The sequence below is a fragment of the Melanotaenia boesemani genome, chromosome 12, assembly GCF_017639745.1.
Source record: "Melanotaenia boesemani isolate fMelBoe1 chromosome 12, fMelBoe1.pri, whole genome shotgun sequence".
Classification (NCBI taxonomy): domain Eukaryota; kingdom Metazoa; phylum Chordata; class Actinopteri; order Atheriniformes; family Melanotaeniidae; genus Melanotaenia; species Melanotaenia boesemani.
Window position 1 is genome coordinate 25,600,482 of NC_055693.1, and position 144,179 is coordinate 25,744,660.

Genomic DNA, 144,179 nt, shown 5'->3' on the forward strand with positions numbered 1-144,179 from the left:
AAATTGAGGGATAACAAAGGAGCAAATCAGTGGTCTGTAAGTCTGACAGAGATATCTGGGACACGGAGCATCACACTTCCTTATCTCCCCAGTACGAGGTGGACTCCAACACTGGAATGAATTGGAAGATTTATTTTGGTGCAAGACTGGTTGCTTTGTCTCCATGGTGGGTTTACAGGTCACACAGCACAGTGCATCTCTGGCAGAAGCCATGGCAGATATCTTACTCTTACTGCATAAATCACAAGTGCCGTAGCAGCCTGATGTAGTATACTACTGCTGGAGATGAAAGGAACACAAAGAAATTAATGTGTCCTTGTCTCCGCATACCATGCCTGCATGATTGTCTGATTTACTTCAGATATCAGACTGCACACAATAATCTATCTAAACCAAATAAATAATAAAACACTTTTTTCCCAACAGTTCATGTTGTTGTCATATCAGTTATGAAATACAGTTCTGTATATCTAGCAATCTGTGCGGCAGTGATAAAATGGCTAATCAGGTGTTTGATGAAGAGTGGTTACTGTAAACGATTACAGCTCCAAAAATCTTCATGTGTCAAAGGTAGTTTTTTATATATAAACTAGGGCTGTCAAATGATTAAAACTTTTAATCAGATTAATCACAGCTTACAAGTTAATTAATTTTGATTAATCACCATGCACATCGATGCCTGTTCTAGACCTCTACCATGTTCTAGACCTTAATTCAGAATTCATATATCATCATCTCACCAACCGTCTCAATGGTAATAATTTCTGTCATAAAACTACCAGATATGACGACTGAATTTAAACACATAACATTGATGAAGAAACTCTGATAAAACTTATGATCTGGATAAAAACATGTTTTTACTTTTATCATTGAAGTGTATGTGTTTGTGCAGAAGTGATAAAAGTCCTACAGCAGCATCACCCAATAAATACCTGTTGATCAAATATTTCACTGGCTGCTTGTTTTACTAGTTTTTATTCACTTTTTTACATTAGATGATCACTTTAATTGTAATAATAAGTTCAGAATTTCGTAAAATCTAGACTTAAAAAGAGGTCTCATTTGTGCCCCCCTTTACCTGGTCAGTGCTCCTGCCTGGGCCCCCACTGAAACTTTTTTAGACCCGCCCCTGCATATCTGAAGTATAAACCCTGTCTACCACCAGCCAACTACTGTGTTAGAAAAGGGTCCTGCCAAAAACAACACTTTGAGGTAAATATGTGAACCATGAACCGCTAGTTTCCTCCTCCCTTCCATCTCGCCTCTCCACATCCCACCGTCGTAACGGGGAAATGACAGATGTATGGGGCTTGTTATGCCGCACAAGCGTTAAAAATATTAACACTATTAATTACATATATTAGTTACCACCGTTAACGCGTTATTTTTGACAGCCCTACTTTTACAACAATTCAACCTGTGGTGTTATTTGAGAAGCTTGAGAAAATACAGGTAGCTGCCTCACAACTCTGTGGATTATTCAGACATGGACCACACTTTAGGAGACAGAAGTATTGTGGGTCTGAGAAGGTGGTCAGCAGCACATAAGCACCGCAGGGGACTGTACTCTCAGACTTCCAATCCAAAAATAACTCAAGTGACTGGTCAAACACTGTAGCATAGCGTGGAAACTATCGCCTCATCTTTAATGTAAATAAGACAAAAGTGATAAATGCAAACTATTTCTATAAAAAACTGCTGCAAAACCCACAGTTACCATACATTTCTTTACTTTGGCTTCAGGTCGTTTGTGTTGAATAGGTGTGGAGTGTAGCTTCTCTCTCCTCATATATCATTTGTTTTCAATATGAGCTCAGAAAAAGCCAATTTATTAAGACTTTACAGGGTTCCTCATCTCAGGCACTGCAGCCAAGAAACATAATTAATGAACAACCACTGTGGGACTATGCTTATATAGCCAAAAACAGGAAGTTAAAAATTATATTGAGGAAAAAAAACAAAAAACTTTTCAACCAGCTCAGCAGGAGGCTCTGATTCCTTCGAGCTGTTGTGCTCCTGGGGGACACACAGCAACTTAACAGTATGGAAGAAAGACAGGAACATTCTAGAAATGCTGGTAGCCAGTCATTATAAGAATGGCTACAGAAGAACAAAAAACATTAATTATTTTGGTTCCCTCTGCAGCGCCTAACATCTTGAAGTGACACATTACTTGCAGAATATATAGCCTACAGCATGCTTTAGGCACACAGTATGTGAGGGTATCTATCAGGCTGAGTCTGACAGGTGGTTGAGATTATGGATTTTTTTATAAAGGTATATTTGATGGGAGGTAAAGAAACTCCCACTGTTATACTCATTTACATTTTTAGGCTCCTTAATTTTTTCCCCCTTTTGCCTGTTCATGTATTGCATTAAAATAAAATCAATAAAGAGAATATAAGTTCAACTTTTATTGGACAGTTTGAACAAATGACATTTGTGAAAGAACATGTCTCCCTAATTGTGTCCACTGTGTCATCGGTGTCAAATGCAATCCTTTGCAGAGATACAGTGGGTACGGAAAGTATTCAGACCCCTTATAAATTTTTTACTCTGTTAATTTGCAGCCATTTGCTAAAATCGTTTAAGTTGAATTTTCTTCCCCTCATTATGGTAACACAACACCCCATTTTGACAGAAAAACACAGAACTGTAGATATTTTTTCAAATTTATTAAATAAGAAAAATTGAAATATTACATGGCCATAAGCATGTGCTTTACTGTGTTTGTTTATATTTAACTCAGGAGTCCAACTGTGTGTAATTAAATTGATTGGACTTGATGAGGAAATGCACACACCTGTCTATATAAGACCTTACAGCTCATTACAGAACAAATGAGAATCATGAGGGTGAAGGAACTGCCTGAAGAGACAATTGTGACAAGGCACAGATCAGCCAAGATTACAAAAGAATCTCTGCTGACTGAACAGGAAAGGACCTGCATAGAGGAATGGCAGAGGATTCCCAAATCCCGGTGTGGAAAACTCTTTGCATCATTCCTAAGAAGACTAATGACTGTATTGGCACAAAAGGATGCTTCTACTCAATACTGAACAAGGGGTTTTGAATACTTATGGCCATGTAACATTTCTGTTTTTGTTCTATAATAAATTGGCAAAAATGTCTACAATTATGTGTTTTTCTGTCCAAATTAGGTGCTGTATGTACATTAATAAGGAAAAACATCTATTTAAACGATTTTAGAAATTAACAAAGAGTGAAACATTTCAGGGGCTTCTTAATAGTTTCTATACCCACTGTATATATCATATACAAGTAATGAGGTAACATTTAAATAGCCATCATATTTAGTAATATTATCAATTTCACTCATATTAAAAAAAAAAGAAAAATCTTTGATCACTAGAATGTACGACTGTATTTTCATGAAGATTTACACCATTATTATTGATGTTGACTGCTGCACAGCCAGTATGACATTCTCAGTTTGTGTTTGGAGATTTTCACCTCAGGGTGCTTCAGTCCATCTAAATCAGGACTATAAATAAGTGCAGGATCATGACTTTGCTGTCATGCTCCATAAGGTTGATATGTGTTCTATTTTCCCATCAAATTCCAGAAGGAAATTTGCAGGTGAAAACCTCATTCAGAATGCCTGTAAGCTGTGTATGCATACACACTGGACACAGTATATCAACTTCTTTCTGTAGTTCCCCTTCCTAAATCTTCAAATCATTTCAACTTAACAGTGTTTTACAGTTATACCAGAGAGTATGCTCTCCTTTGATGGAATTCATGTTCAATTCTTTTCACAGAGTTCTTTTTCATAGTAAACTGCTGTTACTGTTGTTTTATTTTTATTATTATTTTTATAAGTATTTCCATCACATGTATTTTTTATTGCATCTGTGTTACAGGCAGATCATCCACACTGATGGCATCATCTGTCTTGCTCTTGTGGATGATGCTGCATGCATCTGAGGATGCCTCGTATCAGCTGCAACCTGTTTGCCACCCTCACCTTAGCTCACAGAACAGAAACCCACCCAAAATAAGCCCACCATTCATTGAGCAGACACTGACTGATAAATCTGGGTTTCCATAGATTTCACACCGCATTTTTTTGGGACTCCAACTATATATATTTTTTAAAACATACAAAGGCAAAGGGAGAATCAGTTTCTTAGAAAAATATAGAGAAGAAGCAGCAGAATATTGAACCCCAAAACAAACTGGAATGCTCTTGAAATGATTAAAAAAAACCTTACAACTAACAGGGTAAATCAAAATGTTCAACGATGTCATATTCAGTCAGTGACAAAACATTGTTGACAAGAGCTATGCATCAAGACACAGCACATGCGCATTTTGTTATGTTAACAGGAAGCTGTGGCACAATAAGTCTCACAAGCTTATCAATCAAAACAGAGGGATTACAATGGACTTAAGTTAAGCTTTGACTTTAATACACAAGACCTGAATGCAGTTGCTGTTCAAATCTCTTTTTCTTTACCATGAGACTTGAGCTCCTGAATGACATTAGCATGTAGGTATTGTAATGCTTTCAGTTAAGCTGTAAACTATTCCAACCCAGCACAAGTCAGTTGAAAAGACCTTGAAAAGACTTTGCCCAACATCTAATCAACATTGTGATTTGTTTGAAAAGTGAAAGATGTTAAAATGTCTTTTTCTTGACATAGAAAAGTCATTCGTATAAAATAAAAAAAAGTATCTCTACTGTTCATAACCACATGTTCCAATGCAGAGTTGTAGAGCCTATCCTGAAACCATTCCATCATGGAGAAACAAGGGAATTTCACAACCCCCAATTAACCCAGAGAAAACCCACACATTACTAGAGCATGTGGATACACACAGCCAAGCCAAGGTTCGAACCAATGTCTCTCTAACAATGAGATAACAGTACTTACCACTACATCACCATGTGGCGGGAAAGGTGAGGACATATTTTTCACAACAAGTAAAAGATGCCCTCTTACGGATCTTTCAGCAAACCATGCTGCAAATCATTTTCCCTTGAGGCCCATTTGTGCCCGATGCAGAAGACGGATACGCAGACAGACGGTTTCTTCTGCTTTCTGTGTTGGTTATGAGCATAATTTGGTCCATTTTCAGGGAGCTTAGCTATCTGTCGCTTGACGCAGAAGACAGAGCAATACCACCAGAAATCGCAGGGGCAGTGCTGAGCAGAAAAGCTGACATGTGACTAGGGAAAGAAACAAACCAGAGAAGAAGGAGAGGATCAGGAAGGGAAGAAAAAATCAGAAGAAGAATGAAGACGAGGACAACAACTGTAGAAACTGTAGAAGAGTTTTTGAAAAAAAAGGATATGCAAGTGTTTAGGGTGTGTTGGGTGGCTGGAAACTGTGAGGTGCAGCTACACCATCATACTGAAAATTTATATGTTAAACACTTATTGTTCTGATATTTACCTTTACCAAGGCTGAGGTTATGTTTTTTTGTCTAACCCTAAACGGTTCATTACTATGGGGCAATATGGATAATTTTGCCATTAGCGTCTAACTCAAAAATAATGCTCACAATCATTGGCAAAAAAAAAAAAAAAAAAAAAAGAATTTACAATGGCTTGGCAGAGGTCTGAACTCTCTGAGTGCTTCTACTTCTTAAATTCAAATAGCAGCTGGAGCTATTTGAACCACAGAAATGACATGCAACTAAAGGTAAAGCTTCCCATCTCAGAAATAGTTTTACACTCATTCACCTCTTTTATTGTTAACTTTCTTGCATTACTTGTTTTATCATTAGTAGAAAAATGTGCCTCCTCTCTTCTGTAGATGAGCATAAAAATGTCTGCATCACATGGAGTGCCAGGTATATACATTTTAAAACTTTTGGTCGAGCCTGATGTGTACATTCATTCTGGTCTCTTTGGAAAGAAAATGTTTTATTCACAGAGATGGGAATTCTACCTCTATATTCATGGAAGCTGGCTGGTGAGGGCAAGCACTGCTTTTATCTTTTCATCTGATTATTCATCTAATGCATGATTTTTCTCTTCCATTCACAGCATCTCACTGCCAGTGCCTTGGTGAAAAGACTGCCTCTCCTCAGAGCTATTGATGACATCATTAGCCAGTCCTTGTGTGTTGTATGTCTCTATAACAGACATACAATTTCCTTGCCATGCTTTCCTTGGATGCAAGCTTACACTTAAATGCAGTGTTTTTTTTTCTCTTACCTTCGACAGGTATCGATGTTTGAAAAGGTTATTCTATCTCAAAAGGCAATGTTAAAGAAGATCTTGGATGCGTGGCCTCTAGGCAGCTTCCTGCTTTGCTGCCGTGCGGACGCTTCCTGCTCTGCTCTCCTTTCTGCTTGCATTTTTCTTCTTTTTTTCTTCTTTTTTCTTATCTTTACCGGCAAGAAATTTAGGAACAAGGACTCCTGGTCACTTATAAATCACTGGAACGAATATATTTTTTGATAAATTTAGTTGATTTCCATCGGAGAACTAGTGGAACGATGTCTCCTAACCCTGCAGTATCAGTGAGCTGCACTGAGTGTGAGCAACTTTCTTTGAGGATAACACAGCTGGAGAAGAGGATTGAAACACTGCAAGACATTCGTGTGAATGAAGAATTTATTGACTCTGTAGTAGCTTCTGTACAAGCTACTGAGTTGTCAAATGGATTGAGTCACATCTTCATACGCGAAGGCATGTCGAATGTGGAGCCTCCCGCTACAGACCTGGCTGATACACTTCCCTGGATGTGTTCAAATGACATTGGAATAGCTGAGGAAAATCCCAAACCGGACCATCAGACTGATCTCTCCTTCTGGAACACTGTTGGTGCCAGACCAAAGTCATCAACCCCGGCCAGAACCTGGTCTGATGTTGTTCGTCGCAGAGGTAAATCCAGCAGGAAATTTAAAGCTCCAGCACTCACTTCACCATCTGAAGTCTCACTGCATAATAAATATGATGTGTTGAGTCATATTAAAATGAATGATGATGAATGTAATGCAAGGATTTATCAAAATTCAAGAAATAGCTCTAAAACTCAGCCCAGGGCTAACCAGACCAGGAGGAGAGGCCAAAATCCCACAAACAGGAGGACTAGAGAAGCTATCGGCACCTCCACACAAAAACAAATAGACACAATTCTGATTGGGGACTCTATAACACAGCATGTGAGGATGGCAAAGAGGGAAAATCTAACACTTTTTGATACATCAGTCAGGGAACTGACAGAGATGTTGCCGACCATTCTGTCTTCACATCCAGATGGTATGAAGATTATTGTCCACACAGGGTCTTTTGATATTCTGAGGAGGAAAATTGGCTCTGAGATCCTGAAAAAAGACTTTTCTCTGCTGTTGGAGAGACTGTGTCAGTTTGGAGCACACCATGTTTACATTTCAGGACCCATTCCTACAGCGGGTAAAGGAATTGAACTTTTCAGTAGGCTTCTTGGCCTGAACACATGGTTATCAAACGCATGTATCACCCATGGGATGAAGTTCATTGATAACTTCAATATCTTTTGGAACTGTAAGGAGCGATTCAGACCTGATGGTGTGCATCCAAATCTAACTGGATGCAGATTACTTGGGGCACACTTGCGTCATGCTGTTGGGACGGCAAACCCAAACATGAGTGTACAGATAAGAGCGAAGGACACAGCAGAGAAGCGATCAACTGCCAGCTCTCCCCCCTCACCAGACCCTCTTCTCCACATCACCCAAGGTCTTAAAAGGATGTCTCTATCCAGGTCTGAACCCCAGCGACCACCATCTACCAAGAAATACAGGGCTCCCCCCCCTCCCCCTCCTCATCCTCCTATTAGATCATCTGTCCTGACCGAGCAGGGCATGGGAGGAGGTTCCCAGAGCAGCAGAATTCACAACAAAGATAACATGCCATGATGCGTTCAGGGTCCTTGCTGTAGTTTTGCTACTACTGACAGCTGTTCTGAGATCAAGCCTGGACCCAGTAGGATTCCTGTGTTAGTTAGTAAAATAAGGAATCGAACACGGTCAGCTTGTGGGGTGAATCGATCTAATCTGTTAACTGTACCTTGTATAACTCAGAATACAACAGAGACCAGTGCAAACTTCATAAAGCTAGCTGTACTAAATGTTAGATCTCTGTCCAACAAGTCACTGTTAGTTAATGACTTCATCATTTCTCACAGTTTAGATTTTCTTTTTCTGACAGAAACATGGTTAACAGAAGACACAAGTGCTACAGTTCTTAATGAAACAGCACCCCCTCATTTTAGTTTCATGAATAAATGTCGAAACGGGAGGAAAGGGGGAGGAGAAGCTGCCTTATTTAAAGATTCATTCCAGTGTAAAGAAATGTCATTTGGTGATTTTACTTCTTTTGAATATCTTAGTTTTATTTTAAGGGGCATTCCTAAAATCCTATTTCTAATCATCTACAGACGTCCAGGACACTGTGTAAATTTTATTGATGAATTTTCTGAATTATTGTCGGTTATCTCTACTGATTTTAACCATTTCATCTTAACTGGGGATTTTAACATTCACATAGATAACATGACGGATGGTAATGTCAAGGAATTTTGTTCCATATTGGACATGTTTGGTTTATGGCAACATGTAAAAGAACCGACCCACATTCGAGGTCACATTCTGGACCTGGTTATTTCAAAGGGTGTTGATATTTCTTCTGTTGCGGTCACTGACTTGGCCTTGTCTGACCATTTTTGTATTTTGTTTGATTTACTGATCACTCAGAATGTTCAACCAACCTGCTTCTCCGTTAGGAAGAGGTACATTAATGAAAGAACAAGTGCTAAGTTTGTGGAGGCCATAGCTATGTTACCAACAACCAGTGCAGAGTCAGTTGATAGACTCCTGGATAATTTCAATCTGAAAATCTTGAATGTAATGGATGCTGTTGCACCGATAAGAATCAAGAGCAACTTGAGCAAACAGAAAACACCATGGAGAAACACCACTGTGGTTACCAGCCTAAAAAGAGAATGCAGAAAAACTGAGCGGAAATGGCGGAAAAATAAACTTCAAATTTACTATGAGCTGTACAAACAAAGCCTGCGTAACTATAACAATGAGTTGTGCAAGGCCAGAGAGCTGCATTTATCTGAAATGATTAACAGGAATGTCAACAATTCTCGCACTCTGTTTGCTATGATTGAAAAACTTACAAATCCTCCTAAACAGATAAGCCCAGAGCTCCTTTCCACTGAGAAATGCAACCAATTTGCAAACTTTTTTAGCCAAAAAATTAAAACAATTAGGCAAAATATTAATTCCACACAGTCAAACAAGAAAATTAGTCTGTGTCTAAAACCCGGAAATAATTCTGATGTCATGTCGCAATTTAAAATGGTGAATTTAAAAGTCCTACAAGAAACAGTTTGGCATTTGAAATCAACAACATGCACTCTGGACATGATACCATCCGACTTTTTAAAAACAGTTTTTACCTCAGTAGAAAGTGATCTCCTACTGATAGTTGACAGCTCGCTGGCATCAGGCATTTTTCCCAAGTCACTAAAGATAGCTGCTATTAAGCCACTCCTAAAGAAAAGGACTCTAGACGCCTCTATAATGAACAACTATAGACCTGTCTCTAACCTCTCTTTTATTTCCAAGATTATTGAAAAAGTTGTATTTCACCAGCTTCATGACTTTTTAAATGAAAGTGGAAATCTTGATAAATTTCAGTCCGGCTTCCGACCTCATCACAGCACTGAAACAGCTCTGGTCAAAGTGTTAAATGACATTAGGTTGAATACCGATTCTGGTCAAGTATCAGTCCTGGTTCTGTTGGATCTCAGTGCTGCGTTTGATACTGTAGATCACAGAATCCTGTTGCACAGGCTGGAAAACTGGGTTGGACTTTCTGGAGCGGTCCTTAACTGGTTCAGGTCCTATTTAGAAGGCCGGAGTTATTTTGTTACGATCGGCAGCTATGAATCCGAACGAGTGGCCATGACTTGTGGAGTCCCCCAGGGGTCAGTCCTTGGACCTCTTCTGTTCAACTTGTATATGCTCCCTTTGGGTAAAATATTACAAAACTATAGCATTAATTATCAAAGTTATGCAGATGATACACAACTTTATGTGTCTCTGTCACCAGATGACTGCAGTCCAATAGACTTAATGTGTCAGTGTCTGGAGCAAATAAACACCTGGATGAGGGAGAATTTCCTACAATTAAATGAAGACAAAACTGAGATTATTCTGTTTGGTAGCAAAGAGAAGAGGGTCAGCATTGGCAAACACCTGGAGACTCGGGCTCTTAAAATTACCAACCAAGTTCGTAACCTGGGAGTGTTGATAGACTCAGATCTGACTTTCAGCAGCCATATCAAAGCTGTCACTAAGACAGCTTTTTACCAGCTCAGAAACATCAACAGAATTAAAAGTTTAGTCTCCCAGAAAGACCAAGAGAAACTCATCCATGCATTCATCTCCAGTAGACTGGATTACTGTAATGGTCTTTTAACAGGACTTCCTAAAAAGAGCATTAAACATCTGCAGCTCATCCAGAACGCTGCTGCTAGAGTTTTAACCAGGACTAAGAGATCTGAACACATCACACCAGTTTTAAAATCTTTACACTGGCTTCCAGTCAGTCACAGAATAGATTTTAAAACCCTTCTGATCATTTACAAATCCCAGAATGGTTTAGGCCCAGAATACATCTGTGATATGTTCAGAGAATATAAACCTAGCAGAGCTCTTAGATCCAAAGACTCTGGTCAACTAGTCCAGGCCAGAGTCCAGACTAAACATGGAGAAGCAGCATTTAGCTGTTATGCTGCAAACAAATGGAACAAACTGCCAGTGGAGATTAAACTTTCCCCAAATGTAGACATTTTTAAATCCAGGTTAAAAACTTTTCTTTTCTCATGCGCCTATGCATGAAATCTGCACGGTAACTTTTTTTTAACTTATCTTGCTTTTAATCATTTTAATGTAATTTATTATTTTATTGTGATTATGTGTTGATTATGTGTTGATGCCTTTTACTATTCTAAATATCTGTAATGTCTTTGTTTTATGTAAAGCACTTTGAATTGTCCTGTACATGAAATGTGCTATACAAATAAACTGCCTTGCCTTGCCTTGCCTAGGCTGTAAAGCAAATGAAACCTCCTTAGACTGTGAAAGCATCTGAAGGAAATGCTCTTTTTTTAAGTGTGGTTTGAATGACAACAAATTAGAACGGGCTGTTTAGTTCCAGCTTAATTCATTCGAAAGAGCAAAAATCTGGTAAACGTCTGCTTTGACCTTTTAACATTTCAGGATAAACATCCACTGTTACTGACATGTTTGCACATCTGTATATGTGTGTACATTTTGAGATCACTGATATGAAGATTTTTGTGCAATTTTTGGGGGGCTGCCTTATTAGAGACCATCTATATATATTTGTCCACTGTCTCCTATCAGGCAGCAGAGATAAAACAGAACTTGTTGGGTGCTCACTGAAGTGCTAAGTCCCACCTATTCTGGTTCTCATCACACTCACCCAGCTCATAGTGTACAAAAATTTTTCTAATTTAAATCCACCATCCTGTGGATGGATGAGCAGACATTACAGACTTTTAGATTTTACTTTTTATTTGGCCTTGTGACATGAAAAAGTGGTGCCTTCTGTATTTGGTTACGGGCTTATATAATGCAGCTGTATTTACACTGTAATTTCATTTTAATAATTAAGTGGGAGTAAAACACACAGTGTTTCCTTCTGATACTTAGATAGAGATTGCGTAAACAGACATATGGCAAAAAAGGGAGTGAAATTGTGATGAAAACAAGAATAAATTATACCTATTTTTATAAATATCACCTGCCTCAAGGGTACACAATTTCCTAAGCCTTTTCTTGCTTTTCAAAATAACACACACTTATACCCAGCTCCTGATTGATACATTAAAGCATTGATATCAAACAAGTATTGATTGATATCAGTACCAACATTGATATAGATACTATCAAGTTTTGGATAGATCTGTCCTCAGCAAATCAGAATTGCGCATGAAGCTCTGCATTGTAATCATAGTCTAAGTTTGCAGTTACACCTTTACATGTAAATTTTACAGCAATTTACAGCCACTTGGGGGAAGAGTATGTGGTGTTTTGTTTGCACTATTGTTGTTCTTTTAGCATTGGCTACATTTACACCAATGGTGGCTTGTTGGTCGGGGCACTGCCCTCACTAAGAAGGCTACATTTCTTAACCAATGAAAGTGGCTTAACCAGGCCACTTTCATATGTGGCACTACGTAAATCAAAAATATATCCAATGTTTTTCAAAGCGACCTCTGTCTAAACCAGTGTTTCTCAATCCTGGTCCTCATTGCCCACTAACCTGCATGTTTTAGAGGCAACTCTATTTTAACACACCTGAATAAAATAAATGGCTCTTTAACAGGCTTGTGAAGAACTTGATTAGGAAGTTCATTAATCTGAATCAGGTGTGTTAGAGTAGGATCACATCTAAGACATGCAGGGCAGTCTTAAATGAGAAACACTGATATTAATTGTAATGTTGCATTTCATACAACTTTTTTGCCACTATTTGAGACAGATATCCCATTTCTACACCAGAGAAGGCAGAATGAGGCAAGATTGAATGTAAACAATGGATGAAACAATATTTTTTCTTTTTTTTCTGCTCTGATTGTGCAGCATCTTCAAAATTGATACATGCTCATATGTGTAGCATCCATTTTTTACCCCTATGAACACATGCAGGTCACTTCTGGGCTGTGGACAGCAGAGATGTTCACAAGTCCTTTTTTCTCCAAGTCCAAGTCAAGTGTCAAGTCTTTGACCTCAAGTCTGAGTCAAGTGTCAAGTCTTTGAGTGCCAAGTCCAAGTCATGTCTCAAGTCTTATGGCTCAAGTCCAAGACAGGTTGCAAGTTAGTTGTAATGAGTAATCTGCCATCTGGTCTACTTAGAAGATTTAGCATTTTAATATCCAAGGAATTTAAAATCAGTACTCTGTACCCTTCATCTACCAGCATTTATAGTAACAGCACAGATCTATAGCCTAAACTGACAAATGCTCTGACCCTCTCCTCTGGACAGTTTTTATGAATTATATAGCAGGGTGAGTAGTTTGGATACCGGTGTGGATGATTAGGAATCCGGGGATTTACTGCTGTGGTGCATGGCTGGCAGGGTGAGTAGACTGGAAACAAGTATGAATTAGTGATCCAGAGTGTGACTGCAGTGGTGCATGGCTGAACCTGGTGTAGGCGGAACAATGCTGCACTTTAGTGCAGGATCACCAACTGCCCTGCAGGTTTTAAACGTTTTCATGCTGCAACACACCTGATCCAAATGACAACTTGCTGTCAAGTCCTACACAAGCCTCTAATGGCCCATTAATAATTTCTCTCAGATGTATTGCAGCAGGTAAAAATGTAAAATACACAAGGGTCCGTAGTTGGTCATCACTGCACTAGTGCACCAGAAAAATCTTAATATTTTTTAACAGCTTGAAAAAATCTGTTAGATGAGTACAGAAAATATTCATTCTAAACATTTTAATATTTAATGAAAAAGCTCAATGTTTTCATTAATTTAGATCCAATACTTGCAGGTCCAATGAATATTCTTTACATATCTAAATCAGTAACAGCTGTGCTTTTCTAATAAACAGATCCAGTAAAACCACATTGTTTATAGTAGTTTAATCCTAGTTTAATGTCATCATGGTGTTTAGAGTGGATTTTGTCCCACTTTAATGTCATCATGGTGTTTAGAGTGGATTTTGTCCCAGATTAATGGTATCATGGCAAAGCCAGCAGTTTATGGAAAGTGTTCAGTAAATGTCTCATTCTTCTTCTCAATACATTCAGTGGAGCCAATTTGATGGCATTACCATTATTTTAATACACAAGTAGAAAGCCAACGGTTACACCGCTGTGATGCTTAGCTTGTTGCTAACATTGATGCTAACATTAGCTTTCATATTACAGTGACTTACCTCTCCAGGTGGGTTTCAAGGTGGACGAAGGGAGATGTGGTGGATCCAGTCCTGGATTTTTACACCACAGACATTCCACTTTGTTGCTTGTATATTGGCCTGTCTTTATTAAGTTTTTAAAACCCTAAAGATACAGGCGCTGTAGCAACAGCTGTGTTCACTGGAGCTGTCAATGTTTTGATTGATTGCACATGCACTGCGGCCGTGTCAGTGCTAGGTCAGTGTTACGTCTGGAGAAATGACAGCAGACAGGAGATCAGACAGAGAGATCATGAGTCAAGTCTCAAGTCTTTTGAGTACAAGTTGAGTCTCAAGTCACTGAAAATGTGACTTATGTGCAACTTGAAGCCGAGTCCCCATCTCTGGTAAACAGTTCATACTGGAAACTGATGCCAGTGGCATTAAATTATAATGCAGTCCAGCACAGCTCAGTATAAAAAAGGAACACAACACAGAGCTTTGGAGGAGATGGGCACCAGCCAATAACTGTATACAGGTGCGATGGTACAGGTGTAGTCACTCTGAAAAACATCAGATTTCATAAAAGAAAATCTGAATTGAGCATTAAGACCTGCAGTGTGACTGTAGTCTATGTTTGCATTTACACCTCAATCTGCCACAATGACCACAAATGCACATGTACACGATATAACAATTTGCAGCCACTTGGAAGCAGTTTCAGGAATATCTATAACGTGGGCTGATTTTTGTTGTGTTTGCACTGATGTTGGTCCTTAAGCTTTACTCTGCAGATGAAAAGATTTAAGTCAAAGTGGACAAGGATCTTCTCTCAGGCGGTTGTTCTACCTCTGCTGCTGTGTCCTCCTCCTCCTGCTCTGCTCCAGCCAGCGGCTGTTCTACCTCTGCTGCTGTGACCACCTCCTGCCCTGCTCCACCCAGTAGCGACTACACCTCTGCTGATTTGACCGTTGTCTCTGTGGAGGAAGTGCACATGGAACTGAGAAAGTTTTGTGGCCGGAAGTCTGCTGGCCCTGATGGTATATCACCATGGCTGTTGAAGGAATGTGCATCAGAGTTGGCCGTGCCTTTACAGACCCTCTTTAACCATAGCCTTCAGTCTGGATGTGTCCCTGCCCGGTGGAAAACCTCGTGCCTCGTCCCTATGCCCAAAGTGGCAAGGCCGGCAGGGCCAAAGGACTACAGACCAGTGGCCCTCACATCTGTTATAATGAAGACTTTGGAGAGACTACTACTCCGATGGCTTAAACTCCAAGTAGAGGGGGCACTAGACCCTCTTCAGTTTGCCTATCGGGAGAACGTGGGGGTGGAAGATGCAGTCCTCTATATGCTACACCGGCCTCCTTCCTTCTTGGACGGAGTAGGGGGATATGTGAGGCTGATGTTCTTCGACTTTACGAGCGCCTTTGATACCATCCAGCCCCAGTTACTCAGGGGAAAGCTTTTGAGGTTGGGGGTGGATTCTCTTTTTATCACTTGGATACATAGTTATCTCACACGGAGGTCACAGTTCGTTCGGCTGGGAAAGTTTGTCTCACAAACCTTGGAGAGTAATACCGGGGCACCACAGGGGACTGTTCTTTCGCCATTCTTATACACACTCTACACTGCTGACTTTACATATAGATCAGCAGCATGTCACGTACAGAAGTACTCTGATGACACCGCTATCGTGGCATGTGTGAAGAATGGGGACGAGAGGGAATACAGGGAACTCATTGCTGAATTCACCACCTGGAGCAAGGACAATGGTTTTATTCTTAATGTAACAAAAACTAAGGAAATGTTTATTGATTTCTCCAGGAAGCCCTCTCATCAACCAGTCACCATTAACGGGGAGGACATTGAGGTGGTCAGCACCTATAAGTATCTGGGTACACACCTCAATCACAAACTGGACTGGTCAGCACATGCACGTGTGGTGTATAAGAAGGGACAGAGCAGACTGTTTTTCCAGAGGAGGCTCAGGGCTTTTGACGTGTGCAGTGAAATGTTGCACATTTTTTATCAGTCTGTGGTGGCGAGTGCTGTCTTCTTTGGGATTGTATGCTGGGGCAGCAGTATGACCACAAGGGATGGCAATCGGCTGGACAAGCTGACTAGTAAGTGTGTTTGGGTGATGGGAAGGAAAGTGGACTCTGTGGGAGCTGGAGAGGAGGATGATGGCACTAATGCAGGGCATTCTGAGCAATACCAAGCATACCAAGCATCCACTGCATGTTGCAATAACAAACCAGCGGAGTAACCGTAGCAACAGGCTCCTCTCGCTGCGCTGCAGGACAGAACGGTTTAAAAAGTCGTTCATTCCTTCAGCTATTAGGCTGTTTAACAGATATGTCTGAACTGATTACTTTTTTATCTGTGCATTGTATTTGTACACTTTTTATACTTATTTATGTGTGTGTGTGGTTTTGGTGATTGTGTTTGCTGCCGGACACCTGAATTTCCCCTTTGGGGATTAATAAAGTTTTTATCTATCTATCTATCTATCTATCTATCTATCTATCTATCTATCTATCTATCTATCTATCTATCTATCTATCTATGTTTCAAAGTGATACTAATTGATAAAGCACAGCTGTTGTCTATGCTTTTCCCGTGTCTTTTTTTTTTTTTTTTTTTTAATAGTTTTTGTATTTGTTTTCCTCTTGGTTATGAAATCAGTTGCTGACGGTCTACTTGGCTAAAGCCAACCTTCAAGTAATCAGAATTCAGTTATTGTTTATCATAATTTTATCATACCTTTACTTATACTCCCTCCTTATTCTTGCTTCTATACCACAGAAATTTTTTTTTTTCACAGAAAATTTTAAACTTTCTCTCCACTGTGTCATAAGGCTGCACTACAGCTGATTTAACTCATATGTGCTCATTTTACAAAAGCATCACTTCACAGATTGGTGACCAGTAATATTTACGCCACAGTAATTTTACAACACTGTTAGTATAAAGTTAATTTCAGGTCTGAAGTGGCATGTGTACCTTCGATTTGCTGATATGGGTCAGTGGACAGGGCAGTAGAGAGATGAGTGTCAGCTTATGTTCAGACAATGTTGGCCTTTGAGTAATGGCAGAGCAGGAAGCAGAAAGGTGTGCTACTCAACACACTTTAAAATGCCAGGCTGCATCTGAGAGTTAGCCATGACACAGTCATCTTTCCATGTCTTACAGCCAGTGGAGCAGTAAATGATGTGGGAACACAGCATGTCACTCCTTCACTGTGATATTTTGACCACACTCCTGCATTCTGAAAATGGCAACCTCCTAATTGGTATAATATAACTTACATAACATACAACCATTGTATCAGTTAGTTTTGTGGTTGGATTACCTAGTTAGATGGTAGGGGTCTGAAAGTTTCTCAGCCATACCATATTAAGAGAAGGTATGTACATATCCGATACATGACCTTGTAAATAAAATCTCTATAAAATGAGGTTTAATATAGAACATATTTTCTAAAACATCTGTTGTAATCATAATAAAAGTTTAATTTCCGAATGCATATCTTCATTTGTGTCCTTTTGCCATGTGTGTCCATTTGAAAGCTGTTATTTCTATTTGGAGATGATTTATCTTAACCACTTTGAAAATTAAAAGTTGCTGACAACATATTAAACAATGATCCAGTAAAAGTCCTGATGGAGAAGCACTGTTTCAGAACCACACTGCAACATATTTTAGAGTTAAGACAAATATGGTGAACATGTAAGGGGTTTTAAATAAAATTATAAAAAGCTTAAGAGCTGCCCAATTATTGTGATCCATGTTCATATAAGATGTTAAATGGAAGCTTTCAAATGAATGTCATCTAATGTTTACAAGAAAAGGTAATGAAATCTTTGGAAAGGAACATTCAGTGCTTCTCACTAAACAGATAAAAGACTGTGTATTCAACATAGAGGCTAAATAATTGTTTTAAGAACTTTTTGAGTAGCTCAGAGCCACTAACAATGTAAACTATGCACAGTTTGTTAGCCTCATAAATGACTCCTGATGTCATCATAACTTGTGCCTCAGTGTAATCTGACTTTGAGGTTTTAACAAGCCAGTTTGAAGTGCTTTAAAACAGGGAAAGACAACACAAACCAGGTCATTAGATTTACTCAGCAAAATGACTGTTTATCTTTTTGAGAAGTTTTTGATTACATACCATAAAGGTTTGATAAGACTAAGACTTAAAACACAATTTTAAGCAACACATCTGAGCTCAGGATACAAGTTATAGTCTGTATTGAGCTGTCTGACTCTGTACAACATTCTACATCATGAGCAGCAGCGTGCACATCGTAGCTCCACTGCACCATCATGTAGCAATGGTTGGTACAGTTTGCGATGGAAGATCTTTGATTGTAGCAGGATAACAATACTTGACAGCTAAAGTAAGAGGCAAACCACTTCCTTAACTCAAAAAATTATGCTTATGGATGGTTTGTGTTGACTCTGACTACCTGAGAAGTTTTAAACCCTTATGCTTAGTCAGTCAGCTACATTAACTTCCACATTGTATGTTGTTGAAAATAGTCATCGAATCTCGTTTTTAGACAGTTTTGCTTTAGTACATGTAATGTGCAAAATGGACAATGAGGAGAGGAGAGGCGGACAAAAAGGAAGATAAGGGAGGGAGCAAGGTTCAGATGCATAAATTATGTCAGACAAAAACCACACATATGCCTTTTGCACATCATTAAACTTTACACCTCAGTTTATCAAAAACCTATGGGGGTATTTCCCTATCTTTAATCAAGAGCATAATTGTTTGCTTTGAGAGGTTTCTTGTTTTCACATGCAAATATTATATTTCTCTCTCTCAAAGCTCTGATCTCACACTCAAAAAGTTCCATCTTGCTCTCAAATATATCGTTCTTCCTTTCAAAACTTTGCTCCTCTTCTCATATTTAGTGTTGCAGGTTGAAATATACTGCGTTCAAGCTTTGTGTCTTTCCCTCTATGAGCAGCAGGGGAAAGCTGAGTGACAGTCATCAATATCAGAAAAAAAGGAACACGAGAAACTAGGGAAATACCAATGAATCTAGGAAGAGCAGAAGAAAGCCTGAAAAGTAAAAGCAACTGTAGCGCCTATGGTCAGTGGAGCACTTGGGGGCAGTAATCCCAACAATAAGGAAGTGGTTCCAACAGATAGCTCGAGAAACATTGGACATCTCACTGGAGAAGAGTCCTGGGAACAGTTAGGATACTATCCAGAACCCTGAGCAGCCATCCACTCCACCCATGGGAGGGTGGGTGAGAGATTAGTTAATAGATATGTATGTATGTGTACATAGTGTATTAGGAAAAAAACAAGTTCTTGTTGTATTCCCTGTGATTAATTTGATAGAAATCATGTTCAATCAGACATAGTAAATGTATGCATAAGGCCACCTTAATTGGAGCAATTCTGATCTGTTTACGCCATGAAGTGCAGTGGTGCAAGAATAATTCAGAGCCTGGATATTTTATGTGTATTGTAGGAAGTCAACTTTCCATGTGTATACTTTTTGTACTGATAACACATCACACAAGCCTGAAAGTTACAAACAGCAGCATATAGCACATTCACTCTGTTATGAAATCAAAGTTGGGAAACTAATGTGCTACACTAATACTAATGCTAATTTTGTAGCTCCCAATCTTGCTTGTCTCAGACAAATCTTTCTCTGCCTGTTTCTTTTTCATCTTTCCTATATTTGTCTCATGCTTTGAAGGCAGAGAGCAACAAGACAGAAATGCTCTCACCTCTCATCAGTGACAGAGACACAATGTTCTCATTGTTGAGAGTTTGTGTGATTTAGAAATAACACTACCCTCAAATATTACATAAAGAAAAGTGATAATGCATGGATTCAAACAGAACTGAAGAAGCACCTTTCCAAATAGCATGGTTGTGAGCTGTTTCATCAATCATTTTCTCAATACTGTTATCATGTAGTAGTCTGTTTTGAAGTTTGTATTGTCCTCACTGTGCTTTTTTTGTTATTCGAGGCAGTGCTATTGTTGAATTCAGTGAATGTATCATTACTGTTATTGTACATTTAGTCACAATAGGTTTGTTGCACACAGTAATCCAGGACAATCTTCACAGGACAAGGAGCATGTATACTATAGCTCAGCCTATATGTTTATTGAGGTAGAAAATACTGTTGGCATGGTGACTGAGAAATTCCACAATAATAATTTTGTTGTCTTCACAGGAGGAAGATTTCCCCCCAGTTTCAGTGCAATCTTTGCTGTTTCACACAACAGCTCTCTGTTTTATTTTGTCAGAAATGGAGGAGAGCAATTTATGTTCCCTCCATTTTGGAAAAGTGCAGCAATTTTTCTTAACCATCAATAAATTGTTGTGTCACACACCATCATTATGTTCGATGTGGTTATGTGGCTGCTGTCTATATGCTGTCGTCACAGTACTCGCTTAAACTGGCAACTTGCTCACAACTAGTAGAACATAAAGAAAAAAAACTTTTACTAGGGCTGGTTGCAAGTTGCTGTCAGTGGAATGGGCCAGTCAAACAGGTGTCTTTCCCTCTATTAAGAAGTAAATTTTCATTGCACAAGACATCAGATTAGGTTTTTACAAGTTAAGATAGGAAAATCTTCTTCCTCATGTCTACCTGTCATACTTTGCATTTGGGCTTTTCCTCTGCTTCGCTTTGTAGCCTCTGTTTTATCACACTGTCAAACATCTTCATTCTTAACTCTGCTGCCTCATTTCCTGTCCTCCATCATGTCACAATCTAGGATTGTGGGTTTGGGAGTCACTCTCATGACTCACACTATGACGTCAAATACTGGCCAATAGTGGCCTACTATCTCGATGAGTCAAGATTTTCAGCCCAGCTTGGCACCTTCAACTACTCGCCTCAGGAAAATCCTGATGGGAACACCTACAAATCGGGGAAAGGGTCATAATTCTTTGTACATTATTATGAGGATTACTTTGAGGATTATATTCTTTGATTTCTCAAGTGCTTTTAACACAATTCAGGCAATTGCCAGGTGAATACCTCCACAATCACCTGGATATATGACTACCTAACAATCAGACCACAGTTTATGTGACTGAAAGGTTGTGTGTCTGAGATGAAGGTCAGCAGCACTGGAGCACCACAAGGGACCGTACTCTCATCATTTCTCTTTACTCTGTACACCTCAGACTTCCAATACAACTCTGACTCCTGTCATCTGCAGAAATACTCTGATTACTCTGCAGTTCTGGGGTGTACAAGAAGCTGAGTACAGAGAACTGATCAGTCAGCTTGTTAGATGGTGTGGAAATTATCACTTCATCTTGAACACAAACAAAACAAAAGATATGACTGATGTCAGGAGGAACAGGAGTAACAAACCACTTTCTACTTTCTGGGAGAAGAGGAATAGAGCAGGACATGAAGAAAAAAAACATCAAGCGCTTCAGAAAACTCCATCAATCCAGTTTTTAAGGGACGTGGAAAAGCCACCAACCAGACCAGCATCAGAAAACGGTCTGCTACAAGAAGCCCAACCAAGGTAAATAAAGGATGACCTAAGAGAAAGGCTGCAATTCCCTCACATTGTCCAGACAACTCTGAGGCTGGATGTGGTGCTGTGGTCCAAAGAGGCAACAGTGATGAACCTCCTAGATCTTACAGTCTCATGGGAAGAGGGGTGTGAACAGGCTTTACAAAGGAAAAGTGCCAAATAACAAAACTTTCTGCTCGAGTGTAAAGGAAAAGGATGGAAGGCATTACTGTTCCCAGTTGAGGTCAGCTGTAGAGGATTCTCGGCACAGTCAGCAGGGAGAATGCTTCCTCTAAGCCTGAGATCTGCGGACTCCATGATCTCTTTTAAAAAGCAGCTAAAAACACATCTTTTTAAACTTGTTTTTACTTATTTTTTTTACTTAGTTTTATTTGTTTTTATTCTCTCTGTATTACTGTTATTTAGTGTTTTATCTTATTGTTAAGTACTTTGTGATGTTATCTTGAAAGGTGCTATATAAATAAACATTTACTTACTTACTTACAGCTGCAGAAGTAACAAGGAAGGTTAGGAAGACAACAGCTCAAAGAATGGGGGAGGGAGCAGAAAGAGCCTCTTGTTGCTTATGGAACCCATAAGAGGGGAAAAGGTGAAAATCAGGAAGAGAAAATGGTCAGTGGTCTGGCCATCACTGCTGACCCACCATGAGTAGGGTGTGCGGTCAGAGTCGAAACACCCAGTTAACGATGGATACCGCCTGACAACATCAACTCCTCCTGGTCAAGGCTGCATTCACTCAAGGTGAATGATAAGAAAGCATCTTTCAGATGCATTTGTAACTCTACTTCTTAAGGAAGCTGAGATCATTCATTGTCTGCACCATAATGCTGCATATCTTCTCTAAGTCTGATGTGGCTTTGCAACTATCTGTTGGGGCAGCAGCATCAGAGCCAGAGACTTAAGAGACTGAACAAACTGATCAAGAAAGCTGGTTCTATGCTGGGGACAACTCTGGAATCACTGAAGCTGATTGTCCAGAAGAAAATGCTGCACAAGCTGCTGAAAATATTTGTATTTTCTACACAACACAGTGAAGAAACAAGTGTGTTCACTTTGAGGCCTTACCCGGTGCAAGACATAAAGGCACAGGAGATCATTCCAGCCAGCAGCCATCACCCTCCGGAACAAGGCTATATCTTCTTCAAATGAAACAAACGTATAGGATATGAAACACAGATCAAACATTTACAACATGGACCGGGGCTGCCTGTTATTTTATCAACTTAGCCTACTTACCACTTTGAAGATACCGTTTGAGATTATGAGACAAACAAGATATAGGAGAAAAAAATTTTAAACTAAATAAACAAATAAAAAAAAAACTTTAGCACATCAGTACACTCATTTGTGGCCATCTTTTACAGAGGTTACATCTGCTAACATCTCAGGGTTTGTCTTTGAGTTTGGGAAATTTAGCTACTAGCACGTTTGTCCTTTCCTGAAGGCAGCACTGCACCAGTGCATTCCAGCTGGACAAGTTCTTCTTGTGTACAGCAATCCTTTAGTCATACCACAAAATCTCAATTAGATTAAGGTCTGGGTTTTTATTAAACCATTCAAAGAAATTGCAAACTTTCAATCCTTCAAGTGTTGCTTTGATAGTTAGGAGCATAGCCATGCTGGAAGATGTACTAAATTCCCTGGAAGTCTGAAACACAATTTTCCTCAGCAATTTGGCTACATGCAGCGTCTTCCCTCATTATTTCAGCCCTGACAACTCATGTTGATTAACAACATTACCACAGCATGATCCTGCCACCGCCATGCTTCACAATGAGGATGATCTCTGAATGATGAAGTGTTGGGCTTATCATACACAGCATCTTCTTTGATGTCCAAAAAGTTTTAATTTAGTCTCACCTGACACGAGAACCTTTGTCCACGTGTTAGGAAAATATCCCAAACGCCATAACATACACATTTTAACTTCAGGTTATAATGAGACGTAGAGCAATAGATTATTTTATCTGCAATCCATACATATCTGAAGGTAATGTCAAAGGAATTATGACTATTCAAGGTAACAATAAAACAAACAAATGACTGTGGAATTGTTATGACTAAGAAATCTTTGTTTATTTGAATGATTTTCAGTAAAAATATGCACCTTGAGGTTATAATCTCACATGCAACTATTGAGTTAATCATTTTTCACGAAAATCTTTTTGAAAGAATATAAAATATTAATCTCCAGCATGTTCACCCTTTTTTGAACAGGGTTGGAGGCTGTAATTGCTTTCAATGTGATCTGCCTCAGAAGCATGTGGAAAGGCTTCATCTCACAAAGCAGCAACCAGGGTTTTAATAGGAACTAAGGAAAGAGAGCACATTACACCTGTCCTTAAATCATCAAGGCTGAGTCGCTTCCAGCAAGCACCAGAATTAGCACTTGAATTCTCACTTAGCAAGGGAAGGCTATAAAAATATATCACAGTGCTTTCAGCTTGTAATTTCTCCTGTCCAAAATGGCTTTTAAGGGGAACAGTGGAAGTCATGTTAAGATCTGGAACACCAAAGGAAAATGTCCTGATGAAACTGCTCTTCTGATGGCTAACAAAGTGCAGAAAAAAAAGCACAGGCAATGAAATAAGGTGGTGCAGAGATGTGCTGTGAAGAGCTGGAGCACAAACCAGGTTATCCAGCTACTGACTCATAGTAAAATGACTGTTTATCTTTCTAAGTTTTTAATTACATGTCATAAAAACTTGATAAGACTAAACAGAACTTGAAAACCAAACAGAAACTCATGTTTATTCATTGTTCTTTATTTATTACAGCAGCTTTGCATGATTCAGACATTCTTTTCTTTTTCTTTGTGGCAGCTGTCGCCTGGATTCGTCAAGTTTGACATATTTCTACTTTTCATTTTTCTCATAGAGAAAAAAAAACAAATAAATAAAAATGCTCATTTAATATTAAGTAGATTCCTCCTCCCATCTCTGCCATTTCTTACAAAACAAACAGTTTTGTAAAGTCTTTTTCATGTCTTCCCGCAGTCTGTCTCGCTCCCGAGGGCCGATACTGCATAAACGGGCAAAGGCACGCTGAGAGCTGCATGCAGACCCAACACATGCACATCCTCTCTGCATTCCACAGTCACAGTCATTATGCTGCACCCCAGGGAGACTCGTTAAAAACATTCTGGAGATGCAAACTTTCATTCCATTTGCAAGTTATCAGCGTGGTTTGTCACACCAAAGTGTTGTGATGTAGCTTTGGCATTCCCAGAAGGACACAGTCAAAATGCTCAACCCTTCTCTTTTACATCTGACTCTGCTGAGTGCAGTTACTTTACCCCCTGCAGTGTCCTGATAGACCCTGATGACAATGATTGTATGTATGAATAATCAGTGGAATCTCTTGAATAAGCAGAGCCACAACAGCAGAGACAGTAATAAGTTCTGCTCAACAAGATCCCTTAAAAGCTTATTCTCTGTATATCGAGCTCCAGACAAGCACTTACCCAGTAAATAGCAACCCTTGAAGTCGATGATTCTCTGTCAAACTAGGCCATCCATCTCTTCGCTCCCAGTCTTTTGTACACAGCTATCAGACCTGGACCACTGAAGAGGGAAAAAGACAAGCCAAGAGAAAGTAATGATGTCTGTGATGATCCTCGCAGTTAACTCAAGTCTAAGTCCAAGATCCCTGGACTCTCACAGCCAGACCATTACACACTCTCTGTGCTTCCCCATACAATTGCAAAGGGCTTTGTTGGGAATGAAGATGCTCTCATTTTAGATTGTGGTGACCACCAGATCACCCACCACTGTGAGCACAACTCACAGGTTTCAGCCTCCCAGTTACAACTTCTTCCCTGAAATGCTGTAAAGCTCACCTTGATGATTATTTAACTGTATTGCTTAGCTTATTAACAATTAAACCACTTTCCTTTTATCATGCTAATCTCTGCACCACCCATGATTTTACTGCAATCACAATTACCTTATGTGCTTTATGTAGCTACTTTATGTTCCTTTGGGAGCTATGGAGTCAAAAGTTGCCCCTTGTGATGCATACTTTTCTGATTCTCCAGTTATTATGTTATTATTCAAATGGTTTAAGCCTAATTTTATAGAAAGGGTGCTTCAAATTGGGAGCTGGTTGAAGAAGAGGGGTTTGATAACTGCAGGCTCTGCTCTCTATTCTACTTTTCGAGACTTATATATATATATATATATATAAATAAAGGAAGCTTGCTAAATGGTTTACTTGTATCACTATCTTTCTTTTGGTACATGGTTAATGGAATTTGCTTAAACTGGGCACAAATGTTTACTTGGACCGAGAGATGAGCTCTTAATAAAAAGGTCATAAAACATCTTGGCCATAACTCAATAATTCAGTCTGATTCTATCAAAATTTAACACAAATCTGCCTCAGCAGAAAAAATGCACTTATAAAATTGTATAATCACACTTTGATTATAACCCATGGACTAAGTATTAGTCTGGCGGCTGAAGTCTAAAAGGTTCAAGTCTGGTTTTCTTTTTTAACAACGTTGCCTCTTTACACAGGAGCATTATATGTGATGAATAACAGTGCCAGGCTGTATTAAAAAGACAGCTATGTGCAGTCTGCCTCCAGAAGAAAAAAACTAGTGAAGATTGTAGCATTACCCCCAGAGACAAAGACCAACAGCATCTATGAAAGCAGCTGACGAACAAAAGAGTTTGTCAGCAAACAACCCGAAAAGTCTTCAGTCCTTTTAGTGTTAAGAGCTTAACAGCTGTTTGCTGTCAAAGAGGTGATCAGTTGCCCATGACTGCAACTGGGCTGAAAGGCTGCACTGCATTCGGAAGCTCAGCAAAGAATGATGTGGGGACAAATTGACAGTATTTAGCAAGTCAACACGTCAAGCCTAATTTCCATTTTTCACCTGGGTGAGAAGCGCGGCATCAGGGTGGTCTTTTATAAACACAAAAACAGCAGAAGAGGAGAAATAATTGTGCTTGACAAACAATGCTGCTTGAAATGCAAAGTAAACCGCAATCTCTTGAAACTTGCTCATAACAAAAACAGTGCATATTTTGTGCTCGGTGCATCATGATATGATTGGGTGAAAATAAGATAATCTTTCTTTTTATTTATTATTTTTTTTTATGAAAACTGAGTAATTATCTAAAGTCTCTTTTCATTCTAAAACACATCCCCCCTCCTCTCTCTCTGTGTGTTTTCTGACAGCATTATTCAGATGAGCTCTGCATTGCAGTCTGAGTCATGTTTACTGACCAAAGCCGCAGTGTGAAATCCTGAATAATTGCTCTCCACAACTCCCCTGGCATTGCCTGGCACGCTGTGCCGCTCGGCTCACTTCAAGCAGGAAGTCCAATTGACAGAAAATTCCAAAAATACATCAAGCCACTGCTCTGTTCTTCTAGGTTTCTTTGACAAATTTCCATGCCATCTGAAAAATAATGACCATTTTTTAAGGTTTTGTGAAAGAGCTTATCCATGAATGATTGAGTATAGTTAGACAACAGTACAAAGTCAATTAGGGAATGCATACACCTCTGGTCCTGATGTTGCTGTCAAATAGTTTTGGTTTGTTGTTTTTTTTGCACTTTCACATGCAGTAAGCTACATCTGTTGGGGGGAGAAAATGGGGAAAGAGAGAGAGAAAAAGGTAAAGCTCTGGAATACCTGCTGTATCTCCAGCAGTATGTGTAATTGCTGAAAATGACAGATAAGCACAACAAGCTTATGTGTCAGGACACTATGTGAACACCTCATTATACCACAGCACTCCTCCAACATGCAGGGAGGAGCCCTCTGTGAGTGGTGTGGAGACAATGTGCTGGTAATAGCACTATCAAATTGCTATTGCCCATACTTAGCACAGTGTGGGGTTGAGTTTAGGGGGGAGTATTGTTGCTACTCAGTGCTTGATGTGCACAACTGAGCTCATACAAATCTCAAAAGCAGTCATATTTCCACCAGTGTGTCATTCTCCCACGTTTCATATTCTTTAGAGCCACTAAATAAAACCAAAAGGCACACAAATCCTCCTGAGACAGAAAAAATACTTGTGTCTGATACTTTCTAATCAGGTTTCTCAAAATGGAATTGTCTATGTGAGCTTGGCTTTGAAACTCCTGCAGGATTCAATAGGAGGAAACATCTCTTAAGGGTTTACTGCCATCTGTTGGTAATGAGTGAAACGGATTATTCAGTGCAGAGTGCCCCTTTGTACTGCAGTTATTTGGATCAGTATCATTTACTTTCCGGTGCGTCAATAGCTTTATACAAAATGAAAATAGAAGAAGGAGGTGGTGGGGTAGGAAGCAGGACTAATATGAATGATTATATCAAGGGCTCAAAGCTCACAAAATGGCATAAACTAACACCTATTTTTAGGTAAAACGGCATCAAAATATTTTTTGATTTTATGAAATGTTCACGACATAATGTGCTTGCATCAACCTGCATTTTCATAACATCTCAAATAACCATCTCGCTCTCATTTTTGCATGCTTGACTGCTCCATAATTACCATTTAAAGTGGGAATAGGAGTGAAGTGACTGAAATGGTTGTTTGCAGCTCGGGTTACGCATGCCTGGCTGGCTTTCTTGATTGAATGATTGGGTGAAGCAAGAAGAAATCAACGAGTGGGGAAAGAGAGAAAAAATAAAAAGGAGGGAACACAAGCTGATCTGTAACACAACAGATGCACAACTATAATTTCTACACATGCACCTTTCCGTATGATTGCCTTTTTATGATTGCTTATAATTACTCATAACTCATGCCATTGGTTGCATTGACACTATGACAGTTATTTGACACAAACAGATGCAATGAAAATCATTTATTTCCATTTATTTTAAAATTTATGATAAAGAATTAAAAACCTTACAAAGCTACTAGAGTTTTGTTACATGGCATTTATGGAAAAAAAAGACCATTTTATGGAGCAATAGTAGTAGCCAGTGCTGTTTAGAATGGTACAGCTTCATCACTAATAATGGAGAGTAAATAGGCAGTAAATATGATGCTGTCACATAATTGGCAGAGATGTAAAATGAGGTCACAAAATGGTTTGTCTTTCAAACTGCCAGCCTCTCATGGCTATGCAGATGAACCTCTTGCAAAGACTAAATACAGTGGCTCTGAAATGTGACATCAAACTGGCTAAATTTAAAGGGAATTTTGTCTCCAAAAGGTTTCTCTTTGTTGCATGAAGGCATTTTATCCATTTATTCAAGATGTGGCACTAAGAATGGCTGCTGAAGGAGTAGAAAGAGAAGAATGGGCATTGATTTAAACAGAGAGCAAATCCAAAGTAATTCAAAGCCCTTCCGTGATAGCTGAACAAGATATGCAGAGGTAGAGAATATACAAAGAAAAAACTGTTGACAGATTTCTGCAACACATCCTTGGACAGCATCTGGTGCTTCGTTCATCCGAAAATGTGCATCTAGATGGTTGTTGTAGCTAAAGATCCTCAGTCTGCGTCCTCTTCCTCAGACTTCGACTCTGGGAAGGAGGGGGGGGGGGGCAGACATCTGTCAATGCTCTTGTCAACCATCGGTTCACAGTAAACCCCTCCACCAATGATACTGCAACTTAAAGTGAGTGAGTGAGTGAGGTAACTACCTTCTTCTGCGTTCTTGAGCCATTCCACAAATGTTTTCATCTGTTCAAGGAAAATGCTTTTTCCTTTGGCTACATGGGCTTCGTTGTACCACTTCAGAATTGCGTCTTCACTCAAGACATCCGCTAATACAAACAAAAAACCAACAGAAATATAATAATGAAAACACCGTAAGTCAAAAAAATAGAAGGAATGTCTATTCAACATGATGCCAACAGCACAGATGCGTCCCCGGGTGCTTGAAAAACAAACGTTCCCAGGCAGGTTGATGACATCAATCAAGACAAACTTTTTGGCTTTAATCTCCGACCATCTGGCATCATCCATACGTAGCTACACAGCTTCCTACTATAAAATAAAGTTTGTTTTCCCACAAATGAGAAGACAGGAACAGAAGCCTTACGGGCATAATTAACTCACCTTTGTAGAGCAGAACAACAATTTTCTGGAAGGCCTTCATGAAGTGGATGTTGTCATAACAGTATTCCTGGATCTTCAGCAGCAGTGTGAGCTCTGAGAGGCCCTGGGAGGTAAAAGCCTTCAACAGTGGGCTGTATTGCTAAGAATGTGGAAAAAAAATGGAAATTAAAATTAAAGTTTTATTATTTTCTAAGCTTGTTTAACAGATGGGAGGGAGATTTAGGATCGCTCACTCAAATGTCTTATATTATCTTCTCTTTACAGGAGGCATCGCTGAGAGTTAGTGAATCTCTCCTAATTTTAACAGCAGCTGGAATTTTTAAATATCTTCCAATTTCATTAGATCTCTCTTCCCTATGCTGTCACAGATGCTGGAGGGAAAAGAGATCATAACAGAGGCATCACCTTTAAGTGTTTGATGGCTTGTTCTGTGACCAGTTCCTCTTTCTTGTTCCACTCCACGGTGCTCATTACGCTGGACCAAATTAATCCGATCATCATCTGTTCAGAGATGTTGTTCTTCTTGATTTCTTCTCGAATGTAGGCAATAATCTGTAAAGCACAATGTTGACAATGCAGAAAAACTACAGTCACTCGTGCATGCCGAAATGCTTATCAAATGCTTCAAATGTGAGGCATGACAACTCTGGCAGGAGAAAGAGGCATGCAGGAGCAGATAATATTGTTGAGGTTGAGTGGATTTCAGAAACTTTTCACTGGTTAAGCTGCATTCATTTCTCTGCCACTCCTCAAGACAAAAGCAGGCAAAGGTTAAGTAGAAAGCAATTTTCAGTGCTACTCTCAGTGTGTGCAACAGAAAAGGTACTTAAGTATAAAGAGTGTAAGTGTAAAAGAAACAAGAAAGCTAATGGACTTACATCCTTGAGGGCATCCCCACGTGACATCTGATCCTGAATCTCTTTCTGCAGCTCCTTGCGGGCACCCATAGACTGCTGGTTTTTGGCAAAGTCTGACAGCTCTTTGAGTCCAGCATCAGTGAAGTACTTGGAGAAGTGTTCACAACTGCGCTTGTTGGCAGGAAACAGTTCCTGAAAAAGCACAGAATCAAACACTGAGGGGGGCCAAATTACACCAGACGAGCCTTCAACAGGAATCAACAGGCTTTTTGCTCATTAACCGCCTGACTGCTGAATGCAACAATACTTTCCTACTTGAACTGATGAAGTTTAATAACTTTATTTCCTCAGTCACGATCTGAGTGCACAAACTGTTAAGAGTGACTGTACTGGGAAACAAAGCTTCATCTAAACATGTAAATAAAGATGTAATAAAGATGTCATTCTCACCATAAGTCTGCTATCCATGCCAACTTTTCGAAGACTGGCAGTGACGGAGTTTATGTCCTTCTCAGAAAGCCAGGATTTGAAGAGTTTTACAGCAAAACATGCTGAAACACCTGAACAAATGCATGATAATGCGAGTCAGCTGCTGCCAACAGACAGGCCAGGATAAAGTTAGGCTTCAGTAATACTACTGTAAACACAACTGTGCAGCTCTAAACTGGAACAATGCCAAGATAGGGTGTGAGTTTGGTATATTGGAGAAGCATCTATATCGAAATAAAAATGTGAAGGAAACATCGGCTCTTTCATATCTGTTTTAAAGCAAAATGACTAATTATGTTATAATTATATTATATTTGTGGCCAATAAATTTCCTCTGCAACCAGCAAATGACAAACAGCAGACGGAGCCAAGTCCAACACAAGCAAAACCTTCCGGCATCTTCTTATGATAAATTCAGAAACTAAGCATGTAATGAGACCACTTATTCAAGTAAGTTGATATGCTGGCTTATTTTGACTGCAGACTGGAGCTATTGCTGCATCATGACTACCTACATACAAATTCCATCATCAGTCACACTGAGTAAACTGAGGTTTAAGACCACATAATGAACCTGACGTGTACTTTGCCTGGGAACATCCTTAAGAAAAGGAAAAAAACAAAACAAAAACAAACAAAAAAAAAGAAAAAAAAACAGGAAAATTTAAAAGGACCAAAAATTGAAAAAAAGGAAAACCTCCAGATTGTCAAAACTATTTAATGAGTTTAGTTCCAGTATTAACTTAGGAGAAGTTCTTCAAGGGTAGACTGGCATGTCTGCCACATGCCAGTGTTCATCTTTGGGGTCAGGTTTTAAATTCTTTTTAAATTATTATTTTATTCACCCTTGTTATTGGAAACACAAGAAATAATACACTTTTCAAGCATCATTAGTCTCCACTTACACTTACAGTATGATCAGCCATCTACTTAAATAGAGGCTTCTAGTTATGACTGTTTAAACAACAGAAGTAGGATTTCATCCCCATTCAATGACTCGTAAAGACTGAGATTTAAACAGCATTTTATACCCTTAACGATTCTTTCTCAGCGACTTAAAACCAGCATGACTGCAGTCATCAATGTCTTCCCTACAATGTAAACTGAAAACAATCAATGTCAGCACATGATTGCATACTTGCACATCTCTCGGCTACTTATGGACTGCTGAGGGGAATAAAAACCTAATCAATGAAATGGTGGGTAAATAGAAAAGAAACACAATTGTAAACACAGACGAGGCATTAAACTTGGTACCTTCTTTGACCAGATTCTCATTGAAGAGGCTGCTGAGAATGGATGCAGACAGCGTGCCATTGGCCAGCAGAATTCCTGCTAGCATGGCCAGCTTGTTGCGCTCAGACTCTGTGAAGCCCTTGAGAAACAGCAGAAGCTGCCAAACAGTAAACACAGGAACAAAGATATGTAAGCTGAATTAAGTCACACTACATATTCTTTTTTCCCCCCATGTAAACCTCGTCTTGAAGAATGTCAATATTTTTTTTACATCTGTATTAAAAACGTGCACATATCTAAAATTAAACTATATACAATTCATAGACTTTTGCATTTGAGAAAATAGAGTCACATACATTGCTGTCTAACATACATCATTTAAGGGGTAATCCATATTTCATTCAAACCAGAGAGCAAACTTCACTTCAAATACCTGGGTGTATGTATGGGATAGTGCACTGTTCTGGACTCACCGAACAGAGGATGAACTTCTTATAGTTTCAGGTTATTTGGAGCAAGTAAAAAAAAATCTGTCTTTCTGCTCGACCACTCAAAGCGAACTGTCGTATGAAAGGCCAGTTTAGTTTAGGGGCCTGTCAGCTCAGCTGAAAGCCAGGACTTTACGCCTCCTTAGTGTCTGCTCTAAGTTACTGGGCCATTCTGTGTAACAGTTCGTATTTGACAGCTGCTCCAGGAATGCCATCTGACTGGCAAATAAGACAGCTTTGGATTCTAGTCAGAAGAGTATCAACTTTTGCCTCCTGGGAGGAGCTTTTGGATGCCCAAATGCAGGAAAAAACAAGTACAGTGTATTTTGTTTTTCTTCTTCCCCCTTACTCTGTTGCACTACTTGGTCAGCGGAAGGATTATATAGATTTCTGAGTATTAAATGAGTTATTTTAACATTTTTTATTGGGTTTATAATGTTTTATGTCTGTGATATGCATATAAAAAGTGTAAAAGTTTTAATAGATGTTAAAAAGGAAGAGTATAATGTAAAAGCTTGTGAGGCAGGACAAATATTTCTTAGCAGACAAATAGATGTATCTGTTTTTAGCTTTGTAATAAAACCGCTATGAATACAGTAACATGATCGACAGGTAAGGCACATATAAAAACACACCTTTTTGATCTCCTCCTCAAACCCCTTCTCCAAGTATTTGTACCGCCTGATGAGCTTGTTGAAAACCTACAAATAAAACCGTGTCCCATTTTTTGCAACAACAAATTAGCAAATTTAGTATTGATCTTTCCTGCAATAGTGGTGCAAATTGAGCAAGGATAAAAGTATTTTTACCAGCGCATATGCCTGCATGGTCTCCATGTCCTCTTGTGCCTTGAAGAGACAGACTTCTGTGCAGGTCACGTCTTCGGAGAGAGTTCCCCCTGGGGCTAAAAAGAAATTTATTTTCTTTATTTATCTTTCTAATAAATTTGCACAGTTTATTCCTTCAATTGTATAACTCGTAGGAGGTTTATAAGGGTTCCTTTTTCATTGTTTAAAAACATGTTTTTACTTGTAACTGCAGACACACATCTTTAATTATCCCGAGTAGTACAATTTTGACAAAGCAAATTAAAGACCAAACACTTAATTTGGTTTGGCAAAAATCAACAGATGATGCAGGCCTGTGAAAGAAAAAAATAAATGAATAAAAAATTGTATCACGTACAGCCCAATAAGACAAGCACTATCCACAGGAGTCAAACTGTGTTTTAATGTTAAGCTGCTAATTAGGTTGTAAAACAAATATTTGCTGTTATACAATAAACTCGATTTGTCCTTTTCAAAAGAGTTTTCACATACATTAGAACTGTGCATCTTCACTGATCTCACAATTTAGTTATGATTATCTTGTCAACGATTCGAACCACTATGTGTTGCATCCTCAGTTTTCTTTATGACTGCACATGTCTACTTTTTTCATTAATAAATACAATAAGTCAGATAATTATGAACTCCCTGTTTATAATTATTTCAGAAATCAGTGTGAATCTTCTGATATTGACAAACATCATAGGAATGTAAACAATGATGTTACTTTAAACTTCATTATTGAACTTTATTTTTCCACTGCTGGAAAATTAAGAAACATTACTATACTGTGACGTTATAAAAAAATGGTTAAGAAGCCCTCTTAAGAGCTTATGGTTAAGAGCAAGATTTCTTGCAGTAAAGCTGTGTTTTGTCCCTTCAGTCTTTCTGTAGTTAGTTCAGACAGAATATGGAAGATGTTTTTCATGTTCTCCTTTATGACCAGAAAACATCTGCCTGTAAGTATTCTAGTTAATTTGTAGTTGAACACAGAGAATATTGTTGATGTAAACATTTGTTGATGGACAAAGCTTGCCAAATTTTCCATAGACATTAGCCTTAAGCTAACTTAGCGGTTTTTATACATTCTCGTGTGTAATGTTACGTGATTTCACTGAGACAATGAATGTATTTAAAGTGAGATACTGATGGATTTTGTGTTTGTTTGCTTAGTTTTACAGTTTTCGTAAGGTTTTAAAACAGATTCAGCTTTGGGTCTGCCGAGCTGTTGCAGCATGCCACACGCAGGTGGCAGCACAATATCGATACAGATTCTTTCACGTCCGCATTGCGATGAATTGTAGAAACGATTAAATTCAACACCCCTAATGTTAGGGGCTAAGACCGTGGGCACTCGTATTAGCAGCTAATGGGCTCGACACACAGCGGGCGACTAACAACAGCAACAGGCGAAATTTCATCGCCAAACGGTAGTGAACATTTTTCTAAAGCCCACGTGTGCACGTTGACATGAACGATTGCAACATTTCACATGCATGAATGTCGCCTGTCACTTGGTTAGAGGACGGCAGCGATTTTCGACTCATCGAGCAAGTTCCATAAAAAATTATGGAGAAGGAGCGACGTCGCCTCCCGTGTGTCCAGCCCTTAACTGGCGAGGTGTTTGCAACTCGCGTTGAATAAAAACTAAAGCAGTCGGGCTGTGGGAGGAGTCTGCAGCAGAACGCTGCAATGCCAGTGGAGCTCGATTTGCAACTGAAAACAGCACAAGAGGAAACTGCGAAGGACAAAAATAATCGGATCCTTTCATTTTCATGATCGTTGAAAACCCAGATTGTAATTGTGATTAAAATTCGATTAATCGCCCAGCCCTACAAATCAGGCAGACCTCCAGAGAGTCCTTTAATCCACTCATGTAAGAAACACAGTGCAGAGTAGTAATTAGGCTGTGTATTACTCCGTGCAAAGATATAGGTCTGTCCTATAATCTATTACTAATATTGGTCTTTCCAATACAGATATTAGAGCTTGTGCCATTGTCATGTTTGTCAAAGAAATGTAGCCATGCTCTGAATCTCCTCTTCCAACAGACGCACATGTCTGTTTATTTGTAGTCAAAGAGCTGGCCAGCACCCGTGGGCACCGATAGAGACCATTGAAAAGCCCAGTGGTGCACAATTCTGGTGCTTTAGAAAATTTAGAACTGGTTCTCAGGGTGAAACTGGGTTTCGATTCTCATCACTAGGGTATATGTCCAATTACTGTCATGATGGAAAAACCAAAGGTGTGCAAGGCCCAGATTTTCAGCTGACGTCCTAATGTTTTCTTTTTTTTTTTCCTTTTTTTGCACTGTTCACTTTTTTTTTAAAATCTCCATTAGTTATTAAAGTACAGCTATTCTATTATTTCTTCTCAACACCAGTGTTTAAAAACGTATCTGATGTTATTTCCTTATTTAAATGATAGCAAGTCCTTTCGGACACTACAAGGTTACACTTTCACAATTCTCCTCCAACCCGATGTTCAAAGACACATGCGTGTGCTCATGCAGGTGAGAAAAATCCCACCAGCTGACATGAAGAGAGCGCATGTGGGGAAAATATGATCTGGACTTTTCTTCAATATCGGTACTGATACCTAGGGCTGGGCGATATGAACCAAATCTTATATCTCAATATTTTTTACCTGAATCACGGCATACGATATTTATCAATATATTTTTTTTTTGTCAAGTAACCAAAAAGACAGTCCTAATTTACAGCCTTCAGTGGCAAATATACTTTTATTAAGGATCAGCAGCACATGTGCATTAAAACAGCTGATTGAAATTAAAGTACCTTTATATTAAATTAAATGCTCCTAAAACAAAATAAATTAAAAATACTTTTAAATGACCATAACAAAAATACAGCTGTGTAAAACGCAAAAGAAAAGATGCTTTTAACTCAAAACAAGCTATCTCGATATAAACGATATTGCTTCCTTCTGATCAAGTCTCGATATATTTGAAAATCTCAATATATTGCCCAGCCCTACTGATACCACTACCACTATCGGATCGGTGTATCTCTAATTGCAACAGCATTGCGTCAAAGTTAATAATCCATGTTTTTAAATTGACCTGTCTGCAGTCCAGATCCCTCACCCATTAAACACAAAAGAAAAAAACTTGACAACGGAGGCTGCAAATCTGGAAGGACATTTGACTTTCAGAACACCAACAGCTGATTTACTCAGTTCTGTTAAAAGAGGGATGTGATACAGTGGGTGAGGATGCCCTATTAATATCCTTTGAAATGTAGTGCTGATATCATATACAAAGTGAGCATGCCCAAAAAACATAATAAATAAAAAAAGTCACTTTAAATGTCTGATGTTTTTTTCATAGTAGTATTTCTAACCAAATACAGCATTAAAATAATTATTAAGATGACACAGTGGCTCTGGACCCCAATTGATGTGATCAGTTTGCTTATGAAGAAACATTGCTGTGCAATTAAACAGACTGACAATTAAACAAACTTCTGTAAAATAAATAACAATACTTTTAAAGTTTTTTTCCCCCTTTTTTTAAGGCTACTTACCCAGCATCCCACCAGCCACCAGGATATCAAACAGGGTCTCAGCATATCGCCGGTAGTCAAGCTTTGCACCAGAGGCATCAAGGAACTTCGCAACAGCTTCCAAATCAGTACCGGTTTGGTTCAGACCTTGTACAATACTCTCCTGAAACTGGGAAGGGTCAAACCTCTCCTTTTCATCTAAGGAAGGGAAAAATATTTAAACAAGTTTAACCCTGACAATAACAGTTTTTAATATGTGAGCTACCTGTCACTTAGTAGTAAATCATTATTTCATAGTCTCATTCTGTACAAACACGTGGTACAGGGACATTGCTGGGACATTGTTTGGTTCATGTTCCTTTCTGTAATCAGTTCTTATCAGCAGTAGGAGAGGCTAGATATTTTAAAGTTTCTCACCTCTTTTACGAGTCTTGAAACGCTGGCCTGTTAGCGTGGGCTTCTGCTGCCTTTGATTACTCATAAAAATAGTCTGAAAAACAAAGGAGATTAATCAGGCCAAATAAAAGGACAGTATCAATCAAGCAGCGTGGCTCATATCTAAAACTTAATCGATGACAGGCTTTATCCACCATTATTTTGGCTTGCCTACCATTTCAAGAATGGTTTATGTAAGCGTTATCCGCTGGCCGTAATTGCCTGATAACGTCTCCTATTGACATATTCTTGAGGTTTTCCGTTATAATTACACGTAACCGCCGAAGTTATTGTCGTATATAGTCAGAAGCTGAGTTGGTCTTATCTACACAACGTACAGTTTAAGCAGCAAATGTACGAAAATAATGGCCCGGCAAAACGTGACAAAATAACATTATTATGATACCAATTAGTTGACTTGTCAAACCCGACAGCACCTGGGGATAGCTGACCTCATACCACACGGCTAAGTGCTAGCTAACTAGAACCTTTTAACTATCTTTATTTTTCTGACACGGTGTCAAATTAAGCTTCTTTACGTGACTAAAAAGCGGTTACATGCACCAAAAGCCACCAGAAACTCACCGAAATCCTCTTTTGGATCAAAAACAGTCCGTAGAAAAAGTACAACCGCACTTCAGTACAATATAATACAAGGAAGAGGAAATGGCAGACATAACCGCGCATGCGCTCTAACGCGAAACATTTATGTCCTTACAGAGTGGAAAGAAAGCGGTTTAAAAACTAAAGAGTGACCTTCGGAGTGAAACAGAATCGGTGTTTTATGCGACATAAACACGTTTCGTTTGAGCCGTTGTTGTAACATGGAGAAAAATAACAGCAATCCTTGTAGATGAACCTTGAATTACTTTAGTAGATAGAAGAAATGTAAGTATTGGGGAAAAAATATTAAAATCCAGAATTATCATACTAAAGTGACCCGGTGTGACTAAACTGTCACCAGAAAGTCGTTGCTATCAAAAATTAAGACACAGGAGGGGGGTGTTGTGCAGCATGTTCGATGCTGCATCTGTCCATAGAGTATGAGCGGAAAACGTTCATGTTGCGTTAAGATTTACCTCGTAAATTTGACAGCCAAACGAAATTCTGTTTGCTAAAGTTCAACTAGCTTTTTCTCTAGTTTGAAAGACAAAAATAACAACTTAATATACGTTATAGTTATTTTTAATAATGGTTAAGCAATTTAAAACATAACCTTACCATATATTCTAACTGAAATATTTGATTTTATCAACAATCAATTCACAATGTTTAAATAAATGAATAGAAAAACTGATAATAATAATAAAAAACGCAATACAAAATTATTTAACACAACTAAAAAGTGATTCACACAGGCTAAAAGACAGCTAAAAATAATTCTTAATGAAATGAATTGATGAAATTAGAAAAAACTTTATCCATCCCAGAGGGAAACTGAAAAAACACCAAGGGAAAATGCAAAAAAAAAAAAAAAAAAAAAAAAAAAAAACACCTTTAAACAGCTACAAAATGAATATGGCTGCCAGGAGACTTAAAACAATTATTAAAAGAAAAATATATTCACAACAGCTACAATGACAAAATTACTCCAAACAGGTACAAAGTTATTAAAACAACCACAAATACATTTAAAACAGGACAAAGATACAAAACATCAAAGACAGATACTCAATTAATATAAAAAACTTAAAATGTTAAAATAATAATAATAATAATAATAATAATAATGTAAAATGTGAGGAGGACATTCACACAATAACCAAAAATTAATAGACTGAAATCACATTCACAACGTCTGTTTCCAAAGTGTGCAATGTTTGTTTTGGCCTTTTTCCAAATCCGAGCCTAGGGCCACCACATTCCACATCTCGATCCCACATCCATAACTAGATGATTTTACAGTTTTACAGAAAGGCTACCCTTCAGTCTAAAACTTTTTTCTCGCATAGAAGTCATACCATTTAAATCTCTGATTCTGCTTGCTAAAGATTTGTTGTCCTTTTCGAGTTTGAAAACTTTAGATTCCCACAAGTTGGATTTTATGTATCATACAATTGGACATTTTATCTTACAAAAAAGAGTATTATACATTCCGATAATACGCGAAGGCATCACAACCCCCCCGCACTGGAGGTGATTGAGGGAGTATGGACTAACCCAGAGACGCTGCTCCAGCCACTCCCTACGCCCGGCAGACCCTGAGCTCTCAAATCCACCCGGAGCTCCATTCAAAGTGCTGAGATCTGGATGGGAGCCTCGTCCAGCCACATCCAGCACAACAGACACGAGTTAAACCGAGGACAGCCGGGAAGGGCTTCAGGAGACACTCCACAGTTGGAGGATCTCCTCGGGATCACGCTTTGATCCGCAGAGTGGATTTAGGACAAGAAGGAGCAACTCTTGCAGAGATAACGAGGCAAGTTGGATATTATATGTTGTTGCTCTGTTACGTGCTTTTAAAAAAACTTCGAGTTTTCTTCTTATAGCTTTTGGCTCATTTGTTAAACTTGTGCATTCTCGGCAACTCTTTTAAAAAGTTAACTTTTTTCCATTGTGTGCTCATTCTCAGCTTTCCCATCTCATTCATTTCTCCTTACTTCGTAGAGGAGGGGGTTGGGATTTTTTTCTTCTCTATCTTCCTTTTCTTTGTGAAGGAACTGTATCGGTTATTGGATGAAAATGGAACTGATTGTGCGCTGTTTATTCTCCGCTGATCCAAACGCTCACGCGGCATTGTTCATGAACATTGTGCTTTCTAATTGCCAACATCTGCGAACAAGAACCATCTTAATGATAGTCCGCTGCAAATCCTGACGTGCAGGACAGCAGCTTAGCTCTCACTCCCAGAGTTTAGTCCGCTAACACACTGCAAAGTTAACTTTTTAACGACGCAGAACAGTGGGATAGTAATGATGTAGTCAGTCTCTAAAGAGAGAAGACTTGGAGGAAAGTAACAAAAATTATTATTAAAGATTACATCATGTTTTTACATAATGTGCACTCTGATTTATGGATGGACTCTAGTTAAAGATATTGTGCACAGACAAAGCTTAATACCAGTTTAAATGATAGATAAACCAACTAAAGGTGGGTTTACCCTCCAATCCACCTCTAGTTTTAAGAAATCCTGAGGCTGCTGACCGGAGTAAATCACTGCTCAGCATGGACTGTATGAATAAAACTATTCACCTCTCCAAGAAGCATTCCAAATATCCCACTTGACAAGTTGACATGCTTACTTTTTGCTGGATTCTCCTGAGGGATCCGGTCTGAAACTCCTAAAAAAAAGAGATGTCTTATGGGAAGTTAAACTATAGCTCTAAGGAGAAAATGAATAAAAAAAGAAGGGGTGCAAACTGTAATGTTCATCATCATCTTTATACCACAGGAAGACATCTGCAAATGAACTTGTTTCTGTGCATGGGAGTTATTCAACTTTTAACTCCTCTGGTGAACTTGAAGTCAGGAGCAAATTAGATAAAACCTTTAGAAAATAAGTTTTTTGTCTCTTCCCTTTTTGAGGCTTTCCACAAATATGTCCCGCCTCTTTTGGCCAGCCTCTCAGCCAGGAAACCAGATGGGAACTTTATTACCCGCACTGATCAAACAAACGGTGATGCAAGATGACTGTGAAAGGTGGTGAGCTTTTCAGAGCTGTAGAAAGAGACTCCGGGGGGGTAACAACCTTTTTTAGCTCACTTGGAAGAAGGCAGTGTGCAGGACTGTTTGCCAGTAGCTCCACTCAGTAGGAGCTAGTCAGGCACATGCATTAAGTCACCACAGTATTTTCTAGTGTGCCAACCCTCTCCCCCCACCTTTTTCTGGAAACATTGTGGGGTGACATGCTGTGGTCTTACGCAGGGTGCATTGACGCCCAAAGTGTATCCACCAGTGCCATGGTGATGAATAGTGTTTGCACTTGGCCATCTGTGTAGTGAGGCGTGTGTCTTGTGTTAGGCCTGCGTCAACACAGATAGACATTGGGGGGGTCACACACGTGCAGCCCCACCGAGTTGAGTATTTGAAGCCTTCAGCAGCCTCTTCAAAGCTCAGTGATCCCAGTTCAGCAGTTCATCCATATTACGACCTCTCAGATCTCACTAAAACATGCCAAAGGTTTCCAAGTTGCTGCCTCAACAAAGAACTTTTTCACTGTGCAGTTTAACTCGGGGGAATTTTCCAGTTCAAATGAAATGCCTAAACTTGACTTCCTTTGGCTCCCAGCAGAGGTGCAGTAATGATACTGTACATTTTGACTTCTCTCCCTGCTTTAAGTTCGCTACAGCTGCTTTATCCATTTGCTCATATAGATCCCAGCCAGACCAAGTCTTTGAACACCTCTTGGGCAGAAACATCACACCCACTTCTCCTTTTTTTGTGCATGTATCTAATCAGATGATCATTTAAAAGAAAACTTTCTCTGTTAAACTTCTTAACAGCCATCATGACACAACTGGCCTGCTCAAGTTAAGATCTCTCTAATGAAGCTCGACCTACAGGTGTTCAGAACTTTTGCCTCTGGTCTGTTTTCAAAGCAGATGCTCCTCACTCAGCTGATAAATACATACATGTTCTGTCTTGTAGGAAATTGACTGGCTCTTGCTGTCACTGATTGAGCTTTCACCTGGTCAGTCCACTGTGTGTGAATTATTCTTGGTTGTCGTGTTGCTGAGTGTTAAACTCTTCTTGAGCAAATAAGTTTGCATAAGGAATTTCCTGGCAAACTTTAACATTTATGAAGGTAGGAAAACATTCACCTCCAGTCAAAGTTGTTCCTGATTTGTGATGCATAATAAAAAAAAAAAAAGCAAGAGTCAGACCAAAGCTGTTCCTCTAGATCTGGTCTGTGATTTAGATTTTTGATTTAATGGTTGTCTGTCACCGGTAGTGATCAGCCCCCTCAATATTTCAATGGAATGGTCACAATTAGATATTTTATATGCACCTGTTTCAAGGTGGAGCTTAAGTGGCATAATTTAGACATGTGCTGCATTTATATGCAACTAGGAATTAAGTTTTTTTTTCTTAATTAAAAATGAAAGAAGCCATCAAAAGGTGGATTTCTGCAGCCCTTTTTCTTAACCCTTTAAAGCTTGGCCCAAGAAAAAAATGGGGAGAAAATTCAATTATTTTTAATCTCAAGTTTTTATTTGGCCCTTTTTTAACTAAATGTGTATATATATATATATATATATATATATATATATATATATATATATATATATAACAATAATCATTTTTGTATGTTTATCATTTTATTGCTGCGATTTGTGGTGCAAAGGGTATCCATCAGGGGGCAGAAGACAAGTATCAGATTGTACAATGGGGTTTTGATCAAAGTTTTTACCACAAAGTGATGCAAAAGGTTTGTATGTATGTAACAGTGTGTAAACCACGATACATACAGCATTAAAGGGTTAATTCCAAACATATCCCAAACTCGTCTGTATACATATTTGAACTTTTTGTATTAATCGATGTGAAAGATTTGTCAAACTTTAAGCGAAGTAACAAAAAAAGGCAACAATTAGAAAAAAAAAAAAGTTTAGTGGACTGTTTTGATAATCAGTAATGGCTCTCTAGCACATCGGCCACTTGAAATCTGTAAGAAGTCTTTCTGAGATCTTTGTGATCGTCCAAACCCTGTTTCTCTCAGTGAGAAGCTGACTTCTTTGGGTTTCGTATTGTATTGATTGCCAGTTATGGACTCATGTTTACCAAATGTACTTGCCTCTCTGCACTTTGAGCTGCTTTGTAAATAAAAATAAAAAAAGTGTACTTTGGTTCATGTTTAATCAGTACGATGGCTTCGTGTTGTAAGAAATAAATACTATAAATTAACACTTTGTGTTTTTTTTTGTTTGTTTTGTTTTGTTTCCCCCCCTCTTTCTTTCAACAGCTGTTGAACACACACAGACAGCTAAAGCTCTTAGCTGAGTAGCGTAGTGGCTGTCGGTTGGTGTGCCAGCCTCATGTCTGTGCTCCTCTAACCCCCGGTCTTGTGTGTGCTGCCCTGCTCTGCTCTTTGGCACAGCCCCATGCTCTGCTGCTGCTCCGTTAGGCAGGGCTTTAATCTCCATCTCTGGCAGCAGCTGTGATGTTGTGACTCCTCTGCCTCGTGACAAGGCCACGCTGATCTGCAGGACATTGGCAGAGTAGTGCGCTGCATAATAGATTTTATTATCACTTGTTTGCACACCGACGCCACCATATTCTCAAACAAAGCAGCATAAGTGCAATTATCTTCCTTTTGTGTTTTCGGTGCACCTTGTGCAACTGCTTTTTGTCCCGGATTGCAGAGTTGATTTGTGGATCGCAGTGAAAGCATTGACCAATGCAAAACTGCTAACCACCCTGAGCTACTTCATGTTTTATTAAGTATGTTTGTCTTGACACAAACAGCTGATCCAATAGCTCTGCTTTTGTTTTTTTGTTTTTTTTTTGTTTTTTTAACTACTTATGTGTTTTGCATGCATGTGAGTGCTTGTTGACCTTGGTTTTGAATTTTCCCCTTGCTAAAGGACAGGAAAAAAAATAAGGACACATGACCACAGTCTGGGTCTTTTTAATAATATATGTACATTTAATGGTATTTTTATTCATGGCTTCCCCCTTTGCTTGATCTGGCTGGGAAATCTAGGTCAGTGTCAGGAAGCAAAGCATGTCTCTTAATATTACTGGGACATGCATTGAAATCCCAGGTTCCATCCAGCCACCGTTATTAAAATCTCACTTGTGCTTTAGTTGAGCAACTTGGCTAAATGCAACACTCTAATCTGTGGGAATTATGGATCAAAATCTGATTTTCTAAATTAAATACTGAGATGTCTGCTGCACATGTCAAGTATGAGATGACCCTCTTCAAGCATGTAGCATGACGCTGTGGAGGAGTAGTGAAGTACCAGCAAGAACTACTTGAATAAATAACAGACAATTGTACCTGGTCTTTTGCAAAAAAAAAAAAAAAGATATTGTGGAGTCTCTTTAACATTGTGACATGTTATGATTGCATGCACCTGCAGGAGTTGCAGAAAATATTCATAATTTTTAATCAGAGCTATGGAATATAAGAAGTGCCAAAAATAAACTGTGGAGAAGTAATGAAAATTAGGAAATGCACACATAAATAATTAAATCAAATGAAATAATTTGCATAAAAACCATTAATGGAGGAACTATGTAGATTAATGCTAAAATTTAAAAGATTTTTTAAATCTATTTTAAAATATCTAATTTTACGTGTTCTTTTTTTTTTAAATGTGACCTCCCCCCATATTATTAAACCTTTTAAAGTTTTGCTCTAAGCTAATATGGTTTCCAAATGCTCCTTCCCCCACAATGATCTTCTCTTCCAGTGTAACACTGGATTTTGTGACGTATCGGTTAATATGCTATTGAGTACATGAGGTCAGCCTTTAATTTAATGTGCCAAAAGTAAATGAGGAGTAAATTACACCCATCTGCTGCACACAGGCATGGTGCCAGTCAGGGAATGGAGATCTCATTCCAGTAAGGACAGCATGCATGCACCCAGACTATGGCCGTTTGACCTAAACTCTTGCTGCATCACTCTGTTGTGAGCTTTGTATTTGAGATTAATGGCAGCCTAAACATTTGATGCTTAGTCCCCAAACATGCTTGAAGGGAAAGGAATCAGGAGACTGAAGCTGTGGGACACTTTTAATCCAGTTCCTCTGAGTAATTTGTAAAGATCACTTGGATTCAGATTTAACTGTATTGTTTTACCTAAGATTTAAATAAGAGATTAGGGGTTTATTTATTTCTTTGTCTTTCAAATTCTATAATTTAGCAATATTGACACTGACCAGTAGAGATCATCTGTTATATTCCTCATCTCTCCCCAACTCAGCAGTGAGGATAATCCCCTGAGTTTAATCAAGGCTGTAAGGTTTTCTCTCATTCCATCTCCTTGGCTGCAGAACAACATTTAGCAGCAGGGAGCAACTTTTATTAATGGGATTGTGTCTATGGCTGCCTGGAAGCCACTTTCAAATCTGGAGAAATGGGTTATCAGCAGTGGGGATGAGGGTGTCCAGGATGCAGACAGATGTAGTATGTTTTTGGTTGCAATGGCGCTGGCACCCAGGAGACATTTCCACATTGTGTTCTCCCCCAGGTCAGTAAGAGGTTCCAGCATCTGTTTAGACTGAGGGGAGGGGGGAGCTGTGTCTATTAAACACTCATTTATGCCAAAGACTAGACTTAACCCAGCTGATTTCAATGAGACTGGGTGGCAGATTTGCAGCCAATGAGTGTTTAGCCGTTTTGTAGGAATTGATTAGCTTGTTATCGATTGCTGAAAGCTAGTACAAACATTATCTAACCCGCTGGATAATCTATAAGGGTTGTTAGTTTATTTACACATGTTGCTGCAAAGGAGCATTCTTACAAAGCTCAAAACAAGAACAACTAAATGCATAGAATAACATCACAGAGCAGCTGACCGTCTTATCATCTGCCCAGAGGACTATGTTAAAAAGGAAATGGTGCCGACGACCAAAGCAGCTACTAGACATGAGCATCACCGGAAGAGGAATTGGCTTCATGCCATCAATATGACGCTTTGTAGCTTGGCTGGTGGGAACAAAGTAACCAACCTCAGCAAGCTGAGAAGTGAGCACATATTTCCCCCATCCACCCCCTACTAGGATCCTCCTGAGTCAACACCAAGCTGTTGACATCATTAAGGGCATTTAAAAAAAAAAAAAAAGAAGTGTTGTTTCCAGAAAAGCATAAATTATTTACACCAGTCTTCCTCATTTTCTTTGCCAGTCTTTGCAAATGTTTATCTTCATGCTGAGTATGAGTGAGTGGGTTTGGAAATTGACTGCTGCCTGCTACTAAAACTGGGCAACTTCTTTATGGGCCAATAACAGTGTGCCCTCCAGGGGAACAGAAAGGGGGAAAAAGCGAAATAGAAATCTACACAAGGATATTTTTTTTCCTTTTTTTCCAGAAAGTCATGCTGTTCCTAAGCTGCTGCTGCTGAGTTTACAGAGACTTTGAGAGCAAAGTATGTTTAGTTTTTTTTTTTTTTTTTAAATGTTAGAGCTTTGTGTCCAGCTCTCTGTCGACCATTTATTTCCTGTTTTTTATTAGAAAAGGCGGGGAGGGGTACCCTTGGAACAAGTTGTTGAATCCCCAGACATGAATTCATCAAACTTTGGTCTTGACCATTAAATATTAGTGAGAGAATAAATTTGGGTCCACTTTTAGGTACTGCTTCCATCGCTACTTTTTCACTAATGTCTAAACCATTAGATTGCATTATGAAATATTCACATTTTCCTTATTTTAACTTGACTGGCAACCCATCCAGGGTGTACCCTGCCTTCTGCCCATTTGCAAAAGGAATTGATGGAAACTTTATATTTGTAGCCAACCAGAAACTGTTTCAGACTTAGAAAGAAATTTATACTCTGGTAGTAGTGGACAGGAGATGACTACATTGCCTCATCTGTTGGCCTTGTGTAAACAGCCTGTGACAACAGCAGACATGAGGTTTTTAATGCAGCAAAGCCCTTAACATACCCTAGGCCCCCTCTCTTATCCCCAGCCCTATAGCGAAGGGATTACTGTTCTAAAGGGAGATGGGAGGGTAACACCGGACCAGAATCTGCCAACTCCAGCACTGCCTTTGTCATGGTGTACTCTGGCCCAGATCCTTTCACAGCCCCAAATATGAAATTGCTGCAACAAGCAGGCGGAATGGATGGGGAGGGGCTGATGTTACAAGAGTTTTACTGTTTTGGGGGGGTCATTTCTTTGATTTATAAGATGCTCTTAGGGGCAAAGATCCTTTAGTTATGCAACTTCCTAGGACATTCTCGCACGCCACAGGGGAGCGAGGTTGAATAACCAGTTGAGAGGCCCTGCTTCTCCTCTTGAGACCAACCCCTGTTGTTTAAACCTTTTAAAATTTTGAGACAAATAAATGGCCAGAATGAATGTAAAAGTGATGCTAAAACATATTTTGAACCAGAATTTCTTACAAAAATGCACTGTGTAAATGTTTTTTATTAAGAGTATTTGTGCCCGTATTTTCCTCCTTCTTTATTTTTGTTTGCATGAAACGGGTTGTATGCATATGTTTCGTGTATATACAAAAGAAATGAGTGCCGACGAACATTGACCCATAATCACTTATGGTAATACATAACTTAACAGGATACTTTTTTTCATTGCTAAATGTGTAATGCATCCCTTTCCTTCTCCATGTTTCTGTGCAGGGGGGCACACCTGCAGCCAAGATGGAGGTGAAGACGTCACTTCTAGATAACATGATTGGGGTTGGTGATATGGTCCTCCTAGAACCCCTCTCTGAAGACTCATTTCTTGAGAACCTGAAGAACCGCTTTGACCACAATGAGATCTACGTAAGTATGCTTTTTTTGTGCTTAAACACAAAAAAAAAAACACTTCTTCCAGTTATAGCTGTAGAAGCAGTTCAGACACAGAGACCACAGCAACCACCCAATCAATAAATCTATTGAATGGTTCCTTCATGAGGCCGGAAATCCAGGGCTCTAGCAGAAGAAAAGCACCGGCAGTTTGGCTGGTTGCTTATCTCTAAAAGAAGGGAATTGTTGAACTGTCATCTCTGAAACGGGTAATTGGTTTTGGACCTTGTGTTGAGGCACTAGACGTCAGTCGAGATGATTACAGTTCTGCTCAGGCTGCCGTCCCCTCGCAGGCCTGATGTCACCACATTGCCTCAGGGACGCACTAGAAAGTTTGCTTAGAAATGACTTGCATCCTGCTGAGGAATGGGAATGGTGTTTTCACATTTCACATGCCCTCAGTGTTTGTTTGTTTGTTTTTTTCTGTCCTGTGTGGAGCTGATCTAAATGGTGGAACTTTAAGCTTTCTCAAGTGAACATATACACTCTTGCAAGAGATGTTTTCATTGCATTCATGCAAACTCTAACTTTGCTTTTCAACTCAGCCCAAACTGTAGATGAGGTGAAAGTGAAAAATGAAGTGTTTACAGAAAGATACATTGCATGGCTTTAAGTCTATAATGGAAGCTTTTTGGTAGCATGAGCTACAGCTTGAGAGCGATGACCAGGAAAAGCACTGGAGCCTGTATTTATCCAATAAATCTGTGGTGTACAGTTCTTGTGAATGTATTTCCCCTCATGTGGCATCATCCCTTACAAATGGCCCCATCCCCCGCACTTAACTATCATATGACAGCTCACAACCGAAGAAAACATGGCTTTGTCTTCCAGAGGGACAGCACATCATGTATCCAATAACTGCAGAAAATCAAAGAGACCGAGACTCATCCTGTTAAATGTTGGCTTGCTTCTTGTCTGGCTGCTTAGAGGAGTTTTTTTTTAAGAGTATCATTTTTTTCTCAAAGCTTATAATGTTGCTGTTTGCATTTTAAGTTAGGTGCAATATCCTCTTTTCCTTGCTTAGAATTTGCTAGCTCACAAAACCCCTTGTTGGTGGCCTGTGGCTCAGTTGGGTTACTCATAAAAGACTTTTCTTCCTCAACAGTGAAACTCTAGCTCGATGAGCGATACTAGGTTAGGTATTTTATGCAATGGTTGATTAATTTTCTGAGCTATTATGAACAGATATTTTGTTACATCAGATCAAGATATTTGCAACCAGCTGCTTACAATTATTAGTAACTTTCCACAATCTGCTCGATGAGCAGATTTGATGTTTTCTATGGAGATTGACCATAATATTTGGAGCACCTGCCTAATAGTAGATCGTCCTCATCATCCTTTCTGAAGAACTCTGACCAGTCAGGGTGGAGAAAACAAACCATATCTGAGGGTGTTCTGGAGTGTCTGGTTCTGGACGGCCAGATGAACGCCTCAGTTTTACAGCCCACTGCTGCCCTGCTATGGAAGGCTGCTGCTGTGGGGGAGTGCTGAAGCCCTGTGTGAGAGTGTAGGAGTTAAAGCGTGACAGAAGGTGTGTAAGTGCAGGAAAAAGTATCTATGGTGGGTGGCAATGTCCATTCTTTGTTTCTGATGTACTTGACACTATTTTCACTGGTAATTTTAGACTTAAAAAAGCCACCTGGGGCTCCTGATCAAAAGCTTGTTTTAGAAACCTGTGTGAAAAGGAAACTCAACATGAACACGGAAATATGTAAACATGGCCTTTTTGGCCATCCTTCAGACAAGGACAGCTCAAGATTTTAAAGGACTTTAGTAGAAAACTCAACTTTGTGCTTTTTGCATCTTTTATAACACGCTTAACACAAAACTCAGGGCAGTCAGGGCATGCAAGTAGTCCACGTGATTCACTACCTGTTGGGATAATCTTTTCTATCCACAAAAGCTGGAGAATTTAATTTAATTAATTTTCTCCTAGCCATTTTGCTTGTAAAGAGAGCCCTTCATTAACACATGATTCTTTGTTTACACTGCACACACTCTTTGTATGCATCCTCCGCTCTGCTAAATGGCTTCTCTCTGCCTCCAGTGTGCTGTTGAACAGGAGGCTGTGGGAGGTTGTGGTGTTGCCACAGGGAAGGCCATGCCCCACTCTAGTCAGAGTGGCTTATGTAACGGCTATTACCACGGGGAGCATGGAGAATGTTTCAGGTTCATGTTTAAAAGTGCTATCTGAACACCGTGTGTCGCATGTGGGAGGATGATGAAGATTGCTGGCTTCACATGTTTCTGACAAGTGTGATTTGTTGATCAGTACCTGTTTGGATGTTACATAAAAGTCTTCTGTTATGTAAAAATGTAAAAAAGAGAAAACAGTTCCTCACTTGGCTGAGGTTTTAGGTTTAATTAAAACCAAATAACCAACATAACTGGGTGATGCTAGAATACTATTGTAGGACATGAACAGAAAAGTAATTAAAAGCAACTTGTAAGTTAGCTAGCCAGTAGCCCTAGCTACCGATGTTGGCTTACAGTAGCTAATGTGTTGACAGCGCTGTAAAGTTTCATAAAGTACCATATAAAGTAAAGTACCATATAGTACATTAAAACTTGCATTATTTAGCTTAAAGTGACAATTTTCTTTTACATTAAAGAGGGAGAAAAAGAAAGTAAATAAAAACAATTGTTAAATCGGTGTAATTTCTTTTATCTTCAAGCTGAGACACATTGATGTGAAGTACCTGATGGATTTTAACTGATACTGATTTTGTATTATTTCCTACTACCTCAGTCCAAGTTTGCTGATGATGACAGTGACATGAATACACTGCCAACCATGAATTGGGAAAATATTCACAACTGATATTCAGTGTTTAATGTACAGTTACTGTTGTCCATAATCTAGTGTTGGCAAGCTAGCTTCCGTGTTAGCTTGTTTGGTTTTTTTTTTTATTAATGGTTTCATCAGTTGCAGTTATCAAAATTTTATTTATTTGTTTTAATATTTCAATGTTTTAATGTGTTTTAATATTGTTAGGTGTTGTATAATGTATTGTGTGGATATTTAACATAAAGCATAGATGAACCTTTATTGATCTGTTGATCCCCTGTTTTGCAGGGGTCAGTGAAGTTACAGCTTTTCACCTGTAAAAAATGCATCCAGACAGGTTTCATAATTTAATAACAAACTAAATGGCTAAGAAAAAAAGACCTACATACATCACAGCCACAAAGATTTGCTTGTACCTACTGATGACTAGAGCATTGAAACTTTTCCAAGTGTACAGTTGCACAAAATATTTTAATAATTTTGAGAAATGCAACCTGCAAGTTGCTTTTGTTATTAAAATACTGTGAGACTCGATGATATGGGAGGTTGTGGGCGTTTTTAACAGTTGTCGACATTCAAGGGAATCCGCCCTGCTTTGCCCTCATGAATAGTTGCACAACTGCACATAACACTTGCTAAAACTTTCCTTCAACACAATGACCTCTTTGCCATCTGAGAACTGCCCAGCCCACAGATTTCACTCTTTCTTCAATTTCACTTGAAGCATTGCATGCCTGAACAGTACACAAGGAATAACCAGCTGGGAAAAGCTGACAGTAGCAGAATTCCTGCCTTCTCAGCTTGTTGTCCCAACAGACAGAGTGGAAAAATACAACGTGCATTTAGTCTAACCCCATTAATTTGTTCTTTTTTTTCCCAGACATACATTGGCAGTGTGGTGATCTCCATGAACCCTTACAGGTCTCTGCCCATCTATACGCCAGACAAAGTGGAGGAGTATCGCAACAGGAACTTCTATGAACTTAGTCCCCACATGTGAGTGCATCCCCTCTCAGTTCCTTTCTAAAAATTGGCTAATGTACCCAAATTTTCATACCCTGTTCAGGACTTAAGTAATTAAGAGTTTGATGGTGTGGTGAATGTAATTAAAATGACTCAAGGATGCAAGTTACAAAGCTTTGAAAGGGGTATCACTTTGACTCAGCGGATAACTCAGAAAGGTATTAAGGGGGTCTGAGATCAGAGGGACACCTCTTGAATAGAGTCACTGAGGCGCTTCTGCTGGCCATTCAGTACCGTGGCATGCCATCTGTCCATTTGCACTATTAACTGAGCATTGCTACAAGTGTGCCAAGACAAAACAAAGCCCAGCACTTGTCAATTAGCCTGCTGTGGCTCTAGGCTGCAGAAAAACCCCTCAGAGGGACAGAGTGGAAGAGCCAGCTACCCTTGACTTGGACCAGACATGCTCCCTGCAGACAAAAGCAAGCTGCCTGCTTTTGCTTTTCAGCTGTTTACACTTTGACACATTTTCAGGCTGTTCTTGTATTTTTATTTATTTTTTTTATCTTTTTATTTGTTTTTGTTCTATCTCTTCACACTGAGTGGATTAACAAAAAAGTTAACTATTATAATTTTGTTGAAAATTACAGTTAAATCTTCTCTGCTTGTGTTCTTATCTGATTAGTGTGTGTTCTATCATTTTTAGGACATGTATGCTCTCCTGCTAACCTGGAAAGGAGCAGCAATTTGCTTTTTCATTTTTAAATACAAGCCCAGAAGAAAAACTTTTTTACTTTTTGGCAATTGACTGTAATTTTCACCAACGGGCTGCACTCCTATTTGCATGTCCAAATGGTAATTTAGTTGGTAACAAAAGGCTAAAGGTTAACTATCTAACCATTCATTAGTCGCAACATCATTTTCAAATCATGTTGACACAAACTGGAAAAACAGACTTTCTTGTACAGTATAAAAACTGTGTTTAAGCTAAAATAAATAAAAGAAATTAAAAAATGACTTTGGTCTTTTTCAGCTGTAAAATTTTGAGTCATGAACCATGACATGTTTTTATGCTGTGATGTTTTGGGTCAAGGTATTAACTTGCCCTTGGATCATAACCAAAATCTAACTGTGAGGGGTAAGGTGTTGACTTTTATTCCACTTCTAGCTTAAATGCTCCTTCACTTTCCAAAGTTGAACCTTGTTACACTCTCAACTTAAAGCACTTCAAAATGGGATAATAAAAAGCTCCATAGAAAAACCAGAAATATCCATCTGTTCTCAAGCTCACAAAATCCTCCCAAATTCTCATCTCAGAAGAATTGACAATGGACATCAGTCGACTTAAATGTTAATGCTCAAAACAGATTTAACATCACCTTACCATTAGTCTCAAAGTAAAGTAGGTTTAGCCCCATTTTGTAAGGAAAGGCTCTTGTAGCGGACCCTAAAAAACCACTCACAGGCAGATTGTTTTAACATGCTACATAAATTGATCTTAATCCTCCAGTCGGACCATCTGGACCAAGCTTAGCAGCTTTGCATTGACTGTTCTCAAGTAATGTTTAACTTTCAGTGTGCTTAAATGCATGTTTATCAACTCAGTTTCATTTAGTTTTGATTTTTGATGAAGTTGCCATTCATTTTAGTAGAAAACAAACTAATTTAGGAGATATGACTCAAATCTATACTTCCTTTAAATTACAAAACTTATTAACTTTAATGTTATTTATTTCTTTCTTTTAGTTGAACTTCTATTTTACTTTGAACAGATAACTCCTGTATGGAGCACAGAGAGGAAATTGATTTTTGTCCAATTTCCAGGAAGTAAGAAATGCATCAGTTTTTACATTGAATACTTTTAACCATCCACCAAATATTTTTGAATACAGAAATTTACTTTTTTTAGTATAAAAACAGCCTTTAAACTTATTTAGTTATTTTGCAGAAAGTTCTTAAAATTAAATACAAAACCTAGTTTTTGTTTTTACCATCTATCATCCATCCATCTTAGAGACAGCTGAATAGCAGTGGTTTGAAAACTAATTTGTATACCATTTAAAGAAATTTGACTCAACCGCATTCAAAGCAGAGCTGCTAGTGTTTCACAAACACAAAGCAAGTCTTATTGGTCACACCAGAGTTCTGGCAATGGGTGTAAAAACTTGTTATTTTTTAAAGAGCTGCTCATGATCGGTCTTAACATTGTGCACCTTCTGAAACTGGTCTTGGATTTGTTTTCCAGCTTAAACCAGAGCTCTGCAGGTACATAGCGCCACATAGCCAAGGCCTTTTTTTAAGTTGGGTAACTTGGGCAACAATAATGGACTATTCCTATTCATGGAGTTCAGTGTCCACTTGGTCATCTTATTTAGTCCTTTTTTTGTCTTTCTTTCTTTCTTGGCTGAACTTAAACTGATTCTTATAACCAGGCTGAGATGAAATGGATCAGATTTGGCTTATAATTGAGGTAACTACAGACGGTGTTGGGGATCTTCCTGTTCCTGTCTTTGATTAGCATTAGACTCTTGCTCTGGTATATAATCAGTAGCTCTAAACAGGATGCAGCATTTAAAGTCAGTACTTTGAAGTTAACCTCTAAAAAGTGCTTTGTGGGTATGAAGCCCATTGATTGACTTGATGGAAAAACTACATTCTGCATTCAAATAAAATTATAGCATCAGCATTCACAAACTTTGATTTCTACAAAGGAGGGTAAAATACATTTGAGCCAAATGTTTTGGAGTTAGAATAAAAATAAAGTCAAATAATGTCCCCAGTGTTGTTATTATTATTATTATTATTATTATTATTATTATTATAAGCCCTTGTCAAGCACTGGCTGAAGTTGTTGGAGAAAATCAACGTATTTGGCAGACTTATAATGCTTCTGTTTGCATATTTTAAAAATGCTTCAAGATACTGCAGGCCTCCTAAATTCCTCAAGTTTCTGTCACTGCAGACCCAGGAAAGAGAAGATAAATAACAAGTAACTGATAAAAGCTTAACCCTTTAACCCCATCCCTCTCTACACAGCAGTGTTTGTGAGCAGCACCAACACTGTTAATCATCAAAGTCTCTGATTTGTTTCTGTAACGTCCTGTCTACATCTGGCATGTGTAAATCAATGTGTATATATATATATATATATATATATATATATATATATATATATATATAAATAATTGACCATTTGAAATAATATTATGCAATGACTTGTCTATACCACAACATTACCCTCATGTATTGCAGAGCAATGTTTTGCTGTCAGACAGACTTGGTAATCAATGAAAATCTGATTTCGCTATCCTCACAACCTCACATTGGCAGCTGTCACCTTGGATGATCCAATAATACAGTATGTGTGAAGGCACCCAAAATGCACTGATTCCAGGTCCAAGAGGTTGGACCACATTCAGAGGTGGTCTGGGACACACATGGCAACATTTTTTTAGCAGTTCTTATCTTGTTTGTAAATGTGTACAGGGCCACCCTGAATAACTTCTTACCAACTCTTTGCATCTGAAACTGCAGAATTCATTCCAAGATAATTGTAGGTAACAGTTTGGCTGCCATAGTTTAGGCACTTTTTCTAATGGGCATCCAAAATCCCACATTTTTATCTAGCGTTTGGTTGAGATGAAATCTAACTGACAGGAAAAAGGAGGCTTTCATTTACCAGTTGCAGTTGCTGTGCAATCCTATGCACACCTGGCTCCTGTGAAGAGATGTTTAGGTGTCTTTGCTAATGAGTTCAAGTTACAGTTATTGAGAGCAGGTGCTTTATTATTTCACACCTGCTTTTGTTCTCTCCAGACAAACTATTTAGTGTGTGTGTGTGTGTGTGTGTGTGTGTGTGTGTGTGTGTGTGTGTGTGTGTGTGTGTGTGTGTGTGTGTGTGTGTGTGTGTGTGTGTGTGTGCGCACATCAGCTGGAATGAGAATTGTGGCCTGTTTCTTATCTGTGAAGTTGTTAGTGGGCTAATTGCCTGTTAAGTTCCATCTTAATTAAAGCTGTTGCAGAGTAGTATTGGCTTATAGCCTGGCAGTATTGATCAGTTCAGGAAAGAAGTCTGTCAGCAATTTCCAAGCTGGTGTCAAGTCACTTTTACATAAATGGCAGTATAAACTAACTCCTGGAGATTGTGGCAGATGTTTTGAACCTTTTTTTTTTTTTTTTTTTATCTTTTTTCTTTCACAGTTGACAAAAGTGCTTGAATGTAATATTATTAAAGAGTTCATTCGTTCTTAAAAAGAACTGCTGCCAGACATCTCCACTAATCAATCCATTATTCCCTCTGCTGGACAATTTAGTAAAATGCTCTCTGACCAGATGATGCACCTCCATAATTAACTGGCAGGTGTTTTACTCTTTTCTAAACACAAGTGCTGCATTAGAGATTAAATAATCAGTGGCCTTTCTCCATGTGCAGAAGCATCACAGATGGCCTGGAGTCATCTTTTGTATGTCGCTTGCCACCCAAGCTGGACACTGATTTCAGAGGTGTGTGCGTGTGTTTCTGTGTGTGGACAGTGTGCCGCATGTCTCCAGGGTAGGATTGTGTTTTCCCAATGTTTAATGAGGTATTGAGACCCCCGATGCTCCCAGTACTTAGTGCCGGTAGAGCATTTACTACAGAGAGGCATCGGGACTGGCTAATGGAGCGAAGAGGCCCTGTGCAAGGTGCACGTCAAGGCTTCCAGCTGTCGTGCACATGGTTCTGACCGACCATCTCTGACACTGGTGTTCAGGGAGGGGGGAAGAAAGATTATCTTTACTTAAAAAGATTTAGATGACTTAACCCCTGATGTTGGGCAAGTGTACAGTGGTGTGCAGCAGTGAATACGTTTGTCAAATCTCTACAGAAGCAGGAAAGACTTTTAAAATCCTTCATTAGCTTAGTCATAATAAACACAACATGAGGGCAGTGTAAACATTTACACATCCTTGGCGAAGAATGTGAAACCCTCATTAGATAAAATCATTCTGCAATCATCCACTGCAGTTTCCACATTGACACCTCTGCCCTGTCTGAAGCAGTGGAGATCAATTCACGTGTGGGAGTGAAGCAATATCGGTTGTTTGCTAGACGGGCATCACATTAAATACTCTCCTTTCAATGTGTTTTTTTTTTTTTTTTAATTTATTATTTTTAACCTCTACTGTGAAACCCATGAAAGTGAAGTGATGATGTTGAACACAAAACTTCCAACTGACTCATTTAATACCCTGACTTTGAGAAAATGGTAACTTAGTGCGGCTTTTTTTCATTTGTGGGAAGGATGGACTTTGGAGTCATTTAGTGCATCATGGGATTACATCTGTGTTTGCTTTTCCAGTGTGGTTGGTGGTAATGCTGATAGAAAAAGAATAAATAAGCATTGTAAATCTTCCCATGTGGGGACTTTGTGCCAGTTTTGCCAGTAGATTTTTATATATTGGATGGATGCTACCAACATAACCTCACTTCTGGATGGTAGATTTCTGTCCCCCCATAACCTATGGATGGTATGCAAGGATGTCACACTGTAGCCATGGTGCTTAAATGTCCTTAATACATGCTTAAAAATGAACCTACTTTTAAATGGGTCAGTGGTATAAAAATGTCTCCAGAGCTGGTGTGTTCAGGGAAGACACAAACTTTTTTTTTTTTTTAAGTCTCGAAAGAATCTGGGGATCATCTTATGTTTGGAGGTAAGCTGCCCACTCTGCCATGTTTTTGCCCTTAGAGTTCAGCACTAAAGTTTCAGTTGAAGGCAAACTGTTTTTAAAAAGTCATTACATTTCTAGCTTGCAAGGCCGATTGATTCTATATTACAGTCTTTGCATTGTGCAGTTCTCTGGTTTTTCCATCTAAGCTTATGCCACATTTACGGTGTTTTGGTGTTGCGACGCAGTTTTTGAAGAGGCCAAGAGAAACTGCTCAGAACCTTTTTTCCATAGCTAGATTTTTTAAGTGGGCACTTGTTGAAGTGGCATTTTGACTCAGGTGGGCAGATTCAGTCCTCTGCAGCATGTGTGTAGGTGTAATGGTGAGCTCTAAAGAGAGAGATGATGGCAAAGCGTTCTTTTTCCACCCACCCCTTCGCCTAAGAGTAAAATGCAAATGTATTGTAATTGAACAGTGGCACCATTTCTTATCAAACACTACATTTGTGCATGCAGACAGTGTTCTAATAAATACTTATTTTCAACTTTATTGGTTATTTAGTCTGTCCATTATTTTCTGTATTAAACATTGCAGGTGGGGATGCATTTATAAGTCACCACTTCTGAGCTACTAAATAAACAGGAGTTATGAATTCCTCAAATGTTTTCAAAGATAACGAGTTGGCAGCAAGATGTGCTAACATGACGCTGATTAAACCTTGTCTGCCTTATCATTCATTGCTGTTGTGAATATAACACTTTATTTTATTTAATTTCTTTTGTCTGTGAATGTCTAAACTCCATTGTAAACTCTGCCTTTTCAAAGTCAGAACAATTGGCACTGAGCTTTATCTGTTTACACAGCTTGCATAACATGTGTGAGGCATGCTGAAAAGACGGCATAGAGAGGAAAGAAGCTGTTTTAGACTGGTGTTGAACCATAAAAGTTTATATTGTCAGCGCTAATTATTTATTATTTATTTTATTATTATTTACATTCTAACCCCCTTTACATTCAGGGAAAATCAAAATATTTAAAAGGACATTGGGTATAATTTTCTGTTTTAATGGCCAAAGTTTATGTCTGCATGTTTATATGTGTTATCATTGGTGTATTATGACCTCCGCTAATGATCTGATACACCTTCGTGAGTAAAGAATTTTAGATTTGTTCATACATATGATGGGTAAGTCGGTATGGTAGGGATGCACCGTGATAGTCTGCCTTCTTGAAAGTACAGCCTCCAGCAAGGGACAATTGGTGCCGACTATGCATTTTTCCTGCGAGCCAGCACACAATGATTGAGCATTACGTCTATCTTCTGTGTCATTATGTGCAGAATTTATTCTGTTTTTTGGGGGTCATTGCAGATTCGTACCATATTGAAGCAAATGGAGTAGTACCACTGGAAACTGGGGGGGTAGTATTGATCAGTAAATCTGACATGCAGCTCACAAAAGAAACTAAGAAGAAGCAGCAGTAATGTTTCTTTTTAAACCACTATCTACTGTGCTGCCTATTTTTATGTCTTTTTCTGCGAACATACATTATCATGATCTCCACCATTGTTGGCATGTTTGCTATGGTCTGAAACAGACGTGAGAACTCTGAGGTGAACCTGGTCTCTGGTGGATGTATTGGCAACATCATGTGCGTAAAGGCACATTAATGGGCTTTTTTGTGCCCCTTACATACCAAAAAATACAGACTCATAGAAGGTGTTGATCAAAGGCTAACAATTGCTTTGTCCTAAAATCACAATGTCATTTTTTACACATGCATATACTAGATGCGTAAGAGAGAACTGGTGCCAATTATAAGATTTTGCAACATCAATCTTAAGGATTATATTGAAGAAACTATATGGGCTAAAAGTTAATCAGAACTGGATTGTCAGAACCCTTTTCAGTGCAGAAAGAGAAAAAACTGGTAGACAGTGATTAGTGAATTATCAGGTGAGTTTAGTTGACTTGCCACCATTTGTATTTTTAAAATATTTTGCATCAATGAAATCACAAGAATCTCCTTGTAATGGTGTGTCATGTATGCACCTACCAGTACACAACACTTGTACTGTATATGATACCAGATTGTTTAGAAAACAGTTAATGTTGTGTTGGACTGGTACGGTAGTTGAATTGGTCCATAGCAGAAAGTGTTATTGTAATGTCTTATTGCTGTCTTCACTTTGTGTGTCCAGTATTGGGTCGTATGGGACCAGCCAATGATTAGTCCCAAGAAAATCAATTGAGCTGGCAAACAATTTAAATGCCACTGGTGTGGATTGAGCATTGAGTTTGCTGTGTAGATTTCTGCAAAACCTCTTAAAAGGACTTGCTAATGACCTTAAAGGTCAAGCCAGCATTGCAATGAAGTGATCCAAACCCACTAAGCCTGTGTCCATTGACAAGCTTGCTGTTTGCTGGACATTTGACTAAGAAAATATCATTAATATGGTGCAAGTGGTTTGACAAGTTTGAGGCCAGAAAGGGAAAACAGAAACGAGGATGAGATGGACTATTGCCCATCCAAAAAGGGTTTATTAACACTGTCTTAGAAATGTTGTAGTAAAATAAGTTGGTATGACCCAACAGTATTTGACAGTGTGTTGTTGGCTGGGTCAACAATGATCCCCTCTGTTGGTTCAGATGGTCACATGGACACCCTTAGACTATGAGGTCATGCCAATTGATCTTGTTTGAAAGTGGGCAGGACAGCTAATTTCTTTGTATTCTTCGTGTGCACGTGGCGTGTGGCAATCCCCATATAGGACAGAAACATAGCACATCTATTTTTGGCCATGGCTATAGCTTGAGGGGTGATAGTGTTGGTCAATTGGATCAACAATGGTCCATGCTTCCACCACTCTGATGCCTACTGGAACACGTCAGCAACTACTGGATGGATAATCAAGAAATTCCTTATTCTCTTTAAAGGAATTATCCTACTGAAACTGAACTTGACTTAACCTTCTGGTTCCTTCATCAGACCAAAATTATCATCTTCCATTATGATCTTTTTTTTTTTTTTTTTTTTTTTTTTCCATTATGATCTAAAGACCATCAGCATTAAAGACATGTTTCATTTGTAGGGAATGGATTTTCAGTAAAACAAATACTTTTTATTATTTAATATTATTAAGTGCAAATAATAGAATAAGAGTGATCTATGATCAACTGTTAAAATGGGGAAAAGAGATCCTTTCATGCCAGGTACCAAGAATTCAAGTCATACAGGTCTATCTTTAGGTTTATTTGTTTACTAGCTTTATGCCACTTAGCATTAATGTAATTTTTGCACTTTGGTTCACGTCAGGTTTGCAGAGGCATCAGAGACGCTGCTGTAGTGAAATGCTGGAACAAAGGAAGAGCAGAAGAGGGGAAGTTCTCAGTCTGAACTTGACTGGTGTTTGCTGAGCTATAAAACGATATTATTTTTCCACTTCCCTGTCTGCAGCTTTGTAATTTCTCTATTTTTTTGCCCTACAGTGCTTTTTTAAATTTCTTTTGACTGAAGGTGATGATCAAGGTTCCACTTAAAGCTGGTGCTATTTATTATACTATGAAATAGTCTTTACATATATTTAGCTCTTTTCAAAGCAAGCTAACTGAGGTTAATTGGAATTTTCTGTTTTGATGTATGTGTATTTGATAACAAATGTACAACATACCAGTCGGCATAAACATGCTTTTACAGGCTCAGAAGAGCAGTGCTGCTTTGAGGATGTTTTGCTACCTTACACAGCATGCCTATTTCCTGCTGTTCTAAGGATCACATAAACCTTGTGGGCCGGTGTTTTCCCTCCTCCTTTGGAACACTAAATTGCTGCGTAGTGAAATGAATTAAAGCTCTGGACCCCCTTGTAGTTAGATGTATGACTGAAGGAGTATCAGTGAGCAATTTAGCTTAGGTCTCAGACAACCTTAAGCATCTGTTTGAATTAGAGATCTGTGGCAGCTGTACTTCAAACTAAACTAAACTTCTAATTTAGAGAGTTGGAGGTGCTTTTCTGCACTTTGCTCTCTGCACATAGGATATGCTCCTTTTTAAACTGTTATTATAATCTTGTAGCATATTTGTTAGCTTCTTGACCTATGTGCTGATCTTCTCCTTTACAGCTACTTTGCAGCAGATTTATCCAAATGAGTGCACAGATGGTCAACATCTGTCAGAACCGACATCTTTTGTGTGTGTGTGTGTGTGTGTGTGTCTGCTACTACACTAGCAGGTTGGTCTTTAAGCTGTCTGGTGCCACTATGTTTGTGTGTGTTCCTTCCAAAAGCCACCCCCTCTTCCACCTGGTCATCAGGAAAAGGTTGTTTCCTTGGCTGCTCCTTCAAAGCCAGGCGGATTTCCTGAAGACTCTGTAGGAACCAGGTCACACTGAGATCAGAGGCCATTGCCCCCCCTCTAAGCAACACTTAACAGAACCATTCTTGTATGAAGCATCAAAAACCTTTTTTTTTCTTTTTTTTCTTCCATTAATACACTAGGGGGGGTGAGCAAGCAAAAAGTCCTGCATGTCATTAGGAAGATGTGACTCTGAGGAAGATCATTGTTCTCCAAAGCTTGTTGTCTCCAAGTAGTTGGGCAGACTTCAATCCAACCCATATATTACAGCTTTATTAGCATCTACAAATCATTGCTTTTAAAGTGTGCTGAATCTGCCTTCAAGGTACTCCACCCTTTTAAAATTCAGGTCACAAACTGCAGGGCAATCATCTTCTGTGCCCCACTTACCAGGGGATGAGGAGCAGAAGAACTGACGAGACTATTTTCTAGCGCTTACCTCATGCCAATGTGGCTTTGTGCTCACCGCTGCCACGTGCAAGTCCAAATTACAGCCTGCAGGCAGATGTGAAGGGGAAGTGCCAAGCAGAACTCACAGTCCAAGGCCTTATCCCAGCCTAACCTCCCCACACACAGTTATGCACACTGATCTGGGAAGCTTCTGGGACTTTGGTACCTTATTCTCCTGCTTCCTCCATCTTTGATGGAGGCCTTGGTGTGCCATTGTTTCATGGTGTCCTTTTTATATCAGTTGCTGACTACTTTCAGGCCCCTAATGATGGTGTTTTTGCAGGGTTGCATTTTATTTGCAAGTCTTCAAATTGTTTTTCCTGCTTGTGTTTCTACAATTGAAAAAAAAAAATGCTGTTTTTATCTTTGAAAAGTCAGCAAATGTTTAGCTGTATTCTGTCTTATTTCAAGATTTAAAATTGGACATTGCTTTGTGTGTTTCTGGGTGTGGCTTGTTTCGGCTGACCTCTATTCATATTGTGATTAGTGGTAGCTATTCATATTCATAAGTCCTGCTTAGTGTGTGTGCTTAGAAAAGGACCTCCCACTTTTATTTGACACCCATGGCCCTCATGTGGTACCCCCATCACCACACACAGCCACACACACACCGCCTCCTCTGGGGGTGACATAATTGCGTGATGGTTTGCTTATTGTCGGGATCAGTTCAGGCAATAGGAGTGTTTTCACAAAGCAGACATCTGCTGTGCTTTGCTGCCCTTTTCAGCAGTGACGTAATGTCCTGTGGTGAGTCTCATCCATACAAAACTGCAGGATTGGTGTACAGGAGAGCTCAGGGGTTTGGCTCTGATCAGAGAAGGCGGGGGTGGGGGATTGAATAAGCTACAGCTAGTGGCACCAAAACATTTACAGTATATTGATGTCTATCTGGGAGAGAACAAGCTAACATTATCAGTTCCCAGTAAACATATAATTTTATATTCAGAATGTACACTGCTGTGACTGGAGATGCATGGAATGATTTTGGAATTAAAAAAAGAAATCTCTTTTTGGAATTTGGTAGCTGTTTTTGTTTGTGTGTTTTTTTTCTCTTTCTTTTTCTTTTTTTTCTTTTTTTTTTGCAATTCAGTACAACATGCTGCATTTTCCGTGGGTGGTGTTCACTTTTTAGGTTGTTATCAACAAGAATTCATTCAAAGGACACAGTCTAGTAATGTGTGAAACTTTAACTCCAAAGAAAGGTAATCATTATTCTAAAATGCCCAAAAAAAACAGCCATTTTATTTATCAATGAACAGGTAAACTATATTTTTATATTCATAAAATATTATTTCTATACATTGAAACTATTGTGAAAGGTGGATTATTGCTGATATGTCTAAATATTGTTTGCATAAAAACAAAAAAATTGCTTTAGAAGTAGAGATCATCAAGGGTGATATAGAATATATATATATATATATATATATATATATATATATATATATATATATATATATATATATATATATATATATATAATTTATTTTAAATATTCACGTTTTATTATTCCTAAATAAGAGAGAAAAACAAGAGGGTTAATTAAAACTAATCAAAAGAAATAAATTAAAAACACAAAAGTACTTTGAGTACTGGGTAATTCCAATTAAGCTCCCAAAGTACATATTTTCATATGATAAACTTCCCCTAATTTGTTTAATAGAAGTGAATGACATTGTGGAAAACCCACCCTCACCATTTTTATGTACACTGATTCAATTTAAGTCTATTCATTTATTCAACCTCTTGCACTCAAACATTGATATGACTTAAAATTAGCATTGATAACTAAATTAAATTAGTTTTATCCACTAAATATATTCTATTAAACCCAATGTTACATTTTGCAGTGCATTACATAATGGTAAAAATGGACTGTTAGGCTAAAAACCCTTTGGGGAAAAAAGAATGTCCCTGAACTTCACCAGCTACATAGGGAAGTGTGCTGCCTTGGTGACACCCCTTTACATCAGGGATTGGTTGCAGGCCCACCCCAGGGACTGATGGGGTAGTAGACTTGGTGGCGGCTGAAAAGACCATGATCCAAGATGATGTGTGATGGTGCAGAACCCTAAGCTCCATTAGCCAGAGCTTTAACTTTGTGGTCTGGAATGCATTCATCTGGCCTTCTATCCTGACCCCCTTTCTTCATGGCTCCCTAGTGGCAATCAGCTATATTACAAATCAGGGGGTCAGTGTTAGTTCAGTTTATGATTATACGCTCCACGTTCTGGCCTCAGCAGCACAGATTCTATGTAGGCTAAATTGTGGACGTGCCCTATTTTAGACTTTAAGATGAGTTTCTTTTTCCATGTCTTGATGATTTTTTATGAAAGTTGGAGTTGATTGTGATGGGATTACACAATGAATCCGCACAACCCTGCACCAAACATGCTAATGCAGACTGAGTAGTTCCCTTAGAAATCACTGTGAGCCTTAATTAAATAGTTTTATAGCTCACTGGTCAGTGTCATGCTGCATTTTCATGTTGAGATCCTGACAACAGCTTTGCTTTTCATCAATGAATATAACTTCCAACATGAGTCAAATGCTATATCCCAAATTATACCCAGCAATGACTGGTAATGCTGCATCATCTGTGAATGTCAAACATTCCTTCCTGCACTTATGCCTAGTACACTTTGTGCATATAAATAATTAATGATATTATGGAAACCTAGGAGATTTTAAATTCTCCCACCCTCTAGACAAGCTCTAAGACCAAATTAGACACTAGGGAGAGACCATTTTGAAGCATTCCACCCAAATTACCTCAAGCTATATTTACCCTGTGAAATCTAAGATGCTGCTCTTGGCTTGATATTTATTTAAAAAGTCTGTGTGATTTAAACTTTTTGAGGGTTTAGAAATTACCTGACGTGGTTTCAACGGTATAAATGCTTGTAGAGGGGCTGCTCTGGATTTGTGTTCTTTCCTCAGCAGGGTGGTTACATCCTTTCACCCTAAAATTTTCCCACATTTTCTGCCTGTTTAGTTTAATCCTTTAGCCTACTTTCCCATCCTTCCTAAGTTAATGGTCCACCAGTACCGATGAGCTTAAAAAGACTGTCCGTACTTTGGCAGAGCACACCAGTGGGAGGTCTAGGAGGATAGGATTTATTTGATTAAAGCCATCATAGCTGTAAAATATTGACCAAGTCTCACATTGTCAGTTTGGTATGAACAAATCGAGTCTGACATTCGGTCTTCATCCGCTTGGTTTATCTAGCCAGACTTGACCACGTTTGGACAGGAAGGTGGGGCTGGAGAGTGATACTTGAAAGCTAATGGGACACATGTACATAATTTATTATTAAAAATGTAATTAATGAGGGTTGTTTTCAAAAGACGCACTAGCACACTGGTGAGCAAGAGTGAATCTAGCTGGCAAGACCTCAATAGGTTGTCAAAAATATGTATTACATGAAAGAAGTTGACACTTAAGTCCTGATCAAGAGAAAACACTGTTCTTGTTTCTCTGTACATGATGGGTTGCCTGCTAAATGGAAGCTGTGAAAGCTTTATTTCTAATTGTGCACCATCTTTATAGATGTATGACGTATGAAAATTATAGGCCAACATGCCATACAAAATAAACACTTGTCATTGTGAGGTGGCCCAAACACCATCCACACCCTACCTTCAAATCATCATAAGGGATTGTGTGCATAAACAGAACAAATGAAATATTGTTCTGGTATTTGGTGGGAGTGAAACTGCAGTAATGAGTCCCACTTTGCCATTGTATAAGTGTCCTGGAATGTCTGACAATAAGCTTTGTTTTATGAGATGCTCTCCCCTTTTATCATCCAACTAAAGTGATTTTACATTGTCAGTGACAAATTGCACAATTCAAAACTGTGCCAGGGTACGATTTCAAAAAGGAGAAAAACAAAAACATATACACCACCGTTCAAAGGTTTGGGGTCACTTCCCTATTGAATCCCATGGCAAATTGACCCAAAACTTTTGAACGGTAGTGTATATTCAATTTGGTACTTATTTGTAGAGATGTGTGTATGGTGTGTGTATGGTGTATCTGAGCTATAAACAACAGCATTCAAGGCGAACTTAGCTAACTGGCATTGCTCATCCCTGAATTGGCCGTTTGAGTAGTTTAGTTATGTTTTAAAGACGCAGTAGGGAAATAGTCAACAATCAAAGCCAAATAAATATGAGCCAGCCAGTGTTGCTAAATTAAGCTGGAAGTTACTCGAGTCTTGTGGATGTTCAACCTAATTTTCAATGAAGCCGCATGCTTTTCATTAACAGAGACACCATGTGGCCTGCTGCAAAAGTGTACCATTCATCTGAATTTGTATTAATCCAACCCCCCCTTCTTAAAATATCCCGGAAAGTCAGCTGTGTAATCAAACATAAAGCCTTACTGTATGCTTTTTGTCATTTCATATTCTTCTTCAGCTACGCTTTGGCAGATGAGGCCTACCGCTCACTGAGGGACCAAGACAAGGACCAGTGCATCCTGATCACAGGGGAGAGTGGAGCTGGGAAAACTGGTGAGTTTTTGTAATGCAACCTACCACACACATTTTTTATTTATTTATTTTTTTAATTTTTATTTTTTGTTAAATGGCTTGCGTGGCAAACTGTTCACCCCGTTTATTTATATTGTTTATTAAAGTTTTTTTAGGTTACTTTTAGGTATGAACCCCCACCCCCAGCCCTTGCCATTTTTGTTAATGTGATTCAGCTCTCATTCTCAGGTTGTGAGATGCAATTCTTATCAAATTTCTGCAGTTTAATTTCAGCCTGGATGCACAAATTAGATTGTCAACTGTCCCCCTTTGTCACACAATGGTGACAGCAGTACTGAGAAGTCAATTTTCCTGTTAGAGACCATGGAGAACAAGGTGATAAAATTTTTGTAGCTAGCAACAAAATTTTCTGCTAAGGCAAAAGAGTTGTTCAGTCAGTTGTCAAACATTGTGTCTAGACACTCAAATCTTTTATTTAGATTTGAAAGATAAATCTGGTTTGCCTGCACCCTGAGCATAGCCTTACATTGTTAGGCATGCTCATACCTGGGATCTGCTAGGGATAAGTATCAGTGACACATCTGTTCTGAGCACCAATACAGAAACGCTTAATCTTAAACACGACATCTTTTACTCTTAAGTCTCATTGTTGATATCTGTGGATCCTTGGAGGGTAAAATTTGTACCCTTTTCCTGTACTTGTTTGTAGGTCTTTGTTCCAAGTACAGTCAAAACTAACTTCTGAACAACTCTGTATGATAAGGGTTGGTGCGTATGAAGCCATATTACAGATTTAGATCAGGTCGACCACAGAAGTCTGACGTCTGTTATTTGAGATGGTTGTGTTTGCACATGAAACATAACTCTGACCTGTAACGGGTGTTCTTGTGAGATGATAGAGGTAGACATATCAAAGTAGAGCAGCAGCATACTGCACAGACGGTGTCATGCTTTATTTGCACTTCCTACATTAAGATCAAGTCCCACAACAGTTGGGAAAACTTAAAGTTCATATGCTGGCAATGGACCAGAAATGGGAGTCTGCTGGCGGAAGCTGTTTTCATATCTGGGCTTCTATGTTTCTCTTGGTTTTTGTAAGTGTGGCTATGTTTTTGAAACGCTTTCATATATCTCTGAGATGCCTAAAATGAATGGTATTTCCTGATCTCTGTGTAGTGCTGCTTCACAGGTAAGAGCAATATGGAGCTGGCAGCGTGCAGTAAGTGGGAATGCAGTTGCAATCCACTCATAAGATCTTTTCCTGAGAAAACACAAATTTGTCTTTAGAATAAAAAGAATTTTCCCTCATGGTTTTCACATTGAGCTCTCCTGCTTGATAGCCTCTGGGTTTGGGTTTTCTTTACGTAAATTTGGTTTGTTTCAACCAATTTCTGACAGTCAGAAACTGTTTTTCAGGCAGTTTACTTTGACTTTTCTGTCCTGACACTTTGACCTGTTGCTTAGTTTGACCTGTAGGTTTCCCTTTTTAAAAAATTCCAATGTTTATTGTACTTGCTCTAAATTTTAGACTCAGACAACTGGGAGCTTTGTGGGATTCTTCTTCTTTAAGAATTCTTTTTATTGTTTCACTGAGGCCATGTTCACACAGAGCCCATTTATGCTTTTTTATTTATACCAAAGACTTATATGAAGCCTTTCGTCCATCTTGTGCATCCTTTACGTGGGACATTTGTTCCATTTTCAGAAAGTTTACAAATGTGTACCCAGTAGGGTTGTCACGATACTAAAATCTCAAACTCGATACCGATACTAAGGATGGTGCTCGATACTCAATACTATTTTAGATACTAAAGGGGAATTATTATTTTAATTTTTAATTAAAGTCAGAACACCACCAAAAATGACACAATCAAAACAATACAACAAAAATATATAAATAAATATAAGAAAACACTAAAAATTAATTGAATTTTTTTTAAGCTCTATTAGTTTGTGCAGAGATGCAGTCATACAGTTTCGAACAGTCTGGGGTACAAAAAATACAAAACTAAAATAAAAATACTTCAACCAATAGTTGGTGTAGTATGAGACAAGATCAAGTAAACAATAGAAACAATATTACAAATAAACTAGTTAAGATTATCATTTTTTTAAGCTAGATTAATTAAACATTTTAAAAGATTAACTTTTTAAATGTTTCTTTCTACAGTCTACATTAAAAGGCATTAATATCTGACAGTAAGCCAGTAGCAGCTCCATGCATCAGGTTGGTTATGTAGCTAAGAGATTAAATGGATATTGTGTAAGAATTTCTGCCATCTAACATATAGTGCATTCTAGCGCCTCACTTTCTCAAACACATGTTGCAGCAACGGTCAGAAAGCCTCAACACCAATTAAAGGCTTTTAAGTATTGATAACCATGCTAATTATTATCTAACTAGATGCTAAATTTTAGAATTTTTTATCTGGTACACCCAGATACCACCCAGATACATCTGTCTGCCTCTTTTTATATCTCTTTCTGAGAACAAAATGATGATCTCCACCATTGTTGCCATGTTTACTGTTCACTGAAACGGACATCGGAAGTAGGGACTTAACTCTGAACTTTGCACTGCCCTCTGGTGAACATATTGCTTAGCAACCATATAAAAGTAAAGGACGCGTGAAATTATGAGAACAGTGATGTTTGAAATGAATGTACCTATTAACGTACATAAAAGGGAGCATAAGTGAACCTTTAGGTTGTATTAGCTGTATTTTTTTTTTAATAATTTCGTCCACTTGGAACCAGCGTATTAGGAGCCACAAAACACCAATTTTTAAAACTGTATCCCAAGACGAGTAGGTATGAAAATGACACAGTCTCATTTCCATGTTTCCAACACATTCGCGTCTTCTTCAACTGATGACAACATAGCACCTCTCCGTTAACCTGCATACTCGGACCCCACCAACAGCCACTACAGTGCTGGACTATGGTGTTGTGTTCATACTGCAGAAGCTACTAAGTATGATACCACTTTTTTTTTTTAACCACAGTCAGCAACTGTCTGTCCACGCAAACGTCTCTCTTTTAGCTCGGTTCTCTCCAAACGTCTCATTCATATGTTTGTTTACATCACACAAGTATTTGTGCTTGCTGCAAGTCTTATTCTCCAATTTTTGTTGTACATCTGTGACAGTGTTACAGCGCCGCTTACAGGCTTGGCTACTACAGTATTTACAGTGGTTTTGTGTGGACACACATACAGTATTTCTTAGGAGGATGCCGCCTTCATGGAAAACCTGTTTTTAAAAACAAAATCGGGTCCTTCTCCATGTGGATGTAGCCTGACTCCCTTGTTGAGGCTATATTTCCAGTCAGTCAGGACCAAAAGCTTTTTAAGATCTGCAAACACTTTATCTGCAGATTAATTGCATGTTTAGACTCGTGCACATATTTACTTTTACAAATGTAAATTAAAAGGCGATTTAATGATATATTTAACTAATCTGAAAAAGGCCTTTTTTTGCCAGGTGTTGTAGCAATTTGACTATATTGAGTGTTTACTCTTTCAAAAAGCACTGTTTTCTCTAGAAACACTTATTATAGGTCTGCCTTCGTATCACTGGGAGTTTCAACTTCAGAGTCAACTGAACCTAATCTGCCATGCCAGACTTGTCTATGTTTGAGTCAGTTATGGGAAGGATTTTAAGTTAGTCCAGTTTGTTCCAATTAAAATTCACCATGCAGTTTAAACAAAAACAATAAGTTGGTTTTTGTTCTTTTTAATGACGAGATGATTAATTTTGGTGACGAATGTCCAGATTACTGAAATAAAATAAAAGCAGACGTTACTAACAAAATTACATCAATAGTAACAAGGAGGCATTTGTGTACTACTTACCAATGATGTCTTTGTGTTGTCAATCTGTTTGAACTTATGTGAAGCTCAGATTTCTCAACATAACTTCCCTTGAAGCACTTTGTCAGCAAATGGCAAGAGCCACAAAGCCACACATTTGTTTGAACAAAAGCCGCTGCTCACACTGTAAGATTCTCCTCAGCTACCCCAAATAAATAGAATTTCTGAAGCCCAGTGATGCAACAACAGAAAACAGCCAAACAAAGCAACAGAGGCACAGTTGAGTTTGACAGACCATAGTCTGTGATGCACAAGCTTTCCTTTAGACTCTGAATCTCTGTTTATTAAAAACCCAACTCCAAGAAGTTGTTGCTGGGATCAAGTCAGAAAGATGAATTTGGATTTCAGTAATCTCATCCACCCTGGAGCTTTTTGAGCGGAATAAGGCCATCAAAACCCACCCCACAGATATGGGTCATTGACATTCATGTCTGGATTGGAGTTCTCTCATGTTCTGTTTCTATAAAAGCAAAGAACTGTGACCAAGAGTTTATTATTTTAGATGCCTTGTAGTGTTCAGAAGATACAACATGGCTTTACTGCCACAAGACATGAATGAAGAAGTTTATTATGCTACCCTGGGAGATTAAACATATATATATGTGGATTAAAATCTCCTCCTTGATACTCTGTTGCGTTTCTTTCTCTTTTTTCCCTACGGCCTTCCTGTGGCATAAAAAAAGATAAGTATGTTTGTAAGCCAAACTCATCAGCAGCCTGTACAAAAAACTACAGCAGAGCTCTCTTCTATCCTCCCCTGGCACATCACACTCATCAGTTCTGGGTCACTGTCATCTCACCGGTCACGAGAGATGATCCTGATGCCAGCAGTCCTCCCACGAGGCATGTCACTTGTTCCAAACAGGACGGCTTGGTCTTTGAGCCTCTGCTTCAGGAGCAAAGTTAATTTTGGGGAGAGTGCTTCACTTACAGAACACACACTGAGAGTTTTCAATCGATGTCGGCTCTGACATGAACAGCAGATGAGGAGCATTTGTTACATCCAGACATCTTTTCCAGGGCTTTTTTTCTTTTTGCTTCCCAGTGAAATCAGTAGATTGAATGATGATATTATGATGAAACGGTGGTCAACACCTCACTTAACATAAGTGGGCTTCTAAAACAAGGCCTCTTTTTCCCTGATGGGTGTTGAGCAGGATGATATAATGGGGAATTTGGGGGGGGGGGGGGGGGGGGGGTGCAACTTGTGGGTGTGTCCCTCTTGGTCTTCTGTCTTGCAAAGGCTTTGACCCAATACTACTTATATCTATGTGTGTATCTGTGTGTGTGTTTCAGAGGCCAGCAAGCTGGTGATGTCATACGTGGCAGCGGTGTGTGGGAAGGGCCAGGAGGTGAACAAGGTCAAGGAACAGCTGTTGCAGTCCAATCCCGTGCTGGAGGGTGAGTGAAAACAGTCCAGTTGGGTCCCAGTTCGGGAGCCAGATCGTCTGAAGTTCACATCTAGATGGAAAATGTGTTAGCAGGGGGATACGGCTGCTCCAATTTAGCTGCTGCTGGGAAAACCAGTTAAAGTTGGGAAAACATCAGCATGCTGTTTCAATGTTCAAGTCTTGGACCTACATGGATTTCTTTACATTTTGCTTGAAAGTGGCCAAACTTTCTTGCAAACGCTTTAAGTGTCTTTAGCAATAGTTCTCAAGTATTTCTAAAAGTCACTTTTTTTTTCTTTTTCTTTTTATTTACCCAATCAATCCAGTCCTTGTATCTAAATATCTTCAGAGGAATGTCTGTTCTTGTTTTAGCCACTTTAAGCCACTAAACCATGAATAATTCATATATTAAAAAGGTACTTTGGGACAAGGGAGGAACCACTGTTCTCTACACATAACAGACAACTTGGCAAAGAACCAGGTTTAAATTGTATAATGAGGTAGTTTACTAGCAGCATGTCACAGAGATGTCATTTGTTCACGTTTGTTTTTATTTTACTTTTTATTAGTTGCATCTGTGGATAATGCAGATGATAATTCAGTTTGACAGACACAAAGTAATATTTTTACACCATTGATTCTCAGTTATTTGACAGAAAATGTGACATATCTCAGCATCGTGGTGCAATGTGGCAGGCAAAAGGAAATATAGACATAAAAAAAGTATCTGAAAATTATGTCCTTAAGAAAAAGAAAAAAATAAAACCAAGAAAGACCTGACACGGGACCCAAGAGATGCGTCCTATCCTTTAGTTCATCCATTCATTGTTTGCTGAAGCCTCATCAGAACTGGCTTCCATGGAAGGGTAGCTTTTAGGAAGTCGGTCTTAAAGAAGGGAAACAGGGAAAAAAGGCTGAAGTGTGCCACAAAAACTAAAACTGGACTTAAAATCAGTGGCAGCAAGAATCCTCCCCACAACCTGGAGCTCACTATTGAAGCAGCGTGGGATCATCTTGACAGAGAATGAAAAATAAGGTTGAAAACATCCAAAGAAGAGCTTTGGAAAGTCCTTCAAGATCCCTGGAGAATCATTCCTGAAGACTACTTTAAAGAAATGTTAAAGCATAAAGGCAATTATACCAAATAGTCAATCTTGTCTGAATGGTGGTATTTATTATTATTATTATTGTTGTTGTTTTTATTTATTTATTTATTTATTTTTATTTATTTATTTAGTTTTATATAATGGCTACATTTTTCTTTGCATGCTATTTTTAAATGGCTGCAGTACTTACCAGTTTCTTTCAGTTTATATATCTTTTAAAAAAAATGAAAAAAAAAGCTGGCTCAAGACTTTTTGCATGGCCCTAAATGTTTGAATTTTAATTAACCCATCAGCCCATCTACTGTAGTTATTTTACATTTTTTTGACTTGGTCTCCAAGCACACAACACATTTCACTGTCACTGTGGGAAAAATACTGTACAACACACTCTTATTTAGCAGTGCACAGTCATTCCTGCAGCTCAGTGCTGGCACAGAAACAGCTGGCTCTTAATTGGGGGCAGTGGACAGGAAATGCCCATGAATGATGAAGCTATAAGGTTGACTTGCAGTGAAAAACCCTACACATCTGCAAGAGTTTAGCCCCCGCCGATCTAATTGCCCCAACATTTAACAAAAAGAAGATAATAGGACAGGCCGGGGGGGGGGGGCATTTATCCTGCTGAACAAAACGAATCTGTCATGCTTTGCTCTCTGACACTCCGCTTCACTTACTTTTATCGGTTTCCTTCTCTGTCACCCTCCATTTCTTCTCACTTCTTGCTCTAATTTCTCTTTTAGCTCTTTATCTCCAGTATCTCTGCTGCTCTTCTGCTCTGCCTCATCCACCCTCCGGCTGCCGCTCTTACCAGACGAGCAGCCCACACATTTACATTCTGTATACTTTTACACAAATCAATCAGCTTTTATCAGCAATTAAGTATTTATGCTAATGACACTGTGATGTGTGTCTTATTAATAGCATTATAATGTTGAAATGGGGGTTTCAAGCAATTGGAAAAAAAATGTTGCAGAAAATCTTCTTCTAAAAGGCTCGCTGGTGCACTCATTACAATGTTCTTGATGCATGTAATGTGGTCCTAAAAGGCTGTGCTGTGCTTCATGTTTTTGTTTTTGTTTATTCATAAGCAGGGGGCACATACTGAAGCACTTTAACTTGAGCATGCTTCAGTGTGGCGTGACATCAAAGTTCAGTCCTTCCTAAGCCTGAAAAGCCGTGGTGCTTTGCTTAATCCATACAGAATTATGGGGTTTCATCAGTACAAATGGCTTCGACGTTCAGGCATTTTTATGATTGACAGCTGGCTGGTGGGAGGCACAGTGTCAAAGATCATTACTGTAGTTTTAAATATTTAAAAAACAAGCCTTAATGTGTTAACTTAAAGTTTTTACTAGCTTGATTATTAAACATTTTTCCTGTCTCTTTTTTTCATTGATATCTCCTATTTTAGCTTTTGGAAATGCCAAAACAGTACGGAATGACAACTCTTCGAGATTTGTAAGTATTCAGGACTTGAGCTGTTGCTTCTTTTAAGGTTATTGTTCTCTATTAGGGGCCAAAATTCATTTATTTTAAATGTCACACTCCATTAACATTTGTATTTTCTTGTTGCGATAACTACTCATGCAACAGTCTGATCATGTATTAATCATACTTCTTGGGGGACTTTAGTTTGATTTTGTAGCTTCTGCAGCAGTTTGAGTGGGATCAGTGTTCCTGTCTGCAGAGATCTGTAGATGTTCATGCATGTGAGCAAATTTGATGTTCAGTGTGTTATGATGTCTGTCTTAATGGGGACTGGAAATGTAGAACACAAACCGGCATTTATAAGGGCCTTTTATCATCTGTTCTTGTGCTTTTCTACGACCATGTAATTGGAAGACAGTTTTGGAGACACATGCACATTATACGAGCCCTCACACTGCTTCAGTTGATGCACTACTTATGCGCTTGATATATTAAACTTGCACATTTGTTCATCAGCTGCACAATTATGGCCTGAAAATAAATATACAAATAAATCATTTCTCAAAACTATAGAATGCAGAACTTGCACATTTTCACTATGCATACACAGATTTAATGCATTTGCCATGGAGATGACATCTAAAGCACGTTTCAGTTCTGATATGGTTTTGTATAGACAGACATGAATCCAGAGATGTTATTTATGTTTTTTTTTTTTTGTTTGTTTTTTCCCCCAAAGCGAGGCGTGATTTCACACTCCTTGTCTCTTTATTTTCATGGAGGCCTGATACATCAGCAGCAGACTAGCTCACATCAGATCACACTCCTGTTTGTGTTCATGCAAATTTAAATGATTATGTAGCAGCAAAATTTATTTAAAAAAGACGCCTTCATTTAGCTTATTTCACATTCAGTCTGTTATGGTTCCATCATGTCTGACGCAACAAGGCTGAAGTTATTTTTGTTTGTTTTTTTTGTTTGTTTTTTTCCTTATGCATGAATTATGATAAAAACTGGTTATTCCAGCAAGCACCAGCTTGCAGCCTATCCTCCTCTGAACCTTACCTGGCCCAGTTTTACTTCATACATTATTTTCAATCATCTACCTACACTGATGGATATACACATGCCAGTGCCTGGACATGCAGTTGTAACAGAGCATTATAATGGATTATACCCTTGATCTGCTTATAGTTGACCTTGGCATCAGCGTCCATGCAGAAACCTCACGCCTCCACCACATACTACTTCATTAGAGCTCCATCATTTTATCCTAAAGCTATGAATGGAGCCATTGCTTCATTTTTCTGAGTGCAGAGGGCTTATTGAGTTTGGCTGGAGCTCACTCCCCAGCATTACTTGGCCTCATCTGAGGGACCAGTTTGTTAATGATGCATCTGAGGAGAGATGGGGTGGGGGGGGGTTCACTCAGTTTTTAGAGAAAAGGGTATGAAAACCTTTTTAGTCCTGCAGAAAGAAAGAAAAAGAAAACTTTAGTGCTGAAATCCTTACTGTGAACTAAAACTAAACCAAACTCATGAGCTGGATTTGTTTTAAGCCTTTTTTTCTTCTTTATTTTAAAAGCGAAAGCATGATTATAAAAGGATATGTGATATAAAAGGATATAAGTTCATATCTAACTGTTGTACTCTGGCCCTCAGGGAAAGTACATGGACATCGAGTTTGACTTCAAAGGAGATCCGCTGGGTGGAGTCATCAGTAACTGTGAGTAGTATTAAAATATAAACCCCCTTAAAATATATTTTCTAAATGTTAGAGGGAATACTGGGGTGTTTTTATATCCTTCTAGGGCTGTGTTATATTTGAAAAAAACATGCAATGCACGATATTGTTGAATATTGAATCATAGATATTAGTTTTCTTCCTTAGTTGACTCTGTTCAATAAGGAGGAGCAATGGCTTTACTCACAGCTTTGCTTGAGCTCATCATCCTTTTTTCTGAGGCTGAGCCCGTCTGAGCTGAGAAACTAATTTCAGCCACTTGTGTCCATGATCTCATTCTTTCAAACTCTATTTAAGTCCTGTGATGGTATTGGGGGGGGGGGCTGAAGAGAAGGTGGCGAGTTAATCGAAACTACAAACTAATGCAACACTTCATTACTGGTGACGAAGCTCCAGTCTGTCCATCCATCCATCTTTCACTCCAACTTACCATCACTCACGAGCAAGATCCGAAGTTACTTGGATTTCCCTATCTAAGCCAACGTCAGACGTATAAACAAATGTGGTACCAATTGTGTAATAAATATTGTGTAAGTTAATCACTCAGGAGGTCTTAGAAGGACCTGGAAAAACTAGTCTATGCTTTCATGTTTATTCTGCTTGAGATTTTTTTTTTTTGTTTGTTTGTTTGTTTGTTTGTTTTTTTTGTTACCGGTTTACAAAAAAAAAGCAAATTAATTAGACACCTGCAGCTTATTTAGAACTCTGCTGCTCGAGTCCTCACTAAGGACTTTAAATCACCCTGTCATTAAATTGTGAAACTTGCCTTGCCTCATGTGGGCTGCATCCCATTTTAGTTCAGAAATTCCACTTAGTGGAATGCAGCCCTCATTAATGCACCGGTTTGTCCTATTTCATATCAAAAAGTCTTTGTGAGATTGATATGTTCTTAATATTGCAATAACAGGGAATTTTCAGTACTGTGCAGTCCTAGGCTTCTACTTTGTTTATTTATAAATGATGTACATCTGTCTTCTATCGAGGAATCGGTCATTGCAAAAACTACTGAAACTGGTCAAAATTGTGCCCTTTTTCTTTGAATGTATTCATTTAATATATTCATAATGAAGGATGCCTCATGTAGACAGTGTTTGGTGTCCTGCTCGTGCCTCAGAAGGCTTCACGATCTGTCCAGAGCTGTAGGCTTTTACACATTTTATGAAAACCTTTTTGCATGATTTAAACCAGACTGCACAAAAAGCACAATCCCCATTACCCACTTTCTCCAGTCGGCTTTTTATTATTATATATTTTTTTCTTTTCCTTTGTTTTGGTTTGATCTGGCCTCTGTTTCTCTGACCTCTGGCAGGAAAGCCAGCTCAGACAAAACATTGTGAACAAAGACGGAAGCTGATGGCTGAGACACAAATGAACCTCTGTCTGCTTGCCCGAGTCAGTCCAACACAAGGGACTGCCTGTGAAGAGGAACTACTGACATGTGACTGATTTAGTCAAAGCTGGCTGGCTGGCTAGATAAATGGATGTGGAAGCTGTTGCAATGCAGACATGGATGGATTCTTCTGTCCTTTGCAGCTCATTATTCTCTATGTGCTTCTCTGAAGCCTTTCGTTCTTATAATTTCTGACCACAGAATACTCCGTAGCTTTGATAAATACAGTATACATTTTCAGCTTGACATTTTTGTCAAAATACAATTGGATATTGTTTTCAGACTTGTGTAGAAGGTTGCAGTAAATGTTCTTGTGGGAAATTGCAGCCTTTGAAAGCAAGATGCAATGCCCTTTTTTTTTATTGCGTTTCTTGCCAGAATGGTGTCAAAAGCTGTCTACGGTATGTTAAGATAAAGAAAAATGGAGTGAAATACAAGAAGTGGCTTTCAGTGGTATTTCATCTTTCTCTCTGCATCTTTGATCACAGCTCCACATTGCTGTTGCCAGCCTCTCAGTCATGGATCTTGTATTATTGATGTGCTTGCTCTGAAGTGCCACTTAGGTGATTCATGACCAGTGGGTGTCACAGAATCACATTTAGCCTGATCTGACCCTGACAACCTCCCAGTTTGCAGCGTTTCCACAGATGCAAACTGGTACTTGTGTCCTCTCTGCGCCCACCAACCAGTGAGTCAGAGTCCAGTCTAAATATTGAGAAAGCAAAGTAGCTGGAGGTTTGATCATAGTTATAATGGTGCACATTTCTCCAAAGCGCTCCATGTGGCGTATTATAAACTGTTAATGTTTCCTAAAATAAGATGATTTCTCTTATTCGGCTAGACTAGCAGTGAAGAAGCTCTCAAGCAGCCTGTGATGTCTTTGAGCTCTGCAGTTGGTCTTTAATTAAATCAAGCTCCTCCTAATGCGGTGAGCAGATGAGGTCTCTTTTTAATCAGGTACTGTTGCACTTGGTCGGTTGCCCAGGAGAAAGGGCTGACTCAGATCCACGAACGGTTCCTTCCCTGAACATTTCCTGTGGTGTTTGTACACACGGAAAATGAGCAACTTTGGCAATATAAATAGATCATTGGACATGGAAATCCTTTGAGCCCCGAATAAATACAGGCTTAATACACAAGGTGTGGTCAGCCACATGTTTAATAGTCAGAAAACCACCTGAGAATCTCCTCTTAAATACTCGCTGTGAAAATTTTCATGTGCTTTTATCTTATTTCATTTTTTTTTTTTTTTTTTAGATCTGCTGGAGAAGTCACGTGTGGTTAAGCAGCCAAGAGGAGAGAGGAACTTCCACATCTTTTATCAGCTCCTGTCTGGAGCCTCAGATGACACACTCAGTAAGTCGTGGAAATATCAGGAAGGAGAGTTAAATGGAAGCATCCATGTATTTTTGTAACTCTGTGGACACAAGCAAGTTGAAAGATTTAAGGGCACTGATAGAAATGGCAGTTTTAAATCCTGAAAAGTAAAGAAAATAAAAAACAGCTGAAATTGACCTTAATCAGCCTAAACCGCAAACAGTGATTGTGATATATATTTAGCACTACTTGTTTGGAATAATTTCAAGCATCAGATTATACAAAACTCTGCTTGCAGGAAGTGATGGATCATTGTTGTTTCCTCTGCCTCGTAATGTTTTGACACGTATGAGGCTGTTGAACACGATCTTACATTTAGTTTCGTCTGGAGTCTTCATCTCTTGTTTAATTCCATCTTTTTAAAATCTTGTGTAAAAGCGTCTTCCAGCTGAAGTGCAGCTGTAAGAACACATGGCTTATACATTAATGACTCAATCTTCCTGCCTGACAAACACTACAGAGAACAAATCCTGGCAATGAAACCTGTTCCCTCTGTTTACTTTGCTGTGGACAGAAGGCATTGTTTTATGTCCTGAACACAGACCAACAATATAATGGTCATCGACCCCTAGAGTGCACACATCAGAGGGGTTGGGTTCAGCTGTAGTTAATGCAGCCGCTAATGAAATCTGACACATGCACTCGCAAGCGGAATAGATTTCTTTTGTTACTTCATTGGGAGGGGGTTGAGGGTTGCAATTTGAGAATCAAGAACAATGTTTACAGCAGTAATTCCCATTTGTTCATACATTGTGCAGAAATTGTTTGGGAATTCTGTGCTCAACTGTTTTTTTTTGTTTTTTTTCTTAAAGCTGAATCTATAAGTGTATTTAACCAAAGGGTGATCAAATATTGCAGCACTTCACCAGCTATGAGTGTGCTGGGTGTGTAACAAAAGCACGCTGAACAGGAGCTACTTTTGTGTTGCAGAGAAGCTCAAGTTGGACCGAGACTTCAGCAAGTACAACTACCTGAGCCTGGACTCGGCCGTGGTCAGCGGGCTGGATGATGCAACCAACTTCAGGACAGTCAGAGTAAGTAGTCCTGATCCGCAAAAAAGTTCATTTTGGCTTTCGTTTTGTAGTGTCATGCTGAGTTAATATGAATCATGTTCAAAGGGTAGATGTAAACTTATCTTTTTTGTTATTTTCCCCCTTATCTCTCTATTCCTGATTGTGAAACAGCTTCACACCAGTCTCCCACCCACCTGTTTGCAAAAACCAGTTGAACTTTGAACTGAACTTCCACTTAAATATGAACTACACGTTAACAGCAAGGCTTGTATTGATTAAACACGTGCTTGTACATTTAACATTTCAGCTTGGGCTCAGCAGCATCAGCAGTGGCCGCTTGGGGAAACCCACAAAGAAAAAGGGGGCAGCTGCTTCCTCGTATTTACTCATGTTTGTTCGCACACATGCAATATCCTGTGTTTTTAGCTGCTTCTTATCCTCACTGAAGGGGACATGAAGGATGTTGTCGGTCAGCTCCTGAGCATTGTAGGAGCTCCTGCTCCAACATACTTCTCTCAGCTACAGACTGAGCCTTCTGTCAGTTTTACTGTACACATTTCCCTGTTTTTCACATCCTGCTTCTCATTCGCTCTCATAGCATTCTCTGCACAGCTGCATCTTTACCGGAAATGCTAAGGGACAGTCCCTCTAAACAATTCATTCAACCTCTTCAAGTTCAAACAGACCACATGTTCGCCATGTCTGTCTTTCCCTTTAGTAGTTAATTTAATGTTTAACAAAATGTTCTGAATTGATCAGTTTACTGCTTCTTTTGAGAGCAATAATGTGGAGAATAAGGGAGTTATTTAATCTGGGATTGATGTATTTTGTTGGATAGTTATGCTTCAAGTGTGATCAAATGCAGGTTTGACTTTGTGAATGTATATCTGTAATTAATGACCCAGCACTGACAGGGTGTTGCAATGTTGATTCAGTCATTATGCAGTGGTGTGTTTGCAGTCACACACTGTCTAATGACTTTGCATTTATTGCTTAGTGCTCTTCTGCACCAGTTTTTCCATGTTTCCCTGCAAAGATTCAACATTTGACTTATGATTTCACCTGCTTTGTTTCCATACTCCAAACACTTGCACTTACAGAATGCCATGCAGATTGTGGGCTTCATGGAGGACGAGTTGCAGTCAGTGCTGGAGCTGGTGGCGGCCGTACTGAAGCTCGGCAACATCGAGTTCAAGCCAGAATCGCGCTGTAATGGTACGGATGAAAGCCGCATCAAAGACAAAAATGGTGGGTTGGATGATTATTTAGGAGTTATTCTCCATCATGATGAAGCTGTGATCAACTGAGCTGCCTTTAAATAATGATTAAATGGATCACATTAGCAGATTTTTCTTATGTAATTTGTAAGTATATGAAACACTTTAAACAAAAGCTTGCCTTGTCAAAGTGACTGCCCCCTGTTGGGTGATTTACTCTCCTTTTGGGAGTCTGCTCACCAAATATGTGTTTTTTATGATATATCACTCCCACAGCTGTTGTGTTTAGGCAAATGTTTGGTTTGCATATTTCCCTCCATGACAACAGCACATCATGTCACCAGATGTCCACGACTCACCTTTTTCTGACCGGTTATTGCTTCAGCTGTGATGTTTGCAGATGTCATTTTTTTCTGATTTAAACATTTCTATTTCTTTTCATTGCAGATTTGAAGGAGATGTGTGAGCTGCTGGGGATCGAACAGTCGGTGCTGGAGAGGGCCTTCAGCTATCGAACAGTTGAAGCTAAGATGGAGAAAGTCTCCACCACCCTGAATGTGGCCCAGGTCAGAGAAAAAGCTGCTACTCAAACTGTTTTTTTTATTTATTTTTTTTGTCTCCCCTTTGACTGACTACAGTTCCTGCTGATTCTGGTCTGTGTTATTGCTGCATGAAAATCTCTACATTATAAATGAGCAGTATTCCTCCCTGAAGTTCAAATGTAGGTCATATCCAAGGCTTAGAAAGTTCAGGTTGACTGGACATATAAAGTGGATGCTGCAGAGCTTTCCAGAAGCAGAAGACCAAAATAAACCTGAAACTCTAATAATATTAATTATATTTAGGATGCATTATTTATTTACTATCCTTTGCTCTGTTTTTTACATCACAAATGATGTTTACTGTGCAGGCCTACTATGCCCGAGATGCCCTCGCCAAAAATCTTTACAGTCGCCTGTTCAGCTGGTTGGTTACCAGGATCAATGAAAGCATAAAAGTAAGTGATTTCCACAAGATATTTTACTCAAGTAGATTCACCTAATTCACTATTCAGTTTGGATATTTTAAGCTGATTGTCATCGACTGCATCGTCATACTGTTATCGTCATGCTAACCGTATTGTCTTTCTGCAGGCCCAAGCTAAAACTCGCCACAAGGTCATGGGCGTATTGGACATTTATGGTTTTGAGATATTTGAGGTAAGAGAAACGGCATATCAAACTGACTCTTTCCAGACACAGACAGACTGAATTAGACCACCCAAACACAGAGGGAGAGTTTTGCCCCAGGCTGTTTGCTTGCATGCCTCCAGTACCTGTGCAGAGCTTATCCGTAAAAACTTGTGGCTGATAAAAACACACACAGAGATCCGATTAGTTTAGCTTCATTGCTCTCGGGGGGTGAAATGGTTTTTGTGGCAAATTTCACAGTAGAAAAATGACCGTAAAATAAACACACAGCTCAACATGCAGGGAACAAATCCTGAACACACCCTATATGTTGTAGATGCTGGGAGATGCATTACACAGTGAGAACTTGCATGACAATTAAGTGCCTGTAGACACGTGAGGCTAAGTGTGCATGCACTGTATAATGGTAATAACATGTTCTTTGCCTTGATGTGGCTTGATACCTCCAGTCCCCACTCCCCCACATATTCATGTCTTTTTCATATCCCTGCTTGTTCATCCCACTCACTCTCAAGTCCTTCCTCTCCTCTCACTGTTGTTGTGTTGTCTGGGTCACCAGGAAGGAGTAAGTAACACCTACACCCGCCTGTTTGCTGTGCCAGTGAGAATGTTGTGATCCTTCATGCTTAATTCAGCTCCTCATTAAAGATCTCCTAGTGTGCAGCGTAGCCGCTCGGCTGAAAAGATGCTAAAGAAGCCTTTGCATCATTTAACTCATGTTGTACACTCAGCTGCTAGTTTATTGAACAAGCTTACCTGAAATTAATGCATCTGTGCTGTGAGCTTGCATGAACAAGGCAGTTTACTGTTCAACTTTTAGACATGTTTGTTCAAATGTAATCACTTTGTTGGACGTAGTCTGTGGGGCTGTTAAACTATACTGCATTAAGAGGTGACTCTAATTTCTAACCTATTCATGAGAATAGGTCTGTTTTGATACTGGTTTAAAAGGATTGCCATATCTTTTTAACCAGGTGTGCTAATTAAACTAGTTAGCAAGAGTTTTGCATCTGTAGCTTATCTCAATGTGGTATGTGGTTGTAAAAGTTAATTTTTTAAAGAAATAGTTCAATATTTTGGGGACATGGAGTCATTCGACTTCTTTTTGAGCGTTAGATCAGAAGATCGATATCACCAAAATTAGCTTAAACATCTGCTGCAAACAGCTACTTAGCTTTGATTTAGCAGGTCAAGTGGGAACCTAAGAGTAACCTAACTTCAGTATAATTTTAATGTGTTACTTGACATGAGTTTTTTGTATGAATTAGTCAAACATTACTGAGCTATTTAGCTTTTAGAGAGCTTCAGAGGTTTACGTTTTGACAGTCAAGTAAACTGTTTCTTCTTGCTGTTTCACTAAACAGACCTAAGTAAATCGCAGTCATGATTCAGTTTGGAAACTGTCCCAGAACATCTTGTTCTGATATTAATTCATATTAAGTGTTAAAACATTTTGCACAAAGATATAAAAAGTTCTTTGTTCACACTAATAAAATATTAGCAGAAGTATGCTAATTTACATGCCGCATGCTGTGTGTAAACAAACCAACTAACATTAATCCAAAAAGATGATGCAGTGTAATGTAAGATCTTCATTATTATGCTGTCATGGCAGACCAGTTTAAGAGACTTACCCATTTTTTTGTGGGTGGATTTGTGGGTTTTGATGCAAAGGGACATTTCAAATAAGAACTGCTGCATTATATTTATTTTCCTGATATAATAATGCAGGTCAGTCTTATTAAAAGTTCACAGAATTTCTTTAATGATTGACCAAAGCAGGAATTACAAAGCGTGGATTCTTAAGAAAACTGTTCTTTCTGAAACATGGCTTAGCCACTGTAGTTCTTCCTGTTTGATTTAAATTTTTACCCCAGTGTTCATCACGAGGACTTTCCCATACCTTAAGGCGAAAGTGAACCATCACCTCTGTGAAATGAGGCTATTAAGTTCAAACGCACTTTTTAAGATGGTTACCTCCTCAAGCTACTATTAACTGCTTGTCATAAAACATCAAAGCTGTAGCTACAATATTTTTAGGGAGTTTTTCTGACATATTTCAGCCTGGTATCTGCTGCCACTTGTGAACAGAAATATTTTAATTCTCGTGTGTGTGTGCGTGCGAGTGTTTGTGTGTTTAGGGGTGAAGATGACCTTTTGGTTTCTCAGTAGAAGGAAATAGTCTTGAAATTAAAACTTAATCTCCCTGTTGCCTTGTGTCTCATTTCCTAGTCACTAAGAAGCTTTGTGTCCTTCACCCTGAACTCCTAATAAACCTACTTCAAAGCTTTCCACCCCTTTGTCTTTAGCAGATAAATATTGAACTAACCCAGCGTACAAAAAGGCATTCTGCTACCAATCATGACTCACCGCTCACTGATGTCAGTGGTTATAACTGACAAAAGTAATCTTTTGTTATTTCTGTATGGGGATAAAAGAGGTTAAGGTTGTAAATATTTAAATATCTCATCAATGGTTAAGGAAGTCTATGAAAGTTTATGGGAACTTGATCTGATAAGATTTTACAATCATCGAGTTCCGATATGACTTCTCACATAGATGTTTACTCTGTGATGGTTGCTGCTGCAGCATCTAACTTGTTCAAACATATTGATAACGTATTGGATGTAGAGCCTTTTTAAAATGTAGAGGATACAACATCGAACAACTTGTGTGCTTCCAAATTTATTTAGAAGAAGTGATGTTGGCTAAACCAGTCACTTTTCTTTATTTTCTACATGTGAAAAGTAGAAATGGCACAAAGCATGGATACCTATTGGAAAATTCTAAACAAATATTACCTCAGACCTTTTCAAATATTGCTACAGAATCCTCATCCAGAGCAAACTATGTTCCACCACCTATCATTCTCCTGTTTTAAAAATAGCAGAGACAATTTTTTTTGTTTCTGGGCCCACAGGACAACAGCTTTGAGCAATTCATCATCAACTACTGCAACGAAAAGCTGCAGCAGATCTTCATCGAGCTGACCCTGCGTGAGGAGCAGGAGGAGTATGTTAGAGAGGTATGTTTGTCTTTACCTGTTCAATAAAGCAAAGTCATTTTAACATTTTTAAGAATTGTTAAGAATAACTTGAATTCTCGGTATTTTCTTTCCAATTCTTACTGGGAGTTAACTCTTGGACCACATCAGCTCAAATGTGTTGTGAGGTTTTGGGTACTTAACAAGCCTTCAGCTGGTACTAATCCAACATTTAGCCCCAGTATTGCGTTTTCACCTATAACTGAATATCTGCCTCATTCAACAAGTCGAAGGCTGGGTTGTTGTGTTGATACTCGATCATGGCAGGCCCCCACAGCATCTTCAACCCAGTCCTGTTATTACTCTGTTGAAACTTCTTCTGCTGTTTCCCAGAGTCCTACGTACTTGTCCACAAGGCGACTACATTTCAGTCGCATTTATATTTTCTATCCCATCTTTCACCCCCCTCTCTACGGACTTTGTGAGACGGAAATGATCCCTCACTCCGAGAGTAAACACTCCCTGTTGTGGGCCTTTAAGCTATGTTTGTTTTCAAAGCTATGTGTATAAGTGCAGCGGTGGTGACCCCCACACCCCCTTTCCTAATAACACTACTACCAATGATATTCCACCCCTGGCTTCTTTCCAGTATACTGCATGGGAAAATACCACAGTCCTGGAGAAAGAAGGGGGGAGAGGGGACTAAGAATCAGGAATGTGGCCAGTCACCCATCAGTTTTTCAGCCACACCTACTTTGCATCTTCCACCTAAAAATATGTCACATTGCTCACAAGATGCATCTTCCCCAACACATCTGTAGCTGTGAAGTGGTGGAAAAATGTTTTTCAGTTTCCATTGGCCTTTTTCTAAAGGGCAAGATGGAAAGTGTTCTTCTCTTCGTCATGGGCTTTGACCTTTTAATGGTTAGCGAGTCTGTAGAACATGACACATAAGCAGAGAAGACAGTTACACCTTTTCAAGTTTCACCAGTATTTAATAAACGCACTGTAGTATACCTATCATTTATTTGTTCCCCTTAGGCTTTACAGTCGCAGCATACAGAAAATGTTCAGATAAGAGAGTGGGATATATTAGAGATGCATAATTGCAACTATTCTCAGCTGTCCATATCAATTTGATTTTTTGTGTTTTGTTTTTTTAAAAGCAGTAACAGGCTGTGGGCCAAACAACGTTTCCCTTCATCTATTTACCACAGAACTTTGCTGAAAGCCAAGAAGCTGTGTGGTTTGTTTATTTGCGTCTTCACTATGATAAGCGCATACTTTTATAACCCAGCAACAACCAAGCATTGATCATTGATGCCACAAAACCTGACATGTTGCAGACTTTTAAATATTCGCAAAACTGAATAATTTTGGCTGTAAGGCATACAGTATCTCTCCATCCAGACTAAACCATCACAAATACAAGATATTTGGTGAAAAATACAGTATTTCTTCATCTACAGTATTATATCTATAAATGCAACTTTAAAGAACCTTAATCATCTCAGGTGAAACATCCAATTGATGCTAAATCTAAAGCAAATTTCTCAAAACTCCATTGAGAAAAAGAGAAAAAAAAATCTTAAATCGTGCACTGTTTTGTGTTACCTCAGTTGTGGCTAAGAAAAAATGGTGCAGATCTGTCTGTAGATGCCAGCTATTAAGCTTGCAGTACCTGTAGAGCCATTTCAGGATGTAACTGGAAGGTAACCATCTTTTAATATCGAGGCTTTTGAGTGTTGTTTCACTCGGACTCTGTCAGAAACTGTATGGCTAAAAAGATTGTCAGCTTAATGATGAAAAGAATGCAAGTCCTTGTTCGTCCCCCTGATAGACTTCAGCCTAAGATAACAGTCTCTTGGTCCTGTTATCTCATATGTTAATCCCTCAGTTAGGAACCTTGGGATGACTCAGCGTTGTCTCTGGCAGCTCATGTTAATTCACTGGTTTGCTCTTGTTTTTAATCATTTAAAAGATTTTGCCAAGCTGAGTCCCGTTGTGTATCGCCGTGAGATGGAAATGATCCTGCATGCTTTTATGTCATCATGTCTAGATTATTATAATTTGTTGTAACTTGTCTGAGTAAGCGTCACTGGATTGTCTTCAAGTTGTTGAGAACACTGCTGCAAGGCTACTCATCCACTACAGAGTTCAATTAAACATTTTGGTTTTATCATATAGAGCTGTACATGGTCAAGCACCAACCTTATATCAGAGAACGTCTGCAGCCATATGTCGCCAGCAGGTCCCTGAGGCCATGTGATCAGGGTCTGCTGGTCCTCCGGCAAACAGTTAAAGCGTAAAGCTGAAAGAGCCATTGCAATAGTCGCTCCTACTCTCTGGTACTCTCAGCCTGACATCCATAAACCTAGTGATCTCTTTTGAAAAGCAGTTGAATACCCGTCTTTACAATCTTGATTTTTATTTAGCTTTTGCTCTTTTTATAATTTTGTGTATTTCTTTGTGAAGCACTTTGATTTTTATCTTGATAGGTGCTATATAAATAAAATTTAACTAACTTGCTTTACTGTTTTAATTTGTTACTTCATTAAAAAGTCTATGAAAATTTTGACCCCATGTGCTTTGTTTCAGGGTATTGAGTGGACCAACATTGAGTACTTCAACAATGCCATCATCTGTGACCTCATTGAGAATGTAAGTCTGCTTTTCAACCCTCAGAGACCATAGAAATCCAGTCAGTGTGAAAGCTTATTAGTCTGGCACTCTATTAGATAATACACTACACTTCACCATCCAGTAATATATTAACTTGGCCTTTTTTTCTTTTCTTTTCTTTGTTGTACAAGAACCAAAATGGCATCATGGCCATGTTGGATGAGGAGTGCCTGAGGCCGGGGACGGTCACTGATGAGACCTTCTTAGACAAACTGAACACAGTGTGCGCTGAGCACCAACACTTTGAGAGTCGCCTGAGCAAGAACTCAAAGTTTCTCAACGACCACAGCCTGCCACACAACTGCTTCCGGATCCAGCACTATGCTGGCAAGGTATCCTGCACAGAAGAAGCTCAGATTTATGCTCAAAGTTTGTGTAATTGTGTGTCTTTGGGCCATTTTCATTCATCATACAAATAAATTTTTGCATCTTCTTTTTTTCCACTTTGCATCAAGGTGCTGTACCGCGTCGAAGGCTTCGTGGATAAGAACAATGACCTGTTGTATCGGGATCTATCACAAGCCATGTACAAGGCCAACCACAGCCTCATCAAACAGCTGTTCCCTGAAGGAAACCCTGCCAAAGTCAACCTAAAGAGACCACCAACAGCTGGATTCCAGTTCAAAGCATCTGTTGGCACACTGATGAGTAACTTGCAGACCAAGAACCCAAACTACATCAGGTAAAAATATTGTCTTTTAAATTTTAAATTGTATAAGTGGTTCATCAAACCAACTTCCCTACGGTTTCTGTTATTTAAACTTTTTTTTTGTTTTTTACCCATAGCTTTTTTTTTTGGCTGCATTGTGTAAATCTTCTGCTTCTGCTCTTCTTTCTTCTTAGGTGTATCAAGCCCAATGACAAGAAGGCATCCCACGTCTTCACCGAGTCTCTGGTCTGCCATCAGGTGCGCTACTTGGGCCTGATGGAGAACGTTCGCGTGAGGCGAGCGGGCTATGCTTTCCGCCAGGCTTACGAGCCATGCCTCGAGCGCTACAAAATGCTCTGCAAGAAGACTTGGCCACACTGGAGAGGGCCCGCCAGGTAATTATTCCTTACTCTGGAGCAGTGACGTTAGGGTGGAAGGGACATCTGTTTGGGCTTGGAAAAAACACAAAGGGTCTTGTAACTGGAAGGTTTCTAAAACAAATCCCTTTAAGATTTTGGTACGAGACTGAGTGTAAAGCTAGTAATGGTCCCAGCTAAGATACTGAACTCCAGATTACTGCCAGTGCTAATGGACTGTAGCTGCTCTAGTCAGCACCCAGGTGCCAGCTATTATTGGAAAAAGGTTCAGACGACTTTCACAAGGGAAAAAAAACTAGATGAGGAAAAGAATAACACAGTTTGACAACGGTATAACTGCTATTTATTTATGTCTAAAATTAATGATAGTTCAAGGTAAATGTAAATGAGAGGAAAAATGTTGGTGCTCACACATGCATTGGTAAGAAAAACCTAGCAACTGGATAGTTGTAAACTAGATGAAAATCCTCTCAGTATCTTCACAGAAACCTGAAGCAGACATGTCACATACTACTCATTTATTGTTCAGCAGAAATGAACCATTGCGTCTCCTTTCCACAACATGTTGAGACATTTCTAATCTGTCTCCTCTATTCCATATCAGCCATTCTTGCCTGTTTCTTCCTCTGTGCTGGTGAAATCACTGATTCCTATCTGCTCTGCCTCACACTGGTATCTTGTTTTTCCACCATCTCTGAGCGCTTTGTAAGGTTTAAGTCTTTGTCTCTCCTCTTGTTTCTCTAGCTGTATTGATTTTATCAGCCTGTCCATCTACCAAACTTCATCCTCAAAATCTGTTGACCAGGTCCTTTCACTGCTTCTGTACTATTATTTTCTACAGTCACCTGTAATGTCAAGTGTGATTTTTTTTTTTTTTTTTTTATTCTGCTTGCCTCCCTATAGAGAAGGAGTGGAGGTGCTGATGGCTGACCTCCAGGTTCCAACAGAAGAGTTTTCTTATGGCCGCTCAAAGATCTTCATCAGGAACCCAAGAACGGTACAGAACATTTCTAAATAGGCAAGGCCGGCCTTTATCCCTTAATCTTGTTTTTTCCCAACAAGTTTTGACATCTGCCGGGATTTCTATTGGATCAAGCTATGTTTCAAAGTCTAAAAGTTGAATCCAGTGTGCTTAGCTGCCTTGTTTTCTCACAGTAAGATGTTTGTAAAGCAGGGTGGGCTGCATTTGGAGCCCACCACCTCAGCAATTAGCATGCAACCACTGCACTAAAAACACATGGTTTCACTTAGCAATCCTGTATAACATGGGAAATGAGTTACTCTGTGCTTGCATCTGCTCTATCCTGCAGCATTTGAATGTGTACCAACCCCCCCGTCAGCAAAAGACCAAACAGAGCTTGGAATAACATGATCTCACACACAGAGAATTTTTTTTCCTTCTGTAATTGCTTTCTCCATCTGACCAACTTATCTCCCTCACATATCTGCAGCTGCAAAATGGCATACATGAAGTCAAGTAACAGACTCCAAGGCTGGTTTCCAGATATTTTCTGGGGTTATTCATTGTACACCTAACAATTGTTAGTGTTGGAGGAAATTTATTTCTGAAAACACAGAACAAGATATTGCCCCATTACATGGTGAAGAATAGTTTGAAGTATTAGACTAATAATGAGTGGGGATGTCATGATGTATTGGTGTTGGTAAAAAAAAAAATGTTGCCTTCCAAAGAAGAAAGGCATTTATAACAGCCAGTTTTTTGCAATAGACATTACTTGTGTACATAATTTTTGTTTTCCTCGTCTTTGCAGCTCTTTTTCCTGGAGGAGAGAAGGAAGCAGTGCCTCCAAGACCTCGCCACACTCATCCAGAAGATCTATCGAGGCTGGAAGTGCCGCATTCAGTTCCTGCTGCTGAAAAAGAGCCAGATCGTGGTGGCAGCATGGTACCGCCGATACGCGGTAAGATGATTTTTATTAATGCCACTCAAAACACAAACCATCAAACACGCAGAGGCTGATGCCGTTAGGATTTGTTCATAATATTTCTGATTCTTCATCTCACAGCAACAACAGAAGTACCAGAAGATCAAGAGGGCCACCACTGTGGTGCAGTCCTACACCAGAGGGTGGCAGGTCTGCATTTGCTTTGGAATAAAATGATACCACAAGGAAATCAATGACAGAGGCCAAATGAAAATGTTTGCTGCTTTCCCCAGGCCCGCAAACTTCTGAGGGAGTTGAAATATCAGAAAAGATGTGAGGAGGCAGTGACCACAATCACAGCATACTGGCACGGCACACAGGTATGGTAAAGACTCTGAAGTGCAAAAGGATGTAAGAGGGGGCATCTGCCTGGCCTTTCTATTAATGCTGAAAAAGACTGTTCTTTAGCACTTGAAAGTATGGCTGTAAACACTTTCTCTTTGCACTGTAACAGCAATTCTGCATAATAGCACCACAGATTTGCAGAGGACCTATTCTTAAAACTATCTTTGATGTTATTGCTGCTGCTGTTTTTTTTTTTTTTTTTCTGTAATCCTGCTTCTTTTGGATATCACACAACTCCTACCTATCTTTTTTTCTCCTTACTCCTTTTCAACTTTCCCTTCTCAATTTACCTTTTCCACACATCTCCAACCTGTCTCACCTAACGCCCACCGCATCCCTCCAGGCTCGGATGGAGCTGAGACGTCTAAAACAAGAAGTGCGGAATAAACATGCTGTGACAATTATTTGGGCATTCTGGCAGGGAACCAAGGTATTTCCACCCAGCCGTACTGTGTTGCTGTTCCAGCTGTCTTGTCATTGTTAACCACGTCCCATCCCGTTGTCATCATGAAACTGCACCGTACCGCTGCTGAATGAACCTTGTTAAGGCCACTGGCCTAATGGATGAGTTTCCCTTCCCATCTTTTTATGTTGTGGCTGTAAATGTAGGATTGTCATGACGTTCCCCAACTAATATGTAGTAGTATTGCAGGTTGTTTTTATTGCACTTTGTAAGATCTGTGGCTGAAACCTTTTTTAAACTCTGAGTTTTCATCTGATGTGGTGCTCGAAATGTGCTCTTCTATAACATAATGAATAGTTCAACCATATGTTGCCAGCCACACAGCTACTTCTCTGTTCTATAGCTCATACTGAAACAGATGAATGCAGTTAACTGCTTGTTTTCATGGATTACTAGCAACATGCTTCCAAAAAGTTGGGACAGGGGCATGTATATCAGTTCCTCATCACTGCTACTTTTAAAGGCACTCTAAGCAGCTGGGAACTGTGGAGACCACCTGCTGCAGCTTTGAAAATGTTTTTTTTTTTAATCTTGTTTTGATAAATATCATCCCTGATAGTTACAGGTCTGCTTTTGATTTATTCATCATTTCACAATTTTCCAAATATTTTCACAATTCTGGACTGTAAGCAGCTGAATTTCTGTAACATATGTTTGTGATAGATATGCATTGCTTTGCTGAAATAGGCAAGACTTTCCCTGCAAAACATGTTGTTTTAAAACATGTAGCACTAATGATGCTTTTGCAAAAGTAAGTTGTCCACACTACATGCATTAACAGAAACATTTTTAGTTGTCAGACCAAAGGACAGTTTGCCACTTTACTTTGTTTACAATATACCACTTTTGCTGTTAAAATGAACTTGAACTAGAAAGTATTATCATTTAAAAAATGAATTTGCGGAGAATTACTACAAATATAGTGATTTGAAGTCTCAACCAACCAGACTCATTAGAAACGTTTGTTCAGTTACAATGTGAACTTTGCTCTTGGTAAACATGAAACCTTTTCCCTGAGCAGCAGCTTTATGACTAAATGACGTTTACTATGATTTTAGACTTTTCACCTGTCGTGTTTTTTTTTTTTTAATATAACCATGAAACCATTAGCAGTGTTATAAAAATTATGTGAGCACTACTCATTGTCAAGCTCTTTAACTCAACATCATTTCTTGACGTCAGTCTGTGGTTCCTTGTGCTGCCTAGTCACGCCGAGTCTCCTCGGACAATCAAGTTTTGACTGTCACTGAATCAACACTCATGCACAACCTCCACCACTTTTCATTAGGCGCGGAGAGAGCTGCGTCACCTGAAGGAGGAGGCGAGGAATAAACACGCCGTCTCGGTCATTTGGGCCGGCTGGCAGGGCACCAAGGTATTTGGGAAGCCTGTTGACTTGCAGTGACTCTGACTTACCGCCTCCATCACCCCCCACTCCTGCTTCCCCATTCCATAGAAGTACATTGACATGTCCAGTCTGCTCGAGTCGTTCCAAACATTTGTTTTGTGATGTAAGGCACTTATAACCATACATCTTATCACATACTGGCATACTGGCTGCTGAAGTGATAAGGGGTCTTACAAATGGGACCAAAATGTTCACGGAAGCCTGTCTTTTCAGCTGTAAGTGACTTCATATAAAATTCATTGGGGAGAAACATTTCATATTTAGTTTGTTTTCAGCATCTTCCTTCAAGGTCTTTCTCTGACCTCTGCATGCTGCCTCCACACTCTGCATGGTTTCCTCTGCTTGTGTAGCTACTGCATGTGTAATATTTGCTTTGCAACGCATTTGATCTCCTTTTTAGACTGAACTGTTTGGATCCTTATGAGTTTACTTTTGCTGCATCAGTTGGGAGTTTTTCTTCTTGTACTTGGTTTCACTGAAAAGCACAAACTGTCTGTTGTTACCCTGATGAAAATCTACATGATCAACAGTTTTCTGGAGCAGTAGAGCAGTGGTGTCGCAGTCATTGGTCACACAGGGCTTGTGTGCAGTGTGTGTGTTTTTGAGTGTGCATTTGATATAGCTAACTACAAGCAGAGCAGCGTTTTCTTCTTCTTTTTCTCACCTGCTCCTGCTTCATTTGTTTCCACTCCTTTTTCTTCCCGCCCACCCCCTGAACAGGCTCGCAGGGAGCTCAGGAGACTGAAGGAAGAGGCCAGGCGTAAGCATGCTGTCGCTGTGATTTGGGCCTACTGGCAGGGACTCAAGGTACCTACCAGCCCCACGGCGCAGCCATCATTACCAAGTGTGCTACCTACTCCATACCTCTGACCTCCATCTTTTTCAATCATTTTTGCTGTCTACTTCAGGAAGGCAGCCTCTGCCCAGGGTCAACCAGACTTTCATGTCAGAATTTGGTAGCTTACTTTGCAAGGATCAGAAATTATAGACGATTATCTCAGTTGCCATTATCAGTCTCACTCAACAGATTTTTTGCTTTTTTATTTTGAATCACAGTTTACCTTATGTATCAAGTATTAATGACCCCTCGCAGAGCGAGAAGGACCATGTTGGCGTGTTAATGGCTGTAGTTTTCAGGTTACAAAATCAGATCAACTACACAATTATGCACCAAAAGTCTTCACAATTATGGTATTATTGCTATATCTAAAGGAATATTTGAAAAAAAAAAAAAATACCACTCTCTTTTCTTTGGTTTGCTTCTCTTTGGCGTTTGAACATTGGCATAAAAAAATTTCCAATTTAAAGTTATCTGAGAATAAATCATATTGTGTATTATCAACACATTACAGATACGCTGTCCCAAAAGAAAAAAAAAGTTACCGTCTGGATTTACTAGAAGATGGGTAAGGGCCTCGCATCGATAATTACTGCATGGATGATTACGTTTCAGCTGGAAACAAGTTATTTAACCCTAGCTGATGCAGCGAGGAGCTTCTCAAGTCTTATAGAAACACATTGAAAGACACGTCCCATGGTCGTGGAAAAGATGCTCATCTTTTTCAAAAGCATCAAGCAAAGAAAACTTCTAAAGAGATTGCTGATACTTCTAAAATGAAATCCTGAAGGATAGTGTGGGATGTGTGTGTAGCACATTTTAAGAAATGCCTTAAATTTGATTTGAATTATGTTTAAAATAATTAAGGCAATAATAAGTGATCAGCCGTTTCAGTCATAAAAATTTCTGTGGGAGAAAAGGGTTCATTAGGAACTCATCCTCATGTTACTTCATAGTTTCTATTAGAACTTAGATGATCAGTTGAGCAACAATTGATTTTTCTCCACTTTAAAGCTTTGATAAAGATTTAAAGGAATATTGTGCGGCTGGTGCGGCAGAGGCTGTCTGTCTCTCTTATCCGTCCTTCTCATCTTCCTGTCTGCATCCTCTGCGTCTCTTTTAACTAACCCGTAAACCCGCACTGTTAGTGTATCCAACAGTACTGATTCTGCTTGTTATTTCCCTGTCTTCAGGTGTGTGTCCCAGTTTTTGGTGGCTCTTCCATTTGGTTTTAGGAGTAAAACTGCCTGTGCTGTTAATCTTTTTCATCATGATAATTGAATGTGTCTCAGGACGCACCTGTTTATAACTCAGTGTTGGACCACGAAGGGGATCACGTGGGCTGCTTGTCGCAACCATCATCACCTTTTCAGTAATTAATTTGAAGCTGTCATAATTCGGATTAATTCCAGCAGATTGGAGTTCACTTTTTTTGTTCCAGTTTTTCCTGTTTGTGACTAACCAAGTGTCTGTTATGAGTGTGTTCATGGTACCGTCCTTTTTTTTTTTTTTTTTTCTTTCCAAAGTGTGCTTCTTTTCTTTCCCACTACATATCAAGCTAAGAGCAATGTAGAATGATTGATGGCTTATTTATTTTTATGCTTGTGCTCTAACAGGTTCGCAGAGAGTATCGAAAATTCTTCAGGGCAAACGCTGGCAAGAAGATCTATGATTTTACCATACAGAGAATAGTAAGTGTGACTTACTTTTTTATCTTTAAATTCTGCGTGTAAGAGTTAAGGTTCCTTGTAATTTAGAGAAACCAAACAATTTTTTCTGTGTGTGTCCAGTTGCAGAAATACTTCCTTGGTCTGAAGAGCAACATACCTTCCATGTCCCCCATAGACAAGAACTGGCCTGCCAGGCCTTACTTCTTCCTGGAAGGAGTCCATGCTGAACTCCGGAGAATCTTCCATCTCTGGAGGGTTCGTCTGTCACATTCAGCCACTTTGAGTTATCTTTTTTCATTTTTTCTTTTAAACCGTCATTGTGAATATTGTCATCTGAAAACGGGAGCATAGCAGAATGCAGTCAGTATTTTGGCCTTGTTAACTGCTGCATCAAGGATCCTGTCAGTTACTAATACTTATGAATTCTATGATGGATCACAATAAAAACCTGAGAAAAGAAATGCCCTGGTCCTCATAGGAAATCTGCAAATGCCAACGATTCAATCTCATAGTGCCGCATAATATATTTTAGTCAGTTGGTGAACAAAAACTAACCAAAGTTCAGAAGCACTGTGTAAAACTAAGTACACCCCATGACTTAATAACTCTAGCAGCAGTAACTTTTTTAATCATTTACTATGTGATTTGATTAGTCTTTCGTGTTATTTTTGGAGCCCCTCTCTTCTTTTTGTCAAAGTCTCAGTTCATAGATATTTGGGGTATTTGTTTATGCACAGCTTTTTTAAGGTGCGACATAATTTTAATCAGGCAATTTGATTCTTGTTTCAGATGTGCTGCTGTGCTTGAGGTCATTGTTCTGTGGTATTATTGTTTTGTCAAGCTGTAGCTCTCAGACAGATGGTCTTGTATTTAACTCTACAATAATATGATGAACAGAAGTTTACCACTCAATGACTGCAAGGTGTCCAGGTCTTGTGCCTGCAGAATAAGCCCGCATCATCAGCCTTCCACCTCTGTGCTTCAGTGTAAGGTGTTTCTGTTGATACACTCTGCTGTGGATTGTAGCCAGATATTTTCATTTTGAGCTTATCTGTCAAAAGGACAATGTTCCAGAGGTCCTGTGGTTTGTTCAGATGTAACTTTGCAAACCTAAATAGTCCTGTTACATGAGAGGAAAGGTTTTCTCTTTTCATTCCAAACAAATCACGCTTGTTTAGTCTTCTTCAAATTATACTTTAATGGACATTGACAAATTTAACAAGCTAACTGAGACCTGGAGAGTCCGAAAAGAAGTTCTTGAGTTTTGACACAGTCCGAATTTGTGGTAAACTTGTTGAAACATCCACTCATGGGAAGATTGGCAGATGTTTTTAAATTTTTTCCACTGTGAATAAGAAATCCCCTGATCATCACGATGTGATGCGTAGTCAATCCGGATCACATTATACTCTGTAAAAGAGCTGGTGATAAGAACAGATTCCAGTTAAAAATGGGAATTCTGCATTTGACAGTGAGAGGGGTTCAAAGGCTGCTGCTGTTCTCAACCTTGTGTCCAAAGATGTTGGGTATTTAAAAGTTCATCAGAATTTGCCTTAAGATAATTTCTAAAGGCTCTCTTTAGTGGCATTGTTAACACACATGGATGCTCTATCAACAGACTGCTCAAAGTTCTGCATCTATAGAGGTGTTTGCAGAAGACCAGTCGTGTGCATTTGGTTAGTAACACCTAGCTGCTATTAAACCTCTTTATTATTTTGGATGAATTAAGAGTTTATTAAGTTATTCACACACGATTTCTGAATTTGACTTTGTTTTTATAAATGATGACACTTTGTTTTATGTCAAATGGTTTTAAGCTCGTGTAAAGTCCTGATCATGACTCGCTTTACATGACTGTGTGGTTATGTTAGAAGATAAACAATATTTTCAAAATGTAATCCTTCATTTTGACTCTTGTGACATGTTTAGTGCAAGAAGTACAGGAGCCAATTCACTGAGGAGAAGAAGGTGGTGTATGAAGAGAAGCTGGAGGCGAGCGAGCTCTTCAAGGACAAAAAGGCTCTCTACCCCAGCAGGTATCTTAAATTCACTGCTCCCCCTTTCACCCTGTAGGTACAGCATATAAAAGTGACATCTATGGATGTTTTGATGAGCTAATGAGTGAATCTATAATTCCACGTCAGATGTGAAGCTTCAGTTGTCTCGCGCTCCATGTGATGCAACCGTCTCTGGATGCCTTTGACTTTATCTTTTTTTTCTGTCTCAGCGTGAGCCAGCCTTTCAAAGGAGACTACCTGGAGATTAGCAAAAACCCCAAATATCAGAAGCTCAGCAGTGTCGTGGATGAGAAGATTCTGCTGTCTGACATGGTCAACAAGATTAACAGGGCTAATGGAAAGGTCAGGAAGCATGAAAACACCAGCCGTAGTTACAGTGAGATGCTATGATGTCATGTTTTTGTGTGGGTGTGTGTGTGCGTCTATCTTCAGACTTGTTGGAATAATGCTGCATATTTCAGCAACCTGATACAAACTGCTGTCGTTCCTGCAGATGACACATTAGTTGATTGATGTGATAGGTTTTAAGATGTTTTAATCATAAGCAAGACCAAACATGCATACTTTTAAAGATCAAAAATTACACATCCTTGTTATTTTTTACAACAGATTGACTGATAGTTTTACTCACACTTGTAGTGTTCAGCCCGAATCTTCCTGCTAACTAAGAAGAATGTCATCCTGGCTGACCAGAAAACGGGTCAGGTGAAGGCCAGCCTCCCCCTGCTAGACCTCGCCAGTGTGTCAGTCAGCACGCAAAGTGATGGCTTCTTTGCTCTTAAACTCAAAGAGGTAAGAAGCAGATTGTTTGTTAGAGAAACCCAGGTGTTATGGATCTCATTTATCTCTGCAGGAAAGTTAAAACAATTACTTTAAGAGCTGCTGCTGACTTGCTGAATAAACAATGGATACATGGATTCAGCATATATGTTTTTTTTCTTTAGGGGTCGAGTTCAGCTGTCAAAGGTGACTTCTTACTCAGCAGCGAGCACCTGATTGAAATAACCACCAAGCTGCATCGCATGGGCGCCACGACCGCAGACAGGGAGCAGCTTTACATCGACATCTCAGATGAGTAAGAGCACATGGAGTTAAATATTCAGGTCCAAGTGACTGATGCATCCATCTATCCTCCTGGATGCTGTTTTGTGATGTGGCCTTGTCTGCTCTGTGACAGGTTTCTGGTGCAGTTTAAACAAGACAAAGTATGCGTGAAATTCATTCAGGGGGGCCCCAAGAATGGCAACGGCGTGTCCTGCAAGCGCAAGAACAACCGCCTGCTGGAGGTTTCTGTACCAACAACACCCTAAATCCAGTCCCTCCTCTTCTGCTCCTGCTCTTGTTCACCACTGCTCAGTCTGGAGGGTGACCTGACAGCAAACTCCAAAACTCTGCATTAGAAAAATCACAACGGTGCAACCGCTGAGCCCCCCCCCTCCAAAAAATGTGCAGTTATTTGGCCTGTTGTGTTGATTTCCTCCAATCACTCTCTTTATCAGATGTACCACTATAGCTGAAACCACATGCTACCTTCTTTTTTCTTTTGGCAGAGAAAGCCCCAACATGGGTTGCATGCCACAGAAATTTAGTGTGAGCTTGTGTCAGTGCACGAGAGACTTTTTTTCTGTATACCAGTGGTGATGTTGCTAACACTTGTTCTGCTTTTATTGTTAGTTGAGAGAAAATGTGAGGATCCTTTTGACGAGCTCCAGCTTCAACTGGTCTAGACTCATCTGCTTTTTAAGCAGCTCTGGCTTCAACCAGAAGGCTTAAATTTTGAGATGAACCATGACACAAGATTTGAGCTTGAACCAGTCTATTATTTTTTTTACCTTTAGTGAACTTGAATGCTGCACTTGCTTTCACCTCTGTGTAAACAGGACCTGAAAAGAAAAGTGATTGTATGTTGTATTAATTTCTCTCTTTCTCAAATAAAAACACAGCTGGCAGTTGGGTAAACGCAAAAGTCAAACCTGATTTTTAAGGTAATTTTGAAACCTTTGCCCCCTCTCATGTGCCATTGAAGCCACACACAGGTGATTCCTCCCATTCAGAATCATAAACATCAATGCCAAATTATAAATCCTCTAATTGGGGGAGTGCATCAACCTAATGACAACTGGTTATGCTTTTGATTGCACATGTAATCAATGCCATTTTCTTGTTATATTATTCCAACTACAGAGTCATTGTAAATCGAATTCATAGCACAAATTGTCACATATGAATTAAAGAGAAGATTCTGATTAAGGCAACAGACCAAACAAAGAAAACAGAGGTGCCCACATAAATCCAAAGTTCTCTTTGCCTCAAAGCAAAAACCCTTGAAAGTGATATTTTGTGTGCAATATTGTCTCAATTTATTTCAAGCAAAGCGGTAGTGAGAACTCAGAGCAGTTGCCCCTCTTGTGCCATAAGCTGTACATAGGCTCTGTAAGCTGTAGCCATGACGTGGACAAAGGCTTGTTAAGCATCCTGACTTCAATAGCCGTGTTTGTGAAATGACTTTACATATATATATTTGCCACTGCAGCTTGAATTATTGTAGTGCTTGACCCACTCTGATCTAATGTGTACTTTTCAAGAGGAAAAACCAAATATTAAGCGCACATGACAATAGATTCTTAATGTTTCTGAAAAAATTGACCAATTTCGACTTTACCAATTTGACTTGTAAAAAATAAAAGCAATCGAATTTCTATGTTTACCCAAAGTCAAATTTGAAAATCAAAGAGGCCAGAGGGCCACATTTTCATGCACGTTCATTAGAATATGTATAATGGTTGAGGTTTTTGTACTTCTGGTGACGGAGGGGAAAATTACCACCAAACTTGGTCAAGTCACAGTTCAATCTTGGGGTATCATGGTGATGATTTTTGTTTAATGTAACACAACACGGGAAAACGGTTGTTCCACGCATGGGAAATGAGCAAACTCAGTGGCAGTTTTGATGTTTCTTCTTTGGCTGCTCTGTTTCGGTGCACTTTTGTTTGGGTAAAATCTCCCTCTCCCATTTTTTCTGACCTGTTTTTTGTATTTGAACAGTGGCTAGAGCTGCAAAACGATGTGTGCATTCTCGTGTGCCTAATGTTAACCTGTGCTAAGAGATGGAACATGGAAACGTTTAAGTAGAACTCAATGTAACATTTACAGGTATTCTTTTTTTTAAATTAAATAAAAATCAATAATAAATGTTATCCTGGAACATGTTGTGGAATTTTCTTTTATGTGCTAATGTTTATTTGCAGAATGCTTAAATTTCTTTATGCCATCCACACCTACATGAATCACCTTTCTACCTCACTTGTTTCATTGGCGCTTCATTCATTCATTCATTTAATGGTCATGATTGCTGTTTATCAGCAATAGCAGTGGGTTTGCAACGTTTGAGAGGGAGGGGGGGCCCAGCCTTGAAGTCAAGCAGCTGGCCAGATGTTTTCCATCACATCTGGGGAGAGCTGTCCTAGGGTTAAATTCCGCGGCTTTGGGAGAGCTGCCGGCAACAGGTCTCTGGGGAGTAGCTCTCTGATTGAGCACAGAGTGGTAAAAAATAGCATACCATTTCGGGCTGCCCGGTACCCGGTTCCCACCATTCTGCAGGCTGGGAAAGGAAGGCGGAGTCCCAGCCTCCCTGTGGATGTTGTCCAATTCTCGGTGGGACTGCAAAGGAATTGGACAATGCACAGCCCCATCTTGTAGAGAGCCTATAGTTTGCAACGTATAATTATACGTTACATGTTGCATGTATTAATCTACTTTAAATCAATCTAACAGAAAGCCTGATGAGAGATATTACCTTCTGTGAACACCCGCAGTGAGATATGACGTATTAAAAACTTTTACAGTGTCTTTTACTAAATTTCAACACACAGCAAGTCTTTGAATACTGAATTTGCAAGAGAATCCAATGACAACATCCATCTGAAAGGTAAAAATGCACCATCTCTTCTGAGTTTGGGCAAATTATACGTACAGTACTAGTTGCCATTTCAGGCACTGGGAGGTCTCTGGCGACATCTTATGGAAATTAGGTGATATAACAGCAAAAGAGCAGCTGCAAACACTGCATGAGGTTGCAAAGACTAAATGTTTTTGTTGCACTGATCCATTAAACCGTAGTAAGTTGTCAAGATAAGAAGACACAGATTACAATCTTTATTAATGATAACACCACATGCTTCTGACATCAAGATTTTGTAAGCTAGAGAGACATAGGTTTTGTTTTAATATGCTGTTTCATGTAGCATGTCCTTCTTTGCAGGAACAATATGATGTGGCCTTGGAAAATGCGTACTTTGTTTAAAGTGAGCTGCATATTTACTCTAATAATGCTTACAATCATAACTGGCAGAAGTTTGAGGGAAATATATTTCTAGTGCTTGTTTTATATATACACTTTTTGTTTCCTTTTCTTTCTTTAAGGGTTTAAATAGTTTTTGGAACAAAAAGCTAAATTAAAATTTATGAATCTTAAAAGGACATGATTGTAAAAAATGGGGAAAAAAGAATGTAAATGATAAAAAAAAATTACAAAAAGCATTTTGCAAACAGAAGAAAAATGGAAACAGAAGTTGCAACAAAGGCAAAAAGGATTCAAATATATAAACAAACATAAATAGGTCTGCATGTTAATGTAGTGCACAAATCAATTAGTTAGGTAAATATAAGAAGTATAAAATAAAGATAATATTTATGTCACAACCTTATGATTAAGGTACCACATGGGGCATTTCACATCATCTGTACTCTGTCCATACACACTGGTACTGTCTGGAGCACCACATGATTCTGTCTTCAGTCCTACATAATATGGGCTTTTTTGGTGTGATTCCAAGTTTCAAAGTGTGTTTTTGTTAGTGTCTTGTCTTGTTTCTCACACTCTGCCTGCTCACCCTTTGCCTTTCATAGCCTGGGGATAAAAGCTGCCTGAGAAATGGTTTGTGTCTTGATGCTAAGATAGAGCTTACCTGATGGTGCTGGTCAAGATAAATGGAGGCCTAGGAGGGGACTGTTGATACTGCTGATAATGGCTCATGGTCTTTTCTGCACTTTTGTAGAATTTATGTCCTCCAAACATGACTGATGCACCAGAAGATGAGGGTGGAGAGTGTTGTATTACATCTGGTAATAATTTTTTAAACATTTAAAGCATGATGTAGTTAAGTCTCTGTTAAATCTCTGTATGCAAATGCTCCAGCTCGGTTCATCTGACAGGTTTGATATACAGTTGCTGGCCCTTTGGGCTCCCACAGGAATTTAGTTGTGTAGCAATACAGAACAAACACTAGAGGTCAGCCCAATCAAACTCTTAAAGAAGACATCTCTCACAAATCACCACCTTTTCCAGTTTTGAGCCTCAATTTTTTAACACGAGTCAGTTCTTACCACCAAAAATAAAAAAAAAAAAATCCTCATCTGGCAACAGACAGCAGCTCAAATTGTGACAATGGCAACGTACAGCAGCACTTCCTGCAGCTGCCATAACCTGCTGGAGTCTCCACAGCTTTCCAGAGTCTGCTGGAGCTGCTGACAGGCCAGCGCAACAGTGCTAACGGCTCAGACTGATATGGTTCAGGGCCACCTTGTTCATGTGTTAGGCAAGGCAAGGCAGTTTATTTGTATAGCACATTTCATGTACAAGACATTTCAAAGATGAATGCATGGATGAGTTTCTCTTGGTCTTTCTGGGAGACTAAACTTTTAATTCTGTGATGTTTCTGAGCTGGTAAAAAGCTGTCTTAGTGACAGCTTTGATGTGGCTGCTGAAAGTCAGGTCTTATTCTATCAACACTCCAAGGTTACAAACTTGGTCGGTGATTTTAAGAGCCCAAGTCTCCATGTGATTACCAAACCAAATAATATCAGTTTAGTCTTCATTTAACTGTAGAAAATTCTCCCTCATCCAGGTGTTTTATTTGCTCCAGACACTGACAGTAAGTCTGTCAGGCTGCAGTCGTCTGGTGACAGAGACACATAAAGTTGTGTATCATCTGCATAACTTTGATAATTAATGCTAAATTTCTGAAATATTTGACCCAAAGGGAGCACATACAAGTTGAACAGAAGAGGTCCAAGTCATGGCCACTTGCTCGGATTCATAGCTACCGATCCTAACAAAATAACTCTGGCCTTCTAAACAGGACCTGAACCAGTTAAGGACAGTTAAGTGTAGCTGAGGAGATTCAGGAGGGGAAAAGTTTTCCATCTCAAAGACCGCTCTGTGGCGTAGGTGCTTTGTGAATCCTGCTTTGCATCCTGTCAGTGAGTTGAGCTGATGTCTGTCAATCATTTCTGCCTGCACATCCCGATCCGCCCACTTTCCGCCCCCTGATCACCGCGCACCGCCCACCCCACCCGAAATTTGGCAGTGGTTGGAGTTACACAAAAAGTAGGGGGTGTAGTTACACTTTAACCCGTTAAGGCCCAACCCATGAAAAATTGGTAAGAAAAGTCCAATTTTTTAAATATGAGGTCTTTATTTAGCCCTTTAACAAAATGTAATAAAAAAATTAACATTTTTTGGGGGGGATATCTACCATTTATTACCATGTGATATATTAAAAATATTATAATATGGTTTTCTGCTTCTGGGTATCTATTGGAGAACAAAAGACAAATATCAGATTGTGTTCGACAGGATTTTGAGCAAAGTTTATACCATAAATGTAAGCAAAATGTTAGAAAATGTATGTGACAAATATGTCACGTCGGGCTCTTATGGGTTAAAAAGCTGGAAATCATATATATATATATATATATATATATATATATACATATACATATATATGCAGATCACTGTGATCTCCAGTACTGTGTCCACTTCTGCTGGGTTCAGGGTAGACTGGTGGCTCATGTCCCATTGAAACTATTAGTACAAAGTGGTGTTACTGTACATGGAATCACCGTAGTGTCTCTTAAAGGAGCAGTATGTAACTAAATGCAAGGTCAGTGACTAAAAAAGTAATAGGTCTATATCAATAAAAACTGTTTCTACTGATATCTAATGACTTTACTAAAATGAGCCATTTATATTTACTTACTGTGGGTCTACATGCATAGAAGCTGCCATATTTGTGCCACCATTTTTACTACAGTATCTCTGAATGGACAAACAACTCTGTGTATGAATTGAGAACCCCCTGAGCTTTAAAATGCAGTATTGGCTTTGTTTGATAGGTGCCACAGCACTGCTTGGGATAAGTAACATCTTACAAGGTACATAGAAGAAGACAACCACCTATTCACAACTGTGCTTGGCATTTGAAGCCTTTTCTATACCCATTTTTAGCACAGGATGTCAGTAATTCTTATCTATTGTACTTTTAATGTTGTATTAAACATCTGATTACATCAGATGAGTGTATAGTATAGCACATTTTTGTTTGTTTTGTTTTTTTATGATGTCATTAACATAACCGTTACCACTTCAGTTGATACCTGTATGGATGCATAAAGAGTCGGAGGTGGGTGGAAAGACATCCAGCAGTTTAAAAGTTGTATTTATTTATTTAGAGAAAAACTAAGCTGTCATTTCCATGTTATGATAGCACACACCATTACTGTTACATTGCCAGTTTGGAAATCCCACTCATGCAAAAAGGATGTTCATGTTTCCTCAACCAACTGATCGTGCTAAGTGTCGGTAGATGTTTTCCTTTGTTTGTAGGAAGGATCATCGTGGATACAGAACAACATCTTCTTGACTTGATCCTTGACTCCAGAATAATCCTATTTATGATGCATTCTAGAAACACAGCTTTTAAATCTTCTTCCTTTACTTTAAAAAACACAGAGTATGTCTGGCAAGTTTTAAGTGTTTTCTTTTCCATTTTTTTATTTTATTTTTATTGATTTATTTATATTACCCTGAAAACATCATCTCTGAGGTCCTAAGTCAAGCATATGAGTCCAAACTAGACTTCTATGCTGCCACAGAACCAGTCCATGCTCCACCTTAACCATCAATGACCTACATAGCAAGTCTGAGGTGGATTAAATTAATTTTTCTGAAGATTAGTGACAATCACAAGGAAATTAAGCTATAGATTAAGATTTTAGTTTTCTAAAACAGGTGTTTATGTTGACATGTTCACTTACTTGGACTGCTGGCTTGACAGTGTCACCCTCCTCCACATGTCACGTTGCTACAAATATTTATAGCAATTTAAAGAAGTTTCCATTTTGATACCACTGGACTTTTATCACAGGCTTTTCCAGGTCCTTAATTTACTGCTGCTGAGAGTCAATAAGATCAAAGTTCAGCACACATTAATGAGTTTTAAAATTCAACATGCAGCACCACTCCTCCGTTTCTCCTTCTGCCAACCTTCTTTTTTACTGCCATTAATTTACTGTTGCATATTATTAAAGATTAAACCTGTGTAAGTAACCCTCTGACTGCAGTATTGGACCATAAATATTGCCATATTGTACCTTTACTGCTGGAATTTAATTAGCATATTATGTGTTTGAAATACAAGTCTAAAGCAATGGAACATGAGATTTTTCCCTGACAGTGTTTTCAAGCGCTAAGGAGACACTGAAAACACGACACTGGCAATATGTTTCCTTTGATAAAAATTAGATCAGAATTTATTTATTTTTGTTGTTTGTTTTGTTTTTTTTGCTGCACTTACACACATTTTACGTTGTGTGTTCAGAGTTAGTTAACCCTAATGACTATATTGAGCTGTCACAACGTCATTGATTTCATTATTGAGGGCAGAAGTTTAGGATAAAATCACGGCCACCACTTGGCTGACTTACTTTGACATAAATCTTTGCAATGATTTAACTAAGAGAGAAACTGACTGCTGCTAATGAAAGACTAAGTCTGTTGTCTTATTTTGGAGGTCATTCTTGTGTTTTTATTAATGACTGTGCATCGTTATCTTGTTGTTGCAGTGCATCTCTGATGTAATTTTGCTGAATGACAACAAACTGAATCTATCTATCTATCTATCTATCTATCTATCTATCTATCTATCTATCTATCTATCTATCTATCTATCTATCTATCTATCTATCTATCTATCTATCTATCTATCTATCTATCTATCTATCCCTTTTGCATTATTTTTTTAGATTCTGTTAGCTTGTACCACATTATTTCTAAAAACCAAAGCTTAACATCTTGCCTTTAAAAATAGATTAGTAGGACTATATTTGCTTCAAATTATAAAGTCTATTGAAGCATGTCACTTCTGTTCTATGCAAAGCCTGCCTGATGTTGGCACGAAGAGAAGACACATGCCTGGTGAACAAGAACCAAGAAGAGGAAAATGAGGGACACCTTTAGGTCGAAAGAGACTCTCCCTTCTGCAGTGTGTCAGGCACTCTCGTGGGGGCGACAGGGGCTGGAAGAGATCTTATTAATGAGTGTCACTGGGTGGTAACAAGTTTGTGTCTTCGCTCACCCTTGTGTCACAAGCATGCTCAATGGCTTCATCAATTTGTAGCCATTATCACACCAATAGTAAAGAATGGAGGGAGGAGGGGAGATACGGATGGAGGCTTCTGCTGCACCATCTGCATAGTTGAACATGGCTGAGGATAATAGTCCTTCCATTCAACCTTAAATATGTGTGTTCAAATTAACAAAATTTTTACCTGCTATTTTATTTCATAACACAAAATAATAAAATATGAGAAGTATTGTATTATTTCTGGAATCAGTATCTTCATAGAAATGTGTATCTTTGTTTTTCCTTATAAACTAAAAACTTAAACGTCTATTTAAAACAAAATTGTAGGACAATTTGTAAATTTGATGTATAAGTTTAAAAAGGTTCCATCTGACATTTTTTGTTAAATAAATTCATATAATGCTATAATGATGATGATGATGATGAAAAACACTTTATTCAGACATCTTAAACATAGAAAATAGTAATAACAAATGAACAAAAAACACCACATAAATGTCTGAAAAGAAGTGGGGAGAAGCCTAAGCTTATTTAGCTCTCCCCTATTACATTAACTTAATAGAAGTATAGTTGCCAATGCTATAGATCATTAATATTTTAAATTAGTACTAAATAGATAAAATTAACAATAACCATAAATTATTGTAGTATTAATTCTTAAATTCTCATTGAATTAATAAAGTATTTTTAATCTAAATTTTTTCCTAGTGATCCTAGTGATTTGTGATTATCTCCCAACATCATCGCTGCAGCAGATGCCAAATACGCGGACTAAATTTTACATCTTATTTAAATTTGAGTGAAGGATTAGTCAGTAACTCTGCTTGTTAGAAAACACGAGTTAAGTATCAGTTAAATGTTTTAATTTAAAAGAAAACTCTACCAACAAAGATCTCAATCAATGGAAAGTTTTCTTTCTGCTGTAGGGCCACTGGCACTGCAAAGTTTGAGCAATGAAGTTATAAATTATCACTATCGCAAAGCTCACTGAGCTAAGAGTGTTAGTTGTATGCATGGAGGCGTCGTGTGAACACAAGCAGCTGTGGAGCTGATATGGATAAGCAAATAGCTGCACACACATCATTAGGTGCTCATTTACAGACATTAAGCAAGAGGACAGGTAGCATGGGAACTAACTGGCATGTGCCTGCACAGAACCATTTTTGGAAACCTCCTAAAACTGTTTTGTAAAACTATTGGGGCCACAATTCTGCTGGTTGTACCGTCAACCACAAGCTTCCGGTCAGTTCTTCAGCTATTGTCCAGTCATCGCCACCATTGGTTCATCAGATTTAGACACAAGCTGGACTTAAGTTTAGCACTAGTAAGACAGCGTAAAGCAGCCAAGTGCTGTCAAATATGCTTGACTAACTGAGCATCAGCAAGTGTGATCACTTAAACAGGAGACTAAGTTTTAGTAATCTTTTTGTCTAGAACATTCAGGGGTGTATTAATCAAATGTCAAAGGCAAATTATGTTAGCATCATCAATGATCTCAGAGAAGGAAGTGTTGCTGTCCATCCACCTGGTAAGGGTTATAAGGCTATTGGAGTCCAGTGTTCATTCACAAGTGGAAAATATCCAGGACAATTTCAAGCCTTAGCAGAGAATAACACAGCAAATTAACCCCCTGATCACATGATGCAATCCTTAGAAAAACTGCAAAACCCCAAGATCGATTTCTCAGACTCTACAGGCTTCGGTTAGCAGTGGTTCTCAAACTGGGGGGCTGGGTCATGGGATTGGGAATATGTAGCAGACAAACTAATGTTTTGACCACTTGGGTTCTTGTAAACATTCTTGTCCACACACACACACACACACACACACACACGCACACACACACACACACACACACACACACACATATAGATAGATAGATAGATAGATAGATAGATAGATAGATAGATAGATAGATAGATAGATAGATAGATAGATAGATAGATAGATAGATAGATAGATAGATATGGACTGAGATTGTTTATTCTTCCAAAGGGGGGCACGGTAGAAAAAGTTTGAGAAACACTGAGTTACCAAGTTAAATGTTAAAGTTCATGATGGTACAGTTACAGGAAGAATTACAAAGCATGGCTTGTTTGGAAGCCAGCATAACAGCTAAACATCTCAACTGCTAAACAACCTTTGTGTACTCTGGTGGAGGGGTGATGATGTGGCTTTTTATTTGTTGGCTTGTTTGTTGTTTTGCAGCCATGAGACCTAGTTACCTTGCAGCGAATGGCCCTTTTTATTGCGGGTTGAAACTGACGCTGGTTTTCTGTGTGTAAGCATACACTAGTCGACACCGAGCTTCCTCTGCAGAAGCATGTTTGAAACTTTGTCAGACAATATGAAGTCAAACCTGTGTCATCTACCAGGATCTTGATCCCAAACAAAGTAACACATCTACAACAACATGGCTGAAAATGAAAAGAAACCAAGTGGTCCAGTCAAAATCCAGGCTTCAACCTGATTGAATGTGTTGCAGGACCTTTAGACCTGCAACAGGACCTCCATAAATGAATGCCCCCAACCTCGATGTACTGAAGCAACACTGTTAAGAAAACAGAGCCAAATTTTCTCCATAATAATCTGAAAGACATGCAACATAATACAGAAAATGATGATTTCAAGTTGCAGCTATTCTACAAACAGTTGAATACCAGAGTGTAAGTAGTTTTTCATCTATGCCTTCTGCATTTTAGCTTTGATTTTGTGAAATATGCAATATTTCAAGCGCTGTTGTCTATCCGGGGTTGCATTTACTTAATAATAAGGCCTTATAAGGACCTCATGACTTTTTACTTTATGTCTCTATATGTAAAACCTTAGAAATGAAATAGGATGTACTTTGTTTTTCACACACACACACACACACACACACACACACACATATATATATATATATTATAAAAATAGACCTTGTAGGCTGTTCCAAATGCTTTTTAGAATAAAGTAGTTAATTATTGCTTCTTTATAAGCAAGTTCTAATGGCCCCTGATTATGCCAAATTAACACCTGATTTTATTGCATGTTTTTGTAACTAATCAGTTGGCTCAATGCCATTGGATGAGCCATATCTGCAGTGGGGTCAAAGACAGAAGCACAACAAAGGTTGAGCAGAAGGTTGGGTGAAGCAGTAACAAGAGGGGGAGTGATGCACGGGGCAAGGGATGAATTAGGGAAATGAAATCTCATCCTCAGTGTGGCATGACATACATCAAACAGTGACAGCCCCTCCTCTACGACTGTCAGTCCTGTCTTTGTTGAAATGACCATATAAAACAAGACTAATTTCCCTCTTAACCTCTGGATACCTTCTTTAACACATAGTCCTACTTTACCCAAGAACTCAGAGGCATGACAAACAAAATTACTGGTGCATGGTGTACGGAGGCACAAAGCACCCACATTTGTGGATAAGCAAGACAAAAGTATTCAATATATCTTAAGTAAAAAAATATAAGTCAGTAATTGTAACAGCTGACACTAGCATAAAAAGAAAAGATGGGAACTCTGCTTCTCCTCTTTTATCCAAATTGCTTTTACACCATATATCACCATGTAGATCATTTCAATCATAAACACAAGTTGCAATAACACCCCCTGCAGCCAGCTATGCAATAATTTAAGAAACATATAACTCATAACCATAGTTACAAGCCTCTCCCTCCAGCCGTTCTTATTTAATCTTCCTCACTGAAAAATAAAGGCATGTTTCATCTGAATGTATCAGCAACCAGAGAAAGGGTCAACAAAGCCCATGAGGTGATGCTGTCAGGAGATGTGATGATAAAAGAAAATTATGTATTTCTCTTCATCCCCATACCCTAAACCTCTCTCTCTCTCTCTCTCTCTCTCTCACACACACACACACACACACACACACACACACACACACACACACACACACAGACACAGAGAGAGAGAGAGAGAGAGAGAGAGAGAGATGTACAAAGACATGCACAAAAGTGATCTGATTAAACCAGACAAACATGGATTGGTGGGCGTGCCTGCAAAACACAAGAGTAATTGAGCTTGCCCCATGCAGAAAATATTGAGAATTAGTTAAAAAAAATGCATATGACAATAGAAGATTGCAACCAGAAGCAGATGATAAAGAGAAAAGATTTCTCACAGGTTTTTCACAGCTGCTTGTTTCACTTTCCCATTCATCTTTACTGTAGGAATCACGTTTGCCACATACTTTGCTATAGGACAAAAATGTGGTATCTTGTGTGACAGATGACTCCTGGGACTCAAAAAGAGGAGAAAAACACATTTTCTCTGAATAACTAACACAAAAGAAGTGGCATCCACAGATATACTGCTTTTGCTTGTCAGTGTAACATGTTTTTTTCCCCAATAATGACACTATGGCAGTAGCATACATATCACATTGATGGGATCTTTAACCTGGTTTTGTAGCAAACCCTTTTGATGCAATCACAGGAGGCAACTGTTTTCTTTGTGGTACCTGATTGTACATTTAGAGTGCTAGCTTGCCCTCTTTCTTTCAGCAAATTGCTTTAAATCTCTCAGGTTTTATGGCCACTTTTATTTTTTCCAGCTCTTTCTAAAACTCAGCTAAATTAAGATCAGGATTTTCTAAAAATGGAGCAGTGGTTTCCTGTCACTCCTGGTATTTGCACAGCAGCCTGTAGGTGACTAATTAAAATAAAAATAAATGTTAAATATCCTTGATAAGGTGTTTGGCCATCATGTCACCAGAGCTACTGTCACATGGTTTGTTTGACAGAACCATCAGTGAAGTTCTCTGCAGAAACTGTCAAGAAAAGTAATGATGCTCTCAGACAGTATTTAGCAGGGGGCTGAATTAAGCATCTGGATCAAGCATCTAAACTCCATGTCATCACAACTAAAACCTGCCCATAATTAGAATAAGATGCTGTTTTTCAGCTACAAACAATGAGCTTGGAGGCTGAAAAGATGCATTTTCTCAAAATTGGGATGATGCAAATGTCACAACCCAGATGTTATGCAAATATAGAAGAGCTTCAGTGTAACTTGATAATAATTCTACAATTTTCTGCCAGTAATCTGAAAGATATTTCACCACTCAACAGTTAATACTGCATGTAATATTCAGTTAACCATTCTTCCAACAGTGTGATTATCTCCAGGATTAAGGGTGTGTCTTTGTGTGCCAACTTCCAAGGCAATGTTGTGTGTCAAGCTACGTAAATGCTGTTACTGGATTTGTGTCAAATGTAATGGACATATGATTTATGTGCTGACATGTCAAAGATCTTTTGTAAATGTTTAAAGAAGTCAAAATAGCGCCAAATCCCATGTTGTATGCACAAATAAAGATATGTTGCATGGAAACTCTGGATCTGATGCTTATAATGAGCAACATAGCTCCTACATTTGGAAAAATAGTCAGCTTGACATCAAGAATCAAGTATGTTGATTTGTATGTGAATTCAAAAGCACTAATAACCCTTCTTAGGTTTTCTTTCAAGGAGCCCACCTTAATTTATAAAGCAGTTCTCACAAACATTGTGACCTTGATGTTGGAAATTAATTTAACAAACACTGTAGACCATATACTTTCTTAAATAGTTGTTTAAATATTTAGATTTTTATAGAAACATACTAACACTCTTGTGTACTTTCCTTGATTAGCTTATATATAGGTGTAGATTCTTAGAGAAACCAATTAGTTTTAATCATAAACTCCCCACCAACTGGTTAGAACTGAGTAGGCTTTTCAGAAAAAAGGGTGAAACTTTCAATGTGCTGTGAATCGTGAGGACTCAAGTGCAAGCTTTAAGAGGTGGGAGGCAGTCCGGTGCAAATAAACAGTTTAATAAGATAAAACTTAACTTACAAAAAAACAAAAGACTATGGAGGCAAAAAAATAAATTAATTAAATAAATAAAAACTATGACATGGCATGAAACACATCTCTGACAACAGAAGCAACAAACACAAGCACTCACAATGACAACAAACAATGGACTGGCAAGGAGGACCTGAAACCAATGGCACAGGCGAGTTGAATGAGCTAATCTGAACTAATGAGCAGAAACCAAACAGCAACACAGAACTAAACATTATCCTAAACACCAAAAACCAAGAACATGACAAAAACCCAGAACGTAAACCATGAACATAAAAACCGAGAGCATGGAACATCATAACAGTAAACCAAGGAAAATAAACCAGGAATCATGACAGAAATGTCTTCAAAAACCAATAAATAGAAATTCAGTTGCCTTAATTCAAGCTCTCACAATTAGCTTATATAGTTACCTAGTACAAATTACACACACACTCTTAAAATACGCTCTTAACAACTGAATCTGCTGTACAGAGCAGGGCTCTTTTGATTAGGTTTGAATGAGTTTATTGCTATTTTGTGACAATTTAATTGTCAATTTTTTGTGGATTTACTTTTTCTCAGCCTAAATGGTCTACTAGCGATTTGACCAAATGCAGAATGTGGTTAACTGTGGAAAGAAAAATATTTTACTGAAAATTAACTTCACTCATTCACTGATCACATGTAGGTCCTAAATAAATGGAAAAGTCTAGTTTTGTAAAAGACCTAAAATTTGGATTTTCATGTTAAAGGAGTGTTTTGGGAGCTGTTTGGGAGTCCCACAGAGCAACAGATGTTTAACTACTCTTTCCAGCCACTCCTCTGCTGCCCTGTCACTACCCACGTCTTTGTGTGTTAACCAGGCCTACGTGTGTCTGTCTCCTCCTCTCATTCACAGACTCCTGTTTAGGACTAATTAGTGTTCCTCCTCTCCCCCTCCACATCAGCCCCAAAGCCTCATCTTAACCATGCTGTCGTCTCAGCGTTTACTGTGCTAAGTAATAATCATCCAATCTTAGCTTTCCTCCCCCCACCTCTTCTCCTCCCTCTTGTCCTCCTCATTATCTCCCAGTCTCAGTAGTGATGACCGTCATCAATCAACTTATTCTGAACAAGGCTGAACCTTGCAACCCTCGAACAAGTACTGCTGCTTCAACTAGGAAGTGTTCTATTCCCCTGTGGTCCATTAGACCAATCAGGGCCAAAACTGGGGTATGACAATAGATACAATGGAAACCAAAAGCAGATATTAAAAAAAGAAGACATCACAATGGGGCACAGACACCAGGAGAACAACAGGCTTTATTATGCAGGATATGTTGGGAATTTTAGGAGATTTTCCACTTGACCTAATGTCTCCTAGGATACATAGTCACATTTTATTTTATTAGCACAGCAGCCTTCTAAGTCAGTGTCAGACACCTGTTTCTGCGAAGGAGGGTCATTGAACTCTTGTGGTAATTTGCTAAATGTTTCATAACATAATTTGATGCATTTGCATCTCCCTACGCATCAGTTGGATAACATAATTAAACTGTATCAAAAACACTGTTTCTAGACAAGGTTTTCTATTGTTTTTGAAGCAAAACTGGACCCTCAATTTTTTGCAAACCATTGCTATGTTACTGATGGCTTCTCGTCAAAAGTAAAACACAAGGACCACTTGCTGAGACCTATATGTTTAAAATATACTGCCAGTTCAAATAATCTAATTAATAACGCACACTACTGGCTTATACTCAATGATATCTAGTCTGGTTTGACCCTCTATAGTGTGGTTGTTTAGCCTCTTAACTGCAGAGCTTTGAGAGACTCGCCCACTGGGTTAACTCTGCTTGCATTTGTGTATGAAAAGAGGCAACATGAATGGCTCCTTTACAAATAGGAGTAGAGCAGAGCAAGGGGCCAAATGGCTGTTCAGCTCTTCGGCCTGCTCTTGTCCATTTTTGACTCTGCTTTGGTCTGCTTTGTTGCTCTGGCCAAGTCTCTCTGTACAGAACTGAATAAGTGAAATGCAAACACTACTTATTTTGGTTTTTTCTAACATTAAGATTAAATAGACAAGCAGGCACCTGCATTGGTTAAAAATAAATAAATAAAAATGTGTTGAGATAAAAAAAAATACAAAATACAACTGGTTTATTCTACAGTTCCTCTTTAATCTGAATAATTATCTCAAGATTAAATGGAATTGTGGGCTGTCAGTGATCAGCTGATACCTTCTTTCCCATGGCTATAATATATCACTGTGCAAAGTATCAAGTTATCACAGCTACAGTATCTTTTGGTGAACAAATAAACTTTACGTGCACAGGTTATCGGGACACAGATGCTTTTGTTAAGGGTTATTAACACCATAGTCTAATTGCCATAAATCCCAGTTTGTTTTTATCACCATAGATATCTCCCAGTGTTGTTACAGTTTAGATGTTGTGTCTTTAAATCTACAGAACCTCAAAGGATGTAATATTTGTGCTTTGATATCGAGATTTGCTGTGCAAACCTTATTAAACTGAAACACGTATCCTTCCTACCCGTCTTATCTAATGTGGAACTGATTACATGGTATTCATTATTTTACACCCCCAGTTCTGTATATCATGCATCACTGTACCAAAGATGATGGGAAAGAATTATACAACTCTAACACGTGAGCTATTTAGGTTTTGATAAATGCGTCAGAATTTGTAATTAAATCACTTCTGCTGATAGAAGACTACTTACATGTCAGTATAAGCTGTTTTTTGCTTTCAAACATGACTGAATACTAAACTAACACAGCAGAACTTTAAGCACATTACACACTTTTAGTAAGCAACTGCATAATGTATATTTCACATTCATGACAAACAAAACAGAAACATACCACATATCAAAAGTATAGATTATGGCAACTTACTGAAGCTAAGTTAGACTTGTTTGATTTTGTACTTACTTTATCTTAAATTATACTTAATTCTAGCTAGTCAAGATGACCAAGCCCTGATCAAACTTGATAAAAACCTGTGCAATGTCTTTGGCAGATGGTGTTTATATTTATTTTTGTGGATAAATATGTCCTCATATGAACATATGGGCCAATTTTATGACTTACAAGAGCGTGCAGGTTTTCAGAAAGATAAAGATTTGCTTTGCGAAGCCTGTGATTTTCACTAATGATCAGTGATGTAGCTTGACATGAATCGGTAAGTTGTCTGTTTATGTAGAACATCACAAAAGGCTGCTGACACTTTATCAATGTATGTGTGAGGTAATGAGATCTGTAATTACAATCATTACAGTGAAAACTAAAAGCAAATCTGAGTTAAAAGACTTAGACTTAATGTTTTTCATGCTCACCTCTTGTCAGAACATACACATGTACAGTACAATCACATGCCGGTACACAAAAGGCAGCTATAAGCTCATGGACTGTTTAATTTTAATGTGATATAGGACAGTTCAGCAGGTGTTGGTGTGTTTGTCTTTGACATAAGGAGGTTTTCTTTCCCAGGTATATGACCAGCTCTTATCAGTCCTGTAAAATCCTGCAGGAAATCACCACTGCTGTGGCAGAAGTCTACATCCACACCATGTGGTCCCTTTAGGTTAAATTTAATTAGCCATATCTGAAGCTTTGATTGAGGTATTATCTTTTTCCAGAACAGGTGTGCAAAGCTGCTGCCATACCTTTCTGCAGTGTTACAAATATCTGGCTTTTTAGTGAGAGAACACACCTTAACCACTCCAGGGTTCTGTCACCTATTCACATTGCAGGCTGCTAGGAGAGAAAATAAGTTTGCCTTCCTTGAATTTACAGCCCATTTGTGTGCTCCGTGGTGTGGTGATGACTGGTAATCACGGCAGCAAGCACTGATAAGAACGACAGTGTTTCTGTTAACCTTAGTAGGTAATAAAGTTTAATGAAGAATTAGTTGTAAAAAGATTAATTTAGCCCTAGAGATTGCAGCAATTACAGCAATATAATTTTCAAGAGTTCTTGTGTGCAATATAATATGTGAATGTGAGATAGTGTGAGAAAACCACACATTAACTTCACCTGAGGCAGAGATCAAATGAGGGGCGGTAGATGACAAACACACACTGATAACAGAAAAGAAAAACAGAAGAAAGTTACTGAAAGACAAAAAGACAGTAAGACAAGGGGATTCTTGTTTCTTTGATGGCGAAATGCTGGATGTTTTTCAGAAGCAGGCATTTCTAATCCCATTAAAGATAGTCTTTTTATTCTACGATTAATCACATTTGTGGTCACAGAAAAGCTCAGTTAGGAGTTTGTGAGTGTCCTGTCCCTGTGCTGCAGGGTTCTGACCAATCACAGTAAAGCAGATTTTATGGCCCTGTTGGGTGCCAGTAATTTCCACACTCACTGCTGTGGCGGCCGAAGTGGTTTTTACGCACAAGGTTAAAGTGGAGTGGGTCAGAAAGGGTATATTTCTTTTATAAGGAAAGATGACAAAAGAAGAGTTTGCGTCAAGTTAAAAAGCTTATGCAATAAATTAGTCCAACTTACACTTTATGTCTAAAAAAAGTTTTTCTTTTTTCAATTTTAAGTGAGTTTCGGAATTTTACTGGGTACGTTTTTGGATCAGAATGACTACCACAATGGAGAAATCCAAAAACTTTTGCATTGATGCGCTCCTGGCGCATGACGTGGAGCAGAGGACTGACAGCGATGAGGCGTCTCCGGGATTGTTTTACAGCAGGAGCCCCGATGAGAGTCCATTATCATCCCGCGGCTCGGAGTCGTCCTCCCCTCACCCTCCAAACTCTTCTCCTGCCCCGCAAGGAGTCCTGTGGAGGTCCCATCTCTTCAATCCCTCTCAATCAGGATTCAATGCTTTGCCACAAGTGGGTCTCATCGGAATGCAACCAGGACCAATGTATCCTCTGGCGGCCTTCGGGGGCCAATACCCCGCCTTCATGTATCCCAGCTTCTCTCAGCTGGTTCAGCCATATCCGGAGCAGATGAAAGGAGGGAGCATGGCCGCAGCGCTCCCCCTGGAGCCGTGGATCAGAGCAGGCGTAATGCCCAGGCTAGGAGAATTTAGTGGTAAGTGATTTTAAAAACGTAGACATTTTTACTGACATTAATTGAAAGTAATACGTACTTATTTGGTGTTTTATCAGTGTTTGAATTTCCTAAGCAAAGTTTAAGCACAAAATAAGTTTAATTGTGTTTTATTTTTTTAAGATTTATATAGGTTTCATTTATCAGTATTAATAATAATAATAATAATAATAATGTCATGATTTTAAAGTATAAAGTATAAAATTTTATTTTATCTTTTATTATTATTATTATTATTATTAATAATAATAATAATAATAATAATAATAATAATAATAATAATATAAAGCCTTCCAGTGTTGCCATTGGTTTTGATTTGGACAATCATATAAAGTCAAACAAATAAGACCAATTTTTACAATGAAGATAATACCTGAAAAAGATCCTCTACTCAGTCAAATATTAATATTTATAGTGTTTTCATTAAGTTAATGGACCTCTTTTATATGGTTTATTACCCTTCTCTAAAGCAATCCTGTCATGGCAATAAATGTTAAAGGACATAGAAAAATGATGTACAGGCCGGTTGGCATATGGCATCCTAACAATCATCTAGATTCTTTAGGATTTTATTCTCTCTGGCTTTCATTCTTTCATTTTTTAATTCTCTGTCCGTGTCTATAAGTGCAGGCCTTTTTTCCACACACAATGGCCACAATGATGGTAATATTTATTATTGTACAAATTGAAGATGTAAATAATTAAATTATGTCCCACCTGCGACCCCACCCCCTTTTCAGGACCAGGTCAGGCAGCTCTGTTGGGAAAGTGTCGTAGACCCAGGACAGCTTTCACCAGTCAGCAGCTGCTGGAGCTGGAAAACCAGTTCAAGCTCAACAAGTACCTGTCCAGACCTAAACGCTTTGAGGTGGCTACCTCACTCATGCTGACAGAGACTCAGGTTAGAATAAAATAAAAACAAAGGAAATACCTACACTGTATTTTACATTTTTATTATCCCTATATATGCCCTGTGGTAACTTGAATTATATATTAGTTTACCTGTACTGTTCAACTCAATCAGCCAGTATTTAGGACATTAATGCAAATAGTGAAAAATAGATTTTCTGATTTTCCTTCATTTATCTTTTCAGTAGCCTATCACAGGCTTGCTGTCTAAACTACCACACTGCTTTACTTCCTCTAATTTTTAGGTGAAGATCTGGTTCCAGAACAGGCGTATGAAGTGGAAGAGAAGTCGCAAAGCCAAGGAACAATCAACTCCAAGCTCCCTGACTAACACAGAAAGAACCAGGATGGATACACACAGTATCAAGCCTCATGGTGGTTCTCTCAGCTCAAGCCCAGAGGATGAAGAGGAGATAGAAGGGGAGGAAGAGTATGAAAAAGAGGATATGAGGTCTCTGAGGGAAGGCTCTTTGGGTCCAGTTGGCTTCACAATGCATCCAGGTGGAGGATTGGGGAATTACAGTTGTTACTCAGAGGAGGAGATAGATGAGAAAGCCTCAGGGAACAGAAAAGGTGTTTTCCCTTAATTGTAAACTTCAGCATGCCCTTATTGTATGTGACTCTGTTTATTATATTTAAAATGACAGTTCAGAGTGCAATATGATGCATAAATCAGACTTTCTTCAACCATATCTCCACCTGGACCTCCCAAATTTTTCATGTTGACTTCTACCCCTGGACTGCAAGAATAGCCTATTACATAAAACTGGGAAAATGCCATTTTTATCTCCCTGGACATTTAATGATACAAAAATCCATGCTTCTAATGAACACTGGCTTATATATTACTTATCTGTGTGATTTATACATGTGTCAAAAAACAGCCAATGCCCCTATTCCATATGTCACTTGTTGTAAATTAGAAATGTTGTACAGTGGTCTGTTTTGTTGCTTCACAACAAGAATAATCTGGGTTGAAGGTCTCTCATTGCGTGGACCCTTCCTGTGTAAAGTTTGCATGTTTTCCCAGTGCCTGTTTGTTTTTTTTTTTCCTATAGTCCAGAGACATGTGTGTTAGGTTGATTTGTGATTCTTTGGCTGTAGGTGTGTCTGGGATAGGGTTCTGTTGTTCTCTATCTTAACCCTGTGATTGACTGATAAACACAGTCAATTGGTCTGAATACTCTGAAACAGGTGTAGCAAATGGATATATGCACTTAAACTGAATTAATTTATAAGCATTTTCTCTTAAAGTATGGAGAGTCTGTCATTATCAGTGCTTTCTTGTCTGTTACAAAGCATATAAGGAAATTTAAATCGTTTCATTCCTTAGATTTATGCTCAAATTTATTCATTTTTCAAGACATTACACTGATATAATGGGAAAAGAAATAATAATAAAAAAAAAAACAAAAAACAAAAACAAAAACACTATCATTGCTAACATTGCCATTTTTTCCTTTTACAGTGTATTTTTTTTTATGTTTTATGATTTGCTTTATAATCTCGTTGAAAGTCTGTTTCAGCACACAAACACATGCCTGCACATGATGTAAGTTAATTTAAATTTACTGTTCACCTGGCATATTTTCCCTGGTATTTTAAAAAAGTGTTTTCAATATAATTTAACATTTATATATTCTAATATATTTCTCTTATAGTGACATTATGAGTTTCTGTAGACACGTAGTTTTGAAAATAAAGCTGCACTCATGTCTGTGTTTGGGCCAAATATTATGAGGACAGCAAGTGTGAATGACACAGCGTAAGTTATAATTAAAATGGGTTGTAATTTATCAATGAAAGTCTCATGCGATTTCAACCAAATGTCCCTCACCGGTTGTGGTGACTTCTATGGCGACGCAAACACTTGCTTGTTGCCAAGGAGATGCAATTCCTGACAAACTACGTTTCCTAGATTTTCAGCGGTGTTTCTTTTTTCTTCGTTTTTTTTAACACTATAATTGAATAAATTTCGGTAAATGAAGCGTTTATTGTTTTTTTCTTTGCCACCGAAGGTAAGCTTACTGTTTAACTGTTAAAACAGTTTTTTTTTAAACACAACAGTACCTTTAAAAAGTCGTTTAGGTTTCTGCACGACGGGTGAGTGACTACTGCTAAGATCTCCAGCAACACTTTCAGCTAAGCATTAGACAATACTGTGTACATATGACAGCTAGCTACCTAAGGGATACGCTAAGTATGTACATTTACACAGCTTTAAACCCTATACGTTACACTTTGTATGTTAAATATATTATCATTTCCCCCCAGCCATGTTAGCTGAAGCCCGGGATCCTGATCCTTTGGCCTCCGTCGCTCCATGGAAGCCCCCCATCGCAGAAAAAGATAGAAAAGTAAAGCCCAATTAACAGCTTATTAACCCCTTGTAATGACTTTCTTTTGTTTCGTACTTGTTTGATTTTTTTTTTCTTAACCAAAACTTGTTAAATAGCACTCTCAGTTAGTAGTAAAGCTTATAAACATATAGTCTTAAAAACATAGTGGCGTATAATCTAATATGAAGCTATTCTTGTTACTATCAATGGCATTTTATTTAAGATCAAATGCACTGTTCTGACATACCAAGAGTTAAGATGGCTGATTAACGCAAACAACTATTTCTGAACACTTTCACTCTAGTATTAACATCAAGTGCTGATTGGTTGTAAATCCCATTGTTTCTTGTAAAGTCATTTAAAAGAAAAGAAAGGTATTTTTTGCAACCACCTTACAGGATCCAGGCATTCACTCTAGACGACGAGGTTTGAGATACCAAAGACAAGCTTCTAACCAAAAAAGCTGCTTCTTTGGTGTTGAAACTACACCAAAGTTGGTATGGGAGGACTGGGACCTGGGAAGAGAGTTCACCAAGACATTGGTGTTAAAGAATGTTTATAGCAAGATGCAGAAACTGCACATAAGGTCTTACAAATCACACATTCACAGTCACAAGCTATACAGTTTGATCCACAGGATAACAGACTTTCTTTTTCCCTCACAGATCACCAGTGTCCAAGTTTTTCTCAATATCGATTCCTCAGACAGCTTATCTCAGTCCAGGCACTTCTCTCTCCATCCCGGTCATCTTTAGACCCCTTAAAAGGGTAAAACATCTTAATTTTGAATGGAATAGCACATGGTGCTTCTGGGATGAAAAAAAAATCAATTTGTCTGCTTTCATGTCATCTGCCTGTGTAACATTTTGTGTGTTTATCTTTCTGCATGGCACAGTGTGAGTATGATGACATTATTGAATTTCAAGGTGGTAAAGGCAACTTTCAAATACGCCTGCATGCCATCCCTCCCTGTCCTACCTTGGAGGTGCCTGAATCTGTGATGCTCCCTCTCTGTGCTGTTCAGCACTCCTCGCAAACTCATTTCCAGCTAAAAAATGTCAGGTATCTCTGAGTGTGGGTCCTGAATATTTGTCTGCTTATGCACATTGTACAAGCATGTTTTGATGCTGAGTTGAATTAATTTATCTTTTTTTTATTTAATTATCTATCTATATGGGCCTCTCCCTTTTTCTGTTTGCCTAATTCTTCTTCTCACAGTAAACTCAAGGCATTCTTTCAATGGGATTGTCCTGCACAATTCCAGCTGTACCCAGAGCAAGGCTTGTTGAAACCAGGCCAGGAGTGTCACATCACAGTGATCTTTCGGCCACAAGAGGCTCTGGTCTACCAGCAGCAGGCATACTGCAGATTTGGAGAAGAAGGCAACAACCCTGATAGTTTGTGCGCTGTGCTTCTACAGGGACTAGGTACAACTGAAACTGAACATCAGTAGCTGGTTGACAATAGTAGAATACTGACATCTTAGGCAGACATGCAGTGTTATTGCTGTTATAAAGTGTAGGGTGTGGGTGCTATTTGTGGTCCAAATGTAAATCATAATGTGTTCAAATTTTAAACCTCACTCCTTCACTTAGTTTGGTTTATCAGTCTTCCTTAAATCTACAATGTATCATTAAAAAGTCATTCATTAGTTCTTGAAATAAAACAGCATTGAAATTAAGAGGGATTGTGTAATGGACTGGTCCATATTGCACTAGAATACATGTTAAATCTAAAATAAAACTGTAAAAGGATATGAGGGACAATAAGATCTAAATATCTTTCACTTGCTGTGTTTTTAGCTAAATACCCATATCTTCAGTTAAGAAATTCCAGTGGTAAAGAGGAGGAAGACCATGGAGATCCTGTGCTGCACTTTGGGTCTGTGGGAGTTGGCCAGAGTTTATGTAAACACTTTGAAATCTTCAACCCTTCTCCTGTGAGTAGTACACTCAAATACACAAACACAAAAATACACTCTCAGATGGATTCTCTAACATCTCTCTTTTCAAATTTTTTCCCCTCAGGTAAATGTGTCTTTTTGTCTGTCATGTCTTCCTGCTGTAGCCCCTATGTATGAATCAGAGTTCAGCTGTGATGTCAGTAGGGGTGAGGTGGCACCTGGTGAATCATTACAGGTCTTAGTCACATATTTTCCTGCTGTGGTAGATGCTGTCTCTGTTGAATACTTGACCCTGAAATATAGCGGGTCAATCAGTGAAACCCGACTCAAACTCATTGGAAAATGTATTGGTAAGGCATGTGCACAAACCTAAAATTTGTATTGTTAGGAAAAGAACTAAATGTGTTTCTCCATTAAAATATTGTACATTTGAAAACATGCAAGTGTATATATGTTTGTTTTTGCATATAGGTCCTAAAGTGTCTTTGTCCTCCTCTGTGGTGGACTTTGGATGTGTTGAAGAAAGAAGATCAGCAGTAAAAACAGTGGAGCTGTTTAATTCTTCCCATGTTGAGGCTATTTACCAATGGGATATTGACTGTGCCAACAGTGTATTTAGTATTCTACCAGCAAATGGCACTGTACCTGCACAGAGTCACATCACACTGAGAGCTGTCTATACACCCACACACCCTATGGGTCACCATAGGAGAGTGGCATGTCTCACATTGCATAGGGTAAGAAATGCAAATTCATACACAAAGATGTAGACAAATATGAATAAAAATGCCTCCAAGTTTAATAAGTCTACCTTTCAGGAGCCAGTGTTTCTGGATTTGATTGGTACCTGTCACTCAGAGCTCCAGCAACCAGCCATTCTGAAACCTGAGCATCTGGTTCTGTATAAACTTCACTGGATTCACAGACAGCACTCATCAGACTCAGTCAGTGCCTTGCAGCAAGGGCATGATGCAAATGTGGACCAGGAGAGGGAGCACTTGTTTGTGGAAAAGGTATTAGGGGAAGAAAAAAAACTTCCCATTTAAATATATCTTAAGAAAACAATTGATCACATATGTACACCACTTGTTTTTAATGAAGGGTAAAATATAGAAATTTAGTCTCTTTCTTTGTATCTTTCTAGCAGTCAAATAAAAAAACATACAGTGGTGCTGCCATATCAACTACACCCATGGAAGAGTTCTACCAAGTCTGCTCAGGATGTGTGGATCCTCCCTCTTCAAGTTCTTTATCTTCATCTCCACATGTATCTATTGTGCCCAGCGAGCTGCTGTTTAATCACAAAATGACATCTTCTTCATTTACTTCATCTGCGTCTCAGTCTGTTTCCATCACAAACCACACCACAGGAAAACTCAGGTAGCTCTGCTTGTCTTGGTGCTTGATTTGTCACAGTGGTAGCAAATCTTTTTTTTCCCCATATGAAATTAGACCATGAAACTTACATTACACTGATTCTGTCCTAGCCTTATATGGACTGTTACCCAAAAGTCTTCATTCTCCATCTCTCCCTCATCATGTGTCTTGGCCCCTCTAAAATCCACCTCATTCCAAGTGACATATGTCCCCAAGCAGCTTAATACCCTGCATGGAGCACAGCTTGAGTGCTTTGCATACTACAAGGTACTGTTGTTTGATACCCTACAGTAAATAATCCATGACAGTTATTTGGAGTTAAAATTGCAGAGCTTTTTCTTTCTTCCATGTTTTAAGAACTGATGAGTGTGAAGTTTTGCTGCTGTTTTGGTGTCACTTTATCACTCAATTCTGCAGGACAGCCCAGATAAAAGACAACAGTTGTTGTGCCTGCCGTGGTGTGTGACTGTCAGAGTCATCGGGCACTCCTTTCAGCTAGGCAAAGAACACTTCACCCCAATATGCTCCCTGAAGCCCCATCAAGTGGTGAGACGCCCATCACAACCAAAGTTTGTAGACAGTTTTATTTCCAGGCCCAGCAGAAAAATCTGAGAGCTTGTGACATGATTAGTGGGAAGGATAAAAGAACAAAAGCAAAGTGTGATAACAGAGTGTGATTTTAGTTAGCACACTTTTTCATTAGTCTTTCTTTTTTTGGTGGGATCATTTTAACATTTGTAAAAAGTTAAACCATAGGAAGTCTGTGGAAAGAGTCACTATTTTATCAGCAGATTAACACCTACAACTTGTAAAAGGATGTACAATATGGTGTTTTCAGCAAGACAAAAGAAACCAAAATATTTGGTATATCACATCTCATCTCTAGCAAGTTTAATACATCATTACTAAGATCTTTATCTTAGTAATTACAATTAAAGAGTTCGAAACAAATGGAGTAGAATATGCAAGTACATGATCTGTAATAATCAGCTACAGATTGTCAAAGTTAATGTTGATCATTACAACCCTGCACATTTAAAACGGTTCTCAGTTTACAGCATAATCTTGTTTTTGACAGGTGTTTCCAGCACTGGGTGGCGTTTTCTATCGGACTGTGCTGCTGAAAAATAACGGAGACCTTCCCCTCACTTTCTGCCAGGACCATGGATCAAACTGTCCCTTAGCAGAATCCATGCCCATACTGCCAAGCTGTGGTGTGGTCCCGCCAGGGAATCACCAAATCCTCACTCTCAGAGCAATTCCCACTGAGGACAGTCCTAAACAAGGGCTCAGTGTAACCCTGCAGCTTAATGCAGCTAAATTTACAAAGGTATCACTTTAGACAAAAACATAGGACACACTAATATCTATTATTTTATTTATTTAACCTTTTTTATCTGCTAATATTTCTTTCCTTTAGGAGCTGACAGTTATCAGTGTGGTGGAAAAGCCTCATGTGTTTCTTGAAAGTGGCAGCAGTTTATATTTCCATCCAACAGCTGTGGGCTCACAAACCCAGTGCTCCCATCACATCAGGAACTTAAGCCGTCTGCCTTTACGGTTATTTGACTGATTTGTTATCTTACAATTACTGCTCTGGCCCTTATTTCTGCCATTTTTCAGTGTATTGTTTTTGGTCTGGACTTATCTCAGTGTCATAAATCTTATCTGCAGCCAACTTTCTCTGATTGTTCTCCATGACAGGTTTCAGTGGAGCATTCCAGAGTCAGACCAGGAGCTTATCTCTGTCAAACCAGATGCTGGTGAACTGCATCCCAATGAGAGCTCAGTGAGAGACTAAGAGATTACCACAACTTTGTAACTAATGCTGATCATGGCTTATTTAAAATAAAAAAGAAGTACTCATTAGTTGACTTTGCCTTTATTACAGGTCCAGATCTGGTCCTTCAGTCCTCTGTCAGAGAAAATGTATACAATCAAACCTACGCTCACCTTCTGGCCACTCCAGAGTGATGAATCTAACAAGTCTCACCTTACTATAGAAGTGGTTGGAATGGGTTCAAAGGGCTTCATAGAGGTGGGACCATCATTGTGCATTTGGGAACCTTATATAATTGCATATATCTGGTTATTACATGTCAGTTTAGACAAAAATTCCACACAGAATGAGTATCAATTTACCTTGGAATGAACTGAATAAAGCAGTTGGGGCTCATTTGTTTCTTTTCCAGGCAGAGAAAGCAGTCTTGGATTTTGGTGATACTTTAATTGGAAGCTGTCGGTCATTTGAGGTTCCTCTAGTGAACAACAGCCCCTGCCCTGTCTCTTTTCATCTCTCTGTACAGCAGATGCTTACAGATACTTGTCCTTCTTATGACTCCGAAACAGAGCAGAGTGGTAATTGCTTCTGTGCTTCCTCATAATTGTTTTACTTTATATGTATAATGTTCATCTATTTTCAAAATTTGCATGTGCTTCAGATAGTTGGGTCAGTAGTCGTTTGTTCTTACACTGGAAGATTAATCTTGTCATGCATGGCACTTTAAGCCCTGCAGCTGGACTTTGAAAGGGGAAACATTGCCTCACGTTCCACAATGCTACTCCGATCTACGTTCAGGCCTTGTAGACAAGCCCAGTACGTCTGGACATTCAGCTACCAGACTCTAAATACCAGTGGTAAGCTGAAGATGTACACTTATACTATACAGCTTGATATTTTCTTACATTCATTTCTCAATACCTTCTGATCCTGGCTTCTCTTTATGTGTGTCTCTCTCTGCAGGGTTTGTGTCATGCCCTCCTCAGGCACTGTGTGAAGTGCGAGCTAAGGCTGTGTTTCCCACTTTACAGGTGATTGATGGATATAGCTGTGGGAGTGTGGGCAGGGTTAGCAAGGTGCATTTGTGGAAACTCTTCTCATTGGAGAGCCTCAATGATCACCTGCTGTGTAGCCCTTCACCTACAGAATTGACATTTAGAACCCCCACTAAGCACAGGTTAGTTTGAGGCCGTTTTTAGGATCAGAATGACCTCTTTAAATTAATTATAAATTAAAATTGAATAACTGCCTTGGTTTACTTACTTTACTTACGTTCTTTCTCTTCCTGTCTCTAGCCTGCGCAGTTGTCCATCCACTTTCACCAAAGCAATAGTGGATTTCAACTTCAGTTCAGCTGCTTTAAATTCAGACCCGACACATTTTCTGTTGATGCTTCACAACCCTGGTTCTGTCCCAGTAGACTGGTATGTAAACAAAAGATTGCAAGACATACGTTAAAGTCAGATCATACAATGCAACATAGCTCATAAAGAAACACATGGCTTTCTGTTGTATTTATTTATTTATTTTATCTTACTATCAGTTTGTTAAAAACTGAATTAACATTCTGCTTTTCCAGTGATCTTCTTCTTTTATCTTTTTTTATTCATCTTCAATATCAGGGCATTCTTATTTCCAGAAGACCAACAGATAGAGCTGGAGTACTGGTCAGTGACTGGAGAGTTCAGCAGCAATGAATTATGCCAGATGAAGGTACATTTCCTATCATTAAAAAGAAATGAAAAACATACAGGCCTTTCATATGTCATAATAACTTTAATTAACATGCTACAAAATAAAATAAATTTTTTTGGGTTGTTTTCTCATTAACAGGTTCAAGACAATCAACTGTTCAGAGTTTCCCCTCGTTCTGGAACTTTGCTCCCTGGCCAGAAGAGGGCAGTAAATTTCAGCTACAGGTCAGGCATCATTACACTCTATACAGCAGAGACTCAAGCTTAAGTTTAAGCTTTTAATATAATAAATTATATTAAATATAAGTTACCTGTATTTTGTAAAAAACAAAAAAATGAGCTCCTATACGGATCAAAATAACTTATAAAATAAAAATACTGAAATCCTCTTTCCTCATAGTCATGACTTTGTTGGAACAGATCGACTTCCTGTCGTGTTGAAACTCTCTCATGGCAGAGAGATCTTGGTGAGTTTCATATTAAGCTTCTACTTATTAAAGTTTGCAGACACAGCAGTAAAAATAAGCCTGACAGTCGTAATAGAATTAAAAGAAATTTTCTTTGCTGTTATCATTCATGTCATATATATATATATATATATATATAATGATGCATTAATTGACTCGTGTTTTTTTTTGTGTGTGTGTGTGCAGCTAAACTTTCAAGGGATGACAGCGGAGAAAGAAAAAACACATCTTCACTTTGCTTCCACACAACACGTCTTCACCTCTGTAGCTATCGGGGACTGCAGTCCTCCGAGGCAGGTCTGTGTTTAATTTCTCTAACATTTAACTGAAAGTCATCATTTACTTTGCATCATGTGATTAAATTATGACCCTCTTAATATTCTACCCTTTGGACTTGGTTAGTGGGTTGCTATTTTGTTTTTTGTCTTTTTTACTTTTGTTTTGCTGTTAGTGATTGTTTGTCATTATTGGTTATTGTCCAAAAAAAAAAAAAAGCTATTCCAACTTGATGTCTTGAGACATTCCTGATTTTCTGATCTGTGTTTATTTATGAACTGTGCAGATTTATGAACTGCACAGTGGTGGGGGAGTACCAGTCCATTATGAAGTGGATACAGCTGCTTTGGAACAGCTTCAGGTGGACAACTTTAACCATCCAGTGTTGCGGTGTCTCAATCCAAAAGGAGAAATCCTTCCTGGGAAGACCGCTCTGCTGGAATGGATCTTCTCTCCACTGGAGGCTAAGATGTACCATGTATGCACTGAATTTATCGTCTTTTTAAAAAGATTTTTTTTTTTTTTTAATGGCACCATGTTTCTTCAAAGTGTTTTCCTTCTGGCATTCTTTCATTTATTTAGATTAAGGGTTAAGGTTATTCCTCATACATGTCTTTATCACAACCAATTTGCACAACCTGTCACTCAATGTCCATGGCTTTTTATTCCTTCTGTTTATATCATCAGATGGATGTTCCTATCAACATCCAGGATAGTGAACCAACACTGTTGAGGTTTGATGGATGTGGACTTGATTCTCCAACACTGGGCTCCTCAAAGATTTATGCAAGTAATAGTAAGACCACTGTACACTGTGTCCAGAAGGTGCCCTTCCCAGGACAGGTGAGGGTACCTATGAAAAACAATTAAATAAAGCAAGGTCTTTCTATTTAGCATATCATTTACAAATATTATTTTGATTGTGTTTTAATACAATTCCTTTTTTTAATCACAAAATATAGACAGCTTTGAAAGTCTACATTCTGTCTCATTATGTGTGTTTTTGTGTACAGCTGTTATTCCTGTCTGAGGACAGCATCTTTCTAGGCAATATTCCTGTTTGCTCACCATCTTCAAGAATACTCTTCCTCACCAATGTGTCCCACACAGACACTGTTCAGTATCTATGGGAGCTGCCACAGCATGGCTACCAGCAGGTTAGGTTTGCTAGGTAAATCTGTTCAGATTTGAAGCTAAAAGCATTATCATCTGCTTTGGACCTTTTTCGTGTGTGCATATCTTATGTCAGGTGGTGCAGATTTATCCAGAACAAGGCCGTCTTCATCCAGGGGAATGTGACCTCTGTGTCCTCACCTTCACTCCTTCTGATTATCCCACCATTTATCAGCTTGATCTGGTCTGCCAGGTACTGTAGATGGTGTAGATTTTTAGGATACATTAGTTGGCAGATGGTCTGATATTTTATTAAATAGGCTTACCAGACTATTTCTCTGCATAATGTCTTCTCCAGGTTACTGCAGAGGCTGCACTTGCTCGTTATCACAAAGCTTTGCATCACTGGGAAGAAGAGAAACAAAAACAGCAAGATGAATTCACAATCACAGACAAAAAGCTTCCAGAGAGACGTGTTTTTATTGATAAGGTTTAACCTCAGAGACAATTTGTTAAATTTTCAAATTCATGTAACAGTCTGTTTTCACTTTATCCTACCTGTTTCATTCCAAATACAGCAGCCTGTAGCAGCTCCTGCAAGGAAGGGGCCACCACTCAGAAAATACAAGGTTCTCCTGATTTGCTATGATTATTAAAAATATGATCCTAAAAAATTAGCCTTTAAGTACACAAGTTCTGAACCTTTGTACTTATGTACACCTTTTGACATTTCCCTTGTAGACTCTTCCTCCTATCTGTAGCAGCAGTAGTTCTGAAACAGTTGGGAGTTTATATACCAGACAAACGAGAACTGAGCAGCAATTGCAGCGAGAAAAAGCAAAAGAATGGAGGCGACCTGAAGCCCCCCAACCTGCCCTGCTACACCTGAACATTACAGCACACTCCTATGGGCTTCTGGAGTACCTCACCCACTTTCCTGATCAATACAATAAGCTTCTAAGGTAATATCTTTCACATAGTTCAAATAACCAAGCAGGTGCCCAATTTTGCAAGCAATATTTTGTTACTGCAATAAATCTTTTCATCTTTGAAGTTTAGGAAGTTGTCATTCTTTTTTCAGAAATGGAGGTTTGATTCTGATTGCTATATTCAGTTCAGCTTTGTTTATATGGCACCAATCTCATCATCTCAAAGCACTTTACAGACACAATCCAGTTCGGTGTAGTCTAATTAAAATTCAGCTGAAATCACAGTACTCTTATTTATAATTACTGTGTTTTAATATGCCAATTCATAAAATGATTCCCAAGAATTTTAAATTCTATCCTGGATTTAACAGCGAGAAATAAAGAGAAACTAAAATCTTAAATATGTATGAGCTCTAATTTTAGCTTAAATTTTAATCTAATTTTTTTCTCTTTTCCCCCAGGAACCTTCCACTAAACAGGACTCAGCAATGTCTAAGAAATTCAGCAAGCACATCCCTCTCTGCTGGGCCATCCGTATCAATACATAACTCTGAGAGAGACATTCTCCAGAACACAATAACTCCTCTGCTAAGGTATCACCTCAGTTATCTTCTGCAAGGACTTATATACAGAAAGTTTTTAGATATTATGGGTTGGTTAGGTGATGGTTGGAATTGCAGATAAGAGCTCCATAGTAAAGAGGGTTAATAATTTATATGTATGCATTTGTTTTTGTGTATGAAATCATGTGTCTTCCACTTTGTCATCACAGGGACATACTTGATGATTCAGCCTTCATCAAGTCTCTGACTTTATGTTACAAGCCTGCTATCTACAGGCCTACACAAATTTCCTCCACCAACAGCCGCAATATTCCAACCCCACCTTGTTCCCCCACACAACCCATTTCTTGTTCTACTTCTACACCTCAACCTAACGGGATAGTGGAGAGGAAGGAGGCTGCAGGATGTTCAGAAAACAAACCTAGAATGCAGACCACACTAAAGTCCAAACATGCACCTGCTGATGTTTGTCAGGTTATTTTGATGAACACCTTCCAAAACCTGATGATGGAAGCTGTCCGAGGAGAGCTTGTCCTCACAGCCCACCCACACACCGTTACCCCGCCCCCACTTGCAGTAAGGTGAATACAAGCACAATTTTTACACACACTGACAGCGACTCTAGTTGTGTTAACATCTATCTTCTGTTTGTTAGACAAGTAGTTAATATGTTTTGTGCTCCATTAGAAGCAGACAGATGTCCAGGGCTGTGACTGATGAGGACCAGCAGACACTCAAGTCTCATAATCCACCCAAATGACCCAGAGGTCTGGCATTTACAATACTTTGATTACAATCCAGTTGTATTTTCCAACATGACACATGTATCCCACCTAGACTTCCATCATTTTCACCTCCATCCCACCAGTTTTCTCATGTTGCTCTCTTTCTTTTCCATCTTCCATCTCATACATTTGTGAATAAAGACATTTCAGCCTATTAAAACAGTTTGACATGGGTGTATCATAATTTAAATGATTAAAAGGAAACTTTTTTGTGGTTTTGGCTTTCTAAGATTAGGAATAGTTTGTATCTAGGGACAAAAAGACATCTTTAAATATGAACTTTTAGGCAATGATGCAGAGTTAGTCAGCAATATCAGAAAAGAGTTAGACAAATATCACAATTTAGACAATATAAGGACTTAGCCAGTTATGCTATGAGGGTAATTATAAATTCAATATATTTTTCACAGTAGATCTTTATGAAACATCATCTTGAAAAAGAATTTTTCAGTGATTTTTGTTCTGAAAAATTCACCACAAAGCAGAGAGAATTTATGGTAGATTTATTAATCAAATAAAAAAATTTTTCACAACTTTTACTTCTCGTGTACACCTCATTTTACATCTTGATTCAGTTGCCAATTTATGATTTAATACATTTATATATACTACACACATTACATTTACTGCATTTTGTACTCATTGATCACATAAATAGCCATTATACTGTCACTAAAACAATTAACAAGCACAGAATACAAAAAACTGTTATTATGAATATTTACATTTATAAAAAGCCACTACATTCAATTAAAGTAGGTAAAGTCAGATGTACAAACATCAGTCAAACATTATATATATATATATATATATGAACAGAACTAAGCACAACACTGATAGAAGGCTCCTTCGGTTACTGGATACTCAAATGGCTGAATCTTAATCCAACATATTGGAAGATAGTTTACCAGATGAGCTTTAATTGAACTTTTTCTCATCTAATTTGGTTATATCTGAACTTAGAGATGATGGGGGAGATCTTGTTATGGAGATATTGGACCTGTTCCTTCTGAGTTCTCAGCTTCTCAAATTCAAAGTAAGGAATCTGAAACAAGAAGAGACGTTTCTTCTAAATCTTTAAATATCTGATGTTCATTTTTGATCAGCTTTTACTTAAAATTACTTCCAAAAAATGTCAAAATCGGACAATGATGAAAAGGCTGAGTTCACAACAATTCCAAAGTTAAAAGTGTGCACTAAGAGTGGAGCATTATATCTACAAACAGGCAATAATCTATAAGTACACCTTAATTCTTTAACTTACTGAGATGAAGTTGCAGATTTCACAACTGTGATGTTTTCTTGCAGAACTCTAAAAAAAGAAAGAAAAGTTAAGCTTACCTGCACCACATCATATCCCATCCTACAGAGATGTCTCCTCTTTGTTGCCTCCTTCCCCAACAGATGCTGTGTGTTCCTGCAGAAACGGTTCTGACCATCCAAACACAGTGCAATTCTACACAAGACATGATTATAAGCTAAAATTAGTTAAAAATTTGTGACAGTCATGCTGCTAACCAAATCTACGTATGGTATGCATACATTGCTACAGATCAAGGAATGAAGTATCTGGTATTTGTATGTCCATATGTTTTCTATCTCAACTATAGTCAGCATGTTGAAGGGAATCAGCTTCACCCAACAGAACAGTTCTCACCTTTTGTAAGTGTGTTCCCACTGAGGCATAGGCAAGATGAATCCATTCTCATCCAGGCATATTTCCACATCTGTGATACAAAAGGGGGTTAAAACATCATCAGTCCATTAGTACAGCAGGAGCAACTAAGCTACTGAAGCTTTGATTGCTACTTTTGGAGGGAAATTACATGAAATGCACCCATAAAATGTATCTCAGGATACTAAATTCACAATGAAATGTTAAAGTAGAACTACCGTCTCACAGCTTTCTGCCTTCACTAACTACTGAAGTTGCAGTTTACATGAGTCAAGACTCAACTTTTGCCTTTTTGGAAGTAAATGACATTATTAATTTATCTTGTTGAAACTTAAACAAGAAATTTCATAAATGTAAATCATTTCTAGAGGTAAATCCAAAACATCTTGTTTGAATCTTTTCATTTTCAGTCTATCAGATCTAAGAATAAGTGAGCTGTTCAGATTAAAAAAATTACACTTTACAAAGTTGCACTGCCTTTTTTGTCCTTGTATATTTAACAACTTGGACCAGTCTAATACAAGCATAAGGCTAAAACAGGTCTCCATAGATTACAACTGTCCATGGTCAAACTGTAAATGAGGGAAATGTGAGAATTAAATGGATAGTCTAGTACTTTTTAAAAATTTTCTACATATATCAGTTTAGTCTATGGTCTGAGCTCTTATTTTATGTAATTTATTTACTTTAAACTGTCTTTGTTGTGCTCTCTAATACCATCATAACGTAGTGAAATGGTTACTGAGAATAACATATCAAAGAAAAAAAAATAAGGGGGGGGGGGGGGGGGGGGGGGGACACTGAGGAGGAGAGGAGCAGAGTGGAGTCTTGGGTCACTCTGGGCCTCTAAAATGTTCTGCTTGAATAAAGGTGTAAATTTGAGGAAGAAAAATGAGCTGCCGTAGGCAACTGTCTTTGCATTATTTTGACCAAAGTATACTTCAGACATTTAATTAAAATCCTCAGTAAACTGCATCAGGTTGTAATAAAAAGGGCATAAAATGTCTAATTTAATCAGATATTTCAGTTGCTGCAGAAAAACATCTTTTTGATGTCACTGCTAATGATAATATAGTTTTGCTATTCCTGTCAACATATTACTATAATGGTCATGATCTCATGACAAAAGAGAAAGAAAAAATTTTAACAAAGACCTACTTTTAACATATTAATATTTTCAGTATCTTGCAATCCAGCGGCGGAGTGATGCAATTATTTATTATCGTATTATTAAATTACTATAGACTTAACTTAGAAATTTAACCAATGAAAGTCAGACGTTGCTTTTCAACCATACTTCAACAGAATTATTTAAAAAAATAAACTCATGAAACAGGCCTGGACAAAAATGATGGTACCCCTAAAAAAGACTGAAAATAATGTGACCAAAGGGACATGTTAATCCAAGGTGTGTCCACTAATTAGCATCACAGGTGTCTACAACCTTGTAGTCAGTCAGTGGGTCTATATATAGGCTACAGGTAGTCACTGTGCTGTTTTGTGACACGGTGTGTACCACACTGGACCCGAGGAAGCAAAGGAAAGAGCTGTCTCAGGAGATTAGAAAGAAAATTATAGACAAGCATGTTAAAGGTAAAGGCTAAAAGACCATCTCCAAGTAGTTTGATGTTCCTGTGACTACAGTTCCACATATTATTCAGAAATTTAAGATCCATGCGACTGTAGCCAAACTCCCTAGACGTGGCCGCAGGAGGAAAACTGATGACAAATCAAAGCGACGGATGATACGAACGGTAAGAAAAGAGTCTAGAAAAACTTCTAAAGGGATTAAAGGTGAACTTCAAGCTCAAGGAACATCAGTGTCAGATCACACCATTGGTCGTCGTTTGAGCCAAAGTGGACTTAATGGGAGACGACCAAGGAGGACACCATTGTTGAAAACAAATCATAAAAAAGCCAAACTACATGTTGACAAGCCACAAAGCTTCTGGGAGAATGTCCTATGGACAGATGAGACAAAAACTGAACTTTTTGCCAAAGCACATCAGCTCCATGTTTACAGACAGAAAATGAAGCAAATCAAGAAAAGAACACCGTCCCTACTGTGAAATGTAAAATAGTGAAGTGAAACTTGTAAAACAGACAGCCAATGATCTATTTTATCAACAGGTGTTTACTTTGGGTGATGCTGCTGTAGGACTTTTATCACTGCTGCACAAACACCTACACTTCAATGATAAAAGGAAAAATGTGTTTTTATCCAGATCATCAGTTTTATCAGAGTTTATTTATCAATGTTGGCTGTTTAACTTTAGTCGTCACAGCTGGTGGTTTTATGACAGAAATTATCACCATGGGGACGGTTGGTGAGATGATACATGAATTATGCATTATAATCTAGAACATGGTAGAGAATATACAGAAGTACATTACATGCTGCATTTACTGACCCTTGGACATCTGACGTTTACCCAAGGGAAGGTCAGTTAACACTAAATATTTGTAGCATCAGGTCGTTCTGTTGATACAATGCAGTAAAAATGGGAAAATTTCAGGCACAGTCGTGAATGGTGATTAATCATGATCAATTTGAAAGCTGTGATTAATCTGATTAAAAATTATATTTTTGACAGCCCTACAAAAACACAATGCCAATGTACCATAGCTACAGCTCTGTGATGGATCTCTCCATGCAATCATTGCACATTTGTACCTCTCAGGTTTGGCATGCATAGAAGGACTAGAAGTAGCTTCTTCCAGTTCTTGTATCCAGATGGTGCATCATCAGTGTCTGGGCTTTTAGGAACATTTATTTCCAGCATACTATGCATTCAGGTATTTTTAAGTATTCAAGCCAGTTGTGAACTTTAGGCCATGCTGTCTTGAAAATTCTACTTCAGTCCCCAGAAAGAATTTCAATTTTGACAGGTCTTCCATGACCTTTGCTGATATCTGAAGGAAATGTTAATTAGAAGGCACCTACGTACCCAAATTCAACTTCTTTTGGTGAGGTAATGCCAAATTCAGATTTTTAAATCTTAAATAACATTTTTTTTTATGTATTAATACCTTAAACAAAATAAACATGTTGATTCCGCAAATTAATCTTTGTATTAATGCAGTAATTTTGACATAAATCTTTAAACTACAGTTAAACTGAGCGACCACCGGTGGTGCATCTTTTTTATTGGGTCTGACTGGAAATTTGAGCTAAACTTTGGTCCCATATCTTGGTTTAGGTAAAATTGTCACTAAAAAATAAATACCTCAGGCTCTACCCTCAGCAGGGGGGCCACAGGGGTTCAAGCCTGCTGTCAGGGTGGCACTGGCCCACTCTGGATCCCCCCTTGAACCGCCCCTGCTTAACTTATGCTCAACATATGTCCAAATTTATTTATTTATGTAAATGACATGTAGCTGGAGCTTACCGATAGTGTATCCAATGGGAGCAAAGATTCTGGTGTAGAAGAACTTCCCACCTAGCAGCTGTGCAAGTGGACCTCTGACCTGTTTGTACAACAAACTGTCCATAGGAGTCTCAAAGACCTGGTCCACAGAGGAAAACTTCTTCACATGGAGGAAGAAGGGCAGTCTGGGACCCTGAATCAAAACATAATACCATTTACACAACTGTGATCTCTCAATCAAGTATTTTTCGTGGAAAATTAAATTAGAAATAAACTTATTAAAAACTTTATTTGTTAGAAGTTTACCCAGTAGTATGTACACTCTAATGAGGTAGAGAGATGGAGCTGTGTCAGCTGTCCCAGTGTGTTCTTGTCCGGTGGCTCCCCTTGTTCTGGAGGACAGAAAACGATGCCTTATCAGACATATTACAAAGCATATACATACATAACATTTTTTTTACATTGCATTTGGATGCAAACAAAACAGACGGCCATTTTCTTCTAAGAAGTTTTACATTAGCAGCTCTTATTGTTGCATACATACATTTGAAGTTTTCAAATTTATTATGAAAACTTCTGGTCATATAAGAAACAATAATAATAATAATAATTCTAACTGAACTCTCCACAGACAGGAAAAAAGGTAAAACCTGACAAATAGACATTGCCTCTCTGTCGCAATAAGCTAGCCAACCACTGCACATACCTTGCAGCTTCTGCAGGAAGTACGGGCTGAACACTTTGCTGAGGTAGTTGAGTGGAAAGCGTTCCAGGTGGATGCAGGCATGCAGCAAATCTATGAGCGAGCGAGGCTGGAACTGGGAAAACCTTTCCATCAAGATGCTCTCCAGCTTTTTAAACATTTCGTTGGAGCACTGAGAAGTAACAGAAGGAACAGAGTGAAATAGATTACCATGTGCTCATCCCTCACACAGAAAAAGCCATGTAAATATGTGCCTTTTAGCATTTTAGCCCTGATGCTAAATTAGCTCATAGCTGTGATTGTTACAGTTGTGCTTACAAGAAAAAAAATAAACAAAAACATAAATAACAACATAATAATGATTTTGCAAATAATTTAGACCCCAGGTCACATGAATGAGAATGAAGATTAAATACTAGAGTAACTCAGTTTCTCAGAAATACAAATAAAGGCTTCAGCACTCTCTAGAAGACTGCATTGATAAGAAAGTTAAAGGATCTAAAAGTTTCTCAGTGTAAATTTGCAAAGAATTTGAGGGATTTTGCCATCCATAGTTCATGATTATTGATGAATTTATAGAATCTGGAGATAACTCTGTGTGCAAGAGACGAGGTTAACAAAACCCAAAAACAAAACTTTAATGTCTGACCTCCAAGCAAAACTTTTAAAAACATAAAGGTTTCTTCAGAGAAAGTCACTGGATGGATTAGGAACACCTCCGAAAATCACTGCCTATGTACTCAGTTCATCGAAACACTCAAATTAAAAATCCTCTATAAAAGAGAGACCTTAAGCATTTGACGTTTAATTTTCACATCTGTAGGGCACCATCAGTGTTGAATGATATACACATGCTGCAATCCAGAGAACAGCTTTATAAATCTTATTTTAACAGAAAGCTTATATAAAAATCCATCTGTAAACTGGCCTGCCTGCAAACCAGCTGCATCAGCTTGTATAAACATTGTGAAGAAACACATTTTACTTTCTAAACTACTGGGATAAAAAACAAACAAACAAACAAAAAAAACAAACAGTTAAATAACTATTACAAGAGGATTAACAGCCTCACCTGTGGCAGGTAGTTTAGTCTCCCCATGGTGACTACCTGTTTGGCTATCTGAAGGTTAGTGTGCCTCTCAGCACGGCACACAAAGTTCTCAGCCACAGCCTCAAAGATCGGCTCAGAGCGGCACCTCATTTGCAGACAATACTCCATGACAGTGCTGATCAGCTCGGGGTCACATTTTCCCATCCTCCCTGACACACAAATCCAAATTCACTGAGTCCATTTTTTGAAAAGCCAAAACACACAGAAATCAGACAAAGCATGAACATTTTTATTTAATTAGACTAATTTTAGAAAGTTGTAACTTAGGCAATTTAAAGCAAAAACTAGGTAATTAAAAAATGAAGGAAATTCACATACCAGGCAGGTGTTTCTCCATAGCAACTAGAAGCTCCTCATCATGCTGTCCCAGAATCATTAGGGCAGAGAGTACCTTAAAGATTTCGTCATCACTGAAAGCTTTAAAGACCCGAGATGCCCGGTGGCTGAGCCTCAGCACCAGGGAAATGGCCTGTGAAACAAAAAAGTAATATCAAAGACATTATTTTCACTTTAAGTAGCAAGATTAACTCGATTTTCACAGTAAAACCACAAAGTTGTGGCTGTTCCTACCTGCCTCTGCTGTAACCTGACCAGGGACAGCAGAATGTCACTGACGTGACTGGCTTTCAGCCTGTGCACCAGCCTTTGTGTTTGTCTGTGCAAAGCGGACAGCATCAGTGTCTGCTGCTGGCTGGCTGGGTCGTACAACATGGTCAGCAGGGAGTAGGCTGCTACAGCCTCACTGGGAGAGACGACATCCTCTTCTATAGCAGTGCTGATAGAGTTTACAACCTCTGTCACCATGGGGCTCTGGCGGCCCTCCAGGGCGCATGCCAACTTTCCCAGGTGGCAGAGCTGCGCCACCCCGATGTCCTTGTTGGAGAGTAGCTCCAGGCTCTCTTTCACCAGTATGAGGACAGGGGGGCTGTGGGCTTCCAATCCAAACTCAACACATGCTCCAAGTAAAGTGGCCAGTCCTTCTGCTCTGTCATTGCCGGGGACGTCTGCCAGCTTGGAGCACAACTCAGCGATGACATCTTCCTCAAAGAGCGAGTAAGTATTCACCAGGGCTTTGGGTGCTTTAGCATGTGGGGAATAAAGAGAGAGGTGAAGTGGTGGTCTTGCCGCCGCTTTGTGCGTCGTGCGTATTCCAGTGGGATACACGGTCAGTTCATTACTTCTGTTTCCAGGTGTAATATAGGGAGGAGGAGCTGCAGTCACAACACCAGCTGTTGTGCTACGAGTTTTTTGTCTTTGGAAACAATGCACATCAGTAATACATGGTTGCAGCGCTATCACAGTGTTGCTGGCAACATCTACATTTGCACATCTCCCCGTTGAATTGCACAGACTAAGACCACGGTATAGAGGAAAACACGCTGAGGCGTGCTGACACGCAGCCCGCAGAGACACTGACATACACACGATAGACTTCATGGTTTTCTCCCAAAGATGTTTCTTCCTGTATATCAAAACAGTATGACACATTTCCTAATGTAAAGAAACGGAGCTGTCACACGAGACAAAGGTTGAAGAACTAATGCAAGGAAAACAGTTACAAATAAAAACGGCGGTGATGTATATAATAACATATAAACTTTTTATTTTGCGCTCATATAATTAAACTCAACATTATACTACACTCTAAAACTTCCAATCTTTCTTAAAGATTATGGGCAACTTACCTTCATAGGAGCCCATTGATCATATAAGACTGACGCATATTACATACAGAACTCCCCCTCAACGTTTTATAAGAAAGTTGTGTAAGCTCACGTGGTACGTGCTGCCCCTCTGTGGCCAAACTGGGTATTACACACTGGAGGCACATTATGTACGCAAACCACTGCTTTTTAGCATTTTAACTCTGATGCTAAATTAGCTCATGGCTGTGGTAAGATTGTTAAAATAATTCCAGATACAGATTGAGACACTTTTATTTATCATAAGACAATTTGTTACTAAAACATACAACGTTTGATTGTAGAAATAAATAAAAAGAATAAACAGAATCAAATAATAAAGTTAATCCATAATCCATCATCAATTACAACTTGCCAAATGTAGCACATAGGTCAAGATGAATGAATAGAAAATTTAGCAGCCTGATTGCAGACACAATGAAGGAGTTTGCACTCTCTGCTAAAAAAGACACAAGGTTTAAAAGAGGGAAGTCTCTTTTATTTAGATTCAGATTGAAGATGTGTTCATATTTGAGTTTTCCCAGCAAAACCTTGTTGTGTCATGTCCTTATTACATATGTTTTAGACACTGACATATCCTGCCATTATTGGAGGGTTATTTTTAACCTTCTTGACCTCATCTTCCTCCACATGGGGAAGTTGTTGTCTCATAGATCTCCACAAGATGGTAGTAGAGTCATAGAAACTGACCTCCATAAAGTTCACGTTCCCTCAAGATGTAGGTGAGTTTTTAGTCTACTTTTAAAGGAGGAGTAGGCTTTCCTCCTTATATTATTTACAGTGTTTTATCAGCACAAATGTAGATGTTATCTTCATATGTTCTCCTTGTGTTAATTATTCTGTGTTTAACTTATACCACTCTGTTTCATGAACTGCACAATATCTGATATTGTTCTTTGTTTTATTTGTGTGTCTTTTCAATGTTTGTGTGTGAGATTTTGGGTGACTGGTAGCGTTAAAGGCTGATCTGAAAGTCATCTGCAACTACTATCTTCAAAACAATCTGTGTGTATATGAGTGTGAGTATGTGTGTCTGTTACCCATCTGGCTCGTCCTCTCCATCTCTGCAAACAAGCAGCAACACCACAAGCCCTCTGGACATGAGTTGGACAAAGAAGAAAGGGCAAAAGGACAAACAGCTTTCAAATGGCAAGCAGGGCAAACTAGATAAGATCAGTTAAAATAAAGTTACTGCTCTGCCAGTAATGTTGATGAATCACTGAATACTCACCGCTCTCCAAGTGTGTCTCTATGTGAGCTGAGTTTTTGAGGGAAGTGAAAGAGTTCTGAAAGGTTATTTCTTTTGCAATTTCTTATGAAACACCTTTATTTACAATATATTAATCACTTTCATCATCACTTTCTCAACCACCAAGCTTTACAAATTCAAACAATACTTATTCTGGAATTCTCATTGTCTCTTACTAATTTGGATTGGTTTGATTCCTTGAACATGCATTAAAAAGACACAAATCCAAAAAGGGCTTGTTATAACTAGCAGAATTTTTAAACTTCAATTGGCATAGTTGAATTAGATACCAGCACACACATTTTATTCTCAAATGGTAAGCAGAAATAACATGAAATCATGTGTGGGACAATCCAAGTGCAGCAGAAACATGAATAATGCTCAGAAATGGATCTGATGCATTTGCAGAACTTGTCTATTCTGATCCCATCTTGTGTTACAGGGGTGGAAAAAATAGTGACGGAAATATGTTATGGGAAATGTGTACGTCTAGTCGTTCACATGCACACTCAGCTTTGTTTACACTTGAAAAAAAAGTTTAGATTGACTCCATTGTGAGGATTAAATGAACATATTTAAATGATCATTTGGACACGATACAGCTTTCCAGTTTAGCTGAAATATGACTGACTGGGTTTTCACATATAGTAGTCCATATTGTTGTGCCCTCAGCAGTTCTGTGTCTGTTTAAAAAGGCTTATTGGGTGCTGAAGGGCTGATGTTGTAACCTGTAAAAACACAGAATTATAATGGCACAGATACTGTAAAGTATTAAAGGATATAGGCTCCTACTCCTACACATGCTACTGCTTAGTAACTGAAAAACACCAATCTTTTCTTTTTTTCAGTGGATGTAATGAGCTCCTGTATGTCTGCAGTGCAGACGTAGTTGGCGCATCAAAAATGTAAGCAAACAGATGGTGCAACTGTTCATACAAATCCAACCCTAAAAAGAAACATTGTTATATTGTTGAAGTCTTGAAGCTGACAATCTGGTTAACTAACTCCAAATGTCACCTTTCTGCATTTGGCCTTTACAGACTCTTAAGGTAAAGATGTGTCTTTGACTGCTACATGTTCCACTATATTAAAGTGTTAGACTGTTTAAAGAAAAATCTGATTCAAGGACTGTGAGTAAAATGTGACTGAATTGGATTCAAATAGCTTAGCCCGAAGCTAATGCTCGCTCTGCAAAGCTGCTAGTTCATCGCTACTTATTAACCCTTTTCACCTTGTCATTGACATTATGCAAATGAGTAGCTCCGCCTGCTTTGTAATATGCAGGAAAGATAATTCTTACCAGTTTTTTGACATCATACATGATTTTGATGAAATGCAACTCTGTCTTAACCCTGTAACCCAATCCAACAAAATGCTGTTTAGCAATAAGGGCAACAGTCTTTTCTGAAAGAACAGTAAAGGACACACAGCTTGAGACCGCTCTTCATCAGAATGCCCTCAAACTCAACACTATAATGTAAAGTCCTCATCCACGCAACTTTTAAGTTTGAGGTAGACCAGCCAGGCATTTGCTGAACTATATCCAGTATAAGATACACCCAGAAGCAAACAGATTTGTTTATTTATGTAATATAAAATGACCTTGGAAAGAAGCTTTTCAAAACCAGCACACATCAGTAAATCTCCATCCATCCATTTTCTATACCTGCTTATTCAAATGCAGGGTCGTGAGGCTGGAGCCTATCCCAGTAGCCACTAGGCGAGAGGTAGGGTACACCCACCCTGGACAGGTCGATTAGTATTGCATCACTCTCATGATAGCAAATAAAATAGGCTTGCATCAAAAAGACAAAAAACTAAACTAAACATTGTTTTAACTAGCAACACTGCCACTGATGGTTAAAAACTCAACATTATTAGCAATTATCAAGGTAATTTCTGCTGTGTGATGGACGTGAGGGAGCAGTGGTTCAAAGAACAATCCAGGATGACTTTGACACCAGTGGGATGATGCAGGTGGAGCCATGTTTTTCCTCCTAAATGTTGTGGATTAAATTTAAATTTATATAAAATTCAAATCATTCAAAGCATCTTAGCTGTACTCTAGCTGGGGGCAAAAATAGCTTTTTTTCCTCCTAAAAACAAACAAATGCACAGAAAGCTTCACCAGAGAAATAATCATAACCCCTGAAAGCATTTTGTCATATCACCTCTATCGTATGTTATGATAGTTGGTCCGCTCTAATGCCTGTTCATGAGTCCTTGCCATGAAGCCAAAAGTGAGCAATTCACAAGTTTTTCTTCCCTGAATTAATCACATTGTTTTTAAACTAAAAAGCAACCGACGTAGCAAGACTTACTCCCCCAGACAACTTTGTTCCATT

The 144,179-nt window shown here is 38.7% G+C and overlaps 5 protein-coding genes across 20 annotated transcripts; 3 read left to right on the forward strand and 2 right to left on the reverse strand.

Moving 5' to 3' along the window:
* Positions 1 to 28,243: 28,243 nt before the first annotated feature.
* Positions 28,244 to 40,674, reverse strand: LOC121649949 (basic leucine zipper and W2 domain-containing protein 1-A-like). Of its 2 annotated transcripts, none has more exons than XM_042001113.1 (12): positions 40,563 to 40,674; positions 37,303 to 37,375; positions 36,907 to 37,083; positions 33,344 to 33,438; positions 33,170 to 33,235; positions 32,068 to 32,203; positions 30,772 to 30,881; positions 30,343 to 30,513; positions 29,870 to 30,016; positions 29,465 to 29,603; positions 29,047 to 29,169; positions 28,244 to 28,926 (listed from the first exon to the last, which is right to left on the reverse strand). In XM_042001113.1, exons 2-12 carry the CDS (start codon positions 37,364 to 37,366, stop codon positions 28,895 to 28,897), a joined length of 1,260 nt encoding a protein of 419 aa, XP_041857047.1. In that variant the 5' UTR covers positions 37,367 to 37,375; positions 40,563 to 40,674; the 3' UTR covers positions 28,244 to 28,894. The 2 variants fall into 2 exon arrangements, with proteins under 2 accessions (XP_041857047.1, XP_041857046.1); XM_042001112.1 differs by lacking the exon at positions 40,563 to 40,674 and adding an exon at positions 37,906 to 38,059.
* Positions 39,482 to 100,754, forward strand: myo1b (myosin IB). 6 transcript variants are annotated; one of them, XM_042001100.1, is made up of 33 exons: positions 39,482 to 39,739; positions 47,574 to 47,720; positions 51,416 to 51,531; positions 66,371 to 66,465; positions 71,612 to 71,716; positions 74,224 to 74,270; positions 75,902 to 75,965; positions 78,631 to 78,729; positions 79,681 to 79,784; positions 80,864 to 81,011; positions 81,428 to 81,546; positions 81,891 to 81,977; positions 82,114 to 82,179; positions 82,730 to 82,735; positions 85,091 to 85,195; positions 87,752 to 87,814; positions 87,967 to 88,167; positions 88,291 to 88,517; positions 88,679 to 88,879; positions 89,765 to 89,858; positions 90,634 to 90,783; positions 90,889 to 90,957; positions 91,041 to 91,127; positions 91,496 to 91,582; positions 92,904 to 92,990; positions 93,744 to 93,830; positions 95,478 to 95,552; positions 95,652 to 95,786; positions 97,461 to 97,567; positions 97,759 to 97,891; positions 98,189 to 98,341; positions 98,494 to 98,624; positions 98,727 to 100,754. In XM_042001100.1, exons 2-33 carry the CDS (start codon positions 47,595 to 47,597, stop codon positions 98,857 to 98,859), a joined length of 3,507 nt encoding a protein of 1,168 aa, XP_041857034.1. In that variant the 5' UTR covers positions 39,482 to 39,739; positions 47,574 to 47,594; the 3' UTR covers positions 98,860 to 100,754. The 6 variants fall into 6 exon arrangements, with proteins under 6 accessions (XP_041857034.1, XP_041857035.1, XP_041857036.1 ...); XM_042001101.1 differs by lacking the exon at positions 82,730 to 82,735; XM_042001102.1 differs by lacking the exons at positions 91,496 to 91,582; positions 92,904 to 92,990 and having other exon boundaries at positions 39,484 to 39,739.
* Positions 100,755 to 117,248: 16,494 nt separating this feature from the next.
* LOC121649952 (motor neuron and pancreas homeobox protein 1-like) lies at positions 117,249 to 119,851 on the forward strand. The gene is made up of 3 exons (XM_042001117.1): positions 117,249 to 117,872; positions 118,631 to 118,791; positions 119,045 to 119,851. Exons 1-3 carry the CDS (start codon positions 117,413 to 117,415, stop codon positions 119,384 to 119,386), a joined length of 963 nt encoding a protein of 320 aa, XP_041857051.1. The 5' UTR covers positions 117,249 to 117,412; the 3' UTR covers positions 119,387 to 119,851.
* A 447-nt stretch (positions 119,852 to 120,298) lies between these two features.
* On the forward strand, positions 120,299 to 132,179 carry cfap65 (cilia and flagella associated protein 65). 6 transcript variants are annotated; one of them, XM_042001093.1, is made up of 35 exons: positions 120,299 to 120,817; positions 121,074 to 121,156; positions 121,537 to 121,724; positions 121,804 to 121,906; positions 122,034 to 122,200; positions 122,357 to 122,565; positions 122,941 to 123,077; positions 123,166 to 123,391; positions 123,513 to 123,778; positions 123,860 to 124,054; positions 124,186 to 124,421; positions 124,529 to 124,685; positions 124,836 to 124,964; positions 125,497 to 125,748; positions 125,839 to 125,978; positions 126,123 to 126,207; positions 126,310 to 126,456; positions 126,611 to 126,776; positions 126,927 to 127,055; positions 127,162 to 127,375; positions 127,494 to 127,622; positions 127,821 to 127,911; positions 128,032 to 128,117; positions 128,293 to 128,359; positions 128,546 to 128,656; positions 128,922 to 129,113; positions 129,323 to 129,478; positions 129,649 to 129,792; positions 129,885 to 130,001; positions 130,107 to 130,238; positions 130,327 to 130,377; positions 130,490 to 130,710; positions 131,139 to 131,270; positions 131,450 to 131,821; positions 131,928 to 132,179. In XM_042001093.1, exons 2-35 carry the CDS (start codon positions 121,076 to 121,078, stop codon positions 131,998 to 132,000), a joined length of 5,301 nt encoding a protein of 1,766 aa, XP_041857027.1. In that variant the 5' UTR covers positions 120,299 to 120,817; positions 121,074 to 121,075; the 3' UTR covers positions 132,001 to 132,179. The 6 variants fall into 6 exon arrangements, with proteins under 6 accessions (XP_041857027.1, XP_041857030.1, XP_041857032.1 ...); XM_042001096.1 differs by having other exon boundaries at positions 131,931 to 132,179; XM_042001098.1 differs by having other exon boundaries at positions 125,578 to 125,748.
* Positions 132,180 to 132,874: 695 nt separating this feature from the next.
* Positions 132,875 to 140,635, reverse strand: LOC121649948 (FAST kinase domain-containing protein 3, mitochondrial-like). Of its 5 annotated transcripts, none has more exons than XM_042001111.1 (10): positions 140,568 to 140,635; positions 139,453 to 139,961; positions 139,201 to 139,351; positions 138,844 to 139,031; positions 137,775 to 137,943; positions 137,375 to 137,460; positions 137,090 to 137,261; positions 133,683 to 133,752; positions 133,367 to 133,481; positions 132,875 to 133,070 (listed from the first exon to the last, which is right to left on the reverse strand). In XM_042001111.1, the coding sequence occupies exons 1-10, from the start codon at positions 140,581 to 140,583 to the stop codon at positions 132,960 to 132,962; spliced, it is 1,587 nt and encodes a 528-aa protein (XP_041857045.1). In that variant the 5' UTR covers positions 140,584 to 140,635; the 3' UTR covers positions 132,875 to 132,959. The 5 variants fall into 5 exon arrangements, with proteins under 5 accessions (XP_041857045.1, XP_041857042.1, XP_041857044.1 ...); XM_042001108.1 differs by having other exon boundaries at positions 139,453 to 140,344; positions 140,568 to 140,634; XM_042001110.1 differs by lacking the exon at positions 140,568 to 140,635 and adding an exon at positions 140,304 to 140,538.
* Positions 140,636 to 144,179: the final 3,544 nt, after the last annotated feature.

Coding starts and splice junctions, on each gene's coding strand:
- LOC121649949 (XM_042001112.1), bottom strand. CDS start 38,007: ATGCGCGGTTATGTCTGCCATTTCCTCTTCCTTGTATTATATTGTACT. Junction 30,882..32,067: donor TGAGAATCTGGTCAAAGAAG/GTACCAAGTTTA, acceptor GCATTTGTTCAG/GTGTTTCAGCATGTTTTGCT. Junction 29,170..29,464: donor TGTTGTTCTGCTCTACAAAG/GTGAGTTAATTA, acceptor TGTTTGTATTAG/CGGATGTCTTGAGTGAAGAC.
- myo1b (XM_042001100.1), top strand. CDS start 47,595: ATGGAGGTGAAGACGTCACTTCTAGATAACATGATTGGGGTTGGTGAT. Junction 47,721..51,415: donor TTGACCACAATGAGATCTAC/GTAAGTATGCTT, acceptor TTTTTTTCCCAG/ACATACATTGGCAGTGTGGT. Junction 97,892..98,188: donor TTAACAGGGCTAATGGAAAG/GTCAGGAAGCAT, acceptor TCACACTTGTAG/TGTTCAGCCCGAATCTTCCT.
- LOC121649952 (XM_042001117.1), top strand. CDS start 117,413: ATGACTACCACAATGGAGAAATCCAAAAACTTTTGCATTGATGCGCTC. Junction 117,873..118,630: donor CAGGCTAGGAGAATTTAGTG/GTAAGTGATTTT, acceptor CCCCCTTTTCAG/GACCAGGTCAGGCAGCTCTG. Junction 118,792..119,044: donor TCATGCTGACAGAGACTCAG/GTTAGAATAAAA, acceptor TCTAATTTTTAG/GTGAAGATCTGGTTCCAGAA.
- cfap65 (XM_042001093.1), top strand. CDS start 121,076: ATGTTAGCTGAAGCCCGGGATCCTGATCCTTTGGCCTCCGTCGCTCCA. Junction 126,457..126,610: donor GTTCAAAGGGCTTCATAGAG/GTGGGACCATCA, acceptor TTTCTTTTCCAG/GCAGAGAAAGCAGTCTTGGA. Junction 128,657..128,921: donor ACTGCAGTCCTCCGAGGCAG/GTCTGTGTTTAA, acceptor TGAACTGTGCAG/ATTTATGAACTGCACAGTGG.
- LOC121649948 (XM_042001107.1), bottom strand. CDS start 140,370: ATGTGTCATACTGTTTTGATATACAGGAAGAAACATCTTTGGGAGAAA. Junction 137,461..137,774: donor CTTCCTGCAGAAGCTGCAAG/GTATGTGCAGTG, acceptor TCTGTCCTCCAG/AACAAGGGGAGCCACCGGAC. Junction 133,753..137,089: donor TCCCATTGGATACACTATCG/GTAAGCTCCAGC, acceptor TTTGTATCACAG/ATGTGGAAATATGCCTGGAT.